Here is a 144,179-nt window from a genome sequence, read left to right as displayed (position 1 = left end):
GTTTCATGGTCCGATGTTATGCAAACTCGTTCATAAACGCTTCCACTCGCATGTTTTCACATGAACGATTCAAGATCACATCGTTTGTATCAAATACAAAATGAGCCACATCCATAGTATCCCAGGATAAGGTACCTAGCCTTATCCTTATACTCTAGATCGTTTTGGCTATTTGCTCAAACTTGATCCACTTTTATGTCTCCACATATAGTTCAAGTATTCATGCTATAGCTAGGGGTTCTTAGTTTATTGTATTTAGGGTTTTTAAATGCAATTCACATATTCAATAACATTTTTATTGAATAAACTTCAATAACAACTTTATTGTAAAATAGAATATGTTTTTTGTTTAAAAACCACGAGTTTTAGGACATAAAACCCAACAAAGTCCCACTTGGACTAAAATCCCAGTGGGGTTATTTCTATATTATGTTGAGTGTGAGAGAAAAAAAATATAAATACAATAAATTAGGATATCACATACCCATGTCTTCTCCCACTCGCCCTAGATTTACATAACTCGTAGTCCTAGACTCACTAGATGACCCTTAAACACTTTAGCTGTGAGGACCTTTATAAAAGGATTACGAATGTTGTGCTTTGGGGCTATCTATTTGACGATTACGTCTCCTTATTGCACAATCTCTCTGATGAAATGATATTTTCGCTCGATGTACTTCTCGCGCTGATGACTTTTGGGTTCTTTAGAATTTGCAACTGCACCATTGTTATCGCAATAGAGGATGATAGGTAGATGTATATTTGGAACCACTTTTAAATCCGTTAAGAACTTCTTAAGCCATACAACATCCTGTGTCACTTCACATGAAACTACGTACTCGGCCTCCATGGTGGAGTTAGCAATGCAACCTTGTTTTATACTCCTTTAAATTATTGCTCCTTCATTTAGAGTGAACAATGATCTCAATGTAGATTTCCTTGAATCTTTATCGTTCTGAAAATCAGAGACAGTGTATCCTATAAGGATTAGATCCTTAGTACCATATATGAGCACATAGTTCCTTATTCTCCTGAGATACTTGAGGATATTTTTTAACGGCAGTCCAATGTCATATCTTGGATTGAACTGATACCTATTGACTATTCCCACTACATAACATATGTTAGGTCGTGTACAAAGCATAACATACATCAGACTACCAACTATTGATGCATAGGGAACATGACGCATATCCTCAACTTCTTGAGGTGTCTTAGGACATTGTTCCAACGACAGATGAACTTCATTTCTAAAAGATAACAAACCCTCTTGAAATTCTGCATCCTATATCTAGACAACATCTTATCTATATGGGATGCTTGAGATAGAGCTAATGTTCTATTCTTGCGATTTCGAACAATTTGGTTTCCAAGAACATACTAAGCCTTTCCCAAATGTTTCATTTGGAATTAGGTTGCTAGCCATTTCTTAACGACAATTAGGAATCCTACAATATTTACAATGAGTAAGATATCATCAACATATAACACTATGAAGGCTATAGTGGTTTTGATAATTTTCTTACAGACATAGGGTCTGTCCACATTCTGTTCAAAACTGTAAGTTTTCATCATAGTGTCAAATCTTATATTCTAGGATCTAGATGCTTGTTTTAACCCATAAATGGATCGTTTAAGCTTGCAAACCTTTTGCTCTTGACCCTGCTCAATGAACTTCTCTAGTTGAGCCATATAGATAATCTCTTCAAGATTGCCATTCAAAAAGGCTGTTTTGACATCCATTTTCCAAATTTCATAATCATAAAATGTGGTAATGGATAAAAGTATTCTAATTGACTTTAGCATGGCAACCGGGGAGAAGATTTCTTCATAGTCGACCCCCTCTCTCGAGGTATAACCCCTTGCCACTGATCGAGTATTAAAGGTCTGTACCTTACAAGCTTGGCCTCATTTCCTTTTGTAGATCCATTTACAACCAATAGGTTTTACCCCATCCGATTGATCTATAAGGTCCCAGATCGAATTAAAATATATAGACTCCATTTTGAGATCCATGGCTTTAATCCATTGGTCTCGGTCTACATCATTCATTACTCTAAAATGGATCCTCAATTCCATCATAGAGTATGATGACCTGAGTTTCTGTTAAACCCATGTAACGATCGGGCTAATTTACAACCCTCCTACTACGTCGAGTCACTCTCAAATCTTGAAAAGGATGTGACTGACTAGAAGCGCTAGCTCTATTAATAACTCTTGTTGAAGGACCGGCTTGATCAACAACTATTGTTGGTTTATCTGTTGCTTCTTTGAAAATTTCCTCAATACTAATTTACCGCAAAGTTGATGATCTCTCATATGGTCTTCCTCTAAGAATGTAGCATTTGTCGACACAAACACTTTGTTATCTTGAGGATCATAAAATAGACCACCTTTCATTTCTTTGGGGTATCCTACGATTAGTGTCACACCCCGCTCCAGATTACCCTCATAACCTGGATAGAAAGGTGACTGCAGCAGTTACCAACCCTTTTGCTGGCACTTACTGCCTATCTAACCTATTAAATTTTGCTCAAACCCTGAATACGTACATATCATCAATATACGAACATATTAACCCAGAACTTAACACATTTACATTACAAGGTTTCGCAGCATTGTTCATACATGAATATTACAACTTAGTGAGCCCCATCTAGAATACTAGTCACTAGACAGACACATATGTACTAACTAATACAGGTCTTCAATTACACTTCCTTCAACCCGTTTCTTTGAGTGGCGGAGCAGCAGTAGAAAAATCTTTTAGGAACTGACCTCTACCTGAAAGGAAAACATTTGAAAACATGAGCTAGAAGCCTAGTGAGTGACTTAATAAAAACATAAATCTCATGCTTAAACGGAAAGCTCGAAAACATAATACTGGAACTAAAATGTGCCAAGCAAACGTGTACATAAAACCTTTAAAACCATTGTATCTGAAACCTGAATCTTAGTTGAGAATGAACATTCATCGCTCTAATTCCCAATGCCAAGCCATGGCCAGATGAGACCCCTACCTCGATCTTTTCATATTAAACTATGGCTAGGAGAGATCCCTACGTCAAACTCTTTAAATATACCGATGGGAATCTAAAGCAATTTCTTTTAAACATAAACATTGATAACAACTCTTAAACACCATTAAACATCATTATTCCCTAGTTGAGAACGAGCATACATCGCTCTAGCTCCCAACGTCTTTTATCGGCCAAAAGACCCATACTTCGTCCTCCCTTTGCTGGTATATGGCCTAGGAGACCCATATTCGGCCACTCATTCAAAACTACCTACGTGCACGTAGAGTTTTCTATGTACCGTCAACACCTTAGGTACATTTATTCAGATACTTTCCTTACCTTCAGTATCGGGCTCACTTAAGCTATCAAGTTCTCGAAGAGAATTAAAAGAATAATTCTCACATATAGCATAGAAAACTCTTTAGGATACCTTCCCAAGCTTCAGTATTCCTTTTCATTATGTTTAGGAATACAAACGCATGTGCTTTGACAACCTTAAATATTTAAAACATAGTACATCAAGTTTCATTCAACCTTAGCTTTATCCCTAACCCATGCTTCATACTTTGTAAAATAAGTTGGCTTAAATCATATTGAATTGGCTTGTAAAAACCACTAGCATGCGTTAGACATGGAAAACATACTTGGAAAACTCATACATTAGTAAACATCATGCGTTGATCATGCTTTCAATCATAGAAATAAGTTGCTTGAAATCACATAAAATCTAGCATGAGAATAACTTTGCCCAATCTCTCGACGTCGTATTACTTACGTGCACGTGGTTATAATTGAGTACCGTCGTACCTTAGGTACTTAAGTAGGATACCTTCCCATTGTCCTTCAGTATCCTTAGGATACCTTCCCATTGTCCTTCAGTATCCGTCGTATAACTAGTCATAAACATTTAGTTGAAAACCAAGGCTTAGTGCTCAAATCATCGTACTAGTTCATCGTGAAAATGGATTTACTAAAACATGCTGAAAGTATTTGGACAAGATAACATACTTAAATTCTGTCAATTTCCATGGAAAACATGCTTTACTTAGCATGTGAAATAGCTTCAAACATATGTTGCTTGGCATTTCATATAAACACTTAGCATGAGAAATGATTTCAAAGAAATCAAGGTTTCTAAATCATTAAAACATTAAATCATCATATAGTCACCCACGGCTCGTCGGGGCTCTTAACGATTTATACGACTCTCCTAGCTCTTCATGGCCTGAAAGGACATAATTCCCGGTTAAATTCCTCAGAATTCTTAGCAGAATACTTTAACTAATGGAATTTTCCTCAACAAAACAACATTGCTAATGAGATAACCATTATGAGTAAATTCATCCTCATGAGCGAGATCAAGCATATCATAAGCAAAACTTCAACCTAGCGATACTCACCACACCAACGAGATTCAGCTTAAATTTTCAGCGAAATTTCCTTCTTGAGCGAGATCTTTAGAACAAAATTAGCGAGATTATCATCCTGAGCGAGATCCTCATGCTCCTTATCTCGCTGTCGCTCTTTACGGTGAGCTGTTTGCTTGTTCTTCCCAAGCAGCTGTTTGCTTATGCACAGATTCTCTATTCAACTTCAAAAATTCATAACTCAAAATCTAGAACTCTTTTCAAGAAATTTCCTTCTACAAACTTGTTTAGAATCAAGTTAGGAATATTATCTTAAAATATCAGCTCAAAATTCTTCATCGTTTTTATCTGGAGATTTAAAACTTCATCATTGGTTCCAATTCAAGCAACTGCCTGCTTGTTCAACAGTTTCCAGTTCAAACTTCAAAAATATATAACTCTATTTCCAGGACTCATCTTAAAAAGTTTCATTCGTTTTTTATAACTAGTTAAAAATATTACTTCAAATTTTTAGCTTAAAACGCTTCGTAATTCGTCTTGGAGCTTCAATTCTTCACTAATGGCCTAGATTCATCTGAGAAACGAACCCTTTGTCTTTATCTGGCCTAGATTCATCTGGCCTTATTTCGGCGAGTTTTCCCTCTAGCAGCATAGCCACAAAAAATAGACACACAGAGCTTTTGAATGCCACTGAAATTACATAAATAGCCTAAGTAGTTTGTTCAAACCGACCCAATGAATTCGACCTTCTTGCTTATACCACCTTGCCCACTATTGGTGATGAAGGGCTAGGATTTAGAAAATTTTCTTTTACTAACTGCAGTCACAATATTACGTCAGCACTACACCTCATTAGATGGTATGGTCTCATCCATATGCTTATTATGCATTCCATCATCAAGCATGACCTTCTTTAGCCTAGCCGAGTTTTGTTCTACTTTTACTCTTAGCTACCCAAGTGCGTATTTCTTCTTGCTTCCATCTTCTATCCTTCCTAAGACATGGCTTCATTTATCTCATTAGAATACATCACGTTACTTACTCTTACTTAAAGTAATTAGGGTTCGGATTTTACAAATAGGCACAATTTTGAACAACGTTCCAACTTCTTTGGATTTTGCACCAACACGTTGTCGGGCATTCCCAAATTCTGAAGTGTCGTAAACTTCCTTTACGCCCTCTCCACAACTCATATGGTGTTTTAGAAACACTTTTAAAAGGAATCATGTTCAAAATGTATACAACAATTTCTACTACATATTCCCAAAACGAATCAGACAATTGAGCATAGCTCATCATTGAACGAACCATGTATAACAAGGTTTTATTTCTCTTTTTCGATACACCATTCTGCCGAGGCGTACCAGGTGGTGAGAGTTAAGATTGGATTTCATATTCTATCATATAGTTTTGAAATCTCAAGTCCATATACTCTCCACATCTGAATGGAGTATTTTAATTGTTTTACGTAACAGGTTCTCAACCTCTACCTTATACTCCTTAAACTTTTCAAGGGCTACGAACTTGTGATACATTAGGTAAACATAGTCATACCTTAAATAATCATTAATAAAACTGATGAAATATTCATACTCTCCTCGATTTTTGACATTCATTGGACCACAAAAATCTGAATGCATGAGTTCTAATGGTTCTTTGGATCTAAGACCTTTTTCTGTTACCCTCGAGACATAACTCACATGGAGGTAAAGAGTTATCTTCTAACTAACTTAAGAGTCCATTCTTGTCCAATATCCCAATTTTTGGGTTTTATACCCTAAAACTCGTAGATAGTAAATGTTCTTAATTGATCATCATCAAAAAAGAGTTATAAATGTTAAATCAATAAATTTTATTATTTGTATTGTTGTCTATTTTTTTCTAAATAACCCTAAATCCAATAAACTAACATTCAATACTGCATTATGAGTCTTAAAATGTATGTGGAGACATATAAGGATCAATGTTCAAGATACAACCAAAAAAGTCTATCGTATAAGGATAAGACTGGATATTCTATCCTGGTAACCCTATGGGTATGGCCCACTTTGTATTTGATACAAACACAATGATCCAACGCATTCGTGTAGGTGACACGTGAGTGATTGTATTCTATGCAATGAGTTTGCATAAGACTGGACCACGAAATAGTAACCACTAGATGTAATACCATTGACTAGTTTGGTTCCTATTTCAATAGGATGACCTAGGCGACTTAGTCTCAATTTTGAGTATATTATGAACTCCTATTCACGATGGATGTTTCTTTGATTTGTATGGGTGAGGTGGTCACATCGTCGACCCAATATGCCTACCATTTTGAGGACAAGACCGAGTGAGGAGCTGGGAACATAATAATACAAGATAGAATTCATTCCTTCTCTTCTTAAGGGTAAGTAGATGAGTGTTCCCTTCGTTGGGTTATATGTCCTAAAACTCGTATTTTTAAACAGTAAACATATATGAAATTTATTCAGACAAGTGTTGTTGATGAAGGAACTCTTATTCAAGAGTACCTATGAGCGGAAGCGGATCTTTCCAATTCATTGTGATAGAATTACCGCATATACATTCAAAACATACTAATATGCATTCATAATGCTAAAGAGATCAAGAGATCATACTAGATGAGGATTTCTTCTTCACAGCGAGTCTAAAAACCCAAACATCTACCTCGAACAATCACCACTCGGACAGAAGGAAATGGAGAAGACAACACCACTCAGAGCCCTCAGTATTCTTGGGGTGAGAATCCAAAGTGTGGGCTATGTTCGAATTTGGTAGAGGGAATGAGGAAGATTGATTGTACACAACGATCAAGCAAGTGGGAGAAGAGGTTTTCTATCGCATAGACAAGATGCTTGATCGTTTAGGTGAAGCATACGATCATGTAGGAAAACTAAGTGATCATCTAAACGATCGTGTAGGAAAAGGTCAGCGATCGTGTAAACGATTGTGTAGGAAAAGGGTGAGCGATCGTCCAAATGATCGCGTAGGAAAAACTAAGCGATCGTCTATACGATCGTTTAGTAAATACTGGGAGCTAAACGATTGCTTAGAAAAAAGGTAAACGATCGTTTAGACAATAGCGCGTGATGATGTAATCGGTATGCGATCACTTAGCAATATCATATATGTAAGCGATCGTGAAGTCACTATCGTATAGGTACTGATTTTCTAAACAATGACACTATTTTTTCACAATGTCCGCGCACACCGAAATCAACACACCGTCAGCTATTTATAATGCACTCATCCGTTATTTAGAACAGAAGAGGCACCTTCTCATTTCCTTTATAACTGTCCAATGAATGTGATCTTATCATATTCATAACATATAAATTAATATCATATATTAATTATAATATTTTCCTTCACTAAATATAAATCATATTTATATCCAATTTTCTCCAAATTAATGTATCTCATAGATAAAGTTAATTATATCATATTTAATTAACTCGTTCAATTATATCACATATAATCGAACTCCCTCTTGTCAATTTGAACATTTCAAATTGACCCAAAAACTGACTCTCAACTTGTATCCAAGCTACCAAAGGGACCTTATGGACCTATGACTCGAAGCTCCAACAGTACGTGAATAATTGACTAAACTCTTTAGTCACGATATTCACCATCCGTTAACTGCCAGGCACTTCACTAAAGACCGAAAGTTGAACTCTTCTTGCCATAGATATATTTCTATGTCCATTGGATATAACCAATCATCAGTACGATGACCCTTCACAGATGCTCGTAATTACAGCAGGCCAATTTACCGTTTTGCCCCTGTAATTACATCTTCCTTCTTAAGTACCACCGATCCCTCTAATGAACAATAAAACATAGTCCTACTATGTGTGAACACCTCTCGGGCCATGAAAAGATGTGTGGCGTCACATCGTTCAAGCTCTGGGATCAGCCCTTAAGAGAGTAATCTATCTACTTACCCCTACTTTGGGGAATGAGTGAACTTCATCTTGTGAAGCTGAGTTCCCAGCTCCCAAATCAGACGAATCCCCAAGATGGTAGGTTTGAGTCGGCGTTCTGGCCACTCGCACCTATGCAAATCAAAGAACGACCCTCAATGGCAGGAGTTCCCAACTCACTCAGGATTGAGGTCATGTTACCTATGGTCATCCTAATGAAGTGAAGTCTCAGTCATGAACGGTGTTATATGACAAGACATTAACACTTCGAGGTTAAGTCTTATACAAACTCTTTATATAGGACGCCCTCGCTCGCATGTCAACTACACGAATGATCAGGATCAGACCATCTGTGACAAGTCACAACATTTGTAACAATTCCACAAAGAGGATCGCATCCGTAGTGTTACCAAGATAAGGTTTCCCTCCTATATCCATATACTACAGACTATTTTTGTTGTCACTTAAGACATGATCCAGTTGTATATCACTACATACATACTTAAGTTACATAAAGACAACCAGGGATATTATGTTTATTGGATTGTGGTAAAATGAAAAATATCTAAATATGCAAAGTCAAGTAGTGAAGTAAATATCATTTATATTATACATCACAAGTATTCGTACAAAGTTGTTTACAAACTACTGGACACGAGACTTTAGGGCACAAACCCCAACAGTTGATTGTTTACTAACTCTAAATCCAATAAACTACAAACCCTCGGCTATTGTCATGAATATTTGGAATTTATGTGGAGACATAAACTAGATCAAGTTCGAGTAAAATAGCCTAAAGAATCTATAGTAACTGGATTAGGTTGGGTACCTATTTCTAGAGATACTATTGAATACAACCCGTTTTATGATTGTTACAAATGTTGTAAAGTGTCATAAACAATGTGATCAGTTCGTTCATGTAAAGACATGTGAGTGGGGGTGTTCTACACGATGAGATTATGTATGAAAGACCGCGAAATAATCACTGTTACATATTAACACCGTTTACTGTTGACACTGATTAATTTCACTTCTTGATGATCTAGATAACTTGATCTGAATCTTGAGCTGTCTATGAACTTCCGTTTATTCGCAATTGTCCCTTGATCTATATAGGTGAAGGTAAGCTCAACATCACTGCTCAATATGCCTTCCATTTCAAGGATAAGACCAGGTAGATGGCTGGGGACATAGAATTTTCAAGATGAAATTCACTCCTACTCTTTGTAGGGATAGTAGAAAGGTTGTTCCCTTAAGGGTTGATCCCAGGTCTTGAACAAGGGGCCTCATCCTCTTGTTGGCCTGAGAGGGAATGGATTTAATGATTATGATCCTAAATAAATTTTTCATTAGAGGGACATGGTATTTAAGGAGAAAAGATGTAACTTAAGGGTATTTCGGTATTTGACCTAGTTGAGGTTACGAACAATCTGTGAAGGATCAACTTATTGATGACAGTTATATCAAATGTGAAGATTTATCGTTAGTGGTGTCGATCGAGCTTGGGAGAGAAAAATTGCGGTGGATTCTAAGAAGGTTATGATTTATAACTCTTGCATGCTTATTCTTGTTTTTTATGTAATTGGAACATTATCGATATTCCCTTCCATTATTGCATGTGTTCTTTATATTCTAACACCCTTATGCGATGTCTTCGGGACTCGAATAAAGGGCCCTACCATCTCATTGGCCTAAGAGGGTTTCTGTTTATTGGTTGAACCGTAAACATGTCGTTCATTAGAGGAGCACGAGTACTTAAAGAGCCAGAGGTAACCCAAGGGTAATTTGACCCTGTTGGAGTTACGAACACCCAAGAAGGACTAACTTGCTGGCATTGGTCTATATCCGTGGACACATTAATATATTTGTAGTGAGAAGAGTGCAGCTGTGGGTTTTTAGTGGAGTGTACCCATAGTTAACGAATATTGATTAACTTGGTTAATGAGTTTAACCAATTAATCTCACATCGTTGGAGCTTCTGATCTGCAGGTCTACCAGGTCCCCTCGTCAGCTCACTAGAGGATACTTAAGAGGGATAATTTGAATTGTTAAAATTAATTTGAGGAAATTATATATTGATGTAATTAATATATAATTAATTATTGATATGATTTAAATCAAATTGGAAAGTAATATTTGAATAAAATTCAAATTAATTAATTCAAGTGAATTAGATTCACAAAGAATTAATTAATAGAGAGGTTTTGCACATATACATTGGATGTATATGATAATTAAATGTATACATTAAATAGGGTTTCATGTATAAGTAATTATTTAATTATTGTGAAAATCAAAATTAAATAAGTGTTATTTAATTAAATGGACTAATTAATTAAATAAATATCATTTAATTAATTATAGAAAAGGAAAATATATTGGGAAAGATGTTCGGTCATTATCTATATAAAGACCTCCCCATGGCCATTTGGGAATGCACTGAATACACATTTCTCATTACAGAGAAACTTTGACAACATACAAGTCCCTAGTGTTATTGTGCAGAATTTTCTCCGAGTCTCTCTACTCTCCAAAACTTTATTCTCCTCTCTTTCTCCCAATAGTTGGATACCACATGTCCCTCTATTGAAATTCCAAAGAATAATAAGGTAACTCTCGTGGTAGTATTCGAGATCACTCAAGGAGTTATTCGTAATCAAGACCATTTGGAGAACCATTCGTTGGAACCTTGGAGAGGATTGTTCGTGACATTTGAGGAACCTACAAAGGTAAGAATCGTTCTAACCCTTTCCCCAATAGCATGGTAGTTTACGAGTTTATCTATTCCAACTAGTAGAATGATTTTGTTTATTATAAAAATCGAATCGTGGGATGCAAGGTCTCACATGAGAACGTTTCTGCAAGGGGATTCGATCCCTTCACAATCCTATTGAGATTAATGTGGCCAAGTCTCAAGTGCCAAAGATAGGTACTAGGAGAAACTTTTTGCCTTTTATTTTGAGTTTCAACTGTTTTGAACATCTCTATATTTAAAATAGTTTTTGCCTCGATTGGTCTTAACACATATAAGTTGTTTTCAAATTTTACAGAACATATATGAACACCTCTTATGCTAACAAACACTTCATTAACTTCAAAAGATACATTGTACAGTTGTTCTAGCAAACAAGAGATAGATATTAGATTCCTTCTCTTATTAGGAACTAAAAGTACATTTTCAAGTCAAATGAATTTATCTCTCAAAAATAACTTCAAGTTCCCACTGGTTTAGCTGAGACGACCTCTCCAATTCCAACTTTAAGAGTTGTCTCGCCTTTTCCAAGCTACCATTAAGAACTAGTTTCCTGTAAAGAAATACAAACATGGTTAGTGACCCCTGAATCTCGTATCCAGGTAAAGTTATTATTCTCCACTAAACATGTTTCAACAATGATTAAATCATATTCACCTTGTTTTGCTTTCTCAGCTTTCTTCTCGGCAAGGTATATTGGGCAATTGCGTTTCCAATGCTCCTCTTCGTTGCAGTGGAAATACTTTTCTTTATATGTAGCTTTTCCCTTGCTTTTGTGGGTTGCAAGAGACTTACCTTTCTTTTTTCCCTTCTTTGTCATTGAAATACTTTTATTCTTTGAAGTGGAAGGTTCAAACTTAGTTCCTGAGGATGATCCTTTTTGAAACTTCTTTCAAGTAGCAACATTTGTTTTCCCTTCTTGTCCCTTAGTCTTCGTAAGAGACATGTATGTCTGGAGCTAATTTAAGAGAGTAGTTAGATTGTACTCATTCATGTTCATCATCACATTTATGCGAAACTGTAGGAAACTCTTCGAAAGAGATTCCATGATGAAACTAACCTGACTTTTCTCATCTATGACGACATCGTTTACCTCCGCTATATTGAAATGGACCATCATATCCAGAACATATTCTCTAATAGAGGTTCCTTCTTTCATGCAGGAGTTGTAAAAATATTTGAGAGCACTATGCCTAACAGAGAGGACAGTTGTTCAAATATTGCTTGTAATGAATCCATGATCGGCTTAGGTGACGACCATGCTCTTGTATTTCTTAGCTAGAACATCAGATATTGCTTGGGGCTTGTCATTTGTCCTAACCCTTCTGTCATGGGATTCCCGAACATTTTGGTTTATTGACAAGCCGAGATTTGGAGGACATTCTTTTGTTAAGACAAACATAAGATCATTGATTACTAGTATCGTGTTTAGATTTGATTTCCATGTTGCTTAGTTGTCTCTATTTAATTTTTCAGAAGTGAGTAGTTGAACTAATGAGCTAGACATGTTGAAAAAATAAATAGATTCTATTAGTGAATTGCTAGTAAATCCAATCAAGTTTTAGCAAAAGTAATAATGTACCTCTTGGGTTTTGTGTCCTAAAACTCGTGGTATGTAAACAATGGAGCTTATTCCGATAATTGAATAAATCTACTGCTTGAATAGAAATCTAATAAACCTACAAGTCCCTTGACTATTGGATGAATACTTGAACTTTATGTGGAGACATAAAGGTGGATCAGGTTCGAGTAAATAGTCAAAATCTATAGTACATGAATAAGGTTGGTTATCTTATTCTGGTAACACTATTGGATACGACCTGCTCTGTAGTTGTTACAAGGAGTTGTAAAGTGCTACAAACGAAGTGATCCTAATTCGTTCATGTTGGACATAAGAAGTGGGGGTATCCTTGTGCAAAAGAGTTTGTACAAGATCGAAACACTAAATGAGTCACTCTTACTTTATAACATTGTTTACTGTTTAAGACTGACTATTTCAAAGTGATAACCTACGTAACTTGATATTAATCCTAAGCTAACTATGAACTCCTGTTTATCTGGGATTGCCCTTAGATTTGCATAGGTGAGGGTTGACTCAACAGCGCCGACTCAATATGATTGCCATTTCAGGGATAAGACTGGATAGATAGCTAGGGACATAAGGTGCAAGAAGGAATTCACTCCTACCTGCTTTAGGGATAGTAGAGATGTTGTTCCCTTAAGTCTTGATTCTGGGGATTAAACAAGGGATCCCGCCCTCTCATTTGGCATGAAAGGGACTCGATTTTATGATTGGATCACAAAACAATTGTTTATTAGGGGATCAGTGGGGACTTAAGGAACAAGAGGTAATTTCGAGGGTAAAACAGAGATTTGATCCAGCCATTATTGTGAATAACCTATGAAGGGTTAACTTACTAATCATGGTTATATCGAGTGGACATAATATATCTACAGTAAGGGGAGTTCAACTATGAGCTTTAGTGAAGTGACCCATTAGTTAACGAATGGGTGTTAGATCGATCTAATGAGTTTAGCCGATTAATCTCGGATCGTTGGAGCCCATGATCTGTAGGTCCATGAGGTCACCCTACTAGCTCAAAAATGGATTAGCTCTATAGTAGCGTAATAAGTTAATTTGAAACATTCAAATTAGAATCAAATGGAACTGGAGAAAATATAATTAAATATGATTTAAATATATGAAGATGAATTTGTGTAAAAATTGATTTAATATTAGATATTAAATTAATTAGAATTATTTAAATTGTTTAAATAATTATTTATTAATTTTATTAGGAAATTAATTTGTAAAATTAATAAATTTTGATTTTAGAAATAAAATATAATTTTAAAATCAAAATAGATTTTGAAAATTGAAAAATCACACAAACTTGAAAAATGGGTTTTTCAAGTTCATCTTCAAGTTGCTCACAAGGAACCCACTACCTCTCCTTTTGTTTACTCCAAGCATGAGCTGCATCCTATGCAACACATCTCTTTGCATGATAGTCTACAATATATTGAAGAGATTGGAGTGAAGAAAGGAATGAAAAACCGACTGAATTTTTGCTGAAAAATTCGGATGAAGAAGGTGTTCTTTAATGGGTTGCTTCAGTGAGATTTCTCCATATACCTTTTGATTCCTGCTTATTTTGAGTCCCACAACTCAATATAGACACCAAGAGGATAGTAAAGAATATCTTATGGTGGTCTACACAAGGATTCAGAGGATTTTGCAGCTGGAAATGGAGATTTCATTGGTTCGGCCAAGGTATGTTTATGAAACCCATTTCTTTTCAACCAAAATTAATAAATTAGAGTGCTTATTGATCCCGATTTCTTCTGCTGCGTGATGGTGTCGATCCAACAGTACCTATATAATTTATTAATTTTTCAACGGTACTTCTGTGAGTCAGAATAATCGCTACTAAGGGGCAGCCAATTACTCTTTCACTGAACCAAGACATTCCTGACTAAATACTAATACCAGAATAACTCTTATTCCTATAATATTTAGTTATCGCTTGTTTGGTCAAGAACTTACTAACACTTAGTAACTTTTGTAAGTGTAACCCTCCATTTTCAGATCCTAGAGATTGGTCCCAACAAGCAACCAAATGGAAGACAATGTTGAAAATGGACCTAAGAGGCCCTATTCATTTCTAAATCTTGCGGTGTTTCGACCCCCATGTCATGGCCCTCCGAATGGGTGGTCGCTCTAGGACGACATGCAGGCGGAGCATGGAAATCTCACGGTGAAACCTAATGGAGAAGATCGTAGAATGTGTTGACACACTTCCTTCTCCCACTTACTATGAACAACTTCCTCTATTCACCTTGTTATTGACTCATACAAACACTTTCCAAGTGGAGGCCGCACTCAGGGTGGCACGAAGCCGAGTATGAATTTCACGGTGTGAACTCTTAGGGACATGAGAGTTAAAAACAAATTTTCTCCGACTGAAGTGTTCTAGACGGTTTGGGTATAATTTTACTTAAGTATATTCTAGCTAAATAAAAACAACCTAAGTCTAGGTATATATCCAAGTATAAATCTTATATTGGATTTAACCTACGATGTCTAAGTGATAAACTTTTTAAAACCTCACATCGCTTACACATGCTCATAAAATCGTGTTTAACATAACACAAGAACCAGCTCGATCTTCAGGTAGCAGGTGTTTCGTAAACCGTCAACTTAAGTATCTTTAGTCTTGGACAGGATCATTTTGGGTGAGTTATCTTGTAATCTTTGTTTTACAAGTTATCGACCTATTTTAACTATTAAAACAGGTTGTGGTTGTTAACCCCATGTGAGCATGCAATTATCTTTGTTATAAATTTTAAAAGTCTAATTCTTTTTATAACACTTATAAATTAGACAAATTATATAATATACATCAAACATTTCATAAATTAATATAACTACTTATATTAATTCTCATGAAATCCTATACATGCATACTATACATTATAAAACTTTATAACATACTTTCAATGCATGTTACATGCTTATCCTATGGTGGGATTTTAAATCTATATGTCATACTTTATGCACAAATAAATTTAATTTAATTAAAACATACATTCACAATGCATATTTCATTAAACACACTAAAGTGGATCGGTTTCAGCATCCTAGACTATCAAACATCTAAATTGTTACAATACAAATTTGAAAAATCGGCTTGACTGGCTCCCGAACCAGTTGAAAAATGCTTGAACTAGACCTCCAAGACATCAATTTAGGCAAAACCGACTGGAAGAGCGCGAACCAGGCCGAACCGATCCAACTGGATTGTTCTTCCTCGCACGTGCGTGTTTCTGGAAAAAAAAAAAGATGAATAATGTTTTAACGTTGTTGTAGAGCATTGCAACGCTCTGCCTTAGGTCCCAGCTCTCTATTTCTGTTCTAGCTTTGTTTTGCAGCAAATTACAGCCTAATTTCAACTCTAATGACATTAGTATAATTACAAACTCTTTCTCACACATTAAAGCCCATAAACAAGCGGGCAATTACAACAATTACAACAAAATTGAAGCTTCATTTGATGCCAAAAGCGTAATATATCCAACTTTAGCAATCATAACATTCATCTCATAAAGTTTCACCCACCAACCTTAAATTAATGCAAATTGAGTGCTTAAAAACATGCTCTGATACCAATTGTTGGATATAGAAACATGCAAGCGGAAGAAATTAGAACCTAAAGCACTCTAATTTTATTAATTTAAGGATTAAGCATGCTTGATCAAAACTGAAAAACTAGAGTTTTAAGAGCAAACCTTGATGTAGCTCGAAATTGAAGCAATCCGTTTGTTGTTTCTAATCACGAACATTTCGTGGAACACCACTAGTGTCTTCCCTACTATCTTCTAGCCTTAGAACGGATTGTGGGATCAAAATTTTGATGAATTTGAAGGAAAGAAAGAGTTTTAAGAGAGTTTTTAGTTGTGTACTTTGAGAAAAAGTTATAGTTTCACAAGCCAACCCATCCAATCCTTCTTCAGCAATTTTTTTTCTTCTTAAAAGAGAAACCATGCCACATTGAATCCCTCATAAATTGACAACAAATTGTTCAAAACTAGTGGGATTTAAGGTGGTGAAGTGGAAAATTTGGGATAAATCCACTAACTTATTTTTGAATTTTCAAAATTCAAAAATTGAATTAATTTAAAATTAGTTTTAAATAAAAGTAATTTTAATAATTAATTTTAAATAATTAATTAAAAATTTTAATTAATATACTTTAATATCAAAAATTAAATTGTTCAAATTTAATTTTAAATAATTAATTAAATAACTTAATTAATAATATTAATTTAATATCAAATATGAAATTAATAATTTTCACCAATCTCAGCCATGAATCCGTATTCATGTGTTTGATATTTAATCATATTTAAATATTTATCAACTCTCCAAATTGTTTAATTCATAATTAAACAATAATTCGTTAAGTATATCAAATGCAATTAACGTTTACTCCCTAAGCTGAATTCGAACAATTCTCTCATCACATTATTCTAAGGTTTAGTCTGATATGAGCTAGCAAGGGGACCTAATGGACCTACAGATCATGTGCTCCAACAATCCGAGATTAATCGGCTAAACTCTTTAACCTAGCTAACCAACATTCGTTAACTACTGGGACACTCCACTATAGGCTAGTAGCTGCATTCTCCTCATTGTAGATATATTTTTGTCTACTCGATATAACCATGATTAGTAATCGATCATTCATGGGTTGTTAGTAATTACAATTGGGACAAAATTACCGTTATACCCCTATAATTACATTTTGTTCCTTAAGTCCCATTGATCCTCTGATGACCAATTGGTTTGTGGCCCAACCACCAAACTGAGTCTCTCTTGGGCCAATGAGAGGGTGGGGTTTCTTGTTCAGGATCTAGAGTCAGCACTTAAGAGAACAACCTATCTACTATCACTAGAATTGGATAGGAGTGATTTCCATCCTGCAAAACTATGTCCCCAACTATCTACCTAGTCTTACCCTTAAAAATGGGGCCTTATTAAGTCAGTGAACTCCGAGCACTCTCATCCATGTAGATTAAAGGATAATTCCGAATAAATAGGAGTTCATAGTTAGCTTAGGATTAAGATCGAGTTACCTAGGTCATCGTATTGAAATAGTCAGTCTTAACAGTAAATGACATTATAAAGTAAAAGTGATTGTTTCGCAATCCAATCTTATGCAAACTCAGTACATATGATGCTCGCACTCACATTTCTCCACATGAACGATTCAGATCACATCATTGTATCAAATACAAAGTGAGTTGCATCCATAGTGTTCCCAGGATAAGGTACCCAACCTTATCCCTATATCATAAACCATTTTGGCTATTTACTCGAACTTAATCCACTTTTATGTCTCCACATATAGCTCAAGTATTCATTTTATAGTCAAGGGTTCTTAGTTTATTGGATTTAGGGTTTTTTAAGTGCAATTCACATATTCAGTAACAACTTCATTGTAAAATAGAATATGTTTATTGTTTACAAACATGATTTTTAGGACATAAAACCTAACAACAAACTCCAATAATGGATAGGGTTTTTTTTGGTTAATTTTCAATAGTTGTCTTTCTTTACAGTAGCATGTTGAAGCGTATCTCTCGAATTCAAAAATGATAGAGGATGAATTAATTCGAAATAAGAGTTATTCTGGTATTAGTAATTAGCTGAGATTGTCTCAATTCAGAGGAGGAGTAGTTGATCACCCTTTGGTGGCTATTTCTTTAAACCTTTGAAGTATCGTTGCAAAAACTAAATCAATAGTTTAATTAGGGTTCTTTGATTTCTTGTTTTTACTAAATTGTTTAGATGCTTGTATTCTGTGTAATGGGTTAAGGCACAGATAACTAATATGATCAATTGGAAATGTAACTTGAATACGATTCTCCTTATTGATGATTTACGATTTATCTTAACAGAGGAGTGTCCTTCAATCCCTGCTCGAAATGTATCCTAAGCAACAAGGGAGGCACATGACCGCGGGACAAATACCAATGATAAGGCCAGAGTCTATATCTTGGCAAGTTTGTCTAACGTCCTTAACAAGAAACACAAGACCATGATCGCTGCACGTCAGATCATGGAGTCCTTCTAGGAGATGTTTGGACAACCATCCTATCAAATCCAACACGAGATCCTCAAGTACGTTTATAATGTGCGAATGAAGGAAGGTAAATCAGTGAGAGAACATGTTCTTGACCTGATGGTCCACTTCAATGTTGCCGAAATGAATGGCGCGGTCATTGACGGCTAAGACCAATCAGCCTACTTCCTTTTATCTTCCTAATTGACGCTTTTGTCTTTGGTTCTATAATCTACCCATAACAAGGTCAATTGAAAATTTAACAAATGCTTAGTGCTTTGACCAATTTGAGGATGTTGATTGATTGGCTAATCTTCTTGAAACTAATGTCATTGAGAAAATTACTCTCTGCGCATGAATGCTATTACAACTAAGGATGATTTAGGACATGCTTAGAAATTACTTTCTAAACACTAAAATCCATAAATATATTTTTAAATTAAATAAAAAAATATTTTAAATTTCAAATAAACTACTTTGTAAGCACTTAAAAAATCATTCTAAATAGGTCATTAATTTTTTTTTTTAAAAAAAAAAAAAAAAAACTCAAATTTAATATATATTCGAAACTAAGCTTTCTGCGTTTTATGATTGTCAACAATACAATGATTATTATGCTTTTGAATGATGTTAAAACTTATGTAAATAGAAGAAAGAAAACCTAATTAGACCCTATATTTAAAAAGAAATTCAATAAATTTGCAATGGCTTTTCAATCACTAAGATTGACCTCACCGAGCAAACCAATGATAATCCTCTCATTAAAGGGGTAAAATTGAAAATTAATGAATGATTGCAAAGGTCATTTTTCAAAAAGGACTACTTAATGGAGAAGAAAATAATTTTCTTTCTTCAAAAAAATAAATACATACATAAATAAAACTCTTACCATAGTTACCAAAGTATAGCTAAATAAAATTAGTGAAACTTGTCCAAAAACTTCCAAAGACGAAAAACAATATGTTATTAGCCTACATATTTGAATTTTCGACCCTAATGACTTGTTTGAAACCTCGTGATTTTTGAGAAATTTCAATTCATAGCGGATTCTAAATGAATTCCATTATTTGTTTATGCACAAAATAAAATGATTTTAAAATATGAAGTGATTTCAAATCCCCTTTTTACTTACAAATTTTTCCTAACTAGAATGTTTAGATTTTACTGAATTTCATGAATATGAAATTAAATTACTTAATTAACTGTGTCAAATTCTAATCTTCAATTAGCATATCATAGTTAAAAGTCTATATCAGTAAATTTTTAACTTTTTTTTTTTTCGATTACAATCCAAATACAAAATTTTAAATACGTTCTTTTCAAATCTTTCTCGTTTCAAACAAAACAATTAATTTTAAATCATCTTTAAGATTTCAAATCATAGAACTTAAAATCAATTCTTAAATTTTCTAAAATTCAAATGGAGGGTTCTTTTGACTATTTACTTGACTTTTGTATACTTAACCTAAATTTGATTTCTTTTCAAATGCGACATTGAAATTACAAGTTGCAATAAATTTATGGAAAAAGGATTATGGATTTGACATAGAATTACAAAAATAACATATGAAAAGTAGACTTTTTTTAGAAATATGTTTTTCTTTAGGGTCTATGCGTGTCATTATCTCTAAATATTCTAACATGGGCTTTTTAGAACTAACCCGCACTGCATATTGGGATCCACGTGACAGCCCAATCATTATTTTGTTAATAAATAAAAGTTAGGGAAATTAATTTCTTAATTATATTAAAGTTAGCTGCACCACTAAATTTTAAATTTGAATGCATAATCAAGATTCCATTCTCGCATGGGAAGCCTAATTTTAATATTTGACTATATTATAATATTGTCTTGGCTAAATATTCTATTATTTGACGACAACTTTTCTTTTTTTAAAAAAAAATAATTAATATATCTATGATTAAAAGAAAATGTCTTTAAATTTTCCTCACTTTGACTATTCCCTTGTAAGTTGATAGGTAATATATTAATGCAATTTTAAATAAATATTACGATGGCTTAATTTAGAAAAAAAAAACAAACTAATATTTTGTCTTAGCCTATGTATTAATATAGTCTTTTGTCTTAGCCTATCAATATTAAAGTTTTCTATAACTAATATTTTGTCTCAAGACTTTTAATTAATCTAGGATTGAGCTTATTTTAAAAAAAAAAATACACTAACAAACAAGCTAATTGTCAATAAATTTGTTATATTATACAATTAAGAAAACCTAAAATCAAAATCATCTACTCAAGTGAGAAAAAGTATTTAGTTTAAATGTTGGAGCATACAAAAACTTACTACTTAATTAAGATATTAAATATTTATGAATTTCTCAATAACTATATATTATTTGTAAGATTGGGCGGGGCGGTGTAATAGTTTGAGCTAGTTCATATCCTCTAGAAGAAAAAGAGGTTAAATTATGACGAAATACCCTTGAACTTTATCATTCGTTTAAAAGCATCCTTATACATTCACAAATTGTGTTATTACTCTTAACCTTTCATAAATATTTCAAGACTGCTCTTAATGCAAAAGTCTTTTAGGACTTTAAATAAAAATCGGGAATTGAAATGGTAGAATGGTGACTTAGATTAGTGTGGTGATCAAATTTCTATTCAAGGTTATCGTCACGTTATTTTAAACTCAATTTTTCATATGAAATTCTGAAGGATTTCTATTCCTAAGATCGAAAATATTTATGAAATGTCAAGAGTAATATTGCAAATTTTGAAAATAATATATATGAAACAAAAGACAAAGTACATGGGTATTTTTTTTTATAAAATTGAAAATGTCCCTTGAATGAAAAGAAGGTCACACTTGGAATAGAAAAGAAAAACTCAAAAGTGAGTATAAGCATATGAACTAGATTTGTGTGTGTGTGTGTTGCTAGGTCCCTCAATGTCATTTATTTATTTATACAATAAAGTCCAAGTGTATGCTATATTTAATTTGTTCCCCATATTATAAGTTTAAACATGTCTTTTAGACTTAATATCATTATTACTGATCACTTACTAATAATGATTATTTCCTTTAAGAAAAAAAAAATACTCCTTTATAGGAGTGCAAACCCATCATTTCTCAAATGATTCAAACCCACTTGAACCTTCAATTTCAAATCCCTATAAACATTTATAAATGTCAAAACCCCAATTGATTTCATCCTAAAACTTTTACTTCATCACTGAATAATTGAGCAAATATCAATTCATACCTCTAAACATTGGAATTTATATCTATTGAAATATTTAATTAAAAAATTTATTAATTTAAATTTTAAACTTTCATAAGTATATCTATTTATATCTTTCTCTATATTTCGTTCGACTAATATATGGGAAATTTATAGTTTGAATCAATTAAATTCCTATTTTCATAAACCAATTAATTTAGACTCTTCACTGTGGTTATCTTTGAAAATCATTCCTACATTAATTCTCAAACATTTGTAAACCTTTTTAAATTTTTGATTTTACAAAATAGACTATTAGAGTAAATATAATGAGACGATTCTCAAAGAAAATTCTGACAATCGGCTAAATTGATTCATTTAGGAAAGTTTAAGGATTTAATTGATACAATTATAAGTTTTATAGAAAGTTTTCCGGAAGAGAACGTAATTGAGAGTGTAAATTGACATACTTTTGAAAATTTAGGATTTAAATTGATACAATCCTTAAAGTTCAAAGGTATAGATTGATATTTTTCCTAAATAATAATAATTACTATTATTATCATTTTCATTATTATTATGAGTACTCAATAAATAACCTAAGTCAGTTTTGACATGAATATATAATAACGATATGTAACATATCACAAGAATTTGGATTTCTATCTTGAATTAAAAAAATATATAAAATATTAAGGCTCCATTTCTGTTTTCAAAAACATGAAATACAAGAAAAACAATCCAAATGTGTTTGGTATACTTATTTTTAAAGACGATTTCCAAAAAACAACATTTGAAATAGCCCAGTTTCAAAAACAATACATTGTCGTTTTCTTTATTTTTAAATTTTGTTTTAAAAAATTATGAACATGGAATACACTATTGTATTTTCAAATACATAATCAAACACACCATTTGAATTTTGAATTCAAATTTCAAAATTTTAAATTGAAACCAAACTTATTTTCGAATACAGTAAAAACAAAGAAATCGTTTTTGTTTTCTACTGAATTCTTTATTTTTTAGAACTATTTTCTTATCACAAACCAAACGGGCCAAGTTATTAACAAAAAGAATATAATGGGTAGAATCCTCAAAATACAAACGTGGTTAACTATTTCGGAAATTTTGTAATAAAATAATTTTTAAAATGTGAGGATATAACCACTTAGGATATATTGTTTTGGAATTTAATTATAATTTAACATAGTTAATCGTTTTAAATAGCAAAATTGTCATAAATATTTTAAATATAATATTATGTCTATTAATGAAAGATACTAATATGTATCTATAAGTATCGATGTCTATTAATATTTATTATCGATAAACAATGATATTTTGCTATATCTGTAAATAAGTTGACTCATTTTCATATATTTAAAACCATCTCTTTTAACATAATATAAGAATTAACATACAACTTCATTAATGAAAACCTTACAATGTAATCTTAAGAGCAAATCTAATATAGTTTTTAGAATGACAAAACTACCTTTAACCCTACCTAAAAATAATAAAATAAATATAACTCAATTGACATAAAGTATATATTATGAGCCTCAAAATTATTTGAATTGATTCTTCCACCTCACATATGTCAATTTCGTATATAATAAGTGTAATATATTCAATATTTTTTTATAATTAATTGAGTTATTGACATAGTATTGAATTGTGTATCTAATTTCAATTTTGTGTCCAAAACATTTATGTTCCTTTTAATAAAAAATGAACCCAAATATGTCAAAAACTTTTATTAGGCACGCAAACATTGAAAGTTCAAGACATATTTAACATAAAATCAAAGTTTGAAGGTTTATTAGACACATTTTAAAGTTTAGACATTTATTAATCACAAAATTAAAAGATCCTAGGACCTCTTTAGACACACAGATTTGAAACTTATAAACTAAATTATTATTATTATTATTATTATTATTATTATTATTATTATTATTATTATTATTATTATTATTTTGTAAACTAATTTAGAGACAAATAAAGGATAATTTGAGTACTCAACTTAGAGTGATTATCTCTAACGATTAATTAGATCGATCATGTGTTAAAAAAGGAGGCCAATGAATATTATTTTTTAATTACTAGTTCATAGTATTTAATAGTCGTTTTTTATAATAATTTGACATTAATAAAAAAAAAAAAAATTCTAAATCAATTCAAACAAATCCTTAATAGGGATGAAACAACATCAATGGATAAATTTGAAAATATTTGTAATTATTCTAAACACTTTTTAAGGGTATGACCACAGAATATATATATGAACTCAATAAGGTACTAAGCTAGTGCCATTGCCATTTGAATTAGCATTAACAAAGCAGCTTTTTCAATTTCACGCACAAAACTTTATATTATATCATTATATGTACTTAAGTTAATTAAAATCCATCATTAATCTAAGTCCCCATCTTCATTAATTTCAGCAAATATTATATAGTTGGAAGCACCCTACCAGATCCACAATTTGTATTACATTAATGCCATGTACTATCTCAAACCTACAGTTTTATATCTTAGATCTGTTTAATTTTCAATTAATTAAATACCCAAGATTCGTGTTTTTGAGAATATTAGAAGATACATAGAAACCAACCTTTATTTTAATTCAGTAATTTGTGTAAAATATATATGCAACTCAACTATTATATAAATAGTCTTTTCCAACCCTACACACCGACCCTAGACTTCGATAAAAACGTAAACAAAAATCTTCGTTTGGTAATCATTTTATTTTTTTATTTGTTAGTTTTATAAAATTAAGTCTATTTCCTCCCTAATTCTTATAATGATTTGCATCAATCTTAAATACAATGATTGAATTCTTAGTCAAATTTCAAAAACAAAATTAATTTTTTAAAAAGCTATTTTTTTTTAGTTTTCAAATTTTGGTTTGGTTTTTTAAACTATTAATATAATGTAGATGACAAATAAAGAAATTTGGAGGAAAAACTGCTGTCTATAAACTTAATTTTTTTAAAACAAAAAAAATCAAATGATTACCAGAAGAGACTTTAATCTTAAAGTTATGTATGTGTAGAACACAATTCAAGTTTATAGGATTAAAATACACTAATTACCATCTTGAATATTCATTGTTCGATCTCCATCCTTCAATTGTTAAACTTAAAAAAATGGTCCGTTAGACATTATTTTTACCAAACTTATATTGTTATATAAGAATTTATCGACATCAACTTCTTTTAACTTTATAAATGAACTAATTATGATGAACGTATAGTTGAAATGTACTCGTATGTTTAAGATCAAAAATTCAAACTCGTGTATTTTCACTTGCCATACTAAAAAATGAGCGTATCTACTACCATAGTAAGTCAAATATATTATATCACATTCGTTGATATGTTGGATTTATATTTTAGTTTATAAACTATATTTATTTGTTTTGTTTTCCTTCATAAACATTTACCACTTAAAATTTAGTTCACGTTTTTAAATATTATATTTGGTTTAATTTATATAGTTTCAAAGACTCGTATTATATATGTATCTATTTAACAAGTAAATGAAGGAAAATATACTTCTATCAAATTTTTATTAAACAATAATTTAGAACAAAATTAACAAAATTATAAAATAGTATTTAGTTATTATAATTGGGTTATAATAGTTTGTATTTAAGGTGTAAATTATTTTAGTTTGAGTTATAATGATATGTGTTTGAGGTGTAAACTATTTAGGTCGAAAAGAAAATCATAAACATTGTATCAAAGAATTAAAAAATGATGTAAAATAGTAAAAACTGTAGCAAATAATAAATATTGTAACAAATGAAGATTTTGAAATAATATTTTAAAATAATATTTATTATATCAAAAGATAAATATTATAATTTTAGGATAGTTTTTGTTCGTTTCTTAAATATTTTGACTACCAAAATAATATAATCTCAAAAGGTTGAACCACTAAAAATATATGATTTAAACTTTATGTAAATAGGTTTCACATCTAATATTGGGAATTATAAAATTCCAACATCTATTTTAATATAATAAATGAATTATATATTTGACTAAAGTTAAGTTGGTACTAAGGATTATGATGATAAATGGTACAAGATAATGTTAAATAATTTCTTTTCCTAATCATTACTGGCCCCATTGCACGTGCGGCTCCCATTTTCATTTTTTGTGACACCCAAATATTTTTACTTTTTTTCTTTGGTCAAACTTAATTTTCTCAGCGTCATTATTGTCTAAAATGTATATTGGATCAATAACTTTTTAAATTGGTAGATGATAGATTAAAAGTTTAAGATTCTATCATATATATATAATAGATTAAATAATTATTAAAGACTCATCTAGTAATTATTTCGATTCTGTTTGATAATTCGTTCTTTTTTTAAAAAAGAAATTAAGTCTGTTTTTTCTCATTTTTTACCATGATTTACATTTTTCTTAAGTATAATAATTGAATTCTTAATCAAATTCCAAAAATCAAAACAAGTTTTTAAAAACTATCTTTTTAAGTTTTCAATTTTTTGCTTAGTTTTTTAAACTATTAGTAGAAAGTAGATAGCAAAGCAAATTTTAAGGTGAAAGTAGTGTCTATAAACTTAATTTAAAAAAATAAAATAAAATATCAAATAGTTACCAAATGGGTCTTCATTCATTTTTTTTTTTTTTTTTTTTTGTTCTTTGAAAATTTACAAGTTTATTTTCTCTGAATTCCTTACTAACGTTTCATCATTTTTTAAGTAAAAGAGTTTAATTCTTAATTAAATTCAAAAAACAAAACACTATTTCTTAACAACTACTTTAGTTTTTTTTTTTTTTAATACATTAATAGAAAGTAAATAACAAAGCAAAAGATTTATGAGTGGAATAGGTGTTTATTGACTTAATTTATAAAAATTAAAAATATTAAAAAAAATTAAATAGTAACCAAATGGGGCCTACATATGTTGAATATGTTAGGGATTTAATAGATACAAATTTTAACGTACATGATCTTATTAGACATTTTCTAAAGATCAGAGACTTATTAGACATTTTCAAAGTCTAAGAATTTATTAGACACATAATTGAAAATTCAATGACTTAATAATTATATATTTTATAATGTTCAATGACTTTTTAAACATGAAAAAAAAAATCAAACGCTAAACTTGTAATTTAACTTTATTTTCAAAATAATCAAATGCCACATTAGACTTTAAATATATATATCCAAAATTTTCTTATCTCAAGTTTCATAAATTCAGGCTTCTATAATTCATTTTTCCTTACATTCCAAATTCAACCACAAACTACAAATTAACTACATATTAATTAACTCAACAAATTTAAATGGTTAAAACTATAAGTCAAACTATTTTCTATTTGACTTTACTATAACATATTGAAACCAAGTTACATAACTAATTACATCGCATCATTTAATCATAGTGTCCCACTAATCTTCTTTTAATTGACTTGAAAAAAAAAGAGAGAGAGAGAGAAAGAGAGAGAAATATCACTAAAAAAAGAAAGAAAAAGACACTTCTTCTTAAATGATGTTCCATTAAAGAATGGTGGCTCCACAAGAACTAAAGTTTAATCATTCATCTTGTTTAAGATTAGTTAATTAATTATATGTATATAATAACAATTTGAAACTAATTATAGAATCTATTGTGGTTTCTACTAATGTTATAGTGCAAAGAGAATAAAAGTATATCGATATAAATGATAAAAATAAAAAATAAAAAAAATAACTGTCAAATAACGAGAATGACACATTTTAAATTATCTTATTTGAATTTTATTTTTTAAAATGAAGAAAATCCCCTTTTTGATTTTTTTTTTTTTAAGAGAAACTAAAAGGGGAAAAAAAGAGAAAAAAAGATTCTTGGGTTTTAGTCAATCAAATTGTGGAACCTTACATTTAAATATTTTGTTCCCACAATTATCTTTAGGTTCCAAGATGTGTCCCTCCTTAACTTTCTGTCACTCAATAAATTAGAAAACTAGAAAATAATTTTTTTTCTATAAATTATTCTCTCTTAAAACAAAAGGGTTTTTTTTTCTTTTGTCTTTTTTTCTTTGCTAAATATATATATTAAGTCCTTAATAATGTTTTTGTCATTTTCTAAACCTCATCTTTGACCCCTAATAACCATGCTCAATCAAATGGCTTGTTGTGATATATAATTTACCTATTAAAAACATTAATATACCAATAACTGATTCAAAATTTGACCTAATTTAGGATTGCTGTAATTTTTAAAATAATTGCTAGCAACTATATTTTTAAAAATCAGCTGTGAAATGAAGTAAAATATTGTTTGGTAAATTTTAATTTTAAATTAAAAAAAAACTAGTTATGATGTAATTTAGTTTTATGAACCAAAGTAGGCTTATAATTTCAATTATTTTCACATTGATAATTATTATGATATATATTTTTAAAAAAATTATATGATTTTAATTTCACTAATTTTATTTAAAGATAATTGTTTTAGATGACAAAATTAGTGAAAATATTTTCAAATAGAACAAAATGTCACTATCTATTACTGATAGATAATGACAGACAAAGATAGATGTTTATCAATGTCTATCAATGTCTATCAGTGTCTATCACAGAAGATAGTGACATTTTGCTATATTTATAAATAAATTGGTTCATTTTTCTATATTTGAAAATAATCCTTTATTTAATTAGATTATTTGATAATTTTTTTTAAAAAAATAAATGTTATAAAAAATTGAATCATTTAAAATTTTAAAAAAAATGTGAAAATATATTGATATGGAAATTAAAGGTGGCAAATGTTGAATCCAAAAGATACTATGTAGAGCTTTTACACAATAGTTAAATTTAAAAGTGATTTTAGTAAATTAATAAATAATTCGTTTGACCAAATAAGTAGGCAGTTAATTTTTTCTCACAATCACTTTCTGGTTCCAAACCTAATCCCAAACGAAGTCTTAATACATCGTTATTCTCTATTTTAAAATTTAGATACCGTAAGAACTTAATTGAACACATCAGTTTTGATATATATAAAATAATGTCACGAATAATTTTAGAATAAAATAAATAACATAATCGAGATTAAACAAGATTAAAGGCAACATAATCAGAATTGGAGAAGACAAACTAGAGCCAAAACCATACCCTAGGTCCCAAACAACATCCTAGAAAAAAGGGAAAGCCCAAACCCTCGCCCACATCTAGCCTAAACCTAAGATTAAGGTTATCCTCATGCTACGACATGGGGCATGCCCCAACCCAGACGGTTTGAAGATTAGTCTGATTCAATCTCGAAATCATGTTTTGTACGGCTTAAGTCATTATTATCATAACTTTACGGGAAACAAGTCCATTATGAAATTCTCAAACTTTCAACTTGTTGCACTTTCTCATTTTTCGACTTATATGCATCGGAGTGTGCGTGACAAACACCATATCAATACATAGATCTTAATCTTTTATATACCACGTTATTCTCTCGTTTAAACAAATTTAACGTTACTATCATGAAAAGGTAAAACATTTTTTTGATATCAATTTTGGCATCAATTAATAACTAAGATGCCTAATCACTCCAACTAAATTCATACCAACAAAATAGTAAAATAAATATACATACCATTCAATGAATTAGACACATACAAATGTTTAAAGGTTAAAAATGAATGTACATACATATTTTTATATTGCTGGATTTATTTGATGTCTTGTCAACACTAAATTGATATTAATCAACATCATTATATATAAAATCAAAGTGATTAGTCACCTCAATTAGGGTATCCTCAATTAATTTAATATTTATATTAATGTGTGTGTGTGTTAATTAAATTAATAACCTAATGTCTCTTCACTAAAATTCAGATTAATTAAAATAAATAAAAACAAGGGCATCCTAAACCACTATAAAAGAAAAATTCTTTTTGCCCACTGCTTTTTCCAAAAACAACTAGCCCCCACCCAGTATTGTTTGGTTACGTGGTTATGCCCATTTTTAATACCAACCAACAACATATCTTCATTATATAAATATATACATACAAAACTATATATAGGTTTATATTGTTCGTTACATATATAATAAATCATTTCATATAGTTTAACTTTCCTACATTCTAATTTATTTATTTACGTTTTATTGGATAGCGATTTTGTTTTTAGTTTTCAATTGATAGTAGAGATATATAGGTTGGTTTACTAATAGATAAAATTTTTAATTAAAATATGTTCTTTAGGAAAAAAAAAAATAGAGATGTTTTAGTAAATAAGTGTAACTTAAAATTAAAATAGAATAATTGTCTTAGAGTTTTTATATAGGGTTTCAAATTCTTCTAGAATTGTTTTTTTTATTTAAAAAAAAATCCTATAAATAAAAAGAATATTTACTATTAATCAAGATTAGGCTTGGTGTAATAATTTTATTATTATTCTCTAACACTAAGGTTTGATTAATAACAACACCATTTTCTTTTTGGTTTTTTATATTTTGAAAACCATTTTGTTTTCTAATATTTTTTTAATAAAATTAATTTACCCCAAACATGAGTTCTAAAGGATGTTTTTTTTTTTTTTAACATTAAAATGACTAAATTTTTAAAAAAGTTAAAAGACCAAAAGAGGAAACATACTAAAAGTAGCAAACTAAGAACGGACAAAATTATATTTTTATTGTCAATAATTCAAACATGTAATTTAGTGGATAAATACATGTTTTATATCTAAGTTTGAAAACTCGGTCATCACTTCCACATTTGTTACATGTCTAATATCGAACGAGATCTATAATGGTAGAATGATTCTTTTTATCAATAGATTGATGAACAAAATATAAATTAACTTAGCTATCAACCACAATATCTGTCTTTAAGAAAGTGAAAAGGCTGAATAGTCACTTCAAAACAATATTCATATATTTGATGGGAAAAAAAAAAAAAAAAAAAAAAAAAAAAATCTTTCTTTGCTTCTTAGCTAGACTCCAAGATTGTCTCTTCTTCATATACCCTTTTCCACTTCATTGGAATCAAAATTTGATTTTCAAAAGGTTTTTGCTGTTGAATTTCTCTTCTCTATTTTTTTTTAATGGCATCTCTTGTTTTATTGGACCAAAATCTGATTTACAAAATTCCTGTAACCCAGAAACATACATAAATTCAAACTATAAATTCTATCATAATGTTAATGATTGTAATTTAAAAGAGAAATGTTGTAGTTCTTTCTAGATTGAAACTCTTTATCATAAGATAAAAGATAAAAGAAATTAGAGCGGTGGGAGTAATTATTTAAGTTGAATACTTTTCTAATTAATTTTGTGAGAACTATAGTCTTGAAAATTAGGTGTCTGTTAGAACTTTTTGTTCAACATTCGTGTTTTGAGTGATGAGTCATCCTATTTTTTTCTTCAGCGTATCTTCTAAAGGAGAAAGAGAACTCAAGGATTTGTAATATTTGAATACTTAATCGGAAGTCCTAGGTGAGGTTTCTATGTTTCTTGACAATTTTCTTTAAAGGAGATGATTTTCATTTATATTTCTTGTACGGAAAATATACAGGAAGACCCACATTTTAGTGAAAAGGGTTTTATTATTCCATTCTCCCTAACTTTTTGTTTTATGACTTTCTTGAATGGTTGTCTTATACTCTTAGTATGTTTCTTTTCTTATAGCCTTTGGGGAGTTTGAGTTTTTTTCTTATCCCATTGACTTAATAAAAACAAAACAAAAGATAAAAGGAAGATTTTCTTTACTATATACTAAAAAAAAAAAAAAAAAAAAAAAAAAAAAAAAAAAAAATTACAAGCAATAAATTTTCTAGTAATTATGATAGTATAAAAAGTTTTTCATGCTACCTCCCTTTATTGTTTATCATAAATAAAGCATTTATAAGATAATCAAAATGGATATCATTTTTAGTAATAATAACTAAGTGGATAACAATATTTTTAAAAAAGTACAAATATAGCAAAATCTATCAATTATACAGTTTATCACAAATAAACTCCTCCAGTGTTATTGTCTATCACGGATAGACTATCTAAAATTTTCTATATCTACAAATTTTTTTGTATTATACTATATTTACTAATAATTTTGGTTTGATTGTTATATTTATTACTGCTTTATAAAAATATGCATAAAGGAGTATGTTAACTATCCTAATATTAGAAATTTTTCAATATAAATCTATAGATGTGTGTGCCCTTTTTTTAAAAAAAAATTACTTGAATTAGACACAAAATTAAAGAAATACAAAATATTACAAAGTTTTAACTTGATACATAGGAAACAAACTTTATGAAAAGTCGATTTGGATTAACTTAAGAAAAAAGTATTATTTAAAAAAAATATTTTTATTTATTTTTTTAATAAAAATTTATTAAAATTATTTTGAATAGTGGTCAAATACTTCAATTTCTTTTAAAATAACTTATTTTTTAAATTAAACATTTGAAAATGTATTCCAAACCTCCGAAGACAAGTTTTATCTCTAAAAATATCTTATTGATTGGGGATCTTCCATTTTATTTATTTTGAAATGCAAGCGATGAAGCTAAAACACACAGGGAGGCTGTCTCCGTACTAAAGGTAACATTCTATTTCAAAATATTTCGATTGAAAAAAATAATAAAAAAATAAAATAAAAGGTTCGTTTGGGAAGGGCATAAATACCAAGTGTAGTCCTCTAATGGTTGAACCAAAGAGGGGCAGTGGCAATTGGAAGAAGAAGGGAAGATAATGTCACACATCATTTTCTTTCAAACCCACAAAATCCCAATTCCTTCTTAGAAATTAAAAACATTTCCATCATCCAAAATTTTTTCACATATTATTCCCCTCCAAAAAGGAAAAAAAAAAAAAAAATAGAAACTTTGGTGTTGCTTCAATTAGAGACATCATTAATGCCTAAACCCTCACTATCCATAAGCTAATCCTTTCAATTACTCTCTTGCATATACCCTACAAACCCTACTCCTCAACCCCTCTCTCTTTTTCTCTGTTTATCTTCAGGTACTGTTCTTTAATTGAGTAAGAACTCACACAAAAAGCATTTTTTTTTTTAAATAATCAAATGGGTGGATTAAAGTTTTCATTTTTTGAACTGGGTTTTGGTTAATTTTTACAGGGTATTTGATGAAGATGGCATTATCATTATCCTCTGCCGCCGGGAAGCAAGTCCAACCACTGGTGGGGAATTTTCAGGGGAATTTCAACATGGAACAGTTTTTCCGGCGAAAGGAGAAAGTTGTTGTTGTAATGGGGGCCACCGGAACGGGTAAATCCCGGTTAGCAATCGATTTAGCTACTCGATTTCCGGCAGAAATTGTCAACTCCGATAAGATTCAAGTTTACAAAGGGCTTGATGTTGTAACAAATAAAGTCACCGACGAAGAACGCCGTGGAATTTCACACCATTTGTTAGATTCAATTGATCCAAATTCAAATTTCTCTTCTCATGATTTTACTCGTCATGCCTCTGTTGCAATTGAATCAATTTTGGCTAGAGATCGCCTCCCAATTATCGCCGGTGGCTCTAATTCCTACATTGAAGCTCTGGTTGATGATTATGCAGAGTCCCGATTCCGATATGAATTCTGTTTTTTGTGGGTTGATGTTTCTTTACCGATTCTTCAGAAATTTGTCTCCGATCGTGTTGATCGGATGGTCGACGGTGGGTTTGTCGGAGAAGTGAGGCAAATTTTTGATCCGGAAGGGGATTATTCTTATGGGATTAAACGAGCCATTGGAGTGCCGGAATTACACGATTATTTGAGGGCAGAACACGACGGCGCCGATGAGAGGATTTTAACGATTCTTTTAGAATTGGCGATTTCGAAGATTAAAGATAATACTTGTCGATTGGCACTCCGGCAACTGGAGAAGATTCGCCGCCTTCGGAATAAATGGAATTGGAATCTCCGGCGACTTGATGCCACGGGAGCGTTTTTGACCGACGGTGGAAACTCCGATGACGCATGGCAAAAACTTGTCCTCGAACCAAGCTCGAGGATTGTCGACCAATTTCTCTGCGACGGTAACCGCCGTATCACCACCGCTATTGCCAGCCCGGAGCCGGTCCCCCGCGCCGTCGCCGCCGTAAGTCGTTAAAGTAATCCCAAACTTTTTCGACCCCACAGAATCTACGCTCCTCCCCAACAACGCGTTGACACCATTCCCGCGTGCCACGTGGCAAGCTTATAATTTTACCTTTTTTTTTAAAAAAAAAGAATTTTATCTTCTTTTTTTTTTTTGGTTTCGGTAATTTTAAATTAAAACAGGAAAAGGAAAAAAAAAGGAAGAAAATTACAACTTGGGACTGACAAAGTTTTCTGTCAGGTCGTTAAGTACTTACAATTGGCGGCCGTACAGATAAGCCGTCTATATTTAAAAAGAAAAAAGAAAAAGAAAAACATCTCTGCCGGCTCTGAAAAGTTCAAAAATAATTTGTTTTCTTTAAAAGAAAAAAGAAGAAAAAGAAATTGGAGAATCGTGTGTGGTGCAGCTACATCAGCTTCAATGCACCTCTCTGTTTGGCCCTCTATGATTGGGTGATTTTGAGAAGTAGGACCCACTCACCCTCACCCCCCGTGTGTATTAAAACCCTCTTCCTATGGAGTTTTTGGTCTTTTCGCTCCTTTTTGTGTATCTGTGGAAACTAATGAGCTGTATTTTTGTTAATATATCCATCTATCTGATTTTGAAATATTTTTGACTACATTACTGAAAATATATCTCAATTTTATAGTTTGTTTCAAAAATATCTTAAGAAGTTTCATTAATATATTTGAACACTTAATAAAAAATGAAAAATACACTTTACATTTAATATTTATAGATTGAAGAGAGATAAAATGAAAGAAAGATTGCAATGTGGCGTAGATAAATAGTTTCTATCTATATAATTACAATGAAAATTCAACAATATTTTTCAAATGAAATTCTAGCAATTTTCTCTCATACGTTAACGATAAGGATATTTTTAAACTTTTGAAGTTTGATAGTTCAAATGTAGTTTTTGAACAAAACACAAAGTGTATGGATATTTTCTATAATTAAGCTAATAGTCTAATATCTGTGTTTTATTCTTTATGTTACAAATAATTCATTTTAGTCCCTTAATTTTTCAAACATAACCTGATAAATGTTTTTAAAATTTTGTTTACAATTTTGTAAAAAACAAACAGAAGGAAAAAGACCACTTAAGCTCTAAAAGATTAACATGGTTCATCCAATGGTGAAGCTTCCTATCAATTGCGATCAAAATAACTAATTTTTATGGCGAATTCATTCCTATAATTTTTTTTTTAAGTTTTCGTTTAATCGAGTAAGAAAAATCTTTAGGCTCCGTTTAGTAAAACATTTCATTTTTTATCTTAGTTTTTTGAAAATGAAATCTATTTTTTCCCTATTTTTTTTTAATGATTTACATCTTTCTTAAATATAATTGTTGAACTTTTAGCCAAATTCCAAAAACATAAATAAGATTTTAAAAGCTACTTTTTTAAATTTTTAAATTTTGGCATGGTTTTTTAAACCATTGGTGAAATGTAGATAGCAAATGAAGAAATTTGTAAGTGAAAATAGTGTCTGGCTTAATTTTCAAAAATAAAAAACACAAAACCAAATGATTACCAAGCAGGATCTTAACTTTTAGAAAAAAAAAAAAAAAAAAAAACTTTACCATCCAAAATTTGTCTCCATAGAACAAAAACAAATGGTTTTTACTATCCATGGAGTTTTTTTATTATACAACACTTTGTCGTTTTTAGAAAAAATTGATCGTCATTTCTAAATATAAAAATGCAGAGATTCCGTGTTCTTGCCTTGACGTTGATGGAAGAAGATGAAAGTTGTTCTTCTTTTGTTGTTAGGGCTCAAATTATGTTTTGTTTGTTTGTTTTATCAAAATTATGAAGAAAATTTAAACACAACCATCAAGTCACATAAGCTTAGTCAACCAGCTAAAACAACGATTAAAACCTTCAAATTAGACAATCAATTTGTCTTATTGTTTTAGTGAAGAAGAAGCTTTTAAATTTATCCTTACAAACTCATGAACTTGTTATAATTTTGACAAAAATAGTAGGATATTGGTTATCCTATATTGAAAATGTTTAAAAAAGTGATTGACTTTGATTTCAAATAATCATAATTTTAAGTACTTTTAAATTTAATATGCTAGCTCTTTTGAATCAGGTAGAGATTTATGTAATCCATGATTTTATGTTCCTAATTTTATAGTTTAATTTTAATTTTTCTATGGTTTCTATGCTTATTCATGTCCTAATAGTTGGAGTTTTTTTTTTTTAAAAAAAAACAAAACTAATATGATTTTAAATTTTAGAAACTATTCTTTTAAAAAAGAAAGAAATAAGAAAGTGATTTTCCAAAAACGAAATCTAAAAAATTAAAGTGTTGTTATTTAGTGCATCAGTTCGCACCGTACGAAAACTACTTTGACGATCAATCACCGTCGGTGTGGACAAATCCAACGGTGAAGGAAAAGGAAAACTCCCATGTTGTGGTTTACAACCGCTTTTGATTTGACGGGCACAGTTGGATTCGTTGTTGGCGGTGATAATATCAAACCCAAGTTATTCCCGCGGCCCACACGTGCCAAAAGTGAAAATACTTTGTTCCAAATCGAATAAATAATGATTTAAAAAAATAATAAAAATAAAAAAGTGAGAGTAATGGTCCCAAGTAGAGTGAAATCCACATGATTCCAATTATAATAGTATGATGGTGGGCTTGATACTCCACTCACACCGAAAGTGACCCACACTAGAACCCTCCCTTCCAAAATTGAATTTTTATTTATTCTTAATATTTCTTTTTACCCAAAATAAAAAAAAAATACTTATTTTTTTTCCCCAGTCAAAATCAAACTTTTTGTAAAAGGAGAGGGAATTTGGGGGCTTGACCTTTATTTAGAATGGAATGGAGAGAAAATGAGGACAATGATTTTGTTACTAAATTTTATAGAGAGGTTCTTATTTTTGTTTTTGTTCTTGTGTTCACTTGCCTTTGGTATCGTTTTGTGGGGTCTAAATTCTTCTCTTTTTTTACCTTACTTTTTATTCCTTCAAATCTTTTCTGGATTTATAAATATATTTGTCAACCTTATTTAAATATACATTTGAAATCGATTGTTTTGATTGACTATTATAGCTAGATTTTCTTTATGTACGTACTAACCTTTTTATTTATGGTGAGATGATTTGTCAAGATCATTAACATAGGTCATTCCAACAGATATTGCAAATCTATGATTGTTTTCCTCTAATAAAAGTTGACATAACAATTTAATGATGTCAATTTTGTTTTTCTCTCCATTTTTTTCTTCAAATAATACACTACGAAATATGGGTACTTTTTGTCACACTATCCTTATTTCATGATATCATTTTCAATATACATTTTAACAAACATTCTATTCAACAAGCTTTATTTAGTTCATATTTTCTCCTTTACTTTATATTTATTAAAAAAAAAAACTGCTTGATTATTTGTGTTAGAAGCCTCCTTTATGTATTCCAATCTTGAGTTTTGAGTTTGGACTCAAGGAGTACCCATGTTTTGGAGGAATTGAGGAGATAGACCAATGTGGGTTCGGTCGGTCGGGTGTGGTGTGGCGCGTGTGTGTGATTATTAATTTTAATAAAATATATTTTTTATATTTTTTTAACCGAAAAAAAACTCTGTTTGCGCTTCGTCCGCTCCTCCGTTTCGTCCGCGCACGTTTTGAGGCAGAGAGCCTTTTTCGCTCCCTACGATTCTACGTTGAGGGCCTATAAAAGGCGTGGCCTTCCGCAGTTCGAACATACAATTCATTCTTCACTTCTCATTTCATTTTTCTTCTCCTCTTCCATTTTAATTTTCCGAGCAGTGGGTTTAGAAAGGATGTGTGTTCCGGTCAGTAAAAGTGCATTTCCAATCGGGTTCCTTTTGACTGTTTTATCGGACGACGTGACAATTTTTAGACCTGCTTGCACACTTGGGCAGAGCCAGAAACGTCTTAAAGAGAGCGAGCTCCGCGACTCAGCCTATAACGAGTTTCTGTTTTGCAGGTTTTATTCTCTGCTTTCGTGCCTTCACAATTTACTGTTCGTTATTCTGAGGGTCTTGCTGTTTCCAATCTAATTTAAAAGCTTTTAGAAAGTTGAGAATAATGTGAATTTAGTGTTTTTTTTTTTTTGGAAGAAGAATTGGATTACTCTAGTCGTACTTCTAATTCAATAATTTTTCTCCCGCTAAATAGTATTCGTTGAAGAAATTTTTTTTTTTCAGTTTTCTTTGAACGAGAAAGTGTGGTAAAAGAGAGAGATCTCATTTGGAATAAAAATAATAAGTCAAGGTATTTTTTTCTCCAATTGAGTAAGTATATATATATATTAGGGTAAAATATCTTTTTAGTCCCTAAGTATTAGATATAGTTTCTATTTGGTCCCTAGGTTTTCAAATGTTACACATTTTATTCTTAAGTTTTGAGTTTTGTTTCAGCTTAGTAACTAAGTTTCAAAATGTTATAATTTTACCCTCGAGATTTGAGTTTCATTTCAATTTGGTCCCTAAGTTTCAAGATTTTACATTTTTAATCTCAAATTTTCATTAAATACTCAATTTCAATTATTGAAGTCAATTTTTTACTTTTAATTAGTTAAAAATAATTTGAAGTGAAATTTTGAATTTAATTTTACCAGTGATAAAAAATAATAAAATTTAATTAATTATAATTCTTTTATTGATTTATAATTTATTAACATAAATTAATAATAAAGATGAAAAATGAGTATTTAGTGAATAATCGAGTTTAAAACTATAAATATTGAAACATAGAAACCAAATTGAAGCAAAACTCAAATATCAAGAATAAAATTGTAACATTTTGAAACTTGAGAACTATATTGAAATCAAACTTAAAACAACGGATTAAATGTGTAACATTTAAAATCTAATGACTAAATAGAAACTATACTCAAAATCTCGGGATAAAAAGATATATTTTTTAATATTTGTATAATTATTTTTCATATTTATTTGTGGTACTTTCGTTGTTTAGGTGAACGATGAACAATTAATAATAAACTGACTGTGTCATATAACTTTAAAGTTCAGTACCCATTTTGGTAGTTCATCACCTTTCCTCTGTTTAAATTTTATTTATGTACTTTAAATATATCTCAAAATTAGTTTTTATTAGTTTGGAGTTAATTGTTGTTGAATTTAATAAAATAATCAATTTTCTGTTGAATGAAAGGAACAATGCAAATATGTTTTCAAAATTATAGAGATAATGCTAATTGAGACCCTTTTAAAAAAAGTTAACGATAAATTAATGGTAGTCATTAATTTGTTGAAAAGAAAATATTTAATGAATACATAGTACACAAATTAAAATTGAGCAAAGTCTCAAAATATCAATACTAAAACGATATTTTGACCTAAATTTAATGTTTTACTTTACATTCTATGTGATTCAATGTATTTTCAATATTCATATGAGAATTGATTATAGTTTTAACTTTATAGATCGTGCAACGTATATAGTATCAAATCAATATTCTAATAAAAACTCAAGTTGTCGTGTGGTGGAGGAACCTAAACCTATCAAAGTTAAACTAAAACTAAATCTATTATTATTATTTTTATTTTTATTGAGAACCAATTTGTTTTTAAATTTATGGCAAATATCAATTTATACCTTTAAGGTTTTAATATTGTATCAATAAAAATCTATAATTAATGATTATATCAATTCAAACTACAAACATTTATTTGTGAATTAATTTAGATAATTTATTAGTGATACGTAGCTGACTAATTTTTTTTTTTCAAAAATCTCATCAAAATTGGAAGGAAATTTATAATGTAATTCTTTTGAAATATGAAGAAAAAAAAAAAGATAAAAATGAGGATATCAAATTGGATAAAATACATTGTTACCATAAATTTGATTCTTAAAATTTCTTTAATTGACCTTAATTCTTGCATTTAAAGGAGTCTTGAAAGTTATGTCTTAATAATTTTAATACAAATCTTTAATGAATGGTCTAAATTGATTCGAGTATAAAATCTAAAGTTTAAATTGATACAATTATTAGTTTAGAGTTTTAATTAATACAACCGTTAAAGTTTAAGGATATAAATCAGGGGTAGTTGTAAATATAGTAATTAGACCCAACAATATTTGCAGATATAGTAGCACAATGCAAAAGAATTTGTAGATATAGCAAAATTTAGAAATTGCTTTCGAAGTCTATCAATAATAAACCATATTGCTAGCAGGGATCTACCAGTGATCGACTATATCACTGGTAGAAGTTTATCAATGATAAAATTAATCACAAATAGATTTTGCTATATTTGTAATTATTTTAAAATGTCGCTATACACTTAATTATTATCTCTAGAAGTACTATCTAATGCAATCACCCTATAAATTAATATATACCTTAACTTTCTAATCCATTAAAAGTAAACTTTTTTTTTAAGAATCCAACTAAAATTGTTACCCAATTAACTAGATAATTTAAGCATATTAGACTTGAATGTGACTCTCATATATTGAACTTTAGGAGAAACCAATTAAATTTCAAATTAAAAAAAAAATAGACCATTTTAGGTAGCCGTTATGTTTTGAATCTAGAAAGAAAAACCTTATCGTGTTTGGCATGATGGATATCCTAAAAGCGTCATAAATAAATAAATAAATAAATTTGTAGCAAACATAGCCACTCCCAGCTGTGATTTTTGAGACCATCACTTGCAAATAAAAACTCGCCACTTGTTCACACTCCTGTCTCTTTCCTCTGACTTTCTCTTCTTTTATTTTTTTTACTAATTTTTCCAATACCCATTTAATGAAGGTATGGTTTTTCATTTTCCTTCCTTTATTATTATTATTTTCTTTAATTTTTTTGTTTGTATCCCAGATGGAAACATGCATGAATTATATAGGTAAAGCACAGCTAGAAAACCGCGTAAATTTTAAAAATAAAAAATAAATGTCTTTTTTTTTTTTTTTCCTTATTAAAAATGAAAAAAAGTCAAAGAAGATGAGGATGTCTGTGCTGACCGATCTGTCACCGACAGGAGTAATTTATCATCCAATGTTTATCATTTTCTTAATATTATCATTAACGACAAGTAATTTAGCTCAGGTCAGCTAATTTAACTTCTAAACTACACTCTACAGCATGCCAAGAACAAAAAATGATTCCCATTTTAAACGATTCTTGATAATTTGTTTTTCTTTAATCTAATTTTAATTATAGGGATTAAGACAATCCAATTTGGCAATGGTGATGGTTGGCTTTATTTAAAATCATTTAAACAATTGTATATTTTCATTGTTCGATTTAATTTAAAATATAAATATAATGAGTTGAATAAATTATACAATTTAATATACTCTCCCTTCTATAATATGTATAAAGCTTACACCAAGTATGTTTTTTTTTTCCCTGACAATTACTAACTTTGGTTCATTTGCAAGTAGTTGTCAGTTAATTATCCTATATATGGTTGACAATGGGAGTGAGGCAGGGTGGGAGACTCTCCATCCTCGTCATCGGGGAGTATTTTCCCTCATCCCCCTCGAGGAAACAGGTCCCCGCGGGGACCCATCTTTTTTTTTTTTTTTTTTTTTTAATATATATATATATATAGGATAATTGCAGTTGGTAGCATTTTTATGAATAATAACTAAGTGTATAGCATCATTTAAAAAAATTACAAATATAGCTATAACTGATAGACTCCTACCAATAATATGGTCTATCACTAATAGAATATTTAAATTTGGTCATATTGTAATATTTTTTACATTATGTTATATTTGCTAATACGTTGGGTATAATGTCTATATTTGCAACTGTCTCATAATTATATATAAATATATAAATGTTGAAATTATATTTAGCCCTAAGGGCGTTTTTGTCTTTTATCAGTCTAGGGTTTCTCATTGTTTGGTTATTTATACATGTTCTTGTATTGTGTACTGAGTATTTGAATTAAAAATAAAAACTCTTATCGTGGTTTTTTCTCCCTGGTCTAGGGTTTTCCACGTAACTCTGGTGTTTTTTCTTTTTCCCCTAACTTTTCAAGGTGGTATCAGAGCATGGTGATGAGAACGTTGCTAGAATAGAAGAGATTCAGTCATCGACTCTAGTAGGGGATGGAACTCCAAGAGAAAACTCTAACAGTGCTGAAATTAGGGCTACCGTTGATCAATACCTACGGTCATTAATTAGATCGATTCAGATTCAACCAGCCTTAATCGATCCAGCCATTACTGTCGTCGGAGGACCCCCGCCACTGCCGACGACGACTTCAACCACACTGTCGCCGCTGCCGTCGAGACTCGAGCGTCCGCCGTCGACTTCCTATGTTTTCTAGTCGCCGGGTTTTACAGTCGCTGATTCCGCTCAAGATCCCGCCGACGGAAGGGTTTCAGGTCAGTCGTTCTCCCTTCCGACGTTACCCAGTTCTGTCTACCCATCAAATCTTCCATCTTCGAGTCTTCCTTCATCATCGAGTTTTCCATATTCGAATCTTCCAAGCCCTCAAAATGTGACCGATATATCGGTCTACCAGAACCCACAACGTCATTTGAACCACCCGGTCCAGCCGAACCTGGTTCAACCAAACTCGGTCCAGTCGAACCCTTTACAGTAACTTCTTGTCTCCCATTTTTTTTCCTCTGGTCAGCGAGCTCCTCTTGTTGGTTTTCCCACACCGACAGAAACGATATCTTCAGGGGTTTATGGGCAGAAACAACCTACAATGATTCATGGTGGGACTGTTAGTGTTCAACAGCAACTGGCAAATCTTCAACACCAAATTTCTGCACTTGGAGCAGCTGTTAGATCTTCGGCCAATCCTTCAACAGATTTCTACCGGATACATACCGGAGGGTTCCGTTATGTTCAGAAACTCTGGTAACTACTTACCCTACTTTGTCTTTCACAAACATTATGTCTGGGTCTGTAAGCAATTCCGCAGGAATTTCCATTGGCGAAAAACTTAATGGATAGAATTATTTTTCTTGGTCACAATCTGTGAGGATGTTTCTCGAGAGGCAACACAAGTTCGGGTATCTAACAGAGGAAATACCCAGTCCAAACCCCAGGGATCCTCAGGAACGGATATGGAAGGGGGAGGATTCTCTCATTCGCTCAATTTTAATAAATAGTATGGAGCCTCAGATCAGTAAGCCTCTTCTTTACTCAGCTTATGCTCGGGATATCTGGGAAGCTGTTCAGAAACTTTACTCGAAGAGGCAGAATGCTTCTCACCTTTATACCTTGAGAAAACAGATGCATGAGTGCAAGCAAGGGACACTCGACGTGACATCCTATTTCAATAAATTATCACTGTTGTGGCAGGAGATGGATCTATATCGGGAAATAGTTTGGAATTGCCTAGTTGACGGGGTTCAGTATTCGAAGATTGAGGAGGCTGATCGTGTCTATGATTTTCTGGCTGGCTTAAACTCGAAGTTTGATGGTGTTCGGAGCGGAATTTTGAGACAAAGACCAATGTCGTCCCTGATGGAAGTTTGGTCCAAGATCAGATTGGAAGAAGATCGAACCAGCGCTATGAATGGTATAACGCCTAATACCCTGGACTCTGCCGCGTTTGGAGTTAAGTCATTGGGTTCAAAAAATGACAAACATAATGGAAAGAACCCTCTAATTTTTTAGCATTGCAAGAAACCATGGCATACGAAAGATCAATGCTGGAAATTACATGGCCGACCTCCAAATAGCAAACGGCGTCCTCCGAATGACAAATCTAAGTCCGGTCGCGCCTTCGTTAGTAAAGCTGTTGATGCTACCCCTCCAGGGATGAGACAGATGGATCCAGGTACGGTCGGAATCGGCAGTATTGCACAGTCAGGTACTCCCCATTCCTTTAGTTTCTTTGCTGAGGGAGATGAATCCTGGATTCTTGATTCTGGAGCAACGGACCATTTAACTGGATCTTCTGACCAATTCCTCTCCTATTATCCAAGTGCTGGAAATGAGAGAATAAGAATTGCAGATGGGTCATTTGCCTCCGCTGCAGGAAAAGGCCACTTATCCCCACTTCAAGGACTGATTTTGCATAATGTCTTACATGTGCCAAAAATATCCTATAATTTGCTATCAATCAGTAAGTTAACCAGAGATTTGAACTGCAAAGTTATGTTCTCACCAGATACTGTTTTGTTTCAAGACCTGAGCTCGGGGAAGATGATTGACACTGCCCGACACAATAGAAGGCTCTATTTTCTTTTCGACGATGCTCCGTTTAGGAGTTTATCTAGCACTTGTTTACTGTCTTCTTTTACTATTTCTGAAACTGATTTCTTATTATGGCATTTTTGTCTTGGACATCCAAATTTTCATTATATGAAATATCTATTTTTCCATTTATTTCGTAATGTGAATGTGTCATCTTTGTCGTGTGATGTTTGTATCCGTGCTAAGCAGCCTAGGGCGTTTTTTACCTCACAACCCTACAAACCTTCCCAGCCCTTCCACCTGATACATAGTGACGTTTAGGGCCCTTTGAATGTCACAACAGTATCAGGTAAATGGTGGTTTGTTACCTTCATCGATGATCACACTCGTCTTACATGGGTGTTTCTTCTTACAGATAAGTCTGAAGTGACGACGGTCTTTCAACAATTTTACATTACTGTCGAAACCCAGTTCAATACCAAAATTGTCATTCTTTGAAGTGACAATGGGCATGAATTTGTTAATCAGAACCTTCGTGAGTTCTTAAACTCGAAAGGAATTGTCCACCAAAATTCCTGTGCCTATACACCTCAGCAGAATGGGGTGGCCGAACGGAAAAATTGCCATCTCGTTAAAGTAGCCCGATCCCTCATGATACCTGCATCCTTACCCTCGTATCTATGGGGGGATGTTGTTCTTACTATAGCTCATCTCATAAATCGGATACCCTCCCGTGTGCTCAAATTCCAAACCCCCTTAGAACATTTTAAAGAATCTATCTCGTCCACTCGCCTTTTCCTTGATGTTCCTCTTAGAGTTTTTGGGTGCACCGTGTTCGTCCATAATCATGGTCCTTACCAAAGTAAAATTTCTCCTAGGGCCCAAAAATGCGTCTTTGTTGGTTATCTGCTCCATCAACGGGGCTACAAGTGCTTTCAACCTTCCTCTCGAAAGTATTTTGTCATCATGGATGTCACATTTCTGGAGGACAAGCCATTCTTTCCCGTTAGTCCTCTTCAGGAGGAGACTTCGAGTGAAGAGGCTAACACTTCCACCTACTTTATTCCCTTAGACTTGTTTCCCGAACCTATCCATAAAACAGAAACAAATGAACCTATCCTTCCTACAAAACAAGTTCCTTGGATAACCTACTATCGAAAGCATCTTCGAAAGGAAATGGTTCCCGAAATTGTTTCCCCTATTGCTCCGCCGGAAGGTGTTCAAAAGTGAAAACCGGAACCGGCTCAGGGTCAAGGTACCCCTAGTCATAATGACAATGAGTATGTTGAAGGTGATATAGGGGACTCAGGTGAAGTCAGAGATGATGACAGTGTAGTCAGGGATGATGGTAATAATACAACGCCCAGTGGTGCTCAGGGGACTGAAAATGAACAACAGTTGGGTACAGATCAATAGATTGACAAGACCAATGAGATTGAGGTTGATGCTACCTTGGATTTGCCGATAGCTCTGCGAAAAGGTACTAGGTCGTGCACCAAACACTCTATGACAAGATTTTGTCTTATAGTAACCTGTCTACGAGATTTAGAGCTTTCACCACCAGTCTGGATAATGTGATAATTCCTGAAAATTCCTGAATTGTGAGGTACAATTATGGAAGAAATGCAAGCCCTTGAGACTAACAAAACATGGAATCTGGTTAGTCTTCCGAGAGGGCACAAAACCGTAGGGTGCAAGTGGGTGTTTACTGTCAAATACAAGTCAGATGGAACTTTCGACAGATATAAGGCCAGATTGGTTGCAGAAGGATTCACTCAAACGTATGGAGTGGATTACTCAGAAACCTTCTCATTTGTGGCAAAACTTAACACTATTCGTGTCCTCCTTTCTGTGGCTGTTAATCAAGACTAGCCTCTCCATCAGTTGGATGTGAAAAATGCGTTCCTGAATGGTGAACTGGGAGAAGAGGTTTATATGAACCCACCTCTAGGTTTTGAAGCCCAGTTTGGCAATCAGGTGTGCAAATTGAAAAAATCCTTGTATGGACTGAAGCAGTCCCCTAAAGCTTGGTTCGATCGATTCACCACATTTGTTAAATCTCAGGGGTTTGTTCAAGGGCATTCAGATCATACCTTGTTCACTAAAAAGTCAGTACCGGGAAAAATAGTAGTATTGATTGTCTATGTTGATGATATTATACTATCAGGAGATGATTCAGCAGAAATTGACAGGTTGAAACGACGAATGGCAGATGAGTTTGAGATAAAAGATCTCGGTACCTTATGATATTTTCTAAGAATGGAGGTAGCAAGATCAGTAGAAGGGATTTCAGTGTCTCAGAGGAAATACACACTCAATTTGTTGAAAGAAACTAGAATGACAAGATGTAAACCTGCAGATACACCTGTAGAAGCCAACCTCAATCTGATAGAGTCAGCTGATGATGTTCCTGTAAATAAAGAAAGATATCAACGACTTGTGGGGAAACTGATATATCTGTCACATACCAGACCTAATATATCATATGCGGTTAGCTTGGTCAGTCAGTTCATGCAGGCTCCGTGTGAAAGGCACATGGAGGCAGTCACACGGATCCTGAGGTATCTAAAGTCTTGTCCTAGAAAGGGCTTGGTTTTCAGAAAGCATGATGAAAGGTGTATCAAGGCCTACACAGATTCTGACTGGGCCAGTTCTGTTACAGATAGGAAATCTTCCTCAGGATACTGTACCTTTGTGTGGGGAAACTTAGTTACTTAAAGAAGTAAGAAGCAAGGCGTCGTGGCTAGAAGCAGTGCCGAAGCCGAATATAGGACTATGAGCTTGGGTATATGCGAAGAGATTTGGTTGAATAAGGTTTTGGTAGATCTACATCAAGAAAGTCATGACCCGATGAGACTTTACTGCGATAACAAGTCTGGCATTAATATTGCACACAATCCAGTTCAACATGACAAAACCAAACACGTTGAAATTGATCGACACTTCATCAAAGAAAAACTGGATAACGGTAGCATTTGCATTCCTTATGTTCCGTCCAGCCAACAAGTTGCGGATGTTCTCGCCAAAGGGTTACCCAGACAAACTTTTGACACCTGTATTAGCAAGTTGGGTCTCATTGACATCTACGCCCCAACTTGAGGGGGAGTGTTGAAATTATATTTTAGCCCTAAGGAGTTTTGTCTTTTATCAGTCTAGGGTTTCTCATTGTTTGGTTATTTATACATGTTCTTGTATTGTGTACTGAGTATCTGAATTAAAAATAAAAACTCTTATCGTGCTTTTTTCTCCCTGGTTTAGGGTTTTCCACGTAACTCTAGTGTTTTTTTCTTTTTCCCCTAACTTTTCAAGAATAAATATTTGTAATATATATATATATATATATTAAAAAAAAATTAACCGGGGATGGGCGGGTATCCCCACCCCGTCCCTGATCGAGGATCCGATTTGACCCACATCCCAGATCAAACTGGGCGGGGACTGCAGGGGGTTGGCTTAAGTATTCTACTTATAATATAGACATTTAAGAGGTGTCTTTATGTTGGATCTACACCAGCACGCAGCGGAAGAAATTAGGATCCATAAGCAATCTAGTTCATTAATTTTGGTTGAAAAGAAACATGCTAAAAACAGAGTTTACTGGGTTTCAAAAACATACCTTGGCCGAACCAACGAAATCTCCATTTTCAGCTGTAAAATCCTCCGAATCCTTATGTATACCATCACAAGATCTTCCCTACTATCCTCTTGGTGCTCTAGATTGAGTTTTGATACTCAAAATAAGCTAGAATCAAAAGGAATATGGAGAAAACTCACTGGACAGAACCCATTAAAGAACACATTCTTCTTCCGAAATTTTCAACAAAAATTTAATCGGTTATCTTCACCTTTCTTCATCAAATCTCTTCAATATATTGCAGACTATCATGCAAAGAGATGTACTGCATGAGATGCATCTCATGCTTGGAGTAAAGCAAAGGAGAAGTGGTGGGTTCTTTGTAAGCTACTTGAAGATGACTTGAAAAAACCATTTTTCAAGTTTTGTGATTTTTCAATTTCCAAAATCCAAAATTGATTTTAAAATAATATTTTATTTCTAAAATCAAAATTTATTAATTTTACAAATTAATTTCAAAATTTAATTTTCTAATAAAATTAATAAATAATTATTTAAATAATTTAAATAATAAGAAAATATATTTAAATATAATTTAAATATATGAAGATGAATTTGTGTAAAAATTAATTTAATATTAGATATTAAATTAATAAATAATTATTTAAACAATTTAAATAATTCTAATTAATTTAATATCTAATATTAAATTAATTTTTACACAAATTCATCTTCATATATTTAAATCATATTTAAATATATTTTCTCCAATTTTGTTTGATTCTAATTTGAACGTTTCAAATTAACTAATCACGCTACTCTAAAGCTGTCCATTTTCGAGTTAATAGGGGGACCTCAAGGACCTACAAATCACGAGCTTTAACGATCCGAGATTAATTGGCTAAACTCATTAGATCGATCTAATCCCATTCGTTAACTAATGGGTCACTCCATTAAAACCCACAGTTGAACTCCCCTCACCGTAGATATATTATGTCCACTCGATATAACTATGATTAGTAAGTTAACCCTTCACAGGTTGTTCGCAATAACGACTGAGTCAAATCTCTGTTTTACCCCCGCAATTACTTCTTGTTCCTTAAGTCCCCACCAATCCCCTAATGAACAATTGTTTTGTGATCCAATCACAAAACCGAGTCCCTCTCATTCCAAATGAGAGGGCAGGATCCCTTGTTCAAGCCCCAGAATCAGCACTTAAGGGAACAACCTCTCTACTATCCCTAAAGCGGGTAGGAGTGAATTCTCTCTTGCACCCTATGTCCCCAGCTATCTATCCAGTCTTACCCCTGAAATGGCAGTCATATTGGGCCGACGTTGTTGAGCCAACTCTCACCTATGCAAATCTAAGGGTAATCTCGATTAAACAGGAGTTCATAGTTAGCTCAGGATTAAGGTTAAGTTACCTAGGTCATCGCTTTGAAATAGTCAGTCTTAAACAGTAAACAGCGTTATAAAGTAAGAGTGACTCATTTCGTGGTTTAATCTTGTACAAACTCTTTTGCACAAGGACACCCCCACTCCTCATGTACAACATGAACGAATTAGGAACACTTCGTTTGTAGCACTTTACAACTCCTTGTAACAACTATAGAGCAGGCCGTATCCAATAGTGTTACTAGAATAACAGAGCAGGCCATATCAATAGTGTTATCAGAATAAGGTACCCAACCTTATCCATGTACTATAGATCATTTTGACTATTTACTCGAACCTGATCCACCTTTATGTCTCCATATAAAGTTCAATTACTCATCCAATAGTCAAGGGACTTTTAGGTTTATTGAATTTTTATTCAAGTAATAGATTTATTCAATAACACTTTTATTGAATTTTCAGAATAAGCTCAATTGTTTACATACCACAAGTTTTAGGATATAAAACCTAACACTTTAGATCTGTTTGTAGTTTTTTCATCTCAAAATCAATTTGTGATCTCAATTTCTATTTATTGGACCGAATACTTGTTTGGACTCTGAATGCTCATTTGGACTTTATGGGTTCTTATATCATATTTGATAGTATAGGATTCCATCTTAAAATCAATTGCTTGTGTGAGGAGTAGCCCATCTATCCTATAAGAAGTATCCAGTCCTTTGATTTTTTCAATGTAGGATCTTCAACAGTTTGAGAAGATTTAATCAATAATTCTTTCCAAACTCAGTTTAGAACTGTTAACTATTGTGTTCTTCTAAAGAGCAAGCTTTTCCTAAAATCAATAAAAAAAAATTAGAATACTATCCTAACTAAGGATTCTTGTGGCATTGTGGAATCATTGCTATAACTACAAAAGAAACTAAGAATATAGAGTTTTCCTCGTTTTTTCACCCTACTCTTTGGTCTTAAAAATGAATGGGTGGGCCTTCTCCAACCCTCACTATCCAACTAGAGAGCAAAAGGTATTGACAGGATGATCTTATAGTTCTTACTAAGTGGTGACTATAGGGTTAATTCATGAATTTTTCTTTCTTTTGTCGCATTTCACCTCCAAGAGATGAAGGAAGATAATATATCAAGATGATGTATTGGCAAATTAAATCTAATAGATTGTCTTCAAAACTTCCTATGCTCTCTTCATTCACTTATCTCCTCTCTATGATTTATATTAATGCAAAAAACAAAACAAAACAAAAGAGAAAGAGATACGTGAAGAAATCATTTCAAGTAGGATTAATTTTCAATAATAATCGGTTAAATGATAATCAGTCTTAAATTTTTATGTTCATACTTAATCTAATTATTTTAAATGAAAAAACTACTAAAAATATTTATTATAAAATGTTACTGTCTATCACGATACATTTTGCTATATTTATAAATAAGTTGACCCATTTTTCTATTTTTGAAAACAACCTTTCTTATTATGATGCTAATCTTAAAAATTACAATAAATCTCTAGACTTTCAATTTCATATCCAATAAATCTCCAAATTTTCAAAGATCTTTTAACATTAAAATAGAAAGCTACGAGCTTAAAGATCTATTAAATATGAAATTAAAAACTTGATAACTTATTAGATAAGAAGTGAAATTTTAAAGATTGATTAGTCACTTTGAAAAGAAAGAAAGAAAAAAAGCCATTTAAAACATCTATCAAAGTTTTTCTAAACCAAATTATTACTTTATTCATTAAGTTTTATTTGAACCAGAAATATAAATAAACTTTTTAGAGAGAAAATTAGGAGAAAATTTGAAATATGTGTTAGTGATCAAGAGGTATAGGTTAAAGATCAAACTATAAAAATGAACATAGGTCAAATGAAATCCAATATGTGTCATTGGTTCTAATCTCCCATATTTATTGTACTTTTAAAAAAATAATAATAATAAAACTTATAATTTAAGTTACAATATTTTATATTCGTTATAAATTTATCTCAAGCATTAATTTATTAACCTAACAAGTGACATATTTAAGGGGTTGTTTGGCATGTCAAGTTGAATTCATATGTCTATGGAGATTATATGTGTGTAGAGTTCATATGTCTATGTTTTAGGTGTTTGGGGTGTTGAGTTCATATGTCCAGAAATATCTGGTGTAATTTTTCCAATAAATAATATGTTTTTATGATTATTAGTTTTGTTTGGAAACTTTTTTATTTAATATTTTACATGTATTAACTATAGATTTCACTTTATTTTGTTGTTTAGCACACGTGTATTGTTTGGAGTTTTGGGAAATGGAAATTAGGGTTTACTTTTGGATCATGCATTTCAATTTTTTTTTTTATTTAAGCTATCATTTACAAATTTGTGCATGTGACGTTTCTAGTTAATTTTTTTTTATTTTAACACTTTTGATAAAAACATTTTAAAATATAAACACTTATGTGTATGAAATTTTTTTTCTCAAACGTGTTTTTACAAACAAGTTTATTTGATTTCTTACATGATAAAAGTGATTTTTATAAATGCTAAATTACTATAAAGAACAACTACAAAATACTATGAACTAATAAAAAAAATGGGGAATTCAATGTTTCGATGGAATTACGTATTTTTGTGTCAACAAAGGTGTTTGTATTGGCAATTTTGTGCGCCAACTTAAATATAAAGATTTATTGATGGTTTATATGTATTTTTAAATCAATAATTATTTTTAAGTTTTAAATTATAGTTTTATTGACGGTTTCTTGTCACGAGTGTCAATAAAACAAAAATCTTGTGTGTCAACAAAGTCCAAATTTGTAGTATTCATAATTTAAAATAATGGTCGCGAAGTTGGTGGAATGGATGTCGTTGGAGGTCGCCGAAGTTGGCTGTCAATAGTGGTGGTTGGATGTTGCCATAGTTGACTGTCAGAGGTCGTAACAACCCGAGTTCAGGAGGGGTACATGAATGAACCAATATCACATCTAAATGAGAGGGAACTTGAGAAAATGGAAGTATGATTAAGAAAGGCTTAAAAGAATATACAGTTATTAATTATACCAATAAGTTGCACCTTCCTTTTCAGTGGCTCAATCATATAAACTCCAGAGTTAAGCATGTTTAGCTTGAAGCAATCCTATATTGGGTGATCTCCTAGAATTTATCCTAGGATGCATATGAGTGAGGACAGAACATGCTAAAAAGACTAGTGTATGTTTGTGAGGATAGTCTTTAGTCTTGGAACCACAAGAGGATAACGTGTCAGGTTGCAAATGATGCAGGGGTATGCCAAGGCAAATAAGGTGTTGAATTCAGATTCCGAATCTTGGGCCTGGGGCATTACAGATGGTATCAGAATTGAACCTCTCCCAGTAAGATGTGGTTGGGGGACGAACCAAGCGGAAGCTGGTGGGCATGTAACAACTCAAATTCAGGAGGGGTACATGAATGAACCAATATCGAGATCTAGAGGCAATGGAAGTATGGGTTAAGAAAGGCCTAAAAGAATTGAAAGTTACTACCCATACCAACAAGTTGCACTTTCCTTTTTGTTGTCTCGACCATAAGAACTCCAAAGTTAAGCATGCTTAGCTTGGAGCAATCCTATATTAGGTGACCTCTTGGGAATTTTCCTAGGATGCATGTGAGTAAGTACAAAGCATGCTGAAAGGACCAGTGTTGACTAGTGTTGGTTTGTGGGGATAGTCTTTAAATCTTGAAAACATAAGAGGATAATGTGTCAGGTTGTAGGGGATGTAGGGGAATACCGGGGCAAATAAGGTTGGTCGTAGGAGGTAGTGTCGAAGTTGAGCAATGAGACATTGGTGGTGATGAGGCTTGAGTGCACTATTGATGGACATGGTATAAAATGTCGGTGACATACGAAGTTGGCCTCTTGAACAATGAGTTCAGTTTATATCTCAACTTTTCCCATCTCATCTCGTCACCCCATACACCCCCTACAATTTCTACAACAAGCATTAGTTAATAATAGATTGTAATTTGTAATTTACTCGCGAGAGAGAAAAAAACAAAAGGAAGAATTGTGTCAATGAGAAGAGTCTTCTCGTTTATTTGTCAATAGTAATAGGACACTTGATACTATTTGGTTTTTTATACAATTTATTTATATATAAAAAAACATTATTTATTTATTTTTAAAATATTAGTTTTGAATAAGGACTAATTGTAAATATAGTAATCAGTCTCTAAGTATTTGCAGATATAATATAATGCAAAATATTTTGCAAATATGGTAAAATTTAGATTTTACTTTCGAAGTTTTTCAGTGGTAGACTGTATCACTAGTAGGGGTCTATCAGTGATAGACCATATCATTAGTAGGAATCTATCAGTGAGAGAGTTTAGATATATTTATAATATTTTAAAAATATTGCTATACACTTGATTATTATCCATAAAAATGCTACCTAACACAATTAAAAAAAAAAAAAAAAAAAGAAGGAAAATCCCTTAATTTTCAAGTAATTTTTGCAATCCAGTCCAAATTCTCTATGTTGTTAATGGCCCAGTGTTAAAGCATCAATGGTAACGAGAAAAAAAAATCATTGGGCCGTTGGTCCATTGCAAGTTGTGGGCTCCAGAAGATCTATGTCTTACAAGGTCCATCATTATCAACCAGCGGGGGAAAGAAAACAATTTCGACCTATAAACTTGCTATATCAATTTTAATCGACAATAAAATTTAAAATTTATCCAATTACACCTTAAAACTTAGACAAATGCTACAATATTAACTCGAAGTTTAAGAAGTGTTGCAATATTAACCTTTGATATGTTGTTGCTCAGTTTTTTTTTTCCTTCGAAAAATATGAGATTTGGCAAAGTTATTCTATAATTAATTTGTGTAACAGTCAAATTTATTTTTGTGCAAAACTGTAATATGTTGAATTAATGGTTTTATGAAGATTTTAATATTTTTTTTTACAATTATAATTAGTAGATAAATTAGCAAAAGTTTAACAATTAATAAATATTATAACACTTATTTAAGTTTCTGGACAAATTTGATGAAATTAAAAGTTAATCATCAAAATTGATTTTTTCCTTTATTACTAAGGGAAATGCATTAAAAAAAAAACAAATGAAAAAAAAAAGAAAAAAAACTAAGGGTTTTTTTGTTTTTTATTAAGTTTCAATTTTTTTTATCATTGAGTTTTGAGTTTGAATTTCATTTGGTCCCAAATTCCAATCGTTGTTTAAAAATATTGAAACCTAGTTTAATGATAATAAGTAAATAAATAAACTTTTGAGACCAAAAAATTATATATTAAAAAACCAAACAAGTAAGTAAATAATAATTTTTTTTGGCAACTATCAATTTATACCCCTAAACTTTGAAAATCGTATCAATTAAAACTCTGAACCAATATTTGTATCAATTAAATCTTAGACTTTCATAACTGTATCAATTTACACTCGAAGGAATCGAATCCCCAGTGGAAGCGATTGATCACTTGTTGCTTTGGTTTTGTTTTGGAATTCATAACACAAAAAATAAGAATATACAATAAACAAGAGTTACATCATTCACAATTTAAGCAAGACTACAAGAAAAGAATAAATAACTCACCTTTGAAGATCATCTTTAAGAATTTCAACAACTTCTTCTTTCTCGACAAATCGATCTTCCACAAATAATCCTATGGCGCCACTATAGGGTATTCCCTACTATTCTTTTGGCAAGGACCATTTTGTGGGTTCTTCTAAAAGAGATCGAAGGAAATTTGTTGCACTTTAAGTATTGACAATATTTGTCTAAGGCAGTTAAATGTTATCTAGGTTGTCTATACATTCGGCTTATCTGATTAAGGGTTGCTTTCAGAAAATGCTGATCCTACAAAATGCTTTCCTCACGTGAAAATCATGTCTATAGTGTTGTTGCCGATCTTTTCCTTATTTGTGATCGAGTATTTTTGGAAGTCAGAGTTGGGCTTCTCTGTATTCACTGTGCGTATTTAAAACCTCTTAATCTTTGGGTGAGGGCTGACCATTTCAACGAAGAAATTTGAATTGTCATTTGTCTTGTGATACTTTCTAGTCACAAGTGCTTTCATTGTCAATCTTCAACGGTGGAGAAGATTGTATTGTTGTGAGATTGGAGACTTGATCCAAGCTATTTGCGTACTTCATCAAGATAATACTTGAGAGGAGATTCTCAAGCTTAGGAGAAGCCTAAGCTAAATGAGTGAAGTGGTCTTTGCTTGAAAGGAAAAGCTAGAGTGCTAGTGAGAAGGAGTCTCACAACTCATGGGGAATTTGAGTTTAACTGAGAGGGTGTCTTAGTCTAGGAAGAGCCTATGACATTCTTCACTGATATCATTGCTTAGGAGGAGCCTAAGTATCTTAGAGAGAGAGTCTCACATCTATGGGGAGCCTAGGTGAACTATTGAGTTGTTAAGCTCTATAAACGTCACTGTATTTGAGTGGACAATATCGATAAATACCATGTTGTAATCACTTATCAGTTATACTAATGAAGTTATCTTTCCATTGGCACATTGTCCCCTAGACGTAGGTGTTAATCACCAAACTAGGTTAACAATCTCTAGCGTTATCTCTGTTTGGTAATTTTGTTTGTTGAATGTTCCGTGAATTGTTGTGGCATAGTTCGTAACATTCTTTAACGTGTGGTAGGTACTTCCATATTAATTTTATAATTTGATTTTTTTTGGCGTTCTCAGAGTACTCATTTCTCTGTTAAAGAAAAAAAAAACATTGATGGAGAAGATGAGGAGATGAAAGGAGATATATTTTTGGAAATTTTTTTTACTGTAAAATTCAAATTTTTAAAGATCTATGGTAAAATAAAAATTGAATCAAATTTCTAGTTGCTAAATCTATTTTTTCCACCTAGATTTGTTTTACGTGAAATTCAAATAGATTTGTTACCATTTGTATCCACTTAAATAAAAAAAAAGTAATAAAAAATAATAAAAGCAATAAAATAATAATAATAATATGGAACTCGTGGACCCTGTCATATCTCCCACAACTCCTATCTCCCACTTACTCGATCGTCTACCCGATTGTAGTCCTCTAGTCTCTTCCTCAAGCCAAGATCATACAGAGCCCACAACTTTTGGATTCTCACACCGAGAATACCAAGGTAACCATTGTGGTGTTGCCTCACTCTGTTCGTGAATCAAGTTGGACTCGATTGGGTTCATAGAGGCTATGTTCGTTGTTCGTGTTGCTTTGCTCGTCGTGTTCGTTTGTGCTATTCTTGGACGCTTGTAGATTGATCGAGGGATTCTTGAAGAATGGTTCTTCAAATGTATGCATCCTCTATTCCTTGTATCATTTTCTAGCATGCTGTAATTTCAATTTTTGCATGACCTGTTAGTTTCCGTTCTTAGACTGTAATCGATTGTGTTCACTCGAATGGAATTTGGAACGATCCCTTTCCCTGCTCATGGAAATCCTCGTGTTTGATTTTCTTCAATCTAATTATCAAGTCTAATCGAATGTCTGGAAAAGCCAAACAAACTCCCTAATGAAAACCAACACGGATGACGATTCCTAAATTAACTAAGTGTTATCACACAAGCCTATTCACTTAGCTAATCATGTTAAGACACTTTGGACTGATTAGAACATTAGATTAAATTGGTCAAAACTAACCTAACGCATTTATATTCCCTAGGTTTCATTATCTTCGTTACTGGATGATCCTAGAAAAACTAGCAATTAAAACCATAACTATAACTAAAACATATTTCTACTAAAATTAAGTATGCTATTGATACAATTACGGATACCTACAATATGCATAGCATGGGGCGAACAAATATACAAGTATTATGATTTAGTTGTCAATTAAATCTATAAGCATGCTCATCCTAGAAATTAAATTAAGGAATAGAAAACAAACATAATAGATAACTTATGAAAATTACAAGAAAAATCTCATTAAACCATAAAAAGTAACCAAAAAACCTCAAATCGACGTTTGGGCCTTTAGGCATTCATCAATACATGAATCCTGACACCAAAATAAAGAATACAGAGAAGAATATGAAGAAATCTCCTAGTTTTTGACAAAAAATGGTCGCAACCGAGCCTAATGGTGTAAAAATCGGCCAACCATTCCTCTTTTTGACCTAAAATTAAAGCAACGATTTATATCCATAGCCACATCGTTGCGACGCTGATAACTAGCATCGCAATGCTGGCTTTTGTAATTGCAACATAAGGCATCGAGCGTAATCATGGTGGGGTTACGCTGATCATGTTGAAGCGCGCCCTTTCTTCCTTTAGAGTTTGTAGTGTCGCAACACTGATGGTAGCATTGTGACGCTATCCTACTTTTTCAGCTATTGTCTTTCAACGTAGCAATGCAACGTAGATGTAGCATCGCGATGTCGAGTGATGTGATGCCTCTGCCAATGTAGCTCTATGCTGATGGAGGGTTGCAATGCTGCACACAGGGGTATTTTAGTCACTTGGCCTTCTATTTCTCGGTTTATGCAATTAAGCTTTGATTTGGCCCGTTTTAGCTCCATTTTACTACTAATGCCTTTTTGACCTCTTAAATGCTCAAAACCTACAAAATAGCAAAATAAACACATAAAAATCTAGGACAACCCAGAATTAAGCGGATCAAAATAGCATATTTTCAGTGTTATCACATGTGACTTGAGCAGCCACTGTCGAAGTTCCAGTCCTTTTTAGATGAGACATGAAGAGAAGTAAAAGTAACTTGACACCTAGTATCCGATTGAAGATGACTTTTCTTCACCCTTTATTCCATTTTCTTTTTCCCAACATAACTACCATGAGTAAGGTTTTTGGGATGATTCTACCAAAGAGAGTCACTAAGTATCATATTTAATTGATAACAATAAGGTCGAATATGACAATCCTTTCCATGATAGTGAAAAATACTTATGTTTTTCACAAATTGGTTGAGAGGGCCTGATGTTCCTTCACTTGCTTAAACATTGGGGCAAACATTGAAGTATCTTTGGCAGGAACAATTTTTTTATAGAGGGAGGATTCTCCTTTATAGAGGTGATTTCCAGACATGTTAAACCCAATGCCACCAGAAATTTTCTTTCTTGATGACATAATTTTGTTAAGATCATTTGTGCTAGAGTTGAGCATTTAAATAGATTTCGCAAGATCATCCTTGGCATCTTGTAACTCTTTTTTCAGTTCAAATATAGTACTTAGCAGACAATAATTATCTTCCGTGAGTTTCTTAATCCTCTCATTTTGAACAACCAAAGATCTTGAGTCTCCAATCTACATCTCGTAAACTTCTTCATAAGATAATTTGTCACTCAAAATAGTAACTTTGGTAGACTAGATATATGAGATATGATCATCATTGCAAAAAGATTTACAGACTTCATGGTTGTCAAGGGAAAGACTACCAACTAAAGCATGCACTTCGTCTTTTGACTCACTACTAGAATTTGTTTCCTCATTAGAAAAGGTAATTGAATATCCATTCTTTTGCGTTCTTAGAAAGTTTGGACACTCTGCTTGAAAATGTCCAAACCTCTCACATTCACGACATATGAAGTTTCTTTCTCAAACCTTTTGACCACCACTATTTCCTTGATCACTTTCGATCTTCTTGACTTATTGATTTGTTGGCCTTGAAACATGATTATTGTTGGTGTTATCCATGTCTCTACATAAGGGGGGAGGGGGGGGGGGGGGGGGGGGCAGGACATAGAGACCTTGAGAGCTAGAGCGCTTGTCCCAAATGAGTCTGATACTACTTCAGATGAGTCTACAAATTAAATCTAATGTCACTGCAATGACCTGGCCCCCTTTTCACTTGCTAGTTGAAAGCACAAACAACCAATACTTCGCCAAAACTCAATGATTATAATGGCTTAGACAGACCAAGCTTCAAAACTGTAGAACACCTTCTTTTCTTCTCGCGATATAACACTTACAACCACTTATAGTTATGAATGAAAACCAAACAACCAAAGAAAAATCCAGAAACAAAAAGGCGGCTTAACCTCAAGCCTGCCATCAAATCAACATTAAATATAAAAACACAAGAGGCAAGAAAGTCACCCGAAAGGCAACAACACAAATAAGGAAAATATTACCTCAACAAATTTGCCACTAATAAAGAAAGAATACCATACATGAGATCTATCAATAAAATCAAAGACAAAACATCCAACATAATAAAAGAAAATATTATTGGCCAACCAAAACCATAATAGACTTACCTCTCTCTGGGAGCCATCATGATGTATTTATAGATGTAGTTAACCTAGTTCTCCCTAATAGGGTTTTAGAGATGCATTGGGGATTATCTTTTAACTCCTTAAGTCGAGGCATATGAGGGATATTCCCTTATGGGCATTTTACTAGAGTCAACCTCGGCCATGCCTTGACCAAGCACCTTCTCTTATGCCAATTTTGGTCATTTGGCGATCCTTTAAGTTGGGGCATATGCCATCGATACCTTGTTAGGCTCGACTTGCTGAGACTGAGTACATTGGCCTAGGCTTGCTCCTTTTTTAAACCCATTCTGGTCACGGGGTGTTACTTTCGACCTCTATATAATCTTGTTATCTTATTGGTTTTATCATTTTGTGATTGCTATTTTTGGTCCAAAATCACTCGTACCAAATATCAATGCAAAAAGAAAAAAAAACTTAAAAAAAATTATAGGTTTCCATTTTTTTTCATTTCTAAGTTAATTACATTCTTAGACTATATTTTCTTTTTACATACAATCTTACAACTATATGATAGCTAATATTTAGCCTAGACACTCAACTACAAGCCTAAAAAAAAACACAATTACGGTAAAACACGAAAAAAACACAATAACAAATTGACTTTCTTGTCGGATACCATAGGTTGAGGAAATTTGTATTTGAAAAAAAAGAAAAAAAGAAAAAATGCACATGGAGGGAAACTTCCACGCGCTTTTTACAGCGCGTGTAATGCGGTTCAACTTCTTCGTGTCTCGGCTGGGCGGGGAACAGGAGAGGCTCAAGGCCCCTTTTTTTCCCTCTTTTCATGGCGATCCAACCCAATCTGAACAAACCCATCTTCCATTTCTTCTAATTTTTTTAGTTTCTCGATCTTTTCTCTTCTGCAAATCCCAATCCACCATTATCGAGAGCTGTAGATTGAATAAAGAATGTTGTAAATTGTAATCGGCAATGATTTGTATTGGGGCCTGTGATATTTGACATGAATCTCTCGCTTTCTTCTTCCTCTTCCTCTTCAATTCCTTCCGTATCTGTATCTTCTTCTTCTTCTTCCTCCTCCTCCTCTTCGTCTTCAACCACTTCATGGCTCTCCGTCATAGTTCGCGGCCGTTCCGATAGGTCTGCGAGCATGAAAATGTCAGCCAATACTACATCTGGCTCTCCTGCTGGGGATTCACCTGGTCCTGTCGTCAAGAAGAATCACTTCCGTGGGTTGCTCTTCAAGTACGGTCCCAAGCCAATTCAGGTCTGTGGATCTTTCATCTTTCACAATATCTTTAATAGGGATTGTAATTAGATTGTTTTTCTGTTCTTTGCACGTATTTAATTTGATTGGATTGGTTAGCAAATGGGGACCTTAATCTTGAATATTCCCTTTTTGCAAGTGGTGGTGTTGAGAGAAATTAGTGAACATCTCTTTGGACTTTTTAAGGCTCAAAAGTATGACTGTATTGAAAAATTTATGTTATACATATATATAGACTATTTAATTCAAGACATTAGTTTAATTGAAGTGCTTTTGTTTCTTCTTCTTCTTCTTCTATTAGTTAGCTTGTAATCTCTTGCTAAGTGTTTGCATTGTACTTGATTTCATATCTTGTTAGTTATGTCTGTTTTATCTCCATTATTGTATTTTGAGCATTTTTCTCATTTTATTATTTCAATGAAGATGCTTGTTTCTGTTTTCTTTGTTAAAAAAGAACATATAGGTTTGTTTGGTTCTGGTTCATTACATTCTAATTATTTGCTTTGGTTTATGTTATGTGTATGTTAAATTAGCTCTTAACCCAAAAGCTTAGGCTAAATGGTTACTGTAAATGTATGTCAATACTATTCAACACTTTTTCTCACTCGTGGGCTTGAAAATTAGTAGAAGACCAAACAAGTAAAAATCAATATTTATTTGAGAGGAATGACATTACAAGAGTTTGAGGAGGGCTTGTTCTAATATTGTATTAGATCACTACTTAATCTCAAAAGCTTACAATCATGGGTTATGGTGAATTTAATTATCTTAATACTTTAACAGTGTAGAACATACTTCTGTAGCAATATTAGTGAGTGGTCGTGCTCTGTGATTGTGATGTTTGAATTACCATGGCCACTTTTAACTTTGACATTGATCAATTCTGATGAGTAATGAGTACCGGGAGTTTTGATGTTTGACTCATCACTGTCCGTGTATTCCATTTGCCTTAGAAGTTATAATCTCCCACCAAGTTAAGGAATGTTATCCCCTAGAATTCATTAGCTTCTAAGAATGAAAAGCACTTCTTCTGCATGGTGCCTGGTTAATCATGTCCTTTATGCTGCAGGTTGCATTTAAGACAGGGGATTACAAACAGCAAGTCATATTCATTGGTGGATTGACTGATGGCTTTATGGCAACAGAGTATGTTTTTGTGGAGGGTTTTTCCGTGATTGAACCTTTCACTTGGTTGGCTTGAATATGTATTTCTTTTTTATTTGCAGATATTTGGAACCTCTGGCAATTGCTTTGGATAAAGAAAAATGGTCACTTGTTCAGATACTTCTCTCATCATCGTACAGTGGATATGGTACCTCCAGCTTGCAACAAGTAAGTTGGATGGCCAACATACATAGTTTCTTGAAGGAAGACACTATCGTTTAGTTGGCAAACACTAATATATAGTTTTCCATTTACCTATAGTTAGAGGTTAATTGATTATTTGCATTGTGAATTGTGATATGCTGTCTGGTTCTAGACAAGATGTTGTTTTAATAAAAGGATCTTGATATGATTAGGATGCCAAGGAGCTCGATCAGCTAGTAAGTTATCTGATCAATAAAGAAGACTCTGAGGGTGTTGTGTTACTTGGACATAGTACTGGCTGTCAGGTAATTGCTGAATGTTCTTGAACTATGGTTGAAGCTTTGATCAACAGTTGGAAATTTTATCTAACTATGTTCTTGTGACATTGTTGCAGGATATAGTCCATTATATGCGTACAAATGCAGCTTGCTCTCGAGCAGTTCGTGGTGCCATTTTGCAGGTAATAGTTTATCCTTGAGTGCTCCATTATTGGAAGATTCACATCTGAAAGGGAAAAAAATATGTTGGTGTAGAACTTCTTTTTAGGTTGACCTGAGCAATTGGAAAAGTCCAGCATTAAAATTTTGGGTTCATTGTTCATCCACTTAGGATTCTGGTAGCTAAAGTTCTACTTGACTTCACATAATAATAGCAAGGTGAAAGTGTTCGATTTTGGGGACTAAAGGATTAAGATTTTCTTATGCAACAAGGGTTTGCAATTTTGTAATCTGAAAGTGGAACTTGTATTCTGTGGCATTATAATATGTAAGAATGAGTTTGCTTGTGTCTTTCAGTAAACCACTTTACTATTAGCACTTAAACAATTTTGATGGTGGGTTTGAGAGCATTTTTAAATTAAATATTTTATCGTTAATCACCATGGGGTTGGCCTAGAGATCAATATGGGACTTAAGAGGAATGAATTTAAGCCATTGTAATCACCTATCTAAGTCTTAATGTCTTACGAGTTTCCTTGGCAAGGTGCAATCAAACTGTTGTAGGGTCAGACAGTTGTCCTTGTGAGAACTGTCAAGGCGTGTTCAAACTGACTTGGACATTTATGAATATTAAAAAAAACAAAAGAAAAAATTAAGCATTTTGAAAAATTTTAGAAATAATTTTCTGATATTCATAAGCCAAATATCAGGTGAGAGATGATTTTACAAGGGTCCTTGGTGCACTAATTTTGATGCATGATCGGGAGTGGTATATTTGACCAATAATTACTCACACCTAAACAACTTGTATTTCCTCGACATTATCCAGATGGTTTTTACTGGTGGTTGGGAACCTGGATACTTTGGTAATGAGTTCAAAGAATAATACCTACTTATCTAGGATCTTGAACTATATCTTTGTTGTAGGGTTATACAATTTTCCTGTAGAGTTTTAGATGCCCATGGTTATCAAAATGATGGAAAATAGTTATTTCCCTCTTGGCTTTTGAAAACTTGTAGTCAACTTCTTTTAGATAGTATGTAGTTCCATCACTGGATGCACTTGATCATGTGTAGTTTTGAACTTTTAGGCGCAATTCTTGTTTATATGGTCAGGCTCCAGTTAGTGATCGAGAGTATAGAGCAACTCTTCTTGAAACAGCAGCCATGATTGACTTGGCTTCAACTATGATAAGCGAAGGCAGAGGATCAGATCTTATGCCAAGAGAGGCAGATCCATCTTCTCCAATAACTGCCACTAGGTGAGTACAAGACCACAATGTCTTTATTTGAGATGGAAGTTAGTTTTATTACCAGTTGCGTGTGTGTGTGGCAATTTGTGGTGTCTCATTAATTTTTTCTTGAGATAGAAAGTTTTAATTCATTTCATCCATGAAAAGTTTGGAAGAAATATTGCAATTTTTAACATTACTATTAGCTATTTGCAGGTATTATTCCCTATGCTCCTATATGGGGGATGACGATATGTTCAGCTCTGACCTTAATGATGACCAGCTGAAAATGAGACTTGGCCACATGGCTAACACACCATGTCAGGTCTGCATGCACACTTCTCTCTTTCTCTCTCTCCCTGGTCAGTCTGAATGGAGCAATACAATTTTCATGCATGATATATGATGAGAATTCTATTCTTCAATCAGAGTAAAAACCAAAAGGTCCAAAACAAATCAAAGACAATAATCACGAAGAAAAAGGAAAGAAATAGATAACACCCAAGATTCTATTGGTTCTGTTGAAAATAGCAGTTTGACCTAGGGGCATTTTTGTAATTTCTCATGCACCTAGAGTTTCCCATTGGCTATTTATTTGAACTGTACCCTTGTATTCTGTGTATCAAAAAAACAATAATAAAAATCAGTCTCTATCGTGGTTTTTTCTCTCTTTCTAGGATTTTCCACGTAAACTTTGGGTTCCCTTTTCTACTCTCTTTTCCATTAGGTTCGATAATATGTCTACATCCATTGAGAGCTTTCAAATTCATTAACCAAAGAGAGTGTCAGCCATACAAAACTGATCACACCCAGATGGCCAGACCCCAAATAACCCTTAATTTCGCCCTCAAAGAATCTAACTCCCAAATTGGTATCAGTTAGAAAAGATAGCAGAACACCAGCTGGGAGGAGAAGTGTAAATACGGTTAAACAAAGCATTTAACTACGGTAACAAATAGGACTGCCAGTGCCACGTAGTGAATGAGTCAAAATGATCAACAATATGTAAGACACGAATAAAAAGAAATTTCAATTTTGGACCAATATAAAGTTCAAAACATCATCTGTTCTGTTATGGCTAATGGTGACATGCATGTCGATTGCAGGTTATCTATTCCATGGGAGACGAATATGTGCCAGAATATGTGGATAAGAAGTCATTGGTGGATAGGTAAACTATATAACTCTTGTTACACATATGCAATTGCTTATTCCTTAGTCCACTTGCCTCGTACAATTTGCCTTTTCTGATGGGGGTGGTATTGCTCAACTTTGTTTCATAATAAATAATGTAACTCGCAGATACGATAAGAACTCTACTAGAGTATTAAGGCATATTAGTAATTAGATGGAGAGATTGTTATGGTATTGAGATATAAATATAAAGGGAAAAAGGGAGGTGGAGAATTGTTTAGACGGTTTAGGCTTGACTATTGAGTTAGTGTACTCAAGAAAGGGGAGGTTCTGATGGAATGTTATATCGATGACCCATTTTTAAGGGCCTAAATGAAAAAAGACCCACTTTTTAGAAAACTAAGTTTTTCGGCCTTCTACTTGCTTCATTGCATGGTGAGATTATTGTTACAACCCTTTGAAGCACCTATGTGGCCCTCAACACTCAATTCTCACTACTCACTCTCGCTCATGTCGATATCATTCTCGCTATCACTCTCGATGACTCGACACTTGACACTCGCTCTCACTCTCATTACTCGTTCTTGATTCTACTCTCTTATAGAGAGAGTTAAAAGATGAAAAAACAAGAAAGAAGAAATGAAATGTTTTAAATGTGTTTAAATTTAAAATATACAAAGCAAGAAACGAGAATAGGTAACGAGAGCGAGAGTGGAAGCAAGTGCAAGTGTGAAGTCAACATGAGCAAGAATGAGTATCAAGACAAATAAGAGTAAGTAGCGAGAAGCGAGCGTCAAGGGCCAGCATCCATATTTCTTTGAGTTGTTACAGTAATTTCACCATGTGACGATGCAAGTAGAGGGTAAAAAAACTTGGTTTTCTAAAAAGTGGGTTTTTTCATTTCAGATCTTGAAAATGGGTCATCCATACAAAAATACCAGGTTTCAAGTCCCTTGAAGACTTTAGTTATCTTGTAGTCTTTTCCTATTATATTGCAATACATTTTGGTTCAGTCTTGGATTCTATCAAAATATTTTACCGAGCATAGTGCTTGATTCCTAATGATGTTGCATTATGAGCTAATGCAGATTGTGCAAAGCAATGGGAGGTGCAGAGAAAGTTGAAATTGAACATGGAAATCATTCTCTCTCCAACAGAGTTAATGAAGCAGTTGAGGTCATAGTTGACTTTGTGAGAAGGGAAGGTCCTAAGGGCTGGGATGATCCATGGCATTAGTATTGTTCATTCTTCTGTCTTCTGCTCTGCTGTCCCCTTTGTGTTTTTTCTTTTCTTTGTCACTGTGGTTTCTTAATTTTCTTTTTATAAATGCATTAACTTATATTTTCCTTCCTTTTTCTCATCATTTAATTTTATTATATCTCCAAATTGAGATGGGTTAGATTCTGAAAAGTATTGTTTTTTTAATGGGAATGAGATCTCTTGTGTCTAGCTAGACTGTGTCAGCTGTGGTAGTTATGATTGTTATGTACAGACAGAGGGAGTTGGTTTGTTTAACTGACTCCCTTAGATTTGGAATTTCTTGTTGTGTTGTCCACAATTTTAGTAATTGCTTACAGAAAGCTTATTCAAAAGTGGTTTCTGTTCCCATATGGCTAGAGCTTTATATATTAAGGTTCAGGATTAACCTATTTAAACCCATGTAGGTTTAAATTATACTTTTCCATTCTTATATTTTGTATTTGTATTTTTCATGCTCCGTTTGGTACCTATTTGATTTTTGAAAATTAAGTCTATATGTTTTCAAAAACTAAAATAAATTTTGAAAACTAAAAAAAATAAAGTAGTTTTTGGAAACTGCTTATTGATTTTGGAATTTAGCTAAGTGTTCAATTCTTTTACTTTAAAAAAATGAAAATTATTGCAAGAAATTGAGAAGATATAAATTGAGTATTTTAAAAAAAAAAAAAAAATCAAGCGGATATCAAAAGGGCCTTAAAGGCAACTTTGGTTTTTCTTTAAACAATTATACATTTAATCCATAATTTCTTCCATTGTTAAATTGGTTTAAATGGATGGAGTTTTATATATGGTGAAAGAAGTTAACCAGTTTAGTTTCATTGCTCATTTAAACTAATTCTACTTACACTGTGTGAGACAGTATAATAGTTAAGATAAAAGTTTAAATGTACATAAATTAATTTAATACAAAGACCTTACGGTAAATAATTTGACCAAATGGTGGTTCATGTATAAAAATTTAACGGTACGTGTGAGATTATTTACAATTATATAGAAGATTAGGATCATTGTTATTGTTTATTTCAACTTAAAAGATAACGTTAATATAATTTAGATTTTATGAGTTTTCTAATTTTACGTATTAACAGCGAGTAAAATCTCTCAGTATTGTTTTTTTTTTTAGAGAATAAAACAAAATTTAAAATTTAGTTTAGAGATATTTTGTTTTTTAAAAAAAAAAAAAAAAATTCGAAAATGGTTGAACCATAATTTTATTAGCATGTCAAAATAGCAGTCCAGTTTCCAGAGCCATCTGTGAAAGCACATGGCCAACATTGGTTGGCTTTCTATGCAAACTCCCACTCAATTTCAGATTAATTAATTAATTATTAACTATGGTGGCGTGTTTATCTACATGAAATAATTTATATCATTGGGTTTAATATTTTTCAAATATGAAATATTCCCTCTTGCTTAATCGATTCATGTTACAAAATATATACATACATAATTTTATTCAGGGATGACCAAATAAAATCGAACCAAAATTTCCTGATTTATATTTTTTCATCAATTTTTTTAGTCCAATAACTGCAGGTTGAGAATTGAACTTTCGACCTTTTGAAACAGAGATCATACTAATATCACTGTACTAAGCTCGCTTTTCCTTTGGTAAATTAATCAAAAGGAAAAAAAAAATATATTTTTCTCAAGAAAAGGGTCCATAGTGGTTTGAGTTTAGAAAATTTCTTATGGATATGCACTTAAAAGATATTTAAATATTATTTTGGTATTTATTTGGTTTATTTTTGTCTATGTACTTTCAACATACTTATTTTAGTATAATAATAGTTCAATTTAGTTCTTATACTTTTAAAATATTTATTTTGGTTATTGTGCTTTCTATTTTTATATATTTTGATAAAAAAGAGCTTACCTCAATTGACATTAGTATGTGTTAGAGGTTTGTCGTTCAAATCTGACCCTCATTTGTATTATTAATTTTTTGGTATGTTTTGATCTTTGTATTGTTAAAAGTGACTGTTTCGGTGCTATTTTGTCACCAAAGAGAAGACAACTCAGCAATCTAGTCAGCAAGACAAGTCCTCATAATTACAACTTTACCAATTAATAGAAAGAATATAATTGGTTATAGAAGAACCAATCAAATCACATGTATTATTATTATTTCATTCATTTATCATTAAAATCCCAAAATTAGGGATTCCTATTGTATAAAGAGTGCATCCCCTATATAGTGTAATATATCAGAAAAATACAAGAAAAACTTCAGCTGAAACCTTTCATCTTCTGCTGACCTTTCGTCTTCCTCTCCAAACGGCTACTGCCCTTTCAATTTCCATTTCTATCTTGGTATCAGAGCGTCATAATGACCAACGTCAATCAAGGCAATCTGGGAAACAACCTCGGCACAACCAACTTCAACAGCCTACCTCTAATCAACTTCTCAATCAGATAACCTCCATCAAACTCGATCGCAGCAACTTCCTCCTTTGGAAAAACCTAGTGCTTCCAATCCTTCAGAGCTACAGACTCGAAGGACATCTAACCGAACAAAAGGTATGTCCCCCGATGTTTTTGCAATCTGCAGTTGGTGAGAGTATGCCGACTGGAACGATTGGAGCAGGAGCTATATCGTTCAGCTCAGAAAGAAGTCCCGATAGTGGAGCTTCCAGCTCGTCGACAACACATGAGGTAAATCCTCAATATGAAGCGTGGATGGCTGTAGATCAACTCCTTCTTGGCTGGCTATACAACTCCATGATACCTGAGGTTGCCATTCAAGTGATGGGGTGTGAATGTACAAGGGATCTGTGGACCAGCATATAACAATTGTTTGGAGTTTAGTCTAGGGCTGAAGAAGATTATCTGAGACATGTATTTCAAACAACCAGAAAAGGTAACTTGAAAATGGAAAATTACCTACGAACTATGAAAATGAATGCTGATAATCTCGAGCAGGCTGGTAGTCTAGTGCCACTGAGAGCTCTTATTTCGCAGGTACTGCTAGGACTTGATGAAGAGTATAATGCCATCGTGGCCAAAATCCAAGAGAAAGCAGAAATGTTGTGGTTAAATATGCAATCGGAGCTTCTCCTGTATGAAAAAAAGGTTGGAACATCAGTCGAAACAGAAGACAACGATAGGCTTCAATCAAGTTAGTAATGCATCAGTGAATATGACCAATACAAGACATGTCAACCAAAATAAAAAATCTGCCAACAACAACAACAATCAGTCAACTGGTGGAGGATAACGAAGTGGTGGAGGCCATGGTAAAGGTTGAGGCAGGGGAAGGAACAACAACAAACTTGTATGTCAGGTCTGTGGAAAGATTGGACACATAACCTTCTACTACTTCAACAGGTACAATCGAGAATTTTTCCTCAACTCTCTTGAAAACAAGGGACAACCCTTTCCCAACAATCAGACCAGGAACATACAACCTCATCCGACTGCTCTAACCACTGCCTATGGAAGCAATCCTTTTCTGACAAATCATGAAAACATGACTGATGCAAACTGGTATGCTGATAGTGGTGCCTCCAATCATGTCGCCTCAGACTTCAACAACCTTGGCAACCCAACTGAATACTCAGATACTGAAGCAGTCACTGTAGTTAATGGTGATACTCTATAGATATCTCATGTTGGGAATGCCTGTCTATCTAGTGATATCTGCAATCTAAAATTGAATGACATGTTATGTGTGCCTGTCATAGCTAAAAATCTGGTCAGTATATATAAGTTAACAAAAGACAATAACGTGTTTATTGAATTTCACACAAACTGCTATCATGTTAAGGACAAGGGTACGGGACAAACAATACTGAAGGGAATGCTTAAAGATGGACTATACCGGTTAGAAGATGTAGAAGTTAGCTCAAAGTCAGTAGAGAACAGAGTCCCACTGTAGCCAGTGCATAAAAATAAAAATCTGTTTGCTCTTACCTTATCTTCTAAACATAGGGTGTCTAAGATTACATGGCATAAACTCCTTGGCCATCCATCATAAAAAAACACTAGAGTTTATTATCAAGAACTGTAATCTTCCTATATCATCTAATGAAGATCTTAAATTTTGTGAATCTTGTAGCTATGGCAAATCACATTCTTTAGCATTCCCCAACTCTACTCGAGAGCATCTGCAATCTTTGAACTCATACATACTGATCTTTGGGGTCTAGCCCCTCTCTTATCGATAGATGGTTACAAATACTATGTTATCTTTGTTGATGATCACAGTAAGTACATATGGATCTACCCTCTAAGACTAAAAAGTGACACAATTGCAACGTTTCAGCACTTTCTCACCATGATCCAAACTCAATTCAATATCCTAATCAAGTCTCTACAGTCGAATAATGGTGGAGAATTTATCAAAATACATAAGGTTTGCCATCAACTTGGCATATCCTCTAGATACACTTGTCCATACACTTCAGCACAAAATGGAAGAGCTGAGCGAAAGCATAGACATATAGTGGACATTGGACTAACCCTACTTGCCTAAGCACATCTTCCCTTACATCACTGGTGGGATGCGTTCCTATACTCAACACTACTAATCAATGGCCTTCCTACCCCTGTCCTAAGAGGACAATCATCAACGGAGGTAATGTTTAAAAAGAGGCTCAAGTTTGAGGACCTTTGAATATTTGGGTGTGTCTGCTTCCTTTGCTTAAGACCATACAACTCACACAAGCTGAACTATCACACAGAAAAGTGCACCTACCTAGGACCTGTTGTGAATCACAAAGGATATAAATGTCTCAGCTCCAATGGTAGGCCCTTTATATCTCGACATGTAATTTTTTATGAAACTAACTTTCCTTGTCAAGTGTCTCTTTCAGCTTGTAGGGCAGACAAGCAAGAAGCCGCAGTCTACCCGATTCACTAGCTATCTCTTAGTCCAGACACACCGCACAGTGACTTTATGCCCCCTACATCCACCTCTTCACCCTCACTGATAATCAGACCATCTCACACCCAATCACCAACAGGTAACACTACAGACAGTCCAAACTTACCACTTTAAGCAGACCAATCTACTGATCCTTCACCATCCTATTCAGCACATGAAACCACCTACACTGCCCAACATCCAATCCAAAATCCTCAATCCACACCCACTGTCCCACTACAACCAACCCCACCTGATCAACAACTGAATATGCCTCCCATCACAGCTACACCTAATACAATCCCAAAACCTCTACCATTACCAACTCATCCAATGGTTACCCGAGCAAAGGCAGGGATATTTAAACCCAAAATCCTGTCCTCTCACACCCAAAAAGACTGGTCCCTAATCGAACCTATAAATGTCACTGATGCCCTAAAGACCACTCAATGGAACAAAGCTATGAGTGAAGAATTCACAGCACTGATGAGAAACAAGACTTGGACTTTAGTTCCTCCATCAATATCGATGAATATTGTAGGAAATAAGTGGATATTCAGAATCAAAAGGAGTCCAAACGGCTCCATTCTACGGTACAAGGCACGACTCATAGCAAAAGGCCTCTATCAAAATTTGGACATTGATTTCTTCGAGACATTTAGTCCAGTGGTAAAGGCATCAACCATCCAGATCATCATCAGCCTTGCTGTATCTAAAGGGTGGCAACTAAGACAGTTAGATTTCAACAATGCCTTCCTCAATGGGGTCTTAGATGAAGAAGTTTACATGTGCCGACCGCAAGGATTTGTCAATCCTCAACTACCGAATCATGTATGCCGCTTACACAAGGCCATATATGGTCTAAAACAAGCACCTAGGGCCTGGAACAACACACTGAAAACAGCACTGTGCAACTGAGGATTTCAGAATGCTAAATCAGATACATCCCTATTCATATATCGAAGTACTTTTACATTGATACTATTACTAGTATATGTTGATGATGTTATTATTACAGGCACTGATTAGCAGGTAATCAACAAAATTGTCACAGCCTTGGACTCCAAGTTTGCCTTAAAAGATCTCGGCCAGCTTAGCTACTTCCTCGGAGTCCAACTTCACGATGTAGCCAATGGTGTTATACTGAGTCATGAAAAATATGTCGAGGACCTACTCACCCGACTTGATCTTGGAGACTTGAAACCAACACCCTCTCCAAGTGTACTGAACAAGCAACTCTCCATCACAAATGACACATCCCTTGAAGATCCTTATATCTATCGGAGCACGATTGGCGCCTTACAATACCTAACCACGACGAGACCAGACATTACGTATGCAGTTAATTATCATGATTGGCGCCTTCATGTTCATTTCCATTTTATTTCTAAAGAATCAAATAATCACTTTTTGAAAGTTTAGAGATCAAGTTGAACCAAAGTTGAAAGTACAATAATTATAGAAACTAAAAAATAATGATATTTTGAAAATATTTAAACTAAAATAAACCAAAATAATATTTAAATTTGAAATCCACTGCGATAAAAGAAAAATACTTATGAACAATTACAGTGCGAAACAAAGGAAGTAAGAGAATTTTCAGTTCGGGTCGGGTATTGACCCGGACACAATAACTGGTTTGTCATTGGGTCCAGAACCCGACAAGAAACATGTCGCATGGAACACACGTGCCACAGCTAAAATCTAGGAAGGCCCATGCATTAATAAATAAATCAATAATACAAAATAATTTAAATGACGAAAAAGCCCCTACCAAAGCTCAACTTCAATTATTGTCCGTCGGTGATCCGCGTTGATATGGAGACGGTAATTTTGGCATCCAACGCGAAGGGTAAAATCGTCCATTCTTAAAATTGTCTTTCTCTCAACTTTTAAGCTCCGGTCTCCGCCTTTCCACTTCAACAAAGAACCGTCCTCACCAGCTCCACAATTATCGCTGTTTTTATCCGACAGAAGAGGAATTGAAATAAGAGAGACACACAAAAATGAGATCTTTATTTCAATCAATAGTAATTTTTACTCTCCAAATTTCTTATTTTTAGAAAACCCATTTCTAATTTCCCATTCCAAAGAACTATAGAGAGAGAGGGGAAAAAGAAAAAAAGAAGAAAAGAAGAAGAATCAATTCAAGCAGATTGATAGAGAGAAACAGAAAAAAAGAGACCAAAGAAGACAAAAGCAACTGCATTTCTTCTAATCTTCAAGAAATAGAGAGGTTTCTGGCTTTTCCGAGTACACCCCGTAAGTAAAAATTCTTGCTTTTTTACTCTTTAATGTCTTGGTTTTTTGTTTAATCGAGAAAGGAAAATCCTTAGCTTTTAGAAAAGAAGAGAACTTTGTCTTCCAAAAAAGGGTTTTTTCTTCTTTTCTTCTTCTGATTGTTGGGTTTGTTCTGTTTTTGGTTTGTGGTTCTGTTGAATCTACGGCAGTTTCAGATGCCGGAAAAGGGGTTGCTTCCGGTGTCATCAAATCCATGGCTTTTGAGGTCGTCTCCTTTAGTACATTCCCGTTTTGGGGTTTTAACGGCGTTGTTTCTTCTCAGTATGTTAGCCATTTGGAGTATCGATGGTTGTAATATCAAAACTTTCATTAAAGCTTGGAGTTCTCCTCAAGATTTCGTCTCTGTTTCTTCTGATTTCACCACTACCCTTCAAACTTTATCCACTAATGGTTCCAATTTCACCCAATTCATCTCCTATAAAGCCGAAAAGAATTACCCAGAATCGGTGTTGATTGAACCCCTTCCGCCGCATAATTCCTCCATCGAGCCTCGCCGGAACCAGAGCAAACCGGCGGTTCACCATGAGTCTGCCTCTGATTGGTTTTCAGCTGAACTTGAGCCGAATTTCACCTCCCATCTTCTTGCTCTTTGGTTGGCTCCCGGCGGTGACCCTTGCAGAGACTCGAAGACGGTGGACATTGCCATCTCCGGCATGGAAAGTCCGGGATTGGTGAAGCTTTCAACAGGAGATGTTCATGAGTTTCGATTCCAGGCTGTTGATGAATCTGGGAACCCTCGTTGTTTAGGTGGAGATTATTTTGAGACTGATCTTTCTGGGGATTTGTGGAAATCTCGACCGTTTGTTAAAGATTTTGGTAATGGGACTTACTCGTTTTGGCTTCAGGTGCACCCTGATTTCGCCGGAGATTATAATCTCACTGTAATTCTTCTGTTTCGACATTTGGAGGGGCTGAGGTTTTCCCCGACCCGATTTGCCTACGATCGAGAACTTCGTAGAATCAAGGTTCGATTCGTTAAGAATTCGGTTGTGTTGCCGGAGATAAAAATGTGTAAGAGCTTTGATTTCGGTAGAGATATTTGGACTGGGCGGTGGACTCGACACGGTCGAAATGACAGTTGCAAAATCAGCGATGACGGTCGATACCGGTGTTTTCCGCCGGATTATCCTTGCCAGAGCCCTTGGTGTAATGGCTCATTAGGGTTGTTGGAGAGTAATGGATGGGTTTATTCTGCTCATTGTTCATTTCAGATGTTTTCTAGTAGTTCTGCTTGGGATTGCTTGAAGGGTAGATGGATCTTCTTTTGGGGTGATTCAAATCATGTCGATACCATAAGAAACCTTCTCAATTTTGTGTTGGATTTGCCTGAGATCCCTGCAGTTCCGAGGCGATTCGATAGGAATTTTTCGAATCCAAAGGACCCGTCTCAAATGGTGCGCATTACGAGCATATTCAATGGGCATTGGAACGATACACAAAACTATGAAGGTCTGAATTCATTGAGAAATGAAGGGTTTAGAAATCTGCTGCAAAAGTGCTTCTCAGAAGAAACCGTTCCCGACACGATCATCATGAACTCGGGCCTCCATGACGGTGTTCATTGGTTAAATATCCGAGCTTTCTCAGTTGGAGCAACCTATGCTGCATCTTTCTGGAAACAAGTTTTGGAATCAATTAAGCAGAGGGGTTTAACAGTCCCGAAAGTGTTCTACCGAACCACGGTTGCAACCGGTGGCTATGCTCGAACGCTTGCCTTCAATCCTAACAAAATGGAAATGTTCAACTGGGTGGTGCTGGATAAGTTGAAGGAGGCGGGGATCATCCACAGCGTGATCGACAATTTCGACATGACATTCCCCTGGCATTTCGACAATCGGTGCAATGACGGAGTCCATTACGGGCGAGCACCAGCGAAGCTGAAATGGAAGGATGGGGAAATCGGGCACCAATATTTCTTAGACCTCATGTTAGCTCATATTCTTCTCAATGCACTCTGCACTTGATTGATCCAACCAAGTAAGAAGAAGAAGAACAAAATCTGAAAAATCCATTCTTTTGAGTTTAGATTCAGAACAACATTCTTTGGTAGCTTAAGATATGGTATGGGCTTTAATGGAGGATTTTCCAAGTTGATATTGAAGAAGTGAACTCCATTGGAGTTGAAACCAAAAACAAGCAGCAGAAAATCGTTGGTATTTTGGTCTGTAAATTTTGATGGGTGAGTGGTGGGGATAATTTATACTTAGCCTAATGTTTGTATTTACATAATGGTAATAATGTATAATTTGATTATTTGTTCTTCAGAATTTTGAGATTGTTGCATTATGGTTGTTGGTTCTTTTGAGATGGAATGTATAAATCATTTGTTGATATTGTAATGTTCCATCATCTCACGTTTAAGGAGATGTATGGAATGTGCTAGAGCACGTTCTGGTTCTATAATTTCTGTTAACATCTCTTCTTAAAAAAAAAGTTGAAATATTTAACTAATATATTTCTCTCTCTTTTTTTCCTTTTTTCTTTTTTTTTTTTAATGGGAAAATTGTATTTCACATTGTATTTGGATTTCTAAGTTTTCAAAATCAACAATTTTATTTCTTCAATTTTGAGATTTGATTACTTTGATAAATGGTTATTAAATTTTGAATTACAATTTACAAATAACATTTATTAGTTTTTAAATTCAATCGGTGCAATAGAGTCGATAAATGAAGGTTGGAAGGTTGGTTGAGATAAATTCATAAGCGAGCTTTCTTTTAAAAGTAGATTTACGTAAATTATGTTTATGCGTAATTTTCCTAATTAACACTCTTTTTTTTTTTTATTATATTTTTCGTTTATATATATATTTGTGTATTTATGAGTCCTTTGGTTGAAGAATATTTTAATTGAACATTAATACAATTGTTTTACCACTTTTAACCTTTTACCAATTATTATTTCTAAGTATTCTTCATTTTCCACACATAAGTATTTTCTTTTTCCATCCAAAACGGTACATTTTTTCATTTCCCATATATATATATATATTAATTTCGTTTTGAACTTATTTTTGCGATAAATAAATTATTAAATGGATGTACTTACTTTTTTATATAAATTATTAATTAATTAGCTAACAATATCTTAAATATATTTAATTAGTATATTAAGATTAGTTAAATTAGTTACTACAAACATTCATTTTTTTAATAAAAATAGTTGATTACTTTTTTTTTTAATCAAACAATTATTTATTGAGATCAATTTTAACTTGATCTTTCATTCAAATTTCGAAATATATAATCATTATTGATTATTTATAATTAGTTAACTGTTTATTGGGATTGATTTTTATTACTCCATTCATTATTAACATATAACGTTTAGAAAGTTTTCTTTATTAATATTCTTTATTAATATATCATATTTTTATCTCATTCTTTCATTTTTTATATAATATATTGTTTACTAAAATATATTTCTTATATTATTTCATTAATATTAAAACTACTTATGTTGAACTTAACTAATGATAGAAATGATTAAGTATTATATTAATATTATATTCGTTAGATATATTAATTGACTAATTTTGATTATAAATTACTCAACTTTCAAATATTTATAATTAAAATTATTATTAATTCTTAATCAATTAATTTTTGTTAATATATTGAATGATATTTTTAATTGATTTATTTATTATCATTATATAAGATTGTCATGCTTAATTTCATTAATTAAATACAAACATAATTTTTGTTCATAAAATTATGATAATTTTTGTTCATAAAATTATGATAATTTTTATTCATAAAATTATGCTATCAATGTACAACCAAACACAATTATCTTTGATTTTCATATTCTTAGGTATCTAGGCCCTTGGTCATTCGAACCGCAGACTTTTTTGTCACAAACACATTCGTATGCCAATTGAGCTAGATTTGCTTTTGCTAAATGAGCATAACTATAGCATGTTTGATAGTGATTCTAAAATTATTAAAATTACTTTTATCATTTTCAAGCACTCCAAGACATGTTTGTAATCATTTAAAATCAATTTTGATGATGTAAAAATGTCATTTAAAATTGTACATTTAAATAATAAATTAATTTGGATTATTAAAAGTAAGTGATTTTAATAATTTTAAAATCATTCTCAAACATGTACCAAAAGTTAGACAACTTTTAAATTTGTTCTATAGTATTTTTAATTATTGGTTTTTAAAAATTAAATTTGTTTTTCTACAATGTATTATAATGGTTTTCTAAATCTTTTTCAATAAAATATTTGAATCAAACAAAAAATTTAAGAATTACTATTTTATGTCTGGTTTGATAGTCTACTTCTGTTGGATTTATGAGAAGAAAACTTTAGTTCTACTGTTTATTTTTTTAATTCTTTTTGGTATCAAATTATTATTTTATGTGTTGAACTATAGACTTTTAAAATAATGTTTGACACACATATTTGATATGAAACTAGTTGACAATTGAATGTTTAATATAAATTTGGTGAAGACAAAGACGACATATAATATGGTCTATAGTCAAATCAAAATCGAATCTTTTTAATTGAAGTGAACATTATTGTTTAAAATCAAATCATTTTTTAATATTTGTGAGTCTTGATTATTTTCACTAGACAATTCTATACATTCAACATTATTTTTTATTTTTTATGTTGTAACATCATTCTCAATTTAAAATGTTTAAGAGGATTAAAAAAAGACGAACTAAAAGTATATTTTCACTAAAATGAAAATAGCTCAACTAGTGTAAAATTTATTCAATCGATTTTGAAGTCAAAAGTTCAATTTCTCCACCTCATATATTATTTAAAAAAAAAAAAAAAAAAAAAAAAAAAAAAAAAAAAAAAGGGTAAAAGTGTATCATCTTTCTTCATTATTATCACTCCATTTTCAACTATTTTTTTTTTCCCGACAAAATTATCAATATACATCGTGTACAATAGTGGTTAGATTATTAATTGGGTATGGGAGGGTTTCACAAAAGGGTTTCAAAGTACGCATGTATAGAATATAGAAAGCACTTCAATTATATATCATAAAATATTGAATTCGTTGTGAATTAATTTAAACTATTAAAATGAAATGAAATAGTTGGGTAATTAATTGAATTTCTCAAAAACAATTTATTGGATTTGATTAGGGTGGTTAGTACTGGGGTTTGGTGGAAATATAACTAAACCATCAATTTTGTTCATGATGTTTTTTTCCAACTTTTATTGGGAATTAAATAAAATATTTAGTGCACCAAATCAACTTTATTTCTTTTAACATGTATATACTTCAAGTTAGGTAATGGACTAAAAAGTCAAAATTTAAATCTCTCACTCATGTTAAATTGGAACAAAAATGTTCGTTGGCGTTCAAATCTCGTTTGTGTTGGGTTTTGCTGTAGGCCTCTCGTGAGCTTGACTTCTGACCTCCATCTCCTTTGGTGATCAAATGAGGCTATTTGTGAACACGTACTCTAACACATGCCTTTGGTTATGTGTAACGGTCACAGTTTCAGAGATGTTTCTGGTACTTGAAATTGCAGGGTGCTAGTCCTAATCTGACTCAATTATTTTTCAATTGGTATATATTCAATGGCTCAATTGGTCAGCTCAAATCTTGAGGTGTTGATATTTTTCTTTTGGGACGCTTGCTGCTCTATGCCTCATCTCAGTACCTAAAGGACTTGGACCCTAGTGGGCTTTGGGCTTTGTCTTGGATGACCTTCAACAAAGTTTATGTGATGAAATGTAAGATAAGAGAGTGGGAGATGAACTCTATCTCGTTTTGATACACAAATACATTGACAATTTCTTATATCAATATCAACTAGGGAATGAATCTATTTATATATTATACGGTAGGACTTGACAATATATATAATATTCATATGAATAAAAGTATACATAAACATTGTTAACAAAAGATTTTAAAAGGGTGGACAAGAGGAATAACATTTTTTTTAAATGTCATTTTGAAGAGTAACAAAACGTCTTCAAAACAAGAAAAATAGCAAAACGATTTTTTATTTAATTAACTAATAATTCATAGATTACAAAAGTATCTCCAAAGAGCACATGTAATGAATTTACTAAAAGAATACAGGCTTTTTTAAAATGGGTCAACAGCAAAATAAAGGAAAAAATTGCTACTCACTTCAGTTGATAATTCTGAAATTTGGAAGTGTTTTTGGTGAACATTTCATATTTTTGCCAAAATTCCGAATGAAAACTTAGTCGATGCTTGAGAGACCAATTTTGCAATTAATTGGGCTTGAGTTTGGTTGTATTTTGGTCCATCTTGTTTGGGCCAAATATAGCTTCGAGCCCAATTCTTTCATTAGTCCAATTTATTGTGGTAATGGTCTGAACGGCAAATTGGACTATATGGCTGAAATAGAAGTCCCTTTTGAAAAATATTTAAAGACGGTTGTAAATTGAAGGAGCACGAAACAGAAATATCAATAAAATATAATATTAAAATAAATATAATATATAAATTCATAAAATATAAAATAAGAAATTTCTCTAAATTCTTCAATTTCTCCAATTTTCACACTATTTTTAGACAATTTGGCAAGTAAAACGTGGATTATATGGACAGTGTAACGTTGAGACATATGGACAATCCTTTGGGAAATAGGAGATGACACATGATCGATGGACACAAAATATGAGCATCTAATGAACATTTATTATCATAATATTTATAATAAAGACAAAATCTTTATTACGTCTTATATTTTTTCCTTTTTCAAAAGCTGCCCTAATTTTTATTATGTATCGAAGTTACCCTTTTAGACTAAGGCTTCATCTAAGATTGATGTAAATTAATTGTTGACAATTGTATTTATAGAAAAATCAAGTATCATATAAAGTAGATTAGGCCTCGTTTGGTAATCGTGTGATTTTTTTGTTTTTTGTTTTTTAAAATTAAGCTTGTTTCATCCACATTTCTTACAATGATTTGCATCTTTCAAGTATAATGGTTGAATTCTTAACCAAATTCTAAAAACAAAAACAACTTTTTGAAAGCTATTTTTTTTTTTGTTTTTAAAATTTAGTTTGTTTTCTTAAAACCACGAGTGAAAATTAGATAATAAATAAAGAAATTTGGAGGTGAAAATAGTGTTGCTTAATTTTCAAACACAAAATGACTACCAGATAGAACCTTAGTGTTCAGTAAATTTCGAATTTAAAAATAATAAGTTGATAATAACGTTTGGTAAGTTTAAACTAGATTTTATGTGACTTAATTATATAGATAAAATTAAACATATTATACAATATATCTAAGTTGATAATCAATATATGAATTTCATAAATTAATTATCTATAATTAGTTTATATTTCTTTAAATGATATGATAAAAGTATAGAAAAGATCATTGTTATATAAAATTCAAAGATATATTATTTCAATTCAAGTATTTTAATATAAGTTCACCTTTAAAAAAAAATACGTGATTTAAATTGTAAAATATTTTATTTTATATAAATTATTTGTAGTTGTTAAAAATATATTGAAACACTCAAAATTCTATTGATATAAGATAAAAGAGACATGAAAAAGGGAAATATAAAAGTGTAAGATTTTAATTTTAAATAGTTAGATATAGAGTGTATATTTCTAGGAATACTAAAAGTAGTATGTAGGTGCTTTTTAAATGTACAACGCGATTGAAAATTAAATTTTAAAATTAAAAATAAATTATTTAATCAAACATACAAAAGCAGTTAAGATTTTTGTAGAATTGATTTTGACCCTCCAAAATCAATCCCGAACCTAAGTTAACTTGAGCTTTCAACCAAATTATCACTTGATCTTGAACTCCTTCCTAGTTGGATATGATCCAAATTCATAGTATATAATTTTGTCATCGATTAAAAACATTTGTTGAAAAAAAAATTTAAATATAAAAATATTGTGGTTTCGATTTTACAAAAATATTAATAAATTATTTATTTGAAAAATTATTAAAATAAACTAAAAATATTTAAACGTCATAAATAAATATTACACACTTTTAAAACGAGTTGAAAAAATTGATTTAAATTATATTCATATTAATGATATTTTATTATTTATTATTTATTATTTATTATTTTTTTAATAAATTTTTATACAAAAGAATGAAAATGTCGATTCAATAGAAATGTGTCTACATAAATTAAAGGAAAAAACTTAGGTACAATCCATCTATTATTTACCTACTTTTACATTCAACTACAAATTGTCACATGATAATTATTTTTAATATATATATATATATTATATTATATTATATTATATTATAGAAGAAGGATAGTATAGAATACTCAAAATTTAATATTGGTATAGAAAGGGAAAAAAACAATATTAAATAAAAAAGAATATATGTCTATTTAATGAAGAGCGAGAAAAAAGAAAAGGAAAGGAGATTCGAGAAGTAGAAGTAAAGAGAGGGAGAGAGAGATGGAGTAAATTACGGTTAAGGGTCTCTCCATTTTGATTCAACTTTTCTTGCGCCTAATTTCCGATGCCCTAACGGAGGTCCGATTTACGGTCTCAATCTCGCCGGAGGCGGAGATAGGGGTTTTCCGATGATGGCTTCGAGTTTCAGAATCGTCTTCCTCCTCCTCCTCGTCGCCGCCATAGCCATCGCTTGCTTTACTCTCCCCATCCAAAAGGTCCGTTTGCTTTCTTAATTCTCATTTCAAGTCCTATGAGATTGACGAATTTTGGAAATTCATATTACTTTAACATAATATTTTTGTTTTCATTTTCCATGAAATCAAATTAATTTTGATAGAATTAAGCTTAAATTCATTAATAAAAGGTCTATAGCAACTAAAAAAAATATTTGAGCTTTTTTTTTTTTAAAAAAAAATTATTTATTTACTTTTCTAGGAAGGAAATATTACACATTTCATTTTCATTAAAAGGAAAAAATATATTTTATTTTTATTTCTTAGATCAATAACAAGTGGAATAAGAGATTCTTAAGACATTTTGATTGAGATTATTTGCTTAACTAGTTTTATTATGATTATATAATTAAAGAATTGTGTTATTTGAGAAAATATTTCAAAATGACATGAAATTTTTCATTACTTGGTTTTTATATATATTAAAAAGAAAAAGAGAAAATCATTCTATTTTTAGTTTTATGCATAAAAAGATTTATAATTTGTCTTTGTCTATTTGTCTGACTCTGAAGTAACTTTTTATTTAATAGTACAAATTTTATGTTAAAAAATGCTTGCCCAAATCATAAACTTTCTTAAAATTTAATTGTTTAAATTTTAAAAAAATTACAAATATAAAGTTTTAATTATTTGTTTATATCTGTTTTAAAAAATATTTTTTGGGATTCAGACGTTTTTTTTTATAAAAAAATTAATTAATTGATTAGAATTATTATTACTTTTTAAAAAGTGGGTATAGGGACAACACCCTTATGAAAATATGTATTTGATTAAATGTCCTAAAGTTAAATTAACATTTCCTTACGAAATTATCCTCACTAAAATATGTGAATGAGAAACGAACCTCTAACCTCAAAATTGATAAAGACAAGTTTCATGTTAGTTGAGTTATGCTTATATTTAAACTCTCTTTAAATATCTTTTTATCATTTAATTTCTTTTACAAATTTATCTAAATGAAATAGTTTAGTGAGCTATTAAGAATGAAAGAGGACAATTTTGTTAACCAAGGAAGATTGTCCCCTTATTTTCTTAATTCAACACAATATTGACTTCTTAATCGAGAAAATATGCTTTAATAAGTTGATTTATGTTTAGATAGTCTTTTTCACTCTTGTAAATTTTTGGACCATTATTTTCATTATATAATTTAATAGAAAATTATAATGTTTTCAATTTTAAAAATGGTCTGAGACAATCCTAAAAGAAGTCCCAAATTGAGAGGACCAAAAAAAAAAGTATGTACTTTTTTAAAAAAAAAAATTAAAAAGAATTATGTTTTTTTGAAGTTGGTCTTCATTGTAATTTAAATGATAAAAATGAAGTTTTAAAGGAATGTGTATCTATGTATACATATAGATCCATCCTTTGATTCATTTTTTAGACAGGTAGGGATGTCCATTCAGAAAAATTAATTTTTTTTTTAATATTTAAAAAACATAACTATATAAATGATATTATAAAAAATTTAAAATGTGACAAAAAAAAAATTGTTTAGTTTAGTTTAGTTTATTATTTATTATTTTTTTATTTTATTTTTTTTTAAGTAACAAACATGTTTATCACACGAACTTTTTTATTCTTATTTTTATTTTTGAAGCTTGCCATGCAAACGGTTAATAATTCATTAAAAATAAATAATATTTGTTTGGGAAAAGATCAATATTGTAGCAATTTTTACTATAAAATTTTAATTTCGTCAAATTGCACCCGAAACTTCTGCTATAGTTATAATCTTAAACTTAAAAAAGTGTTAACAATTTTTTTTTTCCGGATAAGTACTAAAAGAAAAAAAAGGATTTAAGCATGAGTTATAAACATATGTATGACACAAAATCGATAGGATTTACGAAAAAACAAAAACGTGAGAGCGATTTTTTATTTTTATTTTTATATTTCATTAAGATAGTTATTCAATAGTTAATTAGTTACTTAATCCAAATTTAAATCTGTGCAAAATTTGATATTATATAACTTGTCAGTTTATGGAGTTCTTTTTATAAAGTACTTAGTGAGTTTAAATTTGTAAGTTTTAAATTAGTAAAAAAAATTAGCGAAGATGGTAACATTTTACAAAGTTTAAGAGTTGGGAGAGGCTGCTGGATTGGTCGTTCCTCTTCTCTTTTTAGTATCCTATTTTGGCTGTACACAAATTTCCCCAATTTCACTTTTCATTTTTTTCATTCTTCTTTTTGCATCAAACTCTATAAAGTATACTTTACACACATAAAATTTAGTGGGAGAAAGAAATCTTAAGAGGGAATAAACTTTATTTTTTCTCTAAATTATGTGCCTCAAAAGCTTTACTTATTTGTCATTTCACATACCAACAAGTGACATTGTTCTCTGCAGATTTTGAAGGACTTCTTGTTATGGGTTCATCAGGATCTTGGCATTTGGGGGCCAGTTGTGCTGTGAGTCAACTTTACCTATTTTTGGCATGTTTGGGAGTGATTTTGAAATTGTTATAATCATTTTTATTTTCTATCTCAAAACCAATTAGCAATGAAAGGAGTAACGAATATATTTTATAAAGAGTGTGAGACTTCCATTTTTTCAATGAGTGTTCCTCAACAATGTTCAAAATCGCCTGAACACATGCTTTTAATCCTTCAAAATTAATTTTGATGGTACAAAAAATTTTAAATTGTTTCAGAAGAATTAAGGACATGTATCAAATTGATTAAGTGAATTTTCAAGCATGCCCTTTTGAAATGAGCCTCTTCAGAGAAACATTGGTTTAAGCATCCTCACCTTAACCAATACAAGTCTTATCAGAAACACTATAAAGCATTTTCTGCTGTTAAATGCAGAGCTGTTGCATACATTCCATTGACAATCATGGCTGTTCCAGCCTCAATCCTGACAGTAAGCTTAAATCCTTTATGGTGGTTCATGAGCCTTAGTTACAGTTTCATAAGCCATCATTGAGTTTTATCTGCCTTTTCTCCAGCTTGGGGGTGGTTACTTGTTCGGGTTGCCCATTGGCATTGCTGCTGATTCTATTGGTGCAACTGCTGGAGCTGGGGCTGCATTTCTTCTTGGAAGAACTGTAAGTCCTTGGATTGTTTTCCTTTCAATGTATCTGCATTACACTGATAGCATCATTTTCTCTTGCTATCCCTTTGATCTTTTCCTAATCAATTTAAGTTTCTTACTATGCTGCGCAGATTGGTAAGTCATTTGTTACCTCCAAGTTAAAGGACTATCCGCAGTTTCGTTCAGTTGCAATTGCAATTCATAGATCTGGATTTAAGGTTTGTATGTGAATATAGCGTTTTCATTATTAAGTTAGCTGTTTATCTTGTACTTGAGCTTTTGGCTACTATAATTTGCATTACATGTTTTAAATTTTCACTTTTTTTTTTTCGCAGATCATTCTGTTACTTCGGCTTGTTCCCTTGCTTCCCTTCAACATAATGAATTATCTTTTGTCTGTGACTCCTATTTCACTAGGGAAGTACATGTTGGCTTCCTGGTTGGGAATGATGGTATGTTCCTCAGCTTTCTCCTTTTGAAAGATTGCATCCAAATGATACATTGAACAGTTCTTAGCATTTTAATTATAATAGCCATCTTATGTTATGTTATCTTAGGTCTAAATACTCCATGATTTTCCCCCACTTTTGATTTTTTGTTAATTGTTATCATGAAGTTCGTCACAAAGATTGATGAAATTTGTCAAAAAGGTGATTTGATAGTAAAAGAAGCCTATGGAAAGCCATTGATACTTGTTAGGTCAATCCACTGATAATTTTGTATAGCTCACTTTCTTTTTTTTTTTTTTTTTTTTTTTTTTTTTGTTCAGCTATGTTAGTTCCGTTAATCGATATTTTAGTTTAATGATGTCTAAATGATTGTTTGGTTTGTAGCCAATTACAGTTGCATTAGTATACATTGGAACAACTCTTAAGGATCTATCTGATGTGACTCACGGCTGGAATGAATTTCCAAAGTCTGATTGGGTAAGTTAATTCAGGTTCCACAGTTGGCTAGAGATTAATAATCTCTAATTCTTAGGCATTTCCATGAATTGTTATAATATACTTGTTATAGTATGATGTAATTTTGCTCTTTTGTGAATTCAGGCATTTATCATGCTGGGTCTTTTCGTATCTGGTAAGTTTTACATGGCTCACATTTCTAGCACGCTACCCACATATAACGATATTTCCTTTGTCGATGAAGCCGACAATTAATGATCAAATTGGGTTCGTGCATGTGTTATCGTTTGATCCCTAAACAATAAATCTCCAAAGTCACCGTGATTTCTTGAGATTGAGGAGCTAGTGAGGATGAGGACGAGGATTTGGGATGTTCTAAGATATAGAAATGGAGAAGGCATCTCGACATTACCCTGTCTTATTTTAATCCCTATCTTTGTCACTCTTGTCACGCTAAATGAAATCTTGGAGAGGCGAGGTGTAAGCCTCAAATATTACTAAACATTATAGTAAAAAAAAAAAACGAATTGGCCACTTTTATATTTTTGAAGAATGAGGCAAATTAATGTTAATTTTCTCATTACACAAGGTGCAGGAATTTTAAACTTCAGTGTGTTTTCATAAAGGCATGAGCCTCTTAAGTTTCCTTTGAAACTCGTTTCAAGGTTTCAAGGCTAAAAGTTAGAGCCTTGCCTCAAGGCTGGCGCAGATTGTTACTTATGCCAACTTTCATAAACAAAGCCTTTTGACAACATGGAACTAAGAAAATGACTTCCAATTTTCCTTCTATATCTGTTCTATTCAGCTGGTAAAACATCAAATTGGAATAAACCTAGAACACTAACATTTATTCATCTTGCACAAGCTTTGCTTCCATGGAGCCTTGAAACCTTTTTCTTTGAATTGCAGTGGTTCTCATAATTTGCATTATGAGAGTTGCCAAGGCTGCTCTAGATAAAGCTTTGGCCGAAAATGAGGATTACGACGATATCACATCGGGTCAACTACCAGTTGTTGCTGATGTTCTTGTAGATTTCAAGCAGCCTTTGATACTCAAGATAGACCCAACTGAAGATAACCATGAAAAATGACAATGAAAGCTTATGGTTTGTAATCTCTCTGTACAGTTCCATAACTTAGGGACTTAGTTCCATAATCTGCTTTTAAGTAGAAGAAGAAGCCTGATTTCTTTTGATTGAGCAATGTATTATTAGAGTGGCTTAGCTTGTGTATTTTGATTGGGGATGAATATATATATAATAGCTTTTAGGCAGTCCCTTGAACTTTTCTGTATCATATTTCTAGGAAAGAACAAAAGGAAGATCTTGACAGATTTCATCTGCGATGGAAACGAAGAGTAAAGTAATCCAGATTGGTACAAGAATCACTCTGCTCGATTATTTATTATTATTATTTTAATTCATCTTGGGTTGTACTTATTATTTTACTGTCCACCTCAACCACATAGTTGAAAAACTCAAAAATACTTTGAACAATGTGGCAAACAGCCAACCTCATCATAGTTGAAAAAACTCAAAAATGTTTTAAAAGAGAAGAGTTTGTCACATGGCAAAATGTAGTTGGACCATTGAGCTGGTATGGTATACAAAAGAAATACGTACAATCTAAGATGCATGTAAAGTATTTCTCTTTAGTATAAAAATCAAGATGTGACACACGGTATGAGATCTTTTTGATATATAATTCATTATAGGTTAAATTACAAGTTTAGTCTTTAACTATTACATTTTTTTTTTTTTTTTTTTTTTTTTTTTTTTTTTTTTAATGTCGAATAGGTCTCAAACTTTTAATTTTGGTTCTTGGACTTTAGAAAGTTACTAAAAGCATGCTTTCATTCATTTTTATTTCCATTAAGTTCTTGAATTTTCAAATTTATATCTAATAGGTCATTTACTTATTCTACATTTTTTAAAATACATGAAACTACTAGACAAAAAATTGAAAGTTTGGAATGTTAATACACATAACATTCCGTTTTAAATCTAACGTATCAACCACATTTTGAAGATTTTGAATATGTCATACATTTGTTTTTTCTCCCTTTTTGGAGTACAACAAGAGATGAGAGATCAAACCTTCGACTTTTAGGAAGGAAAGTTATGATAATTATCATTGAGTTAAGCTCATTTTGACATATGTCGTACATCTATTGGATACAAAACTGGAAATTTATAGCTTCACTAGATATCGTAAAATTCAAGAACCTATTAGGCACAAAATTAAAATTTACTTCATACTTTTTAAAGTTCATGAATGTTTTTTTATCGTAAACTTAAAAATTTAAAAACTAAACTTGTAATTGTAGAGAGACTCGTCAAGATGGTTGCAACGGTGAATAGAGATTCTAAACTGTTAGAAGTGGTGGACACAGACTTTGCAACCTTGCTTCTTGAGCTCTTGCTTCTGTGTCCACCAACTCCTATTGGGATCCCTTCAATTCCCAACTATGTGTTGAGTGCACTCAGTATAAAAGAAGAAAACACCATTTGGGTAACTTGATTTCACACATTATTTCTTTTGTTTTTATACTCTAAATCACATTCTTGATCTTTTGGAATATGTAGTCAACTATGTTTCAATTGAATCTAAAGTAGTTTAAAGTTTTAAAATTGATTTCTTTTGTAGTTTTGAAAGTGAGAATCTCAGCATCAATCTACCCACAATCTTCTCTAAGGTGATTGAAGGTTGTTGGGAAGAATGAACAGTGGAGTGAACTAAAAGAAAAAGATTTCATCATGAAAGGTGAAGCAACATCATATTTCAAAATGCAACCTTTCATCATGAAGCTTTGAATTCTTCCTTTTAGTGGTTACATACACCATTTCCTTTTTATCTTCCTTCCTCAACAACCCAATAGAATTTTAAGTTTCTTCACTTTCTTTTTATAAACTTTTATTCTTCCAATGCAATTTTTTTCATGCTGTTGAATTCAGTGGTCTTTGAGGACCCTACCAATTCCTTGATGGAAGGGGTTTATCCGATATTCCATTATAGTGAAATAATTAATAGAGTGCAAATTTCTTATCATACTCTCATTTCACCTTAACTCCAAAATTGCTTTATGGTCTTCTGATTCCTTGTACCCTTAATCACAGCCATCTGATGCCGCTTTTAATAGTTTCAGTTCATTTATAAGTAATACTAGTCTTCCACATTTGGGAGGGTGACAAAAACAGAACCAACTTTTCGAGTCAGGATGCCGGGGTTTGGCGTTTTCCCTCTTGGTAGCTGCTTCGATGGGTGCCGAGATCACGCTCAAGCGTCGGGATTTGGCACCCGAATATGGAACTTGAGTGACAGGCCGGTGGAGCTGCAGATAAGGGTGGGATCAATATTGAAAAGAGTGCATAATTTGAAGCCAGGATGCTCAAAGAGGTTAAAATGTAAGAGCATTTACAAAGCATACATGCCAGGAAGAAGTATGAAGAGCTTGCTTTATTACTATGATGAAGCTTGTCAACCTTATGTTTGGATACATGAAAGTGGAGGTGATTCCATGAGAATGGTGAAGCAGCAATACATCAGTCTTGAAGACTTAAGGGAGTTTTCTGAGATCAGAATCTTTAGGGATCATCAACGCGGCTGCGTATCGGTTCACAAGAAACCAAGGCCCGATTTTTGCTGATTCTTACATTCTTAAATATGTTTGCTTTCAACTTTGTAACTTCTATATATGAATGTTGTTCTTGTTTTTCCAAGTCTACAATGTCTACTTGTCTTTCCATGTTTTCTTTTTTCTTTGGAATTGAACAAAATCAGATGACATTGTTTTTTTCTGCTTTAAACACTCAGAATTCTCTTGCTGTCTTCCCATTATTTCTGGTTTTGTTTCTTTGCTTCGCCTTTTATCAATCAGACCATTTGTATTCGTAGTTTTCTTGATTTCTCGAACGAATGAACGAACAAACGAACTTTAAGTGCGATTAGTAATGATTTCAAATCTCTTTCCTTTAAAACGATACTTTTTAAGATTATTTATTTGGTAAAATATTAGAAATGCAGTTGTCCCACGTTGAAAAACTTCAAAGAAGTGATGGACTTCAAACGTTATAAAATGTGCCTATGTTTTTTGTTTCACGTAATCTCAATTAGAAACACTTTAAGCTTAAGTGTTAACTCAAGTTAAATTTCCTCTTGTATTATCTAGTTTGAGAGTGAAATTTAAGGATGTGAGTGATACAAAAGCTTTGAATAGTACTCTTGTAATTCGGTTGCCTTTTCACGTAGTAAACTTTTTTTTTTGTCCATGATTTTTTCTCCAATTTGGAGTTTTTTCAATTTAATTTCTTGTGTTTTCAATTTTATTGCTTTTTTTTTTTTTTTAATTTCTCAATTATTTTATGTTTATTCTTGTATTAGTAGTGAGATGTTTTTTTTCCAACCGTTATTGTATTACATATCGAGTCAGAATTCAATCGTAGGACCATTTAGAGAAAGTAGAAGAATAAAATTGTGTATGAGTAAAGGGCACATGACTAGTGGTTGCTTGCAAGCAAGCCAAGTATATTAAGGTCAAAGAAAGTGCTTTAGCCAATAGTTAAATCTTCAATGAAAAAGCACTAAAGAAAAGCAAAGCTTTTAGAAAAGTTTGAGTTTGTAGTTTCTTTATGGGGTAAATTCTTCTACAAGTTCAAAAAATCCGGAGACTTAACTTCAACAATTATACAAAAGCAACTTTGACATGGGCTTTCTTAAAGTTAACAAGTTCTAGTTGTTGATCAATAATATCAAAAATTGTTTCATGACAAATTATCAACGAATATTTCGAGTTAAATGGAAGAATGAAACATGGATTGAGTTTTTATTGTAAGGCACTCAGTAGAAAAAATTATAAGTTCTTTTTCTATCAAATTAACCTAATTTATTAGGGGTAAATTCATCGAGATCCATGGTCAAGAAGCCTTGACCTAAGAAAGATCACATAGTCATTCAATTATGGTCAAGTGAAGGTGAAGATTTGACTATCTAAAGTGGAATACTGGATACACGTGTCTCTCCTCTCCTTAATTATTTTCAACTTAACTTATTTTACAGTTTTGATACGATGGATATTTGACTTTCTAAAGGGGTGCATTGGACCGCAAACAGGTACAAACTAAGTCAAGGCACATATCTTTCATCTCCTTAACTTTGGTAAATAATTGTATGGTTCTAACCTACTCTAACCTCTACATCTTGTCAGATAAGCATTAACTTAAGCATGAAAACATATTTGACCGTAACACCATATCAGTGTGGGATCTTGTCTTCCAAGTCCCTTCTTCCTCAAAATGAATGAAAGAAATGTACCTACTTAACTAGATTTTTGCACCAACATGACTTGTTATCATAGAAACATGTGGTGGGCTTTAATCAAGTAAACCACTGCTCAACTAAAAAGTTTAACTATAGTGATTTTTTTTAACATAAAGTTTGCTCTAAATTTAATTTTATCTTAATACCTAACAAGATATGCACAATGACAAAACGTTTAAATATAATATGAATAAATTGAAAAGAAAAAGTTTAAATATAAGGTCTAAAAATTCTATCGATGAATTCTATCGTGCTAGTTTTATAAATTCAAGTACTTGCATTCTTAGAGTTAAGAGATCGAAAGTTCAAAATCTTTTAAAAAACAAAGAAAAGAAAAGAAAAAATTTTGTGCATTGGAATATATATTTTTATTATAAATATGTTAAATTAGGTGTAATGTAGATGTCCATTATCAGTGTCAATTGGCCGATGTGTTACTTATCCATTACCTTATACATTATCCATGTGTCAAGATTACATATTACACATATTGGTGATCAATCTAAAAAGATTGGAGAAAGTGGAGAAATCATTTTTTTTTATTTTATTTACTTTTTGTTATTTATTTATTTATTTTATATATTATATTATATTTTCTCTATATTCATGTTCTTGTTGTGCGTCGTTATGCTCCTCAAATTCACAAGATGCTATTAGCACGAGCTTCTATTGTTTTCCTCGCTAAAGATAGGTCCTAAAGGTATGTCGGTTTTTTCCTCTTCATAATAATTAATAAATTTAACGTTATTTTGCATATTTAATATTTATTAAATTTATAATATAAATACAATATGTTATGGTAGTGTTACCACGACAAATCTTACAAAATTAGAATTTTCCACCGTTGATATTAATGACATCAATTATTTGTCATGGGTACTTGATGATAAAATCCACCTAGATACTATGAATCTTGGAGAGATTATTAAAGAAAAAAATACGACATCCAGTCACGACAAAAGAAAAACTATGATTTTCCTTCGTCATCATCTCCACGAGGGATTGAAAATGAAGTATCTTACAATAAAAGATCCTCGTATCTCGTGGAAAAAAATTGAAAGAGATGAATGATCATAAAAAAACAGTTATTCTTCCTAAAGCTTGTTATGAGTGGATGCACTTGAGGCTACAAGATTTCAAATCAGCAAGTGATTACAACTCCGCATGGTTTAAAATCAGTTCGAAACTATTGTTATGCAGAGAGGAAATTACTGATGCTAATATGTTAAAGAACACATTTTCTATATTTCATGTCTTGAATATGCTCTTGCAACAACAATATCAAGAGAAAGGTTTTAAACAATATTTTGAACTAATTTTATGTCTTTTTGTGGCTAAAAAAAATAACGAGTTATTAATGAAAAATCATGAATCTTGACCAACTGGGATGACACCATTCCATGAAGTGGATGCTATGAATTTTAATAATAATCATGGTTGAGATCGTGATCGTGGTCGTGGTCGAGGTCATGACCGTGGCAAATGAAGAAATAATTATTATTTTCATGGTGGTCGTTTTAATCATTCAAATTTCAAAAGAACCATAAAAATGATGATAAAAAAGAAAAAGCTCCACAAGATAAGAGTTCAAAAAGTGTTAAAAATAAAGACTTCCGACATGGAATGACTGGTCATTGATCACGTACCTGTTGTACATCAAAACACTTAGTTAATCTCTATCAAGCATCCTTGAAGCAAAAAGAGAAAAATGTGGAAGCAAATTTTGCATATCAGGAAAATGATATATTTGACCTATCCCATAGGACAAATTTTGATGTGACGAACTTCTTTGAATCTCCTGAAGAGAAAATCGACAGAACTGATAGAACATCAAATGTTTCCTTTGACTTTGAAAATATCTAAACTTAATGTTGCTTTTTTTATTCATCTCTACGTTTTTTTTCCTCTTAGTAGATGTTAACCTTTATATATTCCAAATGTTGTTTTTCTTATTGTAATTATTTTCTTTTAATGAAGAAACCTAGATCATTTTCATATGTTAGGTGACTAAAAAAATGGGTGAAGAAGATCTATGTTTGGCAGACAGAAATTACACATACAATACTTTACAAGTAAAAAATATTTTTTCAAACTAACAATGCTAGCAGCAAAAGTCAATACAATATCAGATTCTGCAAAGCTTTGGAAAAACAAATATTATTTGCCTAGAGGAACAAAATTTACAATTGACAATGCATTATTCTCTAGTCAATAAAAAAGAAATCTACTTATATATACGTTGCAGTGGTTATCATATTGAGACTAATAGAGAGAATAATATGGAGTATCTTTATATCATATCTATTGTCTTATATGAAAAACGAATACTGAAAGGGTTGCTTGATGGAATGTACAACCATGCAACGGAAGCAATCAGAATCAATAAGCACCCTAATTATATTTAATTTGAGTTCTAAAAGCATGCATGAATAGAATTTCATGAGAATAGTTTCAAAACTTATACTTTTAATGAAATATCTCAAATCTAAACTGCTCTCGACGAATTTGACCTTCAAATCAACAGTAGACCACCAAAAGTGTCTTCTCCACTAATCTTGAATTTGAGTGGTGGAACTCAATCTTGAAGTCAACTAAGTATGAGATTGAGAGAGTTTTTTAAGAGAAAGAAATTTTCTGTAGAATTTTATTAAATTACAACAACCTCCCCCTTCCATCTGAAATATTGAAAGTTTTGTGAATCAAATGCATGCAACCACTTCATCTCTCAGCCATTGCCACTTCAAATGACACTCAAATGAAGAGTTAAGTGTTGTTATGGAGAAGAAACCACCTCATCATCCCATGAATTGGATGTTTCCACTAAGTTCAAATTAATTTTCATTTTCTTTTGATTTAATGTAAACAATTAATTAAATATAAAATTCAATTTCTAAAATTGAATTTGAAAAAATGAAAAACAATTTGATTTTAATTAATCAAACAAATTTAATTAATTTAATTAAATAATAATGTAATATCAAATATTAAATTAACTAAATACCTAATATGAATCTAATTCATGTAATCAATATTTAAATCAATATCTAAATATTTTAAATTCTCCAATTTTTTTTAATTTTAACAAAATTAAACGTTAATTATATCGAATATAATTATCAAAACCCTAATTTGAATTTGAACATTTCAAATTCAAAACCTAGTTTGCTATTTGAACACTTCAAATCGAAAACCCTAAATTCAATTTGAATATTTTAAATTGAAAGTACTTAAATTCAATTTGAACATTTCGAATTGAAAATCTTAATTTTGATTTTGAACATTTCAAAACCACTAAATTCACTAATTCAAGATGTTAATGTTTTACGAGCTAGTAGAGAGGGATCTTATGGACCTACAGATCATGAGCTCTAACGATTTGAGATTAATTTGTTAAACTCTTTAGACCGAATTTATCAATATTCGTTAACTACCGAGTCATACCACTATAGCTTGATAGTTCCACTCTCCTCACTGTAGATATATTGTTCATTGCTATCATGATTCGCTCTAGGAGTGTATTGTATAAAATAAATTGGAAGAATAAGTTCTAAGTATAAGTGATGCGTTGATGCTTTGATGTGTTTAAGTATTTGTAATGCGTTAGTGCGTTAGAGAGATGCAACAGAACGCAGAACACTCATTCTAATGACGTTCAAGTTTTCTTAAACCAGACCCAAGTATAAATCTAATTTAGGTTCCTGGCAAGTCCAGGGTCGAACTTAGGGATTCAGTTAAAGAAACGCAGACCTTGCATTGTATCTATTGTAGGGGTATTCCTAAATATATGAAGAGAAATATGTTATTTACACTAAAGTGTTGTGCCTGTGCAAGACAAAGAGTTGAGTAGTGAGTGATGGATCATGCGAGAATGGAGTTTAATGTAAGTGGTATGCGTTGGTCTAAGATGAGTGTACACAAACCAGAATGTGATGTGGATGAGATGGGATGATTTGCTTATCTTTTGTTTATGCGTTAGACTTTATTCAACACTTCTCAATGTAAATAACATACAAAACCTATCTCTAGGATGCATGCGTCTAACACAGAATGCAATAAATACCAGTAAGTCTATCTCTAACTATACTAGGCGTCCTACTTGATGCAGCTTAGTTATTCTCTCGAATAATCTAAGTTAAAGATGCTTTTACCAAGTGATCAAGTCGGCTTAAGCGTTTGAAATGAAGTTTTGCATAAAGTATAAATGCATTCAACATAAACAAGAAATAAACAATGAAAAAATGTGATGGATCAAATATATGAATTTTATAAAGAAGCAAATTGTCTTTACAAAAGCAATATTCAATCAAATGCAATGAAAGTGATAAATAAGATGAAAGGAACTAAGTCAAGCCACAGAGTACAATCTTTTGTATCTCTTTGGCTCAATTCTATTGTGTACAATCACTTGTATAGGAGTTGGACGAAGTATCTTTCTCAAGCTTGGCTTCCTCCGCTCCCTGACCGGCGGTGGTGGTGGTTTTCAACCTTTCTGATCGTCTTGGCACCATAACACAGCTTAAACTACGACTACGCTAATTATAGAGAGTGAGAGTCTTGATAATTTCTATGTGCTCCGAATAATTTGAACTCTGGAAGGACTTCATCTATTTATAGGCGTTGGTCATGTCCACTTGGTGAATGGGCAACATTAAAGTCCATGTCCTGATCAGCCGCCTGACTTTCGGAAGCTTTTCAGACGACGCCTGCTGCTTGTGCCCATACTTGCAAGTGGTAATGTGACACAATCAGCCTGGGTCAATGAATCTTCTCTGCGTTGAATTCCTTCAGATGCATGGCCCATGCGTTAGAGCTTTCCCTGCGGCACTTCTCTAATGCGTTAGTATTAATCCTCATGTTGAAATCTTGCAATACAATGCGTTAGTGTCGCGATATTTAGTAATAAAACTGCTTTTGCATCAGTTTGCTAATGTTTGAATAAATCCATGCGTTTCTTCTAAAAATGAGGAGAATTTATCATAAAAAACCTTAGTTGTTCCAACTTAAGAGCAAAAATAACTTGTATTTCTACAAGTTATCACCACCCCCAAATTTGAACAATGTTTGTCTTCAAGCATTCCAAAATAATTCTTTGTTATCTCCTTTGTCTTAGGTGTGTAGAGTTCACCTCTCATCATATTCAGTCATAAGTTTGAGACAAGAGTTTGGAAAATGTAACTCAGATTGACTCTTTTCTAAAAGGACTAATGTTCAGTTTCAGATGCAACAGGCCTTTTATCAACAATCCTTTCGTTTCTCAAAACATTCTAGTTTTTTTCTAAACTAGCAATGCGTTAGATGCTTTTTTTAAGGTAAATGCCAGATAAAAAGAAAAAAAAATTATGAATTCATTTATCCATGCGTTGTTCTAGGTATCCCACTTTCGTTTTGGTTTACCCCCACGGGTGTCATGCGAGCATCCAACTACGGGTGAGAACCCTTCACAACTAAACTCATATCTAATATTCATGCGTTTCAAGATATAATTTCTTCAGAATAGATAGAGGAGTTCTATGGGACGTGTTGGTCTAGGAGACTTAACTTCGTTTTGGCTTGCCCCCATGGGTGTCATGCGAACATTCAACTACGGCTAAGTGCCTGTTCCAACTTAACTCATGTCATTTTGAGATTTTTCTTTTAAAGTAATGACAGAGGAGTTGCATTTAACATTTTTCTTATTTTATTCCCTTTCTTTGTTATGTACTCGTTTGATGCGTCTTAACTTGGATTTCCCTCATCTCCAAATTTGGAGATGACCTAGACTCATCCCAAATTTGGAGACGAGCTAAATCCTCATTGCTAAAAGAGAAACAAAATTTCAAAAAGGCTTTGAGAGTCCGAAAGGAGTTTAAGACTTAAAACTTGCACGTGTTAGAAAGAAAACATAGTCTTTTTAGAGAAGTTCAGGCTTTGTTTATTTTTCTAACGCCTACTTTATACTTATAGATTTCATATAGTTGATATCATTGAGGTCAAGCAAAGCACAGGACTTAGAAAATATCTAAAGAACAAAAATAAAGTATGCTAAGATCAAATGTAAGGAACAAAATGATAGAAACTTCTTATTCATTTTCATAGATTCACATAAAACAAACAAACAAGTCAAGCAAATACAAAAGAACATCAACTAAATCAAAATGCAAAATAACCCAACACCCCAAAACTCTATTGTGTTGGCGCGTCATCTCTGCGTTCTTCTCCAGGGTCTTCATCTATAAAGCGCAAAGGGTTTCTAAGATGGGCAGGCAATGGAGGCAGAGTAAACATCCCAACCAAGACCTGATTGATGTATTGCGTTGTATAAACGAATTGGTCTTGCATTCTTTGTGTTTGCTACCTTAGGTAATCTCTTAGAACCCGATTCTATTTCTGAAGACCTTCGATGGACGCGGCCAATGGTCTGAGCTGATCACTGATGAAAGTTTTCAACTCTTCTAAGTCAGCATTGCGTTGAGGTGGTATTGGTTCTTCATTTCTTCCAACTGGGTCTTCAAAATTTGGTGTGTTGCTTGATCCTAACCCAGTTGGTTCATAGATGGTTGAAAGAGGCACAAAATTGGGAATTGACCTTGGTGGGGGCAAAGGAAGGGAATAAGGGATGTCTTGATCTATCTGAGTAGGCTCTTGATGCGTTTGATCAAGACTCCCTTCTGGTAGGGCCATTGGTGAGTCATGGAGAGTAAGGTTGAGGATTGGCTGCGCTTTCTCACCCGTAAGATCAAGCTCTGCTTCATATTCTTCATGCTCTGAAGCTTCATCGCTGTGTTCAACAATCTGGACGTGTCTTTTTTTGGGGGCGCGTTTGGATGATTGAGATTTGGTTGCCACTTCTTTGGTAGGTAAGGCAGGTTGATGCGGCGAACTGCGAAGTAAACGCCTTACTAACTTTATATCTATCAAACCATCGATCTCTTCATGATCATCCCTTAGAGGGATGCCCCTGCGTTCACATAATGCACAGATCAGCCAAGAGAAGTAGTGTTGCCCTCGTGGTTTAGTCTTGATGGCCTTGATTTGATCCCTTATAATTCTTCCAATGTCTAAAGGGATGCACTGCATGACGCAATAGGTAGCCAAAACGCGTTCCTTTGACAGTGTTTCATCATGCGTTGTAGGCATGATGCTCATTTTGATCAGATAGTACCATAGGTTCGCGTCTGGGGTTAAGTTCCTGGAAGCTAGCATCTTTGCTCCGTTTCTAGATGTTTGCCACTTGCTTCCAGGTTTGGCTACCGTTCTTAACGTATCTTCCAGTTGGTTTGGTGTTGGTTGTTCCAAGATGCGATTACCTTCCGCGTCTGGATTACTATCAATGTTGAACACTTCGTTGATCTTGTCGGCTGAGAAGCGCACTAATACCCCATCAACGAAGGCTATGTCCTTTTCCATGTCAAACTCGTTGGTGTAGAACATGCGGACAAGGTTGGGCAAATACGTGTGTGCCCAACGCAGAACTAACTCCACCCCAATGCATTTAATGTTTCTATTATGTATATTGGCAGTGGGTGGCACTCGGGAAAGAAGCCCTTTTCTACAAGTATATCACTGAATTGACGCTTTCTTCCCGAGGTATTCTTAGGTAACGCGTCGGTTACCTTGCGTTTTCCTGCCGCGTGTTCTTTGGCTTCTCTTGCTAGCTCTCTCAATTCATTATCCAATTTCCTTTGGAGAGCTGTCTTCTTTCGCCCTTGCCTCGCGGGCTGGTAGTCTTCCAAGTCCTTCTCTAGTGCATCGTGCCTTGAGCAACTCCCATGCGTTGCATCCTTAGGACCGGATGTTGATTGCTCATCTTCTTCTTCTAATATTAATTTCCTTTTCCTTTTCACTCTCTTTGATTTTAAGGGCTCTTCATTCGCGTCGGATTGGCGTGATTGAGACGTGTCTGGGCCAATTCTTTTTTCTTCTTCTCTATCTTCTTCTTCTAATTCCTCTTTAAGCATCATAGCGTACCGTTTCACTTCGTCAATTTCAAGTGATATGTTAGGTGGGTCTGAACGCATCACTTGGTCTTCCTCTTGGCTTTGATTGAGACTCGCCAAAATAGCACCAAAAACTTCCTGTCGTCCAGTTGAGCCAATTCCGCCAACTCTTCAGGGTTGCACTCTGACGCAGGACTGTCAGAAGGGGGTCTGGGTGGAGTAAGTGGAGGGGTGCCTGATGGAGTATGAGGCGACCTAGGGGAGGATATGAGTATGGGTGAACGCGGCGATTGGCTTGACGCGTCTGAGTCGACTGGGTAGATGGTTGCTAAGGGTTGGATAGAAAGTGGAATGGACGCACGACTGGAGATGTGGCATTGTGAAGGTAGGCTGGAAGTGGGTCATGCGTTGCACCCACCGGGGTTATGTTAGGAATCAATGGTGGTGAGGCAGGCTTAGTGGCAGCCGTAGATGATGGACGCTGCCTCGGTTTTGCAAGGGTTTTGGCTTTTGGCTTAGGGGTAGTTTTGAGTTTTGGTTGAGGGGTCTTGGCAGGGAGGGCTGTGATGGCTTTGGTGATTTTAGAGGGGAGTTTTGTGGGTGTTGTGGAAGGTTTCGACCTAGACGGCCGCTGGGAAGAAGAAGTGGCTTCGCCGTGCATGGGTTTGATTTGGACAGGGGCTTTGGAGGTTTTTCTAGGGCTCGGGGGAGGTGAAATCGAAACAGACGAGGAAGAGTAGGAACTTACCGGTGAGTCCTTCTCGAAGCTCATGGTTTGGTTCTGGCTATCTGATGCAGACGACATTATGGCCGGAGAGGAGTTTGAGTAGATCGGCGATGAGGGGAAACGGAGAGGCTAGGGTTTTCCTTTTTTTTTTCTTTTGTTTTAGAGAGCTCGAGAGGGAAATGAGGAAGAAGAAAGAAAATGAAGCGTTCGATCTTTTTATAGGCTGAGAGAGAGTTAGTGGGCTAACATCAGGCGGCGCCTGACGTCCGTAATAAATGTAAAGCTGAAGGGACGTCTTGGGTTTCCAAGCACTCGAGTGCTTTTATATTCTTGAGACGCGTCCCTTCAACTGGACCATGCGTTAAACTTGAGTCTAACGCGTCCGTTATTCCTAACTCGATTATACACAACTTTTTTTTTTAAAAAAAAAAAACAAGTAAATTTTCAACTTTATGAAGGCAAAAACAAAGAACAATCAATCTTAAAATAGACAAACAAACAAACCAACAAACTCAAACGCATTGTAAAATACAGAATGCAAAAAGACAAGGATAGAGGAAGCGTCCTTGGAATATATGGCGATGTAAATGCAGGGATGCTTCGACATGGGCCTTACTGGCTTCGCATAGTGCGAGAGATGACTTTTGACATTCCAATCCATCTTCAAAGTATGACTTCACTCTTTGGCCATTTACTTTGAATGCGTTGGTGCCATCCTCCCGTGTTAATTCCACTACTCCATATGGAAAGATTGTCTTAATGATAAAGGGTCCTGACCACCTAGATTTTAACTTCCCAGGAAACAAACGCAGACGTGAATTGAACAATAGAACTTTTTGGCCAACAAAAAGTTCTTTCTTACTAATGCGTTGGTCGTGCCAACACTTTGTCTTCTCTTTGTATAGCTTGTTGTTCTCGTACGCATTCAATCGCCACTCCTTGAGCTCATTAAGCTGAAGTTTGCGTTGAGCACCCACGACGTCTAAGTTCATGTTTAGCTTCTTAACTGCTCAAAACGCCTTGTGCTCCAACTCTAAAGGTAAGTGACAAGCTTTTCCAAATACAAGAGAGTATGAAGACATACTTATAGGGGTCTTGTATGCAGTCCTGTAGGTCCAGAGGGCTTCATCCAACCTCTGTGCCTAGTCCTTACGCGTTGCATTGACAACTTTCTCCAAGATAGATTTGATTTCTCGATTGGAAACTTCCGCTTGACCGTTTGTTTGTAGGTGGTAGGCAGTAGCGATCTTGTGCCTAACATTATATTTTGCAAGTAATTTAGAAATGATGCGATTAATGAAATGCGTACCTTCGTCGCTTATCAGGGCCCTTGGCGTTCCAAATCGCGTGAAAATGTTCCTGGTAAGAAACTTTGAAACAGTGGACGCATCATTCCTAGTACAGGCTACTGCTTCTACCCACTTTGACACATAGTCTACTGCAAGCAGGATATACTGTTGGCCGTAGGACAAGGAAAAAGGTCCCATAAAATCAATACTCCAAACATCAAAAAGCTCAACTTCGAGAATATTGTTCAAGGGCATTGCGTCCCTTGAAAAAATATTCCCGGTGCGTTGGCAGGGGTCACAATTACGAACAAACTCCCTCGCATCTTTGAAGTGGGTGGGCCAGAAGTATCTGCTCTGAAGAATCTTCGCAGCGGTTCTCTGCCCAACAAAATGCCCCCCATAAGAAGAGTCATGACACTCAGCTAAGATGCATTGTGTCTCCTCCTTCGGAGCGTATCGACGCATTATAGAGTCGGTACCTTGCTTATATAGAAACAGTTCATCCCAAAAATAAAACTTGTTGTCATGTACTAACCGTTTCTTTTGCTGAGAGTTGAAGTTCCCAGGGAATTGCTTGGTAGTTAAGTAATTGACGATGTCTGCATACCAAGGTTCCCTGCCTTTAACTCTGAATAAGTTTTCATCAGGGAATGCGTCCTTGATTTCACTTTCTTGATCTTGCATTTCTTGATGTTCTAGCTTAGACAGGTGGTTAGCCACCTGGTCCTCGGTTCCCTTTCTGTCCTGGATATCAATATCAAACTCCTGTAACAGCAGCACCCATCTTATCAATCTTGGCTTCGAGTCCTTTTTACTCATCAGGAATTTTATGGCTGAGTGATCGATATATATGGTGGTTGACACACCAACTAGGTAAGATCTAAACTTTTCAATACCAAACACTACAGCCAACATTTATTTTTCAGTGGTGGTGTAGTGTTCCTGAGAGTCATTCAAAGTTTTGGACGCGTAAGAGATGGGATGTATCAAATTTCCTTTCTTCTGCCCTAACATTGTTCCTACTGCCACATCACTCGCGTCGCACATGAGAATAAAACGTTGTGTCCAATCCGGTGCTATTAATACCGGGGTTGTCGTTAACGCATATTTCAATGTTTCAAATTCATCAGTGCAGTCTTCATTAAAATCGTAGGGCCGATTCGCCTCTAGTAATGCGCTCAGAGGTCACGCAATCTAAGAGAATCCTCTAACGAACCTTCGATAGAAGCCAGCATGCCCTAGAAAACTTCATAAAGCTTTAACATTTGATGGTGGTGGAAGTTTTGCTATGACATCTATCTTGGCTTCATCTATTTCCAACCCAACCTTAGATATTTTGTGGCCTAAGACAATTCCTTCGGTTACCATGAAATGACATTTTTTCCAATTCAGCACAAGGTTTGTTTCCTCGCATCGAGCGAGGACGACCTCTAAATTATCTAGGCATGATTGGAATGAGTCTCCAAAGACTGAGAAATCGTCCATGAAGACTTCAACGGTCTTTTCTAAGAAGTCGGAGAAGATAGCCATCATACACGTTTGAAATGTCCCCGGTGCGTTGCACATCCCAAAGGGCATGCATTTGAATGCAAATGTTCCAAAGGGACAGATAAACGTTGTCTTCTCCTTATCTTCTGGATCAATCAAAATCTGGTTATAACCAGAGTATCCATCAAGAAAGTTGTAAAATTATTTGCTCGCAAGTCTGTCAAGCATTTGGTCGATGGAAGGAAGGGGGAAATGGTCTTTCTTGGTTGCTGCGTTGAGCTTCATGTAATCCATACAGATGCGCCAGCCTATGACAGTCCTCGAGGGTATGAGTTCATTATTGTTGTTGACTATCATAGTCATTCCCCCTTTCTTGGGAACGCATTGGACTGGACTTACCCAACTACTGTCGGATATAGGATAAATAACTCCCGCGTCCAACCATTGTAAAATTTCTTTTTAGACCATTTCTTTCATTATGGGGTTCAACCTTCTTTGATGCTCGATTGACCCCGACTTCCCTTCTTCCAGCCTGATCTTATGCATGCAATAAGATGGGTTGATGCCGCAGATATCCGCTAGCGTCCACCTTATTGCACGCATGTACTTTTTCAGCATCTGCAAAAGAGAGTGCTCGTTAGGCTCTGTAAGATTCGTGGAAATGATCACAGGTAAAGTGTTGTTGGTTCCAAGGAAGGCATATTTTAGGTGACTAGGCAATGGTTTCAACTCGAGTTCTGGTGGTTCTTTAAGTGATGGACGCGTTGGTTTTGTCCGCTGCTCACTCAGACTTGGCGGCTCTGATTCTTTCAGGTTCTCCTCCAACACAAGGACCTCACATACATGGGTCTCTTCTTCAGGTAACTCTAAACTGTTCAGTTGATAATCTTCATTATCTGGGAACTTTAATGCATTGAGCACATTAAACTTCACCTCTTGACTATCTACGCGCATAGTCAATTTGCCTTTATGCACGTCAATTAAAACTTTCTCAGTAGCTAGGAAGGGGCATCCAAGGATAATTGGTACCTCTCTATCCACTTCATAGTCCAAGATAATAAAGTCTGTTGGGAATATGAAGTTGTCAACCTTTACCAGAACGTCTTCAATCTTTCCTTCTGGGTACTTGATTGTTTTGTCAGCGAGCTGAAGAGTAACAGAAGTGGGTTGTGCTTCACCAATTCCCAATTTCTTAAAGATTGAGAGAGGCATGGGATTAATGCTAGCTCCCAAATCGCACAATGCATGACCCACATCCAACCCTTCTATTGAGCAAGGAACTGTGAAGCTCCCAGGGTTCTTCTGCTTCTTTGGTAGACTATTGCTTACTAACGCGTTGCACTCCTACGTTAGCGATTACTTCCTTCTCACTGACTCTTCTTTTATTTGTCAAAATGTCCTTAAAAAATTTGACATATGTTGGCATCTGCTCCAAGGCCTCTATAAGTGGAATGTTGATATGTAACTGCCTTAGGAGCTCAAGAAAGCGCTTGAATTGTTGTTCATCATTCTTCTTCATCAGACGCTTAGGGAATGGTGCGTTTAGAGGCACCGCAGGTTTTTCCGCGTTAGACGTACTGGGTTCTGAATGGCTTGTAGTCTCAAGCGTTCTTTCTTCTTGCTCCATTGAACATGTGATGGGTTCTTTCGAAGGACTGCTGTTTCTTGGATTCATTCTTCTTTCTTCAAGAGCTTTTCCACTTCGCAACGTCACCGCGTGACATTGCTCCTTCCCATTGTTATTCCCAGGTGTTTCAGTATTGCTAGGTAGAACTTCAAGCTACCTGCTCTTCAATTCGCTCGCTATCTGCCCTACCTATATTTTCAGGTTTCTGATAGATGATGTTTGACTTTTCAGCAATGCGTCATTTTGGGCTATGTACTCCTTCAATAGGTTCTCAAGCAGAGATCCTAAGCTCGACGCCTGTCCTCCTCTATTAAAGGGCTGTTGATGTGGCTGATGCGTTTGTTGAAATGCAGATGACGGTCCATTCCTTTGCTGTTGGTTCGCCCTGGGTGGTGCTCTTGATGATTTCCTCCTGTCTAAGAAAAATTTGGATAGTTTCTCCATCTAGGAGTATATGTATTGGAAATTGGGTTGTTTTTAATGAAATATACTGACTAAGGATTTTGTGGGCAATCCGCATAGGAGTGAAGATCTCCACAGCCCGCACAGCTAACCATGGGCTGCCCAAACGCCTCTACCTGATTCACCTTCTGTTGATTTGATGCGTTTCCTAGCATTATGTTCTGCAAAAGTCTGGTCATCGTAGCCACTTAAGCAGAAAGTGTGGCTATTGCATTGGAATCGATAGAATTAACGTTCTGAGATCTCTTCTTCCTGCCAGCTCTTCCATCATACGTATCGTCCACCCATTCCATGTTGTGCTTAGTAATGCGGTCTAATATCTCTTTAGCCTCAGTGTAAGATTTGTCCATAAGTCCACCAGCTACTGCTACATCTGCTGCCATCTGCGATGCTCTATTCAATCCTCCATAAAACGTCTCCATTTGGATAGTTAGTGGTAGTCCATGGTTCAGGCAATTTTTTATCAGTCCCTTAAAATGCTCTCATGCGGCGCTTAAGGTCTCAGCTTCTTCTTGTTCAAAGTTCATAATCTCTCGATGCCTCTTCGCGTTGGTGGTAGGTGGGAAGTATTTTTGCATAAATTTCTCCACCAACTTCTCCCAAGTGGTGATTTCACCAAGCTTCAGTGAGCTTACCCATTGTTTTGCATCATCACGCAAAGAATAGGGGAATAAAGACAGCCTGATCGCCTCTGGGGTGATCCCAGGAATCACAAATGAGTTACACGTTTCCAAGAAACGCTTCATGTGGGCGTAAGGATCTTCACCACGATCACCCCCAAATTGTCCAGCAGTCTAGAGCACTTGAAGCATTACAGATTTCATCTCAAACCTCGTCCCGTCTGGCGTTGGGTATATGATTCCTGGAGAGAAATCATACAGTACAGGGGACGCGTACTCCCTCATTGGATGCGTGCTGCTGTTCGCCATAAGGATCGGATTCTGTGCAGCATGAGCTAGTTGCTGATTTGCTTGTTCTTCTGCCATTGCTCGTTGCCTGTTCTGTTGTCTGAGAAATTGCTGCCTCAACCTTCGATGACGATTAGATTGGTTCCTACGTCGAAAGGTCCTTTCAATCTCGGGGTCGTATCTGAGTTTAGGAGTGTTCTCCCTGCTCATAAACGTTCACAAGCTTAGGCTTAGCTTATAATACTCCTTCGACCAAAGTGTTCCTACAACAGACTAAACGAAATTTCTGGTTAGTTTTACTTCTGAATCCCCGACAACGATGTCAAAAACTTATTTGTTGCTATCGTGATTCGCTCTAGAAGTGTATTGTATAAAATAAATTGGAAGAATAAGTTCTAAGTATAAGTGATGCGTTGATGCTTTGATGCATTTAAGTATTTGTAATGCATTAATGCGTTAGAGAGATGCAACAGAACGCACAACACTTCTTCTAATGACGTTTAAGTTTTCCTAAACCAGACCCAAGTATAAATCTAATTTAGGTTCCTGGCAAGTCCAGGGTCGAACTCAGGGATTCAGTTAAACAAACGCAGACCTTGCGTTGTATCTATTGTAAGGGGTTTTCCTAAATATATGAAGAGAAATATGTTATTTACACTAAAATGTTGTGCCTGTGCAAGAAGATACAAAAGAGTTGAGTAGTGAGTGATGGATCATGCGAGAATGGAGTTTAATGTAAGTGGTATGGATCGGTCTAAGATGAGTGTACACAAACCAGAATTTGATGAGGATAAGATGGGATGATTTACTTATCTTTTGTTTATGCGTTAAACTTTATTCAACACTTCTCAATGCAAATAACATACAAAACCTATCTCTAGGATGCATGCATCTAACATAGAATGCAATAAACACCAATAAGTCTATCTCTAGCTGTACTAGGCATCCTACTTGATGCAGCTTAGTTATTCTCTCGAATAATCTAAGTTAAAGATGCTTTTACCAAGTGATCAAGTCGGCCTAAGCGTTTGAAATGAAGTTTTGCATAAAGTATAAATGCATTCAACATAAACAAGAAATAAACAATGGCAAAATGTGATGGATCAAATATATGAATTTTATAAAGAAGCAAATTATCTTTACAAAAGCAATATTCAATCAAAATGCAATAAAAGTGATAAATAAGATGAAAGGAACTGAGTCAAGCCACAGAGTACAATCTCTTGTATCTCTTTGGCTCAATTCTGTTGTGTACAATCACTTGTATAGGAGTTGGACAAAGTGTCTTTCTCAAGCTCGGCTTCCTCCGCTCCCTGACCGACGGTGGTGGTGGTTCTCAACCCTTCTGATTGTCTTGGCACCACAACACAACTTAAACTACGACTACGCTAATTACAGAGAGTGAGAGTCTTGATAATTTCTATGTGCTCCGAATATAGTGAACTCTGGAGGGACTTCATCTATTTATAGGCATTGGTCATGTCAATGGGCAGCATTAAAGTCCATGCCATGATCAGCCGTCTGACTCTCGGACGCTTTTCAGACGTCGCCTGACTCTCGGAAGCTTTTTAGATGCCACCTGACTCTCGGAAGCTTTTTAGACGCCGTCTGCTACTCGTGCCCATACTTGCAAGTGGTGATGTGACACAATCAGCCTGGATCAATGAATCTTCTCTGCGTTGAATTCCCTCCAACGCATGGCCCATGCGTTAGAGCTTTCCCTGCGACACTTCTCTAATGCGTTAGCGTTAATCCTCGTGTTGAAATCCTGCAATACAATGCGTTAGTGTCGCGATATTTAGTAATAAAACTTCTTTTGCATGAGTTTGCTAATGTTTGAATAAATCCATGCGTTTCTTCTAAAAATGAGGAGAATTTATCATTAAAAATCTTAGTTGTTCCAACTTAAGAGCAAAAATAACTTGTATTTCTACAAGTTATCATATTTTTTTTTTTACTTTATTTAACCATAACTAGTAAGTCGACCATTCTTAGGTTGTTCATAATAACGGTTGGGTCAAATGTTTTTTACCCCAAAATTACATCTTGCTCCTTAAGTCCCACTGATCCTCTAATGAACAATTGGTTTGTGATCCAATCATTAAACAGAGTCGCTTGAGCCAATGAGAGGGTGGGACCCCTTGTTTAAGACTTGAATTTAGTACTTAAGATAACAACCTTTCTACTATCCCTAAATCAGGTGGGTGTGAATTCTATCTTGCATTCTATGTCTCCAGCTCTCTACCCAGTCTTACCCTTGAAATGGGAGGCTTATTGAGTCGGCGCTATTGACCCAACCCTCATATATGCAAATCTAAGGATAATCTTGAATAAATAGGAGTTCATAGTTAGCTAACAACATTATTAAATAAGGATAACTTATTTCTTGGTTCGATCTTATGCAAACTCATTGCATAGGACAATTCACTTCTCATGTCTCCACATGAACGATTCAGGATCACATCGTTTGTACAATCTACAAAGTAGGCCACATCCAATAATATTACCAGAATAAGGTACGCAATCTTATTCATATACTATAGACCGTTTTGGCTATTTACTCGAACTTATTCCATATTGATGTCTCCACATAAAGTTCAAGTATTCATGTAATAGCCATGAATCTTAGTTTATTGGATTTAGTCTTTACAAATGCAATTTACATATTCAACAACAACTTTTATTGAATAAATGTTAATAATATCTTTTATTGATAATAGAATATGCTTATTTTTACAAACTGTGAGTTGTAGGACATACAACCCAACATTGTCTGCTTTATCTTCTGGATTATATTATACTCATATACGAGTAATTGAAACATATGCAACAATGAACTTGGAGTTCATGAATTCAGATATATTTACAATTTGGCATGATAGATTAGGTCATCCAAGGTTATAATGATGAAAAGAATGATTGAGAATTCAAATGGACATCCATTGAAGAGCCAGAAGATTCTTCAATCTAATGAATTATAATGTGATGCTTGCTTTTAAGGAAAATTAATCATTAGACCATCACTAGTCAAAGTGGGAACTGAACCACCTGCATTTTTAGAACGAATTCATGGTGATATATATGGACCTATCAACCCACCAAATAGATCATTTAGATATTTTATGATACTAATAGATGGTCACACGTGTACTTATTATTAAGTCGAAATCTTGTATTTACAAGATTATTGCTCAAATAATTAAGTTAAGAGTACAATTTCCTAATTATACAATTAAGACCATTCGTCTTGATAATGCCGGTGAATTTACATCCCAAGCTTTTGATAATTATTGTATGTCAATTGGGATAAGTATTGAACGTCTCGTAACTCATGTTTATACACGATAGAGTTTAGCAGAATCATTCATAAAACGTTTGTAGTTAATTGCTAGACCATTGCTTATGAGAACTAAGCTTTCTACATCTGTGTGGGGAATGCTATTTTGCATGTAGCGTCACTTGTACGCATTAGGCTAGTACTCACTATTACAATTAGCTTATGGCCATGAACCAAATATTTCCCATTTGAGAATTTCTGGATATGCAGTATATGTTCTAATTGCTCCACCACAACGTACTAAGATGAGTCCTCAAAGGAGGTTAGGAATATATATTGGATATGATTCATCATCAATTATCAAATATCTTGAATCCCTGATGGGTGATGTATTTACTGCATGATTTGCTTATTGTCATTTTAATGAGACAAATTTTCCAACATTAAGGGGATGAATTAAGAAGTTGGAAAAAGAAATTACATGGAATGCATCGTTATTGTCTCATTTAGATCCCCGTACAGATCAATGTAAACTTGAAATTCAAAAGATTATTCATTTGCAAAATATAGCAAATCAGTTACCAAATGTGTTTATAGATATAAAAAAAGTAACTAAATCACATATACCAGTTGCAAATGTTCCATCAAAATTTGATTTCCCAACACAGCAAGTTGTCACTAATGAATCTGAAACACGTCAGAAACATGGTAGATCAGTGGGTTCTAAAGATAAAAATCCTCGAAAAAGAAAAATAATTAATAGTCAAGAAGACTTGGTTGAGGATGTAAATACACATGAAGAAATTCGTGATACAACTAATGAGGAAGGTGGAATACATAAAGATAATAATGAGATTTCAATAAATTATGTCATGATAGAAAAAAATTGGAACCGAACTCATGTAGTTATTGACAACATTTTTGCGTATAATATTGCTTTTGATATTATATCTGAAAATGAGGATTTTGAACAAAGTTCTATTGAAGAATGTCGACATAGAAAAGATTGGCTTCGGTGGGAAGAAACAATCGAGGTAGAATTAAACCCACTTTCAAAACGTTAGGATTTTAGACCAGTAGTCCGAATACCAGAAGGTGTCAAACCTGTGGGATACAAATGAGTATTTATGAGGAAAAGAAATAAAAACAATGAGGTTGCAAGACATAAAGCAAAACTAGTTGCACAAAAACCTAGTATTGATTATGAGGAGACATATTCTCTGGTGGCAGTTGCAATTATACTTAGATATTTAATTGGTCTGACTGTGTATGAAAGTTTGGATATGCATCTTATGAATGTAGTCACAACATATTTATATGGATCTCTTGATAATGATATTTATATGAGGATCTTAAAAGTATTTAAGGTACCTGAAACATATAAATCAAATTGTTGGGAATTGTATTCAATAAAGTTACAAGGATCACTACATGGATTGAAACAATCAGGGCGAATGTGATACAATCGCCTGAGTTGATATTTGTTGAAAGAAGGATATCAAAACAATCCAATATATCAATGTATTTTTATAAAGAAATCACAATCAAGATTTACTATTATAATTGTATATGTTGATGACTTAAATATAATTTGGACTCCTAAAGAGCTTTCAAAGATAATAAAATATCTTAAGAAAGAATTTAAAATGAAAAAATCTCGGAAAAATAAAATTTTTCCTTGGCTTGCAAATTGAGCATTTAGTAGATGAGATATTTGTTCATCAGTCACTTATACATGAAAAGTTTTGAAAAGATTTTATATGGACAAAATACATTCATTGAACATTCCAATGGAAGTTCGTTCACTAGATGTGAAGAAAAATATATTTCGACCTCAAAATGATAATGAAGAACCTTTTGGTCCTGAAGTACTATATCTTAGTGCAATTGGTACACTTATGTATTTTGCTAATAATACAAGACCAGATATTGCATTTTCAGTAAATTTATTAGCAAGATATAGTTTTTCTCCAACAAAAAGACATTGAAACGAAACTAAGCATTGGTACGAAACTAAGCATATATTTCGTTATCTCTTATGAACAATCAGCGTGAGGTTTTTTATTCAAATAAATCAAATTTTGATCTAGTTGGTTATGCAAATTCTGGATATTTATCTGATCCACACAAAGCTAGATCTCAAACAAGTTATTTGTTCATATGTGGAGGAATTGTTATATCACGATGATTTGTGAAACAGACCATAACAACCATTTCTTCAAATCATGCTAATGCAATTCACGAGGCTAGTCGAGAATGTGTATGCCTAAGATCAGTGACTCGGCACATTTGTGGAACATGTGGTTTGTCTTCTAGTAAAAATCTTCCAACGATATTATACGAAGACAACACAACATGCATATTGCAAATCAAAGGAGGATATATTAAAGGAGATAAAACAAACATATTTCACTGAAAATTTTCTACACTCATGATCTCGAAAAAAATGACGACATCACTGTATAACAAATTTGTTCGAAAGATAACCTGACAGACTTATTTACAAAGGCATTTCCTACCGCAACCTTTGAAAACTGGTGCACAATATTGGAATGCGGCAACTCAGAGATCTTAAGTGATATTTCCATGGGGGGGAGTAAATATACTTTTTTAGAGTATTAGATTATATGAAATATATACTATTTTTCCTTTACTATAATTTTCCTAGTGGGTTTTTTCCTAGTAAGGTTTTAACGAGACATATTTCATATATAATTGGTATCTAAGGGGGAGTATTATAAATAGGTTGTAGATGTCTATTATTAATGTTTATTGCCCATGTGTCATTTATCCATTACCCCATGTTGTCCATGTGTGTCAAGATTACACACTATCAGTATCCATGTAATCCACCTTCGACTTGCCAAATTAATGGCATTTTGTGGATTTTGAAAGATACATATTGGCAATCAATCCAAAAAGATTAGAGAAAGTGGAGAAATTCTTTATTTGTTATTTATTTATTTTATATATTTATATATTATATTATATTTTCTCCATGTCCGTATTCTTGTTTTGCACCGTTATGCTCCTCAAATTCACAACCATTTTTAGTTATTTTATATATATATACTATTGGTTAGTTGGACTCTCTGCCACGTCAACACTTTTTGACATCCAAAACCCCATATAGTTGGAATTGGAAGTTTATGTGGTTGGAGCACCTGGAACGACATGTAGGATAGCGATATTGATTTTCCTACATGTCGGTAGAGAAGGACGCGTGGTCATCATCTCAGAGTTGAAAAACGACACGTCGGAACTTGGTTAAACGTAGAATCGTCAAATAGAAAACGGAGGTCAACGGACGGACGAAGTCTGTTCTTCAACTTCACACAAACTGCTTCTCCCAATTTTTCAGCAAAAAGATCCCAAATCTTCATTTCTTCCGCTCCGATCTCTCAGTCTTCAAATGGGTATTTCATGGAGTAACAGAAGAAGAAATAATTATCTTCAAAACCCACCTCCGCCTCCTCCTCCGCCCTACCTTGCTTCTTCCTCTTTTTATTACCCCTCCGAACCCCAATCTCTTTCTCCTACTCCGCCTCCGCCTCCGCCGCCGCCGCCGCCGCAGACCCATCAGTTCACCAATTCCCACCCTCCTCCGCCGCACAGCCACCCTTACGGTCCAACTTCTCAGCCACTACCCCTGCCGCCGATTCCTCATCCCCCTGCCCCTGCCCCTGCTCCTGCTCCTCACTCCTATTACTTCTCCGGTGTGTACAATTCGTGTAATTATGGGAATTCTTCGATGGGGCGTTTCAATTTTCACCCTTATTATACTAATCAGAGTAACGGGTGGTCCCAAATTCGGCCGGCCATGGGTCCGCCGTTGCTTCCCCCACCGCCTTTGCCGTTTGTGGAGCATAGGCAAGCGAAGAAGGTTAGAAATGATGTGAATGTACATAAGGATACCTTAAGGATTGAAGTGGACGAGCAGAACCCTGATCATCATTTGGTTTCTTTCGTTTTCGATGCATTGTATGATGGAAGGTAACTTGAATTTCACTTAATTGAGTTTTTGTTTGTAATTAGAGCTGTGTTTAGCGTGTGGATGGCAGTAGAATGATTTAGGACCATTTTAAATAGTTCATGATTTGAATTTAACTTTCTGCATTTGGGAGTGGGGGATCTCTAAAACCTTGAAGAGGTTTAGTTTAGTTAGTCTAGATTCAGTGGGAAATCATGGGGCTTAGTAAAAAAATATGCTTATGTAATTGAAGTAAATTATGCTTATAATAGGAGGAGGAAAAAGGAAACCAAATTATGCCTGTCACCATTAAGTAGAGTACTTATAAGTAATTCATCTTGATCATTGCCTTCTATTATTGTACTGCATAGTTGCTTTCATGTGTAATGGAAGAAGAAGCTTGGACATTCTATCCAGATGAGCACTGTCATAATTTTTAGTACTGTAATTTTCATGTCAATTAAGAACTTCTAGCTTGGGACTTTCAGTTAACAAGTAAGGAGAAGATGGGTGAAGGGTCGAAAAGCGTATTTAACTCTTAAGGTTGTGTATCGGCAAATTGTGTTGTTAGCTTATTGTTAGGTCCTCTGATTTAAATGCCGTAAAATTTTGGTGTTCCATTATATTTCTTGCAAAGAGAGTTAAATCAAGCTTCTTGTCTTAAACCCTTGATGTTTCTTAAGTCTGAGCCTTGGGGTGGGCGAGGGTGCCCCCAGATTAGTGGGGTAGGGCCTTGATACTGGGGTTATAAAAAAATATGGGCAACGACTTGGTAAATGTTAACACCACAATTAACAGCTTGAGTGGCACGAGGCAATGGGCAACAATTGTTTAAAATACTATCGAGCCTTATACCTTAAGGCAAGACTTCAAATTTTAGCTTTAAGATTTATGCCTCTACGAAAATACACTGAGGCCTAAAGTCCCTATGCCTCGTGTATGATTAAAAGAATAATATCCATTTGCCTCATTCTTCAAGAATATAAAAATTTGAGTTGTGATAATGTGAACTATTACTATTTTTGCTATTATGACTTTAAAAGCATTGCAGATTTAAATTTGTAATATAAGTCATTCCTACTGAAGATGATAATTGTGGGTTAAATATATTCTGTTAGAAGATTTGTTTTAGTTGCAATTGACAGGGGTGGATTATACATATGTTTAATACTTTTATATGACTATTATCTATAGTACTTGTTCATACTAATTTAGAATTTGTAAAATACTTTTTTTTTATTAAATTTGAGGCTTACGCCTCATACCGTCTCAAGAGGCTTGCACATTGCCTCTTTGAGAGGAAAAGCCTTGAAGCCGTCCTTGGCCTTTTAAAAACCTTGATGAGCAATGCATATAAAAGATTTTTTATTTGTTGTATTGTGAAAGAAGTTCTTGAGCATAATCAATTATCCATATTTCTTGGTATCGGAGGTGGGTAAAAAATGTAACTACCGTCTATAACAGGATAAAGTTCTAAATAGTGAAAGGGAATCCATTAATTACTAGAGGAGTATTTAGGAAAAACAATCAAGGAGGTAGCCCATGCCACTGAAAGAAGTAAACAGCCGAGGAAAGGCCTATGAGGTTGGTTCTGGTTTAACGTGTGAATGAATTGAGATTAAGCCTCTTTTGCTCCGAGGATTTTCTGGTAGATAAGATTTTATTAACTAGCCTCCATTTCTCATGATGTGTTGGATTATCATTTTAATTTTTGTTTTCTGTTTTTCAAACATAAGATGCTTTAACAATAAAAAAGAGATTGCAAGATGTCAAAGATCTTTTCAAGGGAAAAAAAGGCAGAAGGAAAAATGAGCATTACAAAATGAACTTGCTTTTGGAAATAGGAATGAAATCCGAAATAGTAACTGACTGGACTTTTATTGTTTTGATCCTAGGCTTGGAATTTAGTTTAGATACTGCTTAACTTTATGTTTTCAAGTTCCACTGTATCCTTTCTATCATCAGCTTCCTAATTAATGCTTTTTAGATACTTTTCTGTCTCCTGTTTCTAATTCAATTCTTTACATGATGAACAGCATAACCATTCTATTTTTTGCCAAGGAAGAGCCTAATTGTAGGTTTGTTCCAGTATATCCTGATGCCTTTAAGCCAGTAAAAATCCCATTTCAGAAGGGTCCTGCTCAGAAATTCTTTCAGCCTGTGGGAACTGGCTTTGACTTGGGATTTTTTGAGTTGGACGACCTCTCAAAACCTTCATCTGCAGAAGATATTTTCCCACTTGTTATATCTGCTGAGACTTGTTCACCCTCTCAATGCGATGATGAACGAATTGGTGAACCTCAAGGAGATAATTCACATATGCAAATCACTCAAGCTGTTTTGGAGAAGAAAAATGGTGGTCCTTTCCAGGTTAGAGTGATTAGGCAACTACTATGGATCGATGGAGTGAGATATGAGTTGCGTGAAATATTTGGAATAGGGAGTTCATCAGCAGAAGGTTTTGACGATAATGACACCGGGAAGGAATGTGTGATTTGCATGACTGAACCCAAGGACACTGCTGTATTACCATGCCGACATTTGGTAAGAATCCATTTTGATTGTTTGTTCATGGTTAGCATGTGATGAAACTCCTATAATCTTAGCATGTGATGAAACTCCTATAATCTATCTTTTACTTTTGATTTCTTCAAACGCATGCTGTAACTTACATAAGAAAACAATACCAATTTTCTGGCTATATCTTCTATCTTCTATAGATGAGTTCTGGCTTATTGGTCGTGTGCGGCCCTTGCTTTCCAGCTAGCCCAAATTTGAGTCAGACGTGGTTGATTTATTATTATTTTCTTTTTAAAAAATCATAGAAAAACAGTGGACACCTTTCCCTTCTTTTAATCACTTTTATACTTAAATTTCCTTTCTTGTGTTCCCTTGTCTACAGTGCATGTGCAGTGACTGTGCCAAGGAACTGAGGCTTCAATCTAATAAGTGTCCTATTTGCCGTCAGCCGATCGAAGAACTTATAGAAATCAAGATAAATAATAGCGACCAGTGAGAATTGCCTCGTCATCCTATGTTGGATTGCCTGGTATGGCTGTTAAATTCTTTGGTTTTGATGTGTCATAATCCCACATACTGCATTCTTTACACACACACACATATGTATGTATATTTTCTTTTTCTTCATATACATAGAACTAGTGTAGTATTTACAACTTGATATTTTCATGTCATGTCTAACTATCGAATAATGTCATACCAGTCGTCTCCGAGCTGACTTTCTACTGTAATGTATGATTTGGACACTAACATTCATGGTTTTTATGTGCGGCGCATTAATGTGCATGCGAGAGACCGTGCACATGTGTATTATCTGTATGAAGATTGAATACAAGAATTGGGTTCGAGTTCGTATATGACCTATTTTTGGTTTTATAAGGGGTGATTGAGGCAAATTCAAGAATCTCAACAAGCTTAATTAGAAGGGTTAGTTATTAGCTAATGATGATAAGGAAGAGATTTTGATCACCCTACACAATGCAATGCACTAATATGTTCTTTTGTCATTTTCTTTTGAATGATAATGTGAGAGTTGTATGCAATGTTGACATTGTTGGCAACATGCTATTTAATGACCATGACCTTTTTCATTTGCTTCTCCATTTATGAACCTCTATTTATTGAGCATGTGGTGTTCATGTGATGAAAAATGCAAAACTGGGTCATTGTGATAAGCCCTAGATATAAAGTTTTTACTGGAGGCAATTTCAAAGTTAATGTGCACACCTACAAGTATAGACAAAAATAGGATGGATATAAAGGAAAAGATTTACTAAGAGATGATTGAATTGCCCCCTTCCATCCAAGATTTGATCTTGAACTTGAACTTAGTTTGAAACCCATTTCTTCTTTTGTCCTTTGGATTGAAGGGCATGATTTTGTTTAAGGGGTTATTGGCAAATAATTTAAGAGTCAAAGTGAGGGTTTGTTTCTATATGAGGGGGGAAAAAAAGAAAGGGCTTTGAGGAAAAGTTACTTGGGGTTTTATGTCAGTTTAGGCTTTTGAGAAAGAGGCAATAATTTGCTTGGAATTGAAGAAAAGAGGTAAAAGAAAAGAAAAGGTTGATACTTGGGATGGAAAATTTTATCCCTCTCACTCTCAGTAGGACCATCAATTATTCTTTTCAGATCTTTTGTCTCCATATATTGAATTGTCTACGTTGATGGATAATCATAATAGCACCCTCTCAATTTTCTGATTTTACTTTTACATATGTATATATTTATAAATTGTTGCTCATCATCAATATTCTATATCTATATATCTACATATATAATAATTGTATATTAATGCAATATTTACAATCCAAGATTTATGATTATTTCAAGAATCAATCCAAATTTAGACAACCTACAATACAAACTCTAAGCAATTAAAATGTGTTAGCTGAAAATCGTTGTTGTAAGAGCATATTTGAAAGTAATTTTAGCCTAAATTGGAAGTATTTTTGTTTAGTTGTAAATTATTTTACTGTAGAAGTGTTTTGTAATGATTAATGTTTGTTTTTATTTTTAAAAGTGATTTTAGAATTATCTGATATTACATTTGAGAAATGAGATGAGAAGTTAAGAGAGTTATAGGCCAAAAGTTGAGGAAAATATGTTGAGTTAAAGAGGGAAAAAGGTTTTAGAGAGAGAAATTTAAGGAAATAAGTTGAGTTATAGAGAAAAAATGTTGGAAATAGAAACCAACAAGAAAAATTTATATGAAACAGAAAGAAAAACAGAGGGAAACAAGTGGAAATTTTGAGAGAGACATAAATGTTAAGAGGGGGGAAGGTTGTAGAGGGAAAATTTTAAGAGGAAAAAGAAAAGAAGCTTGAGGGAAGGCACAAGTTTTATAGAGAACAAAATTGGAAGCAATAAAATATTTTAGAAGGAGGGAAAAAAAAAAAAAAGAGTTAGAAAAAGATATCAACATAATTTTTAGATTTTTTTAAGAGCAAACAATAATAATAATAAAAAGAAAAAACCCATGTTATTAATTTATTATTGAAAATTAGTCCTTACTAAAAAAACATGTATACTTTAGATTTTTGTTTCAATTTTAGTTCATATATATTTTTAAATGTTAGATTGAACGTCGATAAATCATGGTTTATTATTAATTTTTTTAAGTTTCTTTTAACATTCTCGTAAAAAGAAAGTATGTTCCCATGGTATATTTTCTTAAATAAAAATAATAATTATATTTTTTTAATAACTAATTTTAAGATTTATGAAGGCTCCATTCGATAATTGTTTATTTTTTATTTTTGGTTTACGTTTTAGGGTTTTGAAAATTAAATATATAAACTAAGTCAAATTTTGAAAATTAAAAAAATAGTAGTTTTAAAATTTTAATTAAGAATTAAACTTTTTTATTTTGAAATATATAAAATATTATAAGAAATTATGAGAAAATATTTAACGTCTAGAAAAAATCAAATAATTACCAAACGAGATCTAAATTAAAAGTCTCACAGGTAAAGGTAAAGGAAGTTTTTAACCTTAAATTTCTTTTAAAATGGGAGAGATGCTTTTGGAGTTATTTCTTCCTTTAGGAGTCATTTGTTTTGAGAATTTTCTTTATGAAAATTGACACAGACATTCAAATTCTATGTTTGTTTCATAGTTTTCAATCTTTTACCCAGCCATCCTCATTTTCCACCAACCAGCATTTTCTGTTCTCTCCTAAAACTGTGGTTTCCTCTTTTCCCCTATTTCATTTTATATATAATTTCATTTGGAATATAATTGATAAATTAATATTTATTTTAATGAATAAAAAATAATCTATTAAAATATTTATTTAACTTATTTTTATCGTAAAAGTTTATTAAGTGAATGCAATTACTTTTTTTGCATAAATAACTAATTAATTATCTACAATATCTTAAATTTATTTATTTAGTAAATTAAGATTAGTTAAAATTAGTTAGTAAAAAAAATCATTTTTCAATAATCATAATTGGTTATTTTATTGTTTTTTAATAATCAAGCAATTATTCATTGAGATTAATTTTAATTTGATCTTTCACTATGAATATATAATCATTATTGATTATTTACAATATGTTAATTATTTATTACGATTAATTGATATTACTTCATTCATTATTAACATATCATATTTATAAATTTTTTTAGTATTCTTTATTAATATATCATATTTTTATCTTATTTTTCACTTTTTATATAATTTATAGTTTATTAGAATATATTTTTTATATTATTGAATTAAAATCGAAATTACTAATGTTGAACTTAATTAATTATAAAAATGATTAAGTATTAGATTATGATCAATATGGCATTCCTTAAATATAATAATTGGTTAATTTTAATTATAAATTATTCAAATTTTAAATATTTACAATTAAAATTATTATTGATTCTTAATTAATTAATTTCAGCAATATATTGAACGACATTTATTGTTTAATTAATTAATCTATTAAAATTATATAAGCTTTTCATATTTAATTTCATAAATTAATTACAAATATAATTTTTGTTTATAAAATTCTAATAGCAATTTCCATGCACATCCAAATACAATCATCATTGATTTCCAAACATCCTATTTTCAAGTACTCTATTCATAGACATTTTTTATTTTCAGACATCTATAAAACTTTAAATCAAACGGCCCCTCAAAGTCATGATTTTTTATAGCAAAATACAGTAATTTTTTTTTTTTTAATTGTCCTCTTTTAAAGTGTAAAGTGGCTCTGGGGGCAAAAGTCCCTTAATGTGACCTTTTATAAGGTGTGTACCCTTAGAAAGATGGTAGATTGCAACTTTTTTTTTTTGGATTGGTCAACTTTGACCTTGGCCTTTGTCACAAATTACTTGAGCTCTACTTAACTATTATCACATATTGTACTTTGAAGTCATGACTTAAAAGGCTAAAAGATGCTTTAATTTGAGGCTTTTTTTTCTTCTTCTTTTTCTTTCATTTGGAGAGGTGAAGCACAAGCTTCCATTTTAACAAAAGGTATTGATAAAATTGTACATAAGGTATTATTAGACATAATGATCATAAATATAAAAGTATCCCAAGAAAATCAAACTCTTTAATTGTCATTTTCTTATAGAGATTTTGTACTTAATAACCAAGATTCAATTTTTATTCTATGCCTTTTCTACTCGGGTTGAATTGCCACAACTCATGTTGTGTTAGAACATCACATATATTATGGGTAGGATTAGAAGCTCACGGGTCTATGACTTGCGTGGGCCAAGAGGAGCCACATGGATTATGTACGTAGTAAGGCCAATTAACTTATTTGAGCTTGAAATGAGTGGATTTGAGACACATACCACCATTTAACTTAAATTTTCACTTATAAGATAGGTACAAAGTTGTATATGAGACCGCAGGAACACTATAAATAGGGATCATTCCATTGGAGAGTCACACAATACTATTTTAGCTCATTTTGACATCATTTAAGTTTAAACATTGACTTAAGCATTAGAGTATGTTAGTCACAGTATCACAGTATCACACTAGTAAGATTTCTGTAGTGGGGTGAGTCGTACCTCTTTGCTTTTGTAAATGGTTTTTTTCTCTCTCTTTTTAAATTGGTTTCTGATTAAGCTGTCAAAGATCTTGTAAACCTCTTTTAGCATTTGTTTCATCCTAAGTATCGTTTTCTTAGACCTCTCGTGATCTTTCTAACTTGACTTATTGCCTTGTTCTCCCACACCCTTTGAGGTGGCCTTGCTAAATGAAGGACACATGCTTGTCCTTAAGGTCGATTCACTCTAAGGTCTTATGGAACTAATTTTTTTATTGTCTTGCTTGTGAGCCATTAACTTCATCTCTATAAGTTATTGAAGGATGCCCTCTGTTCAGAATATTTATAGAAGTATAGCGATCAAATTTCTTCACCTTATCATTGTATTTGGCTATACCATCGGTGTGAGTATCTTCTAACATGTCAACTTAACATCTTCACACATCACTTTGGATTGAAGGCTAATATGAAGGAGTAACCAGATTTATAGATCTAAACAACATACACGAACACAACTCAACTCTATTAACCAAGTTGCTAGTAACTACCTCAACAATTTGAATCCCATAATAATAATAGTAATAATAAAAATCTTCACTTTTGTTTCTCAAACAACATCAAAAGATTTATGTTGTACACGATGTGTTATAATAATTAGAGGAGGGGGAGACATCTATTTAGCTTTACCCACAAATCAGTCTTGTCGGGACGACGGGACCTCATCATTCACTAAAACGACACCGTTTCACTCCAAACCGGCGCCGTCAGCCAAGCTGAGATACTATGGGAGAAAAAACTAATTATCAAGTCGAATCAGCTCGGCTCGGCTGGAGTCTGAGAATTAATTTTTATAAATTTTGGGAGGGTTTTTCGAAATCTCTGCAAATGCAAGTGAAGAGTGGGATGAATAAAAAAAAATAGAAAAAAGAAAAGCGGGGGTGTGTTCGAAAATAAAGAGTACTCTGCCTCTTCGTTTTGGTGCAGCCAGCAGCGTTTTTCACTTTCTCCTCTGCCCCCATTTGCTTCGCTTCGCTTTGTTTTAACATTATTTTTTCTTCTCTTTCTTCTTTCTTTCACCCTGAAAAAGAGGAACGAGTTAACACACAAACCCTTTTAACACACCTATCCCATCTCTCTGCTTCTCAACTTTGGTCTTCGTTTCTTCCCTTTCTTTCTCTGTACTCAGATTCCTACTTTCTCTGGATTTGCTTCGTTGAGTTCCAAGAGAATTACTAACCCAAAAATACAACTAATACCCATTACTCTCTCCTCTCTTTCATTTCCCAGATCTATTCTCCTCTCCTCTCTTTTTTCTTTTCTTTTCTTTTTTTTTCCCCCTTTTCTTTCCTCTCTTTGTCTCTCTCTCTCTCTCTCTCACACGCACACTGTTTGTTTGACTTGAAGCTATGAGTAAAGAAGAGTTTTTGAAGATCCAGGTGCTTTGTTTACTACACATAGTTCTGTTCTGTTTCTCCCTTGTTGTCTCCACTGTTTGTTCATTTTGTTGATTTTTTTCCCCTTTTTGGGTGTTTTATCTGGTGAATGTAGAAATGTGTTTTGAAGGTGAACATTCACTGTGATGGATGTAAGCACAAGGTGAAGAAAATCTTGCAGAAAATCGATGGTATTCTCTTCATTTCTTCTGTTTTCTTGTGAACTCCTTGTTGGTTCTGTTTCGCCTTTCACTTGATTTTGACTGTTTTTACTTCTTTAAAAGTCTTTTAGTGTGATGGGGTTTGCTTACTTTTAATTTCTGAGATTGCTTTTATTTTGTGGGGTTTTTTTTTCCCTCTGTTGTTTTTAGGGGTTTTCACTACCGAGATAGATGCAGAACAGGGAAAGGTCACAGTGACCGGAAATGTAGATGCAGCCGTACTCATCAAGAAGCTGGCAAAATCCGGCAAACATGCAGAGATTTGGGGCGGCCAACCGGCTAACAACAAAAATCAGCAAAACAACATAGCTAATCAGATGAAGAACACGCAAATTGATAATGCGAAAGGTGGGAACAACAAGGGCCAGAACCAGAAGGGCGGCGCTGCTGGCGGTGGCGGCAATGGAAATAACCTGCCTAAAGGTGGACAAGGGCAAGGGTTGCAACCGTCGCAGCTTCAGCAGCTACAAGCGATCAAAGGGTTTCAAGATCTGAAGCTCCCACCCCAATTTAAGGGCTTGAAATTACCCGTTAAAGATCAGAACCCGAATCTTCCCAAAGGCGGGAAGTTCAATTTGGACGAGGGTGATGATCTGAGCGATGAGGATGATCTTGATGACTATGATGATGAGGATTATTATGACGATGACGATGAGTTTGATGATGATTTAGGTAATCTTCACCTTCCTCCGGCGAATAAGATGATGAAACCCATAATGGGAAATGCCCAGATGCCGAAAACGACGATGAATGGGAATCATCCACCGGTGATGAATGGTCCAGCCGCCGGAGGAAATGGCGGAGGTAACGGTAAAAAAGGCGGTGGAGCTGTGCCGGTTCAGGGGAATAACAATGCGAAGAATGGAAATGGCGGAGGTAAAGGGACTGGCGGTGGAGGTGGAGGTGGGAGCAATCAAAAACAGGGCAGCGGCGGAGGTGGAGGAAAAAATAACGGTGGTGGCGGTGCTGCTGGCGGTGGTGGGGGCAATAATAAAACTGGTCACGGCGGTGGGAATGGTAGCAATAATGGAATGAACGGCGGTCAAAAGGCAGCCGGTGGGTCAAATGGAATGGGCCATGATTTACAGAGCTTGGTCGGCGCTCATGGATTGGGAATGCCCAATTTGAGTCAAATGGGTCAAATGGGTGACCGGCCGATGGGCCAAATGGGTAATATTCCGGCGGTACAAGGTCTTCCCGCCGCGGCCCCAGCGCCAACCATGAACGGCAACGGTGGCGGTGGTGGAGCCGGTAGGTTTTTGCCGGAGGGAATGGCGGGGAACCCTTACCAACAGCACCCACAGCAGTACATGGCGCAAATGATGAACCAACAACAACACCACGCGCTCGGGCACCAACCGATGATGTACGCGCGGCCACCGCCAGCCGTAAATTACGTGCCGCCGCCGTACCCATACCCATATCCACCACCGTACCACAACCCATATCCCCCAACGCAGCCAGAACCCTACACATATTTTAGCGACGAGAACCCCTCAAGTTGTAACATCATGTGAAACCACCATACCGTCGGCGACGGCGGTTGTGCCGCCGGAATTTCGGATCGGAATCTGCATTATACTCTTCTTCTACTAAGCTACTTGGGAATGGTTCTCTCTTATAAATTTTAGCCTTTCTCTATATCATATTTCACCCTCTTGATTTTGCTTGTTTTTTCTCTCTTTTTTTTTTTGGAATTTGAAGCTGGATTAGAGTCTTTAATCATATCCTCAAGACAAAAAAAAAAAAAGTAATTATAGATAATTAAATTAAGAAGTTGGAATGGAAGAAGGAAGTATGGAAAAATGGTAGTGAGCTTTGCCCTTTTTTTTCGTCTTTTTTCTTTTCTTGAGACGCCATGTTTATAAGTGTTTATATGTTATATAAACAACAATAAATGAAAATTTGAGATGGGGATTGTAAATTCCCATTTCTTTGCTTTGTCTTTCCCCTCCATCTTTTTTGCTGTTTATTCATCATTTTTTCTTTAACTCAGTTCATTATTTACATGTTCAATTTTTTTTTTTTTTTTTTTTTTTTTAAAGTTGAGTACTATTATTATTATTATTATTATTATTATTATTATTTTAATAATTTTTCTCCATCTCTTTTATGTTAAGGAGCAGTGGTTAAACAAATATTTTAAATGGGTCTATAGGGAACAGGTGGATTTTTAGAGTTGTTGAAAAATATTTGGACTTAGATTCGTAGTTTCTTACTTCAAGGTCTATTTCTTGATTTTCGATAAATTTTTTATTCCAAAAATTCAGCTGTGTATGGGAAGTAGCAGAATGATTATATAAATAGTTTAAGAATGCTATTGAAGTATATAATTATTATTTATACGAAAAATAGTAAGGGTCGAAATGAGAACTAATTAATGTGATATTGATTTAGACTTAGCAACAAAATTATGGATATAAATGTCTTGAATGTTGAATCAAGAATTATCAATTGCGATTTAATTTGATCAAAGGCTAAATGTACTAAAGAATTTTTAATTTCATTTTTAGTCTTTTAAAAATAAAAAATTTTCATGTTTATGCCAAAACGAGTGACCACAAAGTTTACCAAAAAGTAAAACATTGTTTATCCTTGGTAAGTAAAACTATATTTGTTGATGTAAACATTAAATTTGGTAGAATTTATCCATTTTAACCTTGAACATTCAATTTCATCGGATATGAGTAAATTTAAGGTTAAAATTGATACAATCAACAAAGTATTAATGACATTAAAATTTTAGAGTTAAAATTGATACAACATATTAGATTTATGATAAAAATAGCTTCTTTTTTTTTTTTTTTTTTTTTTCCTATTTTTTAGTGTAACAATTTAGTCATTCCACTTAGTTTGTAGTGATATAGTTCATTTTAAGTTGATTTGATAACTATTTGGTTTTTTAATTTTTAGTTTTTTGAAAATTAAATATAAACTTATAACCACCAGTTCATCTGATTTCTTTATAAAATTGTCTATGCTATGTGTTTTCAAATTTCAAACTAAGTTTAAAAAATTGGATAGAAGTTTTTTAAAAATTTGTATTTGTTTTTTAAACTTACTTAGAATTCAAGTGTTTACTTAGAAAATATTAAAGAAACATGATTAAAAAATTGTGATAGAAACAAACACAATTTTTGAAAATCAAAATAAAAAACTAAGATCCCATTTCATAATAATTTTGGTTCCGTTTCCTATATTTTTGTCATGGTTGAATTCTTAGCCAAATTCCAAAAACAAAAACATTTTTTTAAAAACTACTTTTTTTAGTTTTCAAATTTTAGTTTTGTTTTTTAAACAATGGGTAAAGTAGATAACTAATGAAGAAACTTAGGGGTGGAAGTAATATCAATAGGCTTAATTTTCAAAAATAAAAAATAAAAATTAAATGATTATCAAATAGAGCCTTCTTTTTTTGTTTTTAGTTTTTGAAATTTATGTTTGTCTCCTCCCAATTTTTCTATTATAGTTTACACCTTACATAAGAGACACTTAAATTTCTAGTCAAGTTTAAAAAAATATAAACAAGTTTTTTTACTACTTTTTTACGTTTTCAAAACAGTATCTATAAATTTATTTTCATAATTAAAAACAAACAATGAGATGATCATCGAATAAAGTTGTAGTCTCTAAAATTTAGTATTTAAAAAATGGTTTAATGGATATTTATTTGAATTTTATGTACAATAAAAGTCTAAGCTTTTAATTTGTTTCTATTACGTTTGTGAATATTTAAAAGTAACCCATAACTCAATGACCTATGATATATAATATTGAAAAATCAATGCCTATTGGGTACAAAATCGAAAATTTAAGATAATAATAGACCTTTTCTAAATTTTGAGAATTTACGAGCACAGAATTAATAAGGTTAAAATTTTATTAAACACCTTTTAAAGAATTGTATCAAATAAACCCAAAATTTCAAATTTTGGGACCAAAGTAATAATTAAAAGGTGAATGATTAAGGTCAAAATTAAAGTTCTTTATAAAAAAATTTATGAATGAAATGATACTTTTGAGGTTAGGTTGGGTGTGCTCAACTAACACAAACTTTATGCTTTTAACGTCGAGGTTAAAGATTTGATTTTCTCATTCCACATATTTTTTAAAAATCAATACTAATTTGAATAGCATGTTACGAGTTCCATGTTTTGTGTTTTTAAAAAATAATTTTTAAATATTAGAAAAATTGTATTGGGTGGCAATTTGAGTTTAAGAATTTACAAGCGTGTAACACACTTTTTCAATTTGTAGCTGTTACAACTTTTCATCTTCACATATTCATTCTAAACCTTCTCTCTCCCTCACGTTCCATCTTCCCAGAATCCTTGATTAGACGGGAAATGAGAGAGGAAGCAGGGTGAAAATTTTCTCTGTTGGTTAAATGGGGACGAGACGGGGAATGTATTCCTGACCCTGTCCCAAGCCCCACCCCGATTATACATATCTAATTTTTATATAATGTTTTAAGATATATATATATATATATATGTAATTATATATAACTTTTTATTTGATATATTTATTTCTATTAAGTAGAGATTATGATATATTGTTATAATATTTTAATTTTAATTTTTTGAAATCATGACAATTAAACATTTTAATCATATATTTGTCACATATGAGTGAGATATTTAACTATTTAAGTAAAAAACTTTGATATAGTGATTTGGATTAATTATTTAAGTAAAAAAAAAGGAAAAAAATCCCTGCAGGGAACCCGATCCCCACGAATTTCCTATGGGGAATCCCCGCCTTGATCTCCATGAGAAATTTCGCGGGGATGGGGAATGAAATGAGTAGCGGGAATGGGGATGAAGAAGCCATCCCTGGCCCCTTCTATGTCGCCACCCCACCCCGTGGACATCTCTAGTTCCATCTTCTTCTCTCTCACTCTCGTGTTCCATCTCCAAGCCATTCGGCCAATCACCACTACTTGCTTCGTCGTTATGCTACTCATCCGTCGATTGCTAACCCCTTCGTTCGCCGATTTTCATTTTCATTTTGGCAAGCTCCCTTTGCAAGCGGTGGTAAGGAAAGGTTAAACTAGACGATTGTGGATGACGGTGGCGACGGTGAGGAGATGGTGATGTTGATTAGTGGCAGCGTAGAGTTGGTATGGGAAAATGTTGTTGTATGCATGCTGCTCTCTCTTTCTCCTCTCTGGGCGGTAACCCTTTCCTTTCCAACATAAAATAGCCCTAATTAAAGAGGATTTATTCAATTACAAAATTGCTTGCCACGAGTTTTTATTTATGTAAATATCCTTCAATTTAAAACACTTAAATTAACTAGTCATTTTCAATCGTGTATCAATAGTATATCAAGTGTCTATCAATAGTTTATCAAGTGTGTATCAACAATATATCAAGTGTGTATCAACAATATATCAAGTGTATCAAGTGTATACTAGTAGTTCAAGTGTATCAAGTGTATGTTAATGCGTATCAAGTGTATATCAGATGTATTAGGTGTATCTTAACTTTTTTGACATTCTGTGGGTTAGGCTTGTTTTTTTGCATTTTTGCAAAAATAATAAGTCCGGGTTATGGCTTAATTTTTAAAACTTAATTTGTCAAATGTGCAAGAAGCCCTAAATATTATCATGTATATGATTAAATTACAAGTTTAGTCATAAATTTTTGAGGTTTATGTATATTTGGTCTTGAGTTTTCAAAAGTATTTAATAAATTGGTAAACTTTGAATTTTGGATCTAATAAGTCAAAAGCCACTCAACTTCTACTTTTGTATTTAATAGATTCCTGACAAATTCGAATTTTTTTAAAGAAAAAAATTATATTTTACAAATTTTATATAAAGAAATTAGTTTAACATTTCACGCTAAAAAATTTAGACCTCGTTTGGAAGTCGTTCATTTTTTTTTTTTAAATTAAACTTATAAACACCTCTTCCAGATTCTTGGTTTTCTACTTTCTATCCATTAAAATCAAGTCAAATTTAAAAATTTATAAAAATTAGTTCTTAAAAACCTTTTTTTTAAAAAATAGATTTTGGCTAAAAATTGAACTATTTTATTTTTAAAAAAGATAAAAACAATTTTAAAAATTTGAAAGAAAACAAATTCAACTTTTAAAAATAAAAAAATTAAATCTAAATACAATTTTAAAAAATAAAAAATCAAATCTAAATAAACCTTAAATATTGAACTTCTTATGTCTAAACCAACTAAATATCTTGATGTCACAACTTCTATAACTAACTCAAACTACACATATTATTTTACATTGCAATGTACTCAAAAGGAAAGTATAAGATGTATAATTTCACAAATGTTAAATAATAAATTGAGTTTTCAAACTTTTAAGTATATGTTTATTTAGTTTATAAATTTTAAAAAGTACACTAACTTTCAAATTAATCTGATAAATTCCTAAACTATAGAAAATGTTAAGTAAATCTTTAAGCTTTTAATTTTGAATCTCATAAAAGATTTTTGTCATATTCAACAATTTTTCTTATAAATTCACAGATGTATTAAAAGGATGAAATTATCATTATATTTTAGATATAAATTGAAAAATTAATTGGATATTTAAAAATAGAAAAGATATGGCTTAAAAAAGAAAGGAATGGGAGAGGATAATGTTAGGATGTGTATGATAATTGAAGAGGGGGAAAAGGAAAATGAAAGAAGAGTAAGCATAGAACATTGATTTTAGGAATCAAAAGGATATATTGTCTTGTATTACCAATTTCCCACATAAAGAATCTATCCATTTTTATTATTTTACATCAAAACAAAGCTCTTTCCATGTGTTTGGTAACAAGGATAGTGGGGAATTCCAGTTCGGGATAAGAGGTAACGGCAATTATCGAAGAAAACACATAAACAAACACAAGGGAGAAGAGCGTGTGTGTGTTGTTATGTTATTGACAAAAAAAACAACCCAACACCTTTTTTTTTCATGTCTACAAAATCTAACGGCGTTGACACGAATTATGGTACGTGTCCTGTCTATTTTTCTTTTTTCTTTTCTTTTTATTTTTTAAAAGATTAATACAAAATAAATAAATAAATAGAAAAAAGAAAAATCAAAGACTCAGAATCGGTTCCCAATCGAGTGCTGGATATGTCACATGATGATCATGATGAAGCCTCAAGCAGGTCCCACATGTCTTTTTTTAAAAATAAAAAAGAAAAAAAGGGCAAAAAAGAAAATTTTAATTTTAAAACTTTAGGGGAAAAAACACTGATCGATGTGGGTCCCACCTACTTTTTCACTCTAAGTACTTGTCTGTTTTTCTTCAATTACCTATGAGTGGTGCACCTTATCATTCCCTTGAGACACACCTACCTGATCCCACCCCATCCTCCATTATTCAACCTTTTTTTTTTTCCCCCTTTTTCTTTCTTTCTTTCTTTCTTTTGTTATGTAATTATTTGGCCAAATTATACAACATACTTGTTATTTTCTACTTTCTAGTTTCTTTTAAAAACTTCACATTTTCAATAATATTTTTTTCTTATATATAATATGTTTCGTGAGAAAATCGAATCTTTGATTATAAGATTGATAATATAAATATTATATCAATTAGCTATATGACAATTTCAATGATATTTAACACTTGAAAAAAAAATACTTTTATGTAAGATTTTATTAAAAAAAATATTGGTATTTGGTTCAAATAGACTTTCAAAAATTTCAAAAATTTCAATAAACTTTATAGAAAGATTCTAAAAAGTACTTTTACTACTAGTATGTGAAACCATCACTATCTTATTTAAAGAAAATATCTCCAAATTTTTTAAAATTGTATAAGTATTATTAATATTTTTCTTTAATAAAAAGATGTTAACGTAATGCTCTTATCGTCAACATATGAACAATTTTTTATAAATTTACGCTAAATCACGTTATTCTTCCATTTTTTTTCTCTCTTCTATTTTAATTCATGACTTAACACTTCTTTGTTTTCTCCATTTCTTTTCCATTTCCTATTCAATACCTTCTTAATCTTCTTAGGTTCATCAATTTCTAAAATTACCTCGTTCAAATAGAGTATATAGGTTATAGCAAGTAGAAAGAGAATAAGGAATTACCAAGAGACCTCGACACTTTAACGTTTCGACGAGGTTATACGTTAATAGTTGAATGTGTGTCATTGTGTTGTTTGAGTTTAATACACACAAAGGGAGACACATTGAGAATCTGAGTCATAATTTTTAGGACATCTAATAGGAGGAAAAAAGAGGAGGAAACATGTGACCGATTTTGTAGCCATAGAGACTTTGTTGATTCTTCTTACAGTTCAAATCAGTATATTTTGTTGTGATTAGTTAAGAAGGTTCCCTATGATGAAGATGATATTTATTTGTCGACTATTTTTGTATTTAATGCAACTTTTAAAATATATTAGTTAAGAAGTTTAAAGTTTATTGGTATTTTTAGAATGACAAACTAGCAGTCTATTAATATATTAACAGTAACGGTGTTTCTTTAAACTTTTTTTCCCCTCTTTTTAGTTTAAGAGTGTTATTGAAACTTTCGAAGGATTATATGTATTCTTATAAATAAATTAGAAAGTTTAATACTTTTTTCTTTTTGAGAAAAAATGAGTGGAAAGTTAAAGAGACATCTTCTATAATGCAGCTCAATTTCTTAGCGTTTATTTAGATATTAATAACGACCTTCTGTATAATCGCCAATTTTATTACGTAAGTCTTATAATTTTGACAAATTAATTGTCACCTTAATTTTTATTATGAGTGACTTTTGATCAGATGGCATACTCAGTATTGAGTAAACAATAGAAACAATATAGTCAAGAAGATAGCAAGATTTGGCCCAAAAGTGATAACTTAGGATCAAAATGTGCCTAGAAGAGGGGGTTGACTTCGACTAAAGTCCAAGCCAGGATATTAGGCCTGGGCCAACGCCAAGATATTAGATCGAGGCCAAACCTCACAAAATACCTAATAGGACTTGCCTTACACATGCTTCGACCCAAGGGATCGCCTTAGTCCTATAATATAGCTAAGATAAAGTGTTCAATTGAGATTTGGCCAAGACTAACCCTAGCAAAATACCAAACGACATTAAATCAATCCAAGAAGGATAGCTAGGACCTAAAATAATACATAAGGTCCAAGAGGAGGTTTAGGAAAAGAAGATGGAATAGGCCAGAGCCCATTCCGAGCGGCCGAGGCCAAACTTGATGAATCGACTATGGAACTATCCCATTGGACTGCATGGACCAATGAAAGAGGAAGGAATGGGTTAGAGTCCATTCCAAGCTCCTCGACCTAGGAAAAGGCTGAGCGCGACAAATCATCCCAAAAGTTATCTTGCTCACTTCATCGATTTAAAAGACTTAAAAAGCCTCCTAGATAGATTATGAAACCTAATCCTAAGAGGATAAAGGCATGAGAACTTATAATTAGACCATGAAAGCTAAAGGATTTGAATACTCAGCGGAAGCGAGTGATCGCCTTTGTGTCAGTGAATTCATTTTGGAAAGAAACTCAAAATAGAGAAATTACAAAATAAAGATAAACATAATTCTAAGCATGTTGTCAAAATAAACAAAAAGAAGAAGACAAGAAACTTACCCTTGAAGAAAATTGTTCTTCATGTACTCCTCTTCGAAGATCACGAACGTAACAACCCAACTTTCTAATATACTTCAAGGATGCCACTACATGCATGCATAAGCTTGAAAAAATATTTCTAGAAGAAAAATCCAAAAAAAGAAATAAAACTCTTTCATTAAATAAAGCTCTAAAATAATAAAACAAAATAAAAACATTGTTCGGGTACCCCTAATCCACTTCAAAATAAATTTAAAAAAATAACTGACTAAAACAATCGAATAATTTAAATATTTGACTAAAATTAAACATAATACTTTGAGAAAATCATATGCGGAAGCGATGTCAATTCCCAATGGCTCTGTCACGGATTCCTCTTGTCATTCGTCGGTCTATCTTTACCTCTACCTGAAGAAAAAACATGTAGAGAAAAGATTGAGTATAAAAATACTCAGTAAACGACCCACTACTGGGCCCACCAGGTGTACAAGTTAGTCTTCCTAACAAGACAAATGTGTGCATCCCGCATAGGCATAAAGGGCGAACCCAAAGGCACGCTTTCATAAGTAGTGGCTCCGAAAAGTCACAAAAAAAATCATAAATATAGGTGGCGATCCCATAAGGACGCCAAAACATACATAGTGGATGTACAAACCTCGTTAGGAATGCTAACAGTCACCATCATTCTAACATAGTCATAAACATCTAATCATAATCTTAGAACATACTCACTCAAGAGTTTCCAGAACAGTCTCAACAATCCATCCATCATTCAAACGTAGCTAATCATTCACATAATATCATATTTCTTATAACATAAACACAAGTTTCCAGAACGCCTTCAATAGTTCAACCATAGTAAGTAATAGCAATTCAACCCATCAAAATAGAATCACATTTTCAATGCAATCACAGTCTTAACATCAACTTGAGTTCGAGAGCGAACCAGTAGTAAATCACTTACCTTAGAGTAAATCCAAACGATTTTGTCCCTTTGTTTATCAAACTTCTTAATCCAAAGCCTAAGACATAAACCATAATTAGTTTCATCCTATAAAGCATAAATTTCCAACGCATTTTATCTCAACTATCCTTAAACCACTTACCCAAATGGAAGTAAAAAAAAGATCAATCCAAAATTTCACTCAAAGACGTCCACCAAGTAGTCCAGCTTATGCACAAATCACCAGTAAGACAATGACTATATTCCCAACAATTAAACTTAAGATAACCTACAAAAACCCAATGGCTTCTGAACAGTGCCCCAAAGTCCTTTAAAGCTTCAATCTGACACAAGCATTGTGAGTAACAAACTTAAACCAGTGCAAAGCTTAATGGGTAATCTACCATTAAACAAGAACCCAACAAAACTCACCGATTGTAGACCCAACCTTGCTGGAAATTTCTTCAAAATTCTTCGAATTATTTCAGAACATTAAATCTATGATCAAGGCGGCGTGAGAGAACTAAAATTAGACCAACTTTCCATGGCCACACTTGAAACTCAATTAAACTAACCACATACTAGTAGATTGAAACAAACCCAACGAAATCTCATCAACTCACAAAAACCATTGAACTCTAAAAATATGGCAATGTAAAGTAATGACTCAGTGGCAGTGACAACAATCGGCGATGGATGAGTGCGGCAGACCAAACAATGGATGTTGAAGCGAACGGACGGCCCCACGAAAACCCACATGAATGGCGACGCTGAGCATTAGCTACGGAAAACTTGGACAGCGGCGCGACTTCAGATCTGACAGCTAGACTCGAGCGGGGTGCTAGCAGGCGAGTGAGGCGGTTGGAGATCGTGGCTAGAAATCAGGTGGGTTGCAGCTGGATCACGACGCGATCTGAAATTTCGACTAGAACGAGCGATGGTGGGTCATAACTGAGAGAACCCACTACTGACGTGGTTAGAGTGGTGCAAGATGACAGATTTGTAGCTTCTTGTGTGGGCGGTGGATATGCAGGTTGAGAGCTGTGCACGATTTCGAATGGAAGAAAAGAAAAAGTTGTGGATTGGGGGGGGGGGGCGAGAGACTCACGGCTGTAGCCATGTTGAAGAAGGAAAAACTAAATTTCTTTTATTTATTCATTTTAATCTTAAATCTCTCTCTTTATATATATATTAAGATCAAGTCAAACCCTAATTTGACCAGTCAACACCCAATATGCATATACATATATATTTTTTTTCCTTTTCCCCTTTAACCTCTCAATCTCCCACAAAAATAATTCACAAATCCAAATCACTAAATATAAACTTAATTATCCTATCAAATTTAATTCAATGTCGAACTCTAAAAATTGAAAATATAATTCCAAATAGTTTGAGACAATTAATTTCAAAACCAAAAAATTCGAGATGTCACATTCTTCCCTCCTTAAGAACTTTCGTCCTTGAAAGTTCAAATCTTGAAAAGGCTCTGGATACTTTGTTCTCATCTCGTTCTCACATTCTCAAATTACTTCTTTAGATTGATGATTCTACAGAAAACTTTACTAGCGCTGTCTCCCTATTATGCAAAGTCTTGGCTTATTTAGCAAGAATTTTTCTTAGGCTTCGACTCATACATGGAATTAATCTAGCATGTACCTCCTTGACATAGAAACATATAGAAAACATTGTAAACTGTAAAAAGTGACACTAAACGACATACGATAAAGTCCAGTTGCTCTAATATTTCAACTGACTCAATGAAAACATAGGCTTAGCTCCCTTTTCTTTCTAATCCTAAAACACCCTTCATAAGTACTACTTCCAGAAACACTTTATCACCCCTCTCAAATCCAAGTCTTTATGCCTAATGTCGATGTAACTTTTTTGTCTACTCTAAGTTGTCTATATTTGCGCTCTAATTTTCTGCATTGCTTCGCTTCTAATACATACTAGCTCAATTCCCAACAAAATTTGCTCACTGACCTCTCCCTAACAAACGAGAGATCTACAACTCTTTCCATTTAAGGCTTCAAATGGCAACGTACCAATAATAGCCTGATAGTTGTTATTATATGTAAACTCCATCAAATGCAGGTGAGAGTCCCCACTCTTGAAAATTTCAATGCAGAGACCATACTAGATACGACATAATCTTAAGATAAATAGCAAAGAAAGTTTGATCAACTGGAAATTGCTTCTATATTGGGAGCGACAACTATGTATGAGAAACAAATTTGTCCAATTAAGTCTCATACTCATTAGAGTTTTAGCATAAAGCCTTCTACTACCAAGGGCTATAAAGCTTACTCGCCAATCCTCATGCTACTATTTAGTCTTAAAACAATCGCATATAACTATTTAAACCTCGCTATGAATGAGTCTGAAAATCACTTTCATAATGAGATTCCTGAAGTCCTTGGACACCATAATGCATCAGTCCATAAAAAAATACATCCTCATAACCTCATAATAACTGTATATGATCCATGAATATAGCTTTTAAGCAAAGAACCTTCCTGATTCACACATCCACCTCAAGAATATTTATTTTCATAGAGTTGGTAAACTCATTGTCCATGCAAAAGAAAGCATACAATCTGTAGTGCCCCAACCGATATTTCAAAATTCAAATTCGATACCTAACAGCCCTAACATTCCTTTGCGACCTGACTATGCAACCACAATCAACTCTTAATAATTGACACATACACGCAGAAATTTCATCTCTCTTCCTTAACAAACAAAACTAGTGTGCTCCAAGGTGAAACATTAGGGCATATGAAAAAATTTACTTAATAGTTGATATTTCCGTGATCTGAGCTACTTCATCCCATTTGTAGCAACTTCCTGCTATCAATTCAATTTTATTAACAAGTCTATCTATTATGCCAATGGTGATCTTGGAAGATCTAATTGATGACTTTATTAACCTTAACACTTGTATAACATGTTCCTTACTTGAAGCTAGATTATTTTCACCTTCAAATCAAATTGATAACTTTATTGATTCCTTGTCCTAATATATCCATGCCCCCAATCAAAATCTCTAGAACTTGCTAATATCTTTCAATGATTTGCCCTTTCTTTAACAATGCCTTACCTCTTTCATTTTCGTAGTTTCTGGCAACTATAGCTACTAAACATCTTCACATAAAACATTATTTTCTCCGACTTCATTATAATTTGAAGAAGCTTATGGAGAACTCTACCATTGCTTGATTGTCTCCGTTTAACCTTTTATTTTGAGAATAGGTTTTCAGGCTAACACTAAGTTCTACAACCACAACCTAAGCAAGCTATTGTTTCAACCAAGTCTCAAATGGTATCGAGAGATTATTCTTTTACACCAAAGCCTACACTTGGTAACCACTCAATTCATGTCTTAAAATCCAAACCATACTCCAGTACTGGGGAGTCTTGAACACATTAATTTCTTTTTTTTTTTCCTTATCCAAAATAATAAAGTATTTCCTTATTACTTTTATTTTCGTCACAAGTTGACATTGCCTTAAAACTCCAAATACTTTTCTTTTCTCTTGACATAGTTAATTAAACTTAGTTTTTCATCACAACAGTATATGAGACAAAATCAAAGTACCTTGAAACCAATAGTTCAATCCAACAACTTGATTTTCCCTACTTTAAGCCAACTTTATTTCTAGCCATCTTGGCTTCCTTGCCAAAATCATCTTATCAAAGTCCTATAAGGAGTTCTTCATATTATCACCTATATACCTGTTAGGATTTTTTTCTTTTTAGGCACGTTACATGAAGAAGCACAAGTCAACAGCTTACTTAATCCACCAAACCCTAATACCACTACAGTGATTATGACTTTTTGATCCGTTCAAAATTCTTCTTAAGGTATATGACTTTAATATGTAGCAACCTTTAATAATAATAAAAAAAAAAGTAGTCTCTTATTCTTCTCTTATCCTTAAAGCAACTTTGATCTTATAACTATGTACGTGCCTTGTGAAAAATTTGTTGTAACATCACCACCCTCTACCTATTGGGTTGATGCCCTAAATCTCGTAGGATCCTATAGTTTGTAAATCTTGTATGAACAAATATTTTTTTGATTAATAATATTTGATATTTTATTCACTTGGTCTATGAAATATATGATATTTTAGTTGCATTAACCGCAAACCAATAAACTAACATCCAAGGTTATCGTTATAACTTAAACATGTATGTGGAGACATACATGTGAATCATGTTTAAGTGATAACCTAAATAGTCTGTAGTATATGGATAAGACTAGGTACCTTATCCTAGTGACTCTACGAGTATGGCCCGCTTTGTAGATGTTACAAATATTGTAAAGCGCTATAAATGATCTGATCTTGATCATCCATGTATTAGACATGCGAGTAGGGATATTCTATACAAATGAGCTTTTATAAGACTGGACCACGAAATGCTTAGTCTCGTTATATAACACCATTCATAATAGAGATTTTCATTTCATTAGGATGACCATAGGTAACATGACCTCTATCCTTAGTGAGTTGTGAACTCCTGCTTATGAGGGCGGTCCTTTGATTTGTATGGGTGAGAGTGGCCAAATCGCCGATTCAACAAGCCAGATATTTTGGGAATTCCTCTGATTGGGGAACTGTAATTCAACTACATAATGGAATTCACTCATTCCCCGAAGAAGAGGTAAGTAGATAAATTGCTCCCTTAAGGGCTGATTTCGAGTCTTGAACAATCTGACGCCACACCTTCTCTTGGCCAGAGAGAGGTTTAGTCATAGTGAGACTATGATCTATTGTTTATGAGAGGGATCAGTGGTACTTAAGGAGTTAGATGTAACTACAGGGGCAAACTAGTAATTTGGCCCATTTGTACTTACGAGCAATTTGTGAAGGGTCATCGTACTATTGATTGGTTATATCCAATGGACACTCTGTAGTGCAAAGAGTGCAGCTGTTGGTCTTTAATGAAGTGCCCGAAAGTTAACGGATGGTGGATAAAGTAATTAAAGAGTTTAATTATTTATTCACGTACGATTAGAGTTTCAAGCTACGGGTCCATAAGGTTCCCTTAGTAGCTCAAAAGGATTTAGTTGAGAATCAGTTTTTGGGTTAATTTGAAATGTTCAAATTAATAAGAGGAAATTTAATTATATATGATATAATTGACATAATGTATTTGATACATTATAGTTTGATTGGAGCAACAAATATTTGAATATGATTTAAATATATTTTCTATGAATAAGATTTATAGTTGTTAAATTTCATATATATATGATTTATATTAAAAATCATAAAATAGAGAAAAAGAACTATAGTTTATATTGTATATGATGCAATATTAAAACTATAGGTTATAAATATATATAATAAGTTGGTTATCATATTTATTTGTAATTATTAATTATTTGATAATTAATTCCCGTTTTCTCTCTAACTACCTTAGTGGGAAGTTAATTGGTTTTTATGGTAAAACGGAATAAATGAAATATGATTTTATTATTCCAGTAAGAAGAGTTACACAAATTGTGAACTTTCTACACAATTGGTTGAGAGCCTATGCGGTAGACTCAATTTACTACACAATTGAAGATTTATCTAGGCGATAAAGTTTTTCCTCATTCAATCGTCTTCCTCCTCCAACTTTTAAACTCCCTCTTAACCAAAATAGTCAGAGCCAACCACTTTAGGGTTCTCACACCGAGAATAACAAGGTAACTAATTGGTAGTGTCCTTCCCTTTAGTTCGTGTTCTGGTTGTTGTTTGATTGAGGAGAGTTCGTTGCTGTTCGAGGCATTCAAATTAATTCGAGGGGTTTACTTGAAGAAGAGTTCTTCAAAGGTATAATCTCTAAACCCTTGTTTATTATGCAAAAGCATGTTGTAATATATGTTTTGACGCATAATTTGTATTGTTGACTGTAAAAGTTTGTTTCAATCGAAATGAGATTTGGACGATCTTCTTTCGCTCAAACGTTCTTTGTAAAACGAGCTTCTTCATTACCATTGCGAAACATAACACTGTTCCTTAAAATCATCTCGTAAGACAACTTATTCAATAGCTTAAACATATACTTCCTCTCATATTGTCACATCACATAGTTTTATCAAACCTTAAGATCTCTGAACTGGAATATCTATTCTTTCTCAGCAGTCTTTTCATAAGATAAAATAGTATCAAGTGACTTTTAACATCCATCGATTTCTTATCAAATCATAACTGATTAACCACCTCATACTAACTTCCATAAAGGCATTAAATAAGAAGTAGAACATGTGCTATTAAATTAAACAAATACTTTCATATAAAACTTTTTGTAATATTTTTACTGATCGGGCGTACCACGATGACAAGGAATCCAATGCTGGGCCATAAGGAATATTCTGGACTTACAATGTAAGTCAGTCTAGAGAACCAAAAAACTTAAGCTCTGACACTAACTGTAACGACCCAACTTTCTAATATACTTCAAGGACGCCACTACATTTATGCATAAGCATGAAAACATATTTCTAGAAGATAAATTCAATAAAAGAAATAAATCTTTTTCATTAAATAAAGTTTTAAAATAACAAAATAAAATAAAAAAAACTGTTCGTGGTACCTGATGACTCAAAATTAGATGTCAATTATTCAACAACTGAAACTCCGTAGACGCAATATGCGATGCATGTTCTTAAAGTATGTGTTGTCATGTGTCGATGATCATGCGTTGGAATGACTATGCGTTAACAAATGTATGCGATGACCAGACGTCCTGTCACAAGTTTTCTTGCGCACACGCCAAGTATAATGCAAACACAAATTTCTCGAGTGATCCAAGGTCGAACTCAGGGACTTGTAGTTAAAGGAATGCGGTAATCTGCATGCGGCGGTTGAATAAAAGAATTGTGGATGGGGTTTCTATGCTAACACTACTCCTAACTAACATATAATGCAATAAGAATATGAATGAGAGGTAGAGACACGACAACTGTTGACATGAAACAAGTGAATGGGAAAATAAATAAAATGCGGAGATGTCTTCATTGCAACCCTTAAGAGTAACCGCAGGGGCAACCTTAGTCAATGCAAACCATGCTATCATGCTACACACACTTGAGCCTAACTCTATGATGTATGCGATGTATCTGCGATAGTGCCGGGAAGCTTATGCCTGCCTAAACCTCTATAATCCACTCATGTGCTCTCGTCGCATGAGCATGATGGCCGCATGCCATCGTATCCTACTTTTTGGATGCATACAATATCCTCTTCGTAGAGTGCATACGCTGTGTGATAGCAAACGGAGCTTATTTCTAAGTTCCTCATTCTTGCTTATGCGTTCCAATCCGCTCTCTCAAGTCTTAGCTTTGGTTTTTAGACTACTCTCTCAAGTATGCCTAAATGATGAATGATGCGCTCATAAGACAAGGTAACCGCATAACTTGGCTGACCTAAGATTATTCCTATTTCTAGTGGACAATAGCTTACAATGTTTAATGTGACCAACCACTTACCCTCCCGGGCAGTTAGTTGTTGCTAACTTTACTCATAGATAAGTGCTGCGTTAGGTTCACACTAAGCAAATAAGGTTTACTCACACATTCACGCAATGCACACCTCTCGATGGTTTGCTACATGCTTCATATCCCTAATCCATATGACTAAGTGTGTGATACTCTAACAATCTCACTAAGTGATTCAATGAAGTTATGGATGCTAAGTAAAGAAAGATAAAGATGGAATCGAAGGAAACACAGAAATGCATTAAACACATCATGTATTAATTCCTTAATCACAAAATGTAATACAATACAATATAAGAAAAGAAGAGAAAATGAAAAGACCAGCTGGAAGCAATGACTTGCTTCCAGCATATGTGCATCAAGGCTACCGGTGGTCCATGGAAGGGTGGTGGAGCTGACTCTCTCGAGATCTAGCTCTGGTCGAAGGCTCCGGTCATCACTTGGAATGGATGAAGGAGGTGAAAAACTCTCAAGCTTCTTCTCATGCATTTGTCTGGATCACAAGCATTCGCCCTAGGCGAACCTCTGACGAAAATCTTGGATAAGTTGGAATTCTGCTCATCGGCTTCTTTATATAGAACTTGGATCGCCGACAGCATTAATGGACTACTCTGATTCTGATATTCACGATGCGTTTAGTCCTTTCTGAATCTCTGCTGCTAACGGCATGGTAGATGAAATATTAACATCATCTTTTGATTTCCCTGAGGTAGATGAGTTGATGCGTTCATTCCACCAACCTTACGTTGATCCCTTTATCATGCATTACCTGTAGCCGCCATCATGCAGTGACCGCATTCGCTTATTACTGCAACTTCTACACGATGACCACAATTGCTTAACGAGCGCAACTCCTATGCGCTGGACGCAAGCGACTGATTACCGCAACACCCATGTGTTGATCGAACGCATTCGCCTTTGCGATGGAGAGTTTCTCCGCATGCGGTAGTCTGGTTTCCGAGTTTGCGTCCACTTCTTGCGTTAGCTACAAAAATAGACAATTGAATGCATAATAACGGGTTAGTTGAGATTCTTAATGTTGAACGCCGCAAGCTCAATTTCTTATGAATTCCTAACATAATTGCCGCATATCATGCTTAACATCCTCATAATTCTAAATAAAAGGCCTAAGATCATATGCATTTCTGCATGTCATCAATACCCCTAATCCACTTCGAAATAAATTAAATAAATAACTGTCTAAAACAATCAAATAATTTAAATATTTGACTAAAACAAAACGTAACACTTTGAGAAAATCATGAGTGGAAGCGATGTCAAGTGCCAATGGCTTTGTCATGGATTTCTCTTGTCATTCGCCGGTCTATCTTTACCTCTACCTGGAAAAAAACATGTAGAGAAAAGATTGAGTATATAAATACTCAATAAGCAACCCACTACTGGGCCCCTAAGTGTACATGTTAGTCTTTCTAACAAGAAAAATGTGTGCATCTCGGCATAGGCACAAGCATGGGCATAAGGGGCGAACCCGAAAGCATGCTTTCATAGGTAGTGGCTCCAAAGAGTCACAAAAAAAAAATCATAAATATAGGTGGAGATCCCATAAGAACGCCAAAACATACACAGGGGATGTACACAACTCGTTAGGAATGCTAAGAGACACCATCAGTCTAAATAATCATAAACATGTAATCATAATCTCAGAACATACTCACTCAAGAGTTTACAGAACACTTTCAATAGTCCATCGATCATTCAAACATAGCAAATCATTCACATAATATCATATTTCCCGTAACATAAACACAAGTTTCCAGAACACCTCAACAGTCCAACCATAGCAAGTCATAGCAATTCAACCCATCAAAAGAGAATCATGCTTTCAGCGCAATCACAATATTAACATCAACTTGGGTTCGAGACCGAACCAATAGTAAATCACTTACCTTAGAGTAAATCCAAACAATTTCGTCCCTTTGTTTATCAAACTTCTTAATCCAAAGCCTAAAATATAAACCATAATCAGTTTCATCCCATAAAATATAAATTTCCAACACATATTACCTCAACTATCCTAAAACCACTTGCCTAAATGGAGGTAAAAACAAGATCAAATCAAAATTCCTCTCAATGACGTCCATCGAGTAGTCCAGCCTATGCACACACCAGTAAGACAATGACTAAATTCCCAACAATTAAACGAAAGATAACCTACAAAAACCCAATAGCTTCTAAACAGTGCCTCAAAGCCCTTTAAAGCTCCAATCTAACACAAGCATTGTGAGTAACAAACTTAAACTAGCGCAAAGCTTAATGGGTAATCTACCATTAAATAAGAACCCAACAAATCTCACCAATTGTAGACCCAACCTTGATAGAAATTTCTTCAAAATTCTTTGAATTATTCCAGAACATTAAATCTATGATCAAGGTGGCGTGAGAAAACTGAAATTAGACCAACCTGCCATGACCATACTTGAAACTCAATTAAACTAACCACATACTAGTAGATTGGAAACAACCCAACAAAATCTCATCAACTTACCAGAACCCATCGAACTTTAGAAATATGGCAATGTAAAGCGATGACTCAATGGCAGTGACCAACGACCGATGGTGGATGAGTGTGGCGGACCAAACAGCGGGCGTTGAAGCAAACAGATAACCCCACGAAAACCCACACGAGCGACGACGCTGAACAGTAGCCACGGACGACTGTGGACAGCGATATGACTTCAGATCTGGCAGCAAGACTCCAGCGGCAGTGCTAGCAGGCGAGTGAGGTGACTGGAGGTCGTGGCTGGAAATCAGGTGGGCTGCGGCTGGATCACGGCGCAATCTGAAACTCCGGCAGAACGAGCGGTGTTGGGTCACAACTAAGAAAACCCGCGACTGACGTGGTTGAAGCGTAGCGGGATGACATATTTGGAGCTTCTTGTGTGGGCGGCGAATTTGGGGGCTGAGGGATGCACACGATTGCAAATGGAAGAGAAGAAAAAGTTATGGAAGGGGGGGGGGGGGGGGGGGGACTCATGGCTGCAAGTGTAGACAAGAGGAAAAACTAAATTTTCTTTTTTTATTCTTTTTAACCTTAAATAAATAATTAAATATATATATATATATATATATATATATATATATATATATATATATATGTGTGTGTGTGTGTGTGTGTGTGTATATATCATTTTCTTTTTCCCCTTAACCTCTCAATCTCCTACAAAAATAATCCACAAATCCAAATCACTAAATATAAACTTAGATATCTTATCATATTTAATTCAAATGTCGAATTCCAAAAATTGAATATAATTCCAAATAGTTCGAGATAATTAATTTTAAAACCCAAAAATTCGGGATGTCACAACGAACACTTCCATCACGTCGCGAACTCTTCCACCACAAACACAACGACATACAAAAATTCTCTTGGACACTACCACCAAAGCCTTCCTTACTATTCTCAAGGGAAGCAATCAAGATAGAGTTGTTGGCTCGTCTAAGAATTTTGGTGAGGAAAAATTTTGTTTTTCTTGAGGGAGTTCTTGGGAGAGGAAAAAGAATTACAGAGAGTTCACCCATTGTAAATATCACATATATCTCTACTCAAAACTTTTTGTATTCTATGTTATGAGAGAACAAGAAGAATTATTCAAAATAACTCCCTTTATCACGTAGAATAACTCACAAGGGAGTTATTCTATATTTAATTATATTAAAATTAATATAACTAAATCAAAATTTATATTATATCACACATAATATAACCTGTAGTTTATATTATATCATATATACTATAATCTAAAATTACATTTTTTCACATGACATATAGTTTTAATATGAATCATATTCATACTAATTTTAACTTATAGTTTTAATATGAATCTCATTCATATAATTGATATTTGAATCATAATCAAATATTTATCTCTCTCATCAAACTTTTTATATTATGATGTATCTATATACATTATATTAATTGCATCTCATACAATTAATTTGATTTAATTAATTTGTACAATTCAGATTAATCCAAAATTAATTAATTCTTATTTAATCCTTATTGAACTAGCAATGAGACCTTAGCTCCAATGATATAAGATTAATTAATTTAATTCTTTAATTAAATTAATCAACATCCATTAACTGCCGGTCACTCCATTAAAGACCAACAACTTCACTCTTACATTGTAATATATTTTTTGTGTCCATAATATAACCAATCAACAGTAAGTTGACCCTTCACAAATTGCTCGTAACTACAGTTGGATCAAATTATAGTTTTACCCCTGCAGTTACATCTAATTTCTTAAGTACCACTGATCCCTCAAATGAATAATTAGTTATAGTCTAACTATAAACTAGACCTCTCTATGGCTAGTGAGAGGATGAAGT

General features: G+C 33.3%; 7 protein-coding genes across 7 annotated transcripts; all 7 read left to right on the top strand.

Moving 5' to 3' along the window:
- The first annotated feature begins 32,571 nt into the window (after positions 1-32,571).
- IPT5 (isopentenyltransferase 5) lies at positions 32,572-34,581 on the top strand. The gene is made up of 2 exons (XM_039043010.2): positions 32,572-32,888; positions 33,004-34,581. Exon 2 carries the CDS (start codon positions 33,012-33,014, stop codon positions 33,984-33,986), a length of 975 nt encoding a protein of 324 aa, XP_038898938.1. The 5' UTR covers positions 32,572-32,888; positions 33,004-33,011; the 3' UTR covers positions 33,987-34,581.
- A 25,147-nt stretch (positions 34,582-59,728) lies between these two features.
- LOC120069938 (alpha/beta-Hydrolases superfamily protein) lies at positions 59,729-66,236 on the top strand. Its single transcript, XM_039021782.2, has 9 exons — positions 59,729-60,533; positions 61,603-61,679; positions 61,760-61,865; positions 62,054-62,146; positions 62,236-62,301; positions 63,395-63,540; positions 63,727-63,835; positions 64,617-64,681; positions 65,733-66,236. The coding sequence occupies exons 1-9, from the start codon at positions 60,270-60,272 to the stop codon at positions 65,878-65,880; spliced, it is 1,074 nt and encodes a 357-aa protein (XP_038877710.1). The 5' UTR covers positions 59,729-60,269; the 3' UTR covers positions 65,881-66,236.
- A 6,453-nt stretch (positions 66,237-72,689) lies between these two features.
- LOC120089830 (uncharacterized) lies at positions 72,690-75,400 on the top strand. The gene is made up of 2 exons (XM_039047239.2): positions 72,690-73,030; positions 73,219-75,400. The coding sequence occupies exon 2, from the start codon at positions 73,225-73,227 to the stop codon at positions 75,031-75,033; it is 1,809 nt and encodes a 602-aa protein (XP_038903167.1). The 5' UTR covers positions 72,690-73,030; positions 73,219-73,224; the 3' UTR covers positions 75,034-75,400.
- A 5,991-nt stretch (positions 75,401-81,391) lies between these two features.
- On the top strand, positions 81,392-87,049 carry LOC120073683 (uncharacterized). The gene is made up of 9 exons (XM_039026506.2): positions 81,392-81,703; positions 84,074-84,135; positions 84,535-84,589; positions 84,675-84,773; positions 84,892-84,978; positions 85,096-85,212; positions 85,594-85,686; positions 85,810-85,840; positions 86,575-87,049. Exons 1-9 carry the CDS (start codon positions 81,617-81,619, stop codon positions 86,754-86,756), a joined length of 813 nt encoding a protein of 270 aa, XP_038882434.1. The 5' UTR covers positions 81,392-81,616; the 3' UTR covers positions 86,757-87,049.
- A 1,695-nt stretch (positions 87,050-88,744) lies between these two features.
- Positions 88,745-89,471, top strand: LOC120067683 (RING zinc finger protein). The gene has a single exon (XM_039019221.2). It carries the CDS (start codon positions 88,883-88,885, stop codon positions 89,309-89,311), a length of 429 nt encoding a protein of 142 aa, XP_038875149.1. The 5' UTR covers positions 88,745-88,882; the 3' UTR covers positions 89,312-89,471.
- Positions 89,472-111,968: 22,497 nt separating this feature from the next.
- On the top strand, positions 111,969-116,022 carry LUL4 (RING/U-box superfamily protein). Its single transcript, XM_090307738.1, has 4 exons — positions 111,969-112,668; positions 114,682-115,189; positions 115,548-115,694; positions 115,869-116,022. The coding sequence occupies exons 1-3, from the start codon at positions 112,088-112,090 to the stop codon at positions 115,659-115,661; spliced, it is 1,203 nt and encodes a 400-aa protein (XP_090163864.1). The 5' UTR covers positions 111,969-112,087; the 3' UTR covers positions 115,662-115,694; positions 115,869-116,022.
- A 4,986-nt stretch (positions 116,023-121,008) lies between these two features.
- On the top strand, positions 121,009-123,766 carry LOC120088697 (Heavy metal transport/detoxification superfamily protein). The gene is made up of 3 exons (XM_039046123.2): positions 121,009-121,607; positions 121,720-121,795; positions 121,976-123,766. Exons 1-3 carry the CDS (start codon positions 121,578-121,580, stop codon positions 123,340-123,342), a joined length of 1,473 nt encoding a protein of 490 aa, XP_038902051.2. The 5' UTR covers positions 121,009-121,577; the 3' UTR covers positions 123,343-123,766.
- Positions 123,767-144,179: the final 20,413 nt, after the last annotated feature.

This window comes from Benincasa hispida, chromosome 1 (assembly GCF_027475165.1).
Source record: "Benincasa hispida cultivar pf3 chromosome 1, pf3_genome.v1.1, whole genome shotgun sequence".
NCBI classification, from domain to species: domain Eukaryota; kingdom Viridiplantae; phylum Streptophyta; class Magnoliopsida; order Cucurbitales; family Cucurbitaceae; genus Benincasa; species Benincasa hispida.
This window is presented reverse-complemented; position numbering and strand designations above follow the sequence as displayed.

What these genes read in the sequence shown, in the direction of transcription:
- IPT5 (XM_039043010.2), top strand. Translation starts at nt 33,012, where the DNA reads ATGAAGATGGCATTATCATTATCCTCTGCCGCCGGGAAGCAAGTCCAA.
- LOC120069938 (XM_039021782.2), top strand. Translation starts at nt 60,270, where the DNA reads ATGAATCTCTCGCTTTCTTCTTCCTCTTCCTCTTCAATTCCTTCCGTA. An exon ending in GATGGCTTTATGGCAACAGA is followed by an intron (nt 61,680 to 61,759) that starts GTATGTTTTTGT and finishes TTTTATTTGCAG; the next exon opens with ATATTTGGAACCTCTGGCAA. An exon ending in AAGAAGTCATTGGTGGATAG is followed by an intron (nt 64,682 to 65,732) that starts GTAAACTATATA and finishes GAGCTAATGCAG; the next exon opens with ATTGTGCAAAGCAATGGGAG.
- LOC120089830 (XM_039047239.2), top strand. Translation starts at nt 73,225, where the DNA reads ATGCCGGAAAAGGGGTTGCTTCCGGTGTCATCAAATCCATGGCTTTTG.
- LOC120073683 (XM_039026506.2), top strand. Translation starts at nt 81,617, where the DNA reads ATGATGGCTTCGAGTTTCAGAATCGTCTTCCTCCTCCTCCTCGTCGCC. An exon ending in TTCCAGCCTCAATCCTGACA is followed by an intron (nt 84,590 to 84,674) that starts GTAAGCTTAAAT and finishes CCTTTTCTCCAG; the next exon opens with CTTGGGGGTGGTTACTTGTT. An exon ending in TTCATAGATCTGGATTTAAG is followed by an intron (nt 84,979 to 85,095) that starts GTTTGTATGTGA and finishes TTTTTTTCGCAG; the next exon opens with ATCATTCTGTTACTTCGGCT.
- LOC120067683 (XM_039019221.2), top strand. Translation starts at nt 88,883, where the DNA reads ATGCCGGGGTTTGGCGTTTTCCCTCTTGGTAGCTGCTTCGATGGGTGC.
- LUL4 (XM_090307738.1), top strand. Translation starts at nt 112,088, where the DNA reads ATGGGTATTTCATGGAGTAACAGAAGAAGAAATAATTATCTTCAAAAC. An exon ending in GATGCATTGTATGATGGAAG is followed by an intron (nt 112,669 to 114,681) that starts GTAACTTGAATT and finishes CATGATGAACAG; the next exon opens with CATAACCATTCTATTTTTTG. An exon ending in TATTACCATGCCGACATTTG is followed by an intron (nt 115,190 to 115,547) that starts GTAAGAATCCAT and finishes CCTTGTCTACAG; the next exon opens with TGCATGTGCAGTGACTGTGC.
- LOC120088697 (XM_039046123.2), top strand. Translation starts at nt 121,578, where the DNA reads ATGAGTAAAGAAGAGTTTTTGAAGATCCAG. An exon ending in AAGAGTTTTTGAAGATCCAG is followed by an intron (nt 121,608 to 121,719) that starts GTGCTTTGTTTA and finishes TGGTGAATGTAG; the next exon opens with AAATGTGTTTTGAAGGTGAA. An exon ending in AATCTTGCAGAAAATCGATG is followed by an intron (nt 121,796 to 121,975) that starts GTATTCTCTTCA and finishes TGTTGTTTTTAG; the next exon opens with GGGTTTTCACTACCGAGATA.